Genomic DNA, 144,179 nt, shown 5'->3' on the forward strand with positions numbered 1-144,179 from the left:
TTAAAATGTCAATTTGTTTAAAATCTAGTTCAGGATGGTAAATACTTCTGCACAAATTCATCATGTTCCAACAGACACTGTTTGCATGGAGACCGCTTAAAGATAAGGTGCTTTGACAGGACTTGGAGAAAGAGGCAGGAGCGCTGAGGTCCTGCCTGGACTCCTGGCTCCAGCTTTGAGGCTGATCCCAAGAGGATGGGAGGGAGGGAGTGAAGGGGAGGCTAATTCACATTTTAAGAAGTTGTGATTAAACTTCCCACGAATCTATCTCCATTTGCAGCATCCAGAAAATCTCCCTTAGACAAATGAAAAACTGAAATCGAGATCAACCATGAAATAATATTGATCTTCATCCCAGGCAGGAGTCTTTGCCCCCAGGCTCTGCCCCTGGGCTGAGGCAGGGCAGGGGCACCCAGGGCCACAGGCAGCTGCTGCTGCGAGCCCATATCTAGCACATGAGGACAGTGAGGGATGCTCTGGAGGACCCAGCATCCTCTCAAAAAAACCCCAGCAATTAAGTTGCATGGTATCTTCTGGATCAGCTCCTCTCTCTTGCTCAAAAAATTCTCTGCTTGTTTCCCCAAAGCAAGTCTTTGTTTTAGCAGGACCATTTTGCTGATCCCCCTAAGAAGAAAGTTCTCCTCTCTAGAAAGGGAGAGTCCATCAGTGGCTTCCTCACCCTTCTGCCTGCCCCCCTTCACTGTCCACAAGCGCTGCCCAGGCAAAATCATTCCTCTTCCCATTTCCAAAGTCAGTACCTGTTCCCCTAAATCAGTCTGCTTCCCCCAGTCCTGCTCACATGTAGATAGTTGCTCAGACTTTCCCTAATAAAAACTTTTTCTCCAAATAAGTGGTGGTAAACCCCATCTTCTTCTCCCACACAGGCAATGTGATCTTCTCCTTTGGGCACGTTTCCCTTCTGATACCATTCATGGGATGGTGTAGGCTGCTTTTGTTGCCAGGTAGTAGAAACACAGCAACTGGGACATGGTGGGACAGACTACGGCATTTTACCTGGTAGTTTTATATGGATCTCAGTAAGAGAGAAGAGAGGGCAAAATGAGACTGAAGTCTTCAGAAATGCTCAAGAACCAGAACGGAACAAGATAAAAGTGGAACAAGTGGAAAAGCCCAAGATGGGACCACAAGCACAAGGAATGCTCTCTGGCCATTGTGAACCACTGTGCTTCCAAAGGCTTGCTCTGCGAGCTGAAGGAACGCTTGACATATAAGCCAGTGACAATGATGTGATATGGTACAACATAAAATACAATCAGACCATGGACCTGCAAAGACCCATGTGTATGCATTATGATGCACATGAATGATCCTGCTAAGGCCTGAGGAATTACTCCAGTGCAGATGTTTGAACACGTGCTCAAAACCTTGCAGAACCAGAGCCCAGAAGAGGTATGGTCGAGGACGAATGCTCCCACCCTGAGATATCCTAATGCAGCGTAACACTGCTTCTGGTATTGAATCAATTAGCTGAGAAGCAACCAGTAAGGAAATACAATATTGCTTTCTGGGGATTAAGGAGCAGGCATCTTGGGACAAGATTTTGTTTAAGACAAGGAACAGGCTCCTTTTGATTAACCTCAGCCTTTTGAGAAGTATAGCAAAGAAATACTGTGCACATAAATATTTTGATATCTCGCTAACAAATATTATAAGCCATGCCACCTTTGTTTAAACGCCCTTCCCCGTCATGACAAGGGCTGTTCTCGCAGGATGGTAAAGAAATCATTGTTTATGGCATCCACTATAGCACTAGACTTTGTCAAGTGCAGTGACTTGTGAGAGGCAACGCCATGCAGTGTAAAGCTTAGGGGAATTCCCCCTCCCCTCTCTAAATTCTGGTTTTATGAAGAGAAAGGTTACATGGTTTATATTTCAGGAGTCGAAGTCCTGAGAAAATAAACCTCGGTCCAAGTACTTGTCCAGCGTACAACAGATATTCCATAAAATGTATGGGCTGATTTCACGCATATGGCTGCTCATTTTACAAGGGGATGATTAAGATGGTCATGGTTATGTTGGCTTTTAGTCCACAAATGCCTCAGCTGTTCTGGATTCATTTAAAATTATAATGTACCTCTGTGTGCAAAAAGCAAGCAGCCAGCACTCCTCTGCTCTCGCTGTCCTGCAAATCCAGCTCTTTGCTTTTGACGGTGTTTCCAACATGGTTCATTAGTCGCTATTGACTTACGCCGTCCATCTCTTTCTTCTCACAGCCTGCCATCTCCCTCTGCTCTGGCACCAAAGAGACCCAGGGAGTGGGCAGGGCTGCCTTTGGGAAGAGGTTAATTTTTATTGCAGTTTGCTGGCTTCCACCCCCCTTCCTACTGCCTTTCTTGCTCTTTGATATCTCCTGACCAGCATTTCACAGCCTGCCTCCCGAGGGATGCCAGCCCACCCTGCCCCGACCTTCCAGCCGGAGCACGCCAAGTCGCTCTGCCAGCACTGTTGGAGGAGTAATTTGTTGAGAAGAGGTGATACCAGTGGGAGTGCAGTTCAAAAGTGCTTTCCCCCCCTCCAAGACTGTCACTTCAGCACTTGCACCCCAACCCAAAAGAGAAACGTGCTTGGCGCTGTTGGGAGAAACAGCTTTTCACCCCTGGGGATGGAGAAGGCTTCTGTGGTGTGTGCTGGGTGGTGCAGCATCATGCGGTGTTAGTCCTGACGTACCCCACCTCCTCCACAGGAATCATGCAGAGAGTGATTAAAATTGCAGGCTGTGACTCAAGAAACATAGCCACCTTTTCCTGTTTTAATCGGATTCGGTCATCTCAGGCTTTTCATGCACACTCTATTTGATACTTCCTGCTTCAGAGGTTTTTCTTGCTGCAGCTGCCCAGCATCCCTTCCCCTCACCCTCCTCCACATCTTTTCCTGCACTTGGTTTATCTCTTCACTGTAAAAAGGAAAGGCATTTATTGCTTCAGTCACATTAAGTGATTATCATGTAACAGAAATAAACTGCTTGTTCCTATATAATCATAGATCGCTTTGCAGAACACAGGCTTCAAACAGCAGAGGCAGATGTCTGCATGTTTTCCTCTGAAGCAATCTTTGTTTCTTAAAAAAAACCCAACAAAACAAACCCTAAAACCCCTAAGTCAGTATCTTCCCGCAACTGCAGCTGATTTCCTGTGTAAACTAAAACCATGTGATATTCCATAAATGCTTCCAGCTCTAAATTACAGGAAATGAAAACCATCATGGAAAAGGAAAGCTTTGGACTAAATTCCCAGATCAGATATCATTATAAATCCATTTCAGTCTGATTACAATTTGGATGCTTTCTAACATACCTGTCAGTCATTAGAGGGGCTGATAACAGCTGATAGAGCGCAATGTCACCCAGGGCGCCACTGCAGGACAGAGACATCTTCCACACCCAGGGTACCTCAGAGGTGCCACAGCTGAAATCATGAACTGAGGTTGATCACGGGAAGCATTTTTATGCAGCCTTTGTGAAGGTCAGGCTCTGAACTCTCAACTGTATTAAATTGCGTGTGCCATACACAGTCACGGTTTGCAATTATCTGGCCACACACCCACATCTGCACATGTACATGCTGTTTCACCATCAAGGCCTTAATGGCTGTGCAGCTCTGCATTGCTCGGTAACATTTTTTGCAATAAGAAAATAAGAGTTGTGCAAGGGAATATGAGCCAGTGCTGGTACCAAGCATAAACCTTACAAGAACATGGGAAAAGGAGGAACTGATCTCACCTCATCCCATCTGAATTTGGAATATATGCTTGGTCCTTTGGGAGTGGTGCTGTCTACTGCTATGTAGAGCCCGAGGGCTGCTCTAATCCCCTGGAAAGCCATGGGAGAGATTTAAGCCATGTTTGCATGCTACTGTGATCTGCACCATGCAGTCTGAACATACAGGAGGTCTCCATGTTTTCCCCATAGGTCCCTTGACAGAGCACCCACAGCCCCTCATAGCTGCGATGAACACACCACATAGTTAACAGCCCTCTGCTTTCAGGTTGATTCTCTGTAGCTCTGACTTGCTGGCAAGGTAAGTGGCCAAGCTGAGATTTATGGACACTTGTCCCAGTGTTCTCATCCCGTAAATGACTGCAGAAAGGGGATTTTCATTCCTGTGACCAGCGCATTCTCTTCATTTCTGCAGAGTATCTGTGTCCTTCAAAGCACTAAATCAGCCTGGCACTGTTAAGAAATAGGGACTTCAATTAGACAAATTAATTGCAATGCTCTTATACAATTTGTTAATTGATATGCTAGGAGATTTTTTTTATTTGTTCAGCCAAGATCATGATAATTTTCCTTTTGAACCAATGCAGTGAATAATTATCAGACTGAACAGAAGTTGAGGCAAAGTACGCATTTTAAGGACAGTCTTTGGGTACATTATTATTCATTTATTTCATATGTCACAGGAGCAAAGCATCACTCTTGCTATGGAAGGGAGTCTTGTTGGGTGTCAGACCAATGCCTGTATGCCACAGTCACCCTTTCAGATGTTTTAACCGTTGCTGTCACTTCTTCACACATAAAACATTTGCGGCAGTCCCTAGCGCCTCTGGATGTTAAATTCTAGGCTGTCCTGTTCCTGGTATTATGAAAGCATTTCTGTAGACAAGAGTATCTCAGTCACGCATATATCATTCACATTTAGGCCTGCATTGATTTCAGCCTTGTTACCAGGATGAGGCAGATGCTGCAATGGGGCAGAAGGTCACACGTCCAATGCCAAAGGATCCAAGACAATTTGCACAAATTGAGGACTTCAGCCAATACTTGTTATAAACTGTTCTTGCTGAATGTCCCAAATGAGAGGCTTCAGTGCCAGCAAAATCATTAAAGTGAGCAGCTTTGCCTTGTTCCCTACCCAGCAGATATTTCTGTTAGGGCAGGTTATTAGTTATTCCTGAGGTTGTTAGGTTATCACATTGAATCTTAATCCATCTAATTCATCCCAGCACACTCCCATTTGTTTCTAGCGCTTGCCTTTTAAAATACCATTAAATCGTGTCAAAGGCCTTCTCTGCACCTGCCAAGAAAGCTGCATGCATTCTCCGATTTTCTTTGCCAGGTGAATTGTATTTAGTATATTCCTGAAGAAGACAGCTCATTGCAAATCCTATTTCTCCTTCTCCTATTTCTCCTTCCCAAGCGGACCTCCCCACATGCACTAGGGGATTTTAACTTTAAGATACCCAGCTCAGCCTAGGCTCAAGTCAATTGGTGTTGTCCTGAACAGATGCTGGCGGGTTTCCATTGCCTTGAGCTAGCCTGGGTGTCCCACTTTCTCTTGCTGAGATAAGAAGTTAGCAGGAAAAGAAAGAGGAAACTATTTGCCTTTGATAGTGTAATGTGAAAATAAAGAAATCCCAACAAAACCTGCCCTTCTTGTGCATAAAACCCTTCGGTTAAAAATTCTTAGCAGGATACTAAGAATAGAGAAACTCTTGAGATCAGTGCACAGCTTTAAACCAAACATATAACTTAGTAAAGAAATGGCATTCTTGGCCCTAGATAGCTTGTAGTGAATTAGACCGAGGCTTTTACAGAACAAAGGAACCTAAAAAACCCCTAATCTCACTTTGAAGGAAAAGTCTCTGATCACTCCACCTGCCACTTCTCTCTGTGCCAAGAAAAACTCGAGTATACACCAAAAATACTGAAGGAGAGTTGAGTGTTGCATTTATGTACCACTAGAGACTAGGCTTGAATGTGCTGACTGAACTTATTCTAATAACTTAGACGGGAAAAATCCATACTGCAAATCACCTTACTAAGGTTGGTTTAACAAGAACTATTTACTCAAGAAAGAAAAAAACCCTGAGTGCTGATTGCTTTCTTTCTCACCCAAGAAGCAAGAAATACACATGGACAGAACCTGAGATTTTTTTTTCTAGCTGCAAAATACAACAGAAGAGGAAGCGAAGTAGTTTGTTAGGCCGGGTAGAGGATTTTCCCCAGACAACAAGCAGGATTTCCAGAGAGCGTGTGTTTGTGCATGTGTCATTGATTAAACGTTTACAATTGGTACAAGATTTTAAGGCACACAGGGAACCAGGCCATCCTGGGATTGTGCTCATGTTGCCTTAGTCATCATGGTGAACCTTAGGGAGTGCATTGGACCTTGTATTTCTGAGGCCACAGTGTTGGGCCAGACCTCTCTGCCCTCAGGCCATGATGTGCCTGTTACCTTGTGGCAACACTCGTATGGCACCTAATGGATATGCTTGTGCAGTGAATTTTGGTTTGAGGGAGTGGGCAAGGGGCACGGGCTGGAGATGGATGAAGTACACAAATGCAGGGGGTAAATGAGTTGCTGCAGCTGCATTCATTGCCAGTGATTACCGGGCAAAAGTCACCTCCACCCTATATTATATCAGTTGAAGAAGGCAGACCCCTAATCTCACATGGCCAGGCCGTGTCCCCACACTTTGTCCTGTGAGACCCATGCATGAAGGTCATGTTCCATGTGCGGGGATGAGGAGTTAGGCAGTACCCGTGGGAGGACCTGGGGGTGTGGCAGGGAGAGGGCAAAGGGGCTAAAGCTAGAGCAGGGCCCTGGGGAGGCTCAGCACCAAAGACTGGCAAATCTGCTTTAATTAAAAATTCAGGACTTCGAAATCTTGCTGGGAAGCCAGAGTGTCTAAGGGCAGCCTTTGCTGCAGCCGAGGTCTGTAGCAGCTTGTTTGGTGCCTGTGCCCACGCAGGGTCTCCGCTGAAATTGCCAGGGAGGTTTCCAGTTAGCACCAACTGAGGCAAGTTATTTTGGGGTTTTAATCGGGCAGACATGCCTCCCCTGGGAAGCAGCATGGGACCACCCGCTCGCATTGCCTAAGCCACCAGAAAAACATTAAACTTATAGTAACCACTCTCAATCACTACCAACCCAGACTAGATTTGAACCATCCACCGAAAGGTGAAAGGTTAACGTGGGCTAATTTTTTTAATCATTGCTGTAACATTAGGAAGAAGCTCTGTTAACCTTTTGGGGACTGCTGACTTACTGCCTGCTGTTCATTTGGCTGATCCTACGGGCTGCAATCATGATAGGGTAGTTTCCCAAGAGAGCAAATAAAATCCAAGAGGTACATTTTTCTTCTCAGCGCTTGCCTGCTGTAACACTGAACCCTTCATTAAGAATGTGATAAGCCATGCAATATATTTTCCTGTATATTATAGCCTTTAATCTTTAATGTTAATGACAGGAACGTTACCATTAGCAGGACCATATTTTGCTCCACTCTTTAGACATTCTTTTGTAACCACGTTTTCCTGTCCTCTTTCAGGCAGATGGTAACTATTTCAGTTTGAATTCCTTTTTATATTAACATAAAGAGAATTTGAAAAAACAAATGAAGCTATAATATAACTAAAATAGAAGAACTTACAGCAGTGAATGTCAAACACTTTTTTCCTAGCCATGACCACCCTTTGACTTTGCTGTTACTAGGTGTGTGCCTTGAAACTGAAGTCGCTTTTGTAAATACTGCTGACGAAGAGGAATCAATCCATCTCAATCACCAAGTCACGCTGACTTGAGTTGTGCCCTGTGCAGATCTTAGAGGACATATTATTGGCTGATCAATTGGAAAATTCTCGTGTCTACAAAGCATGTGAAAGCCATGTTGGAGAGTAGGGCTTGGTCCAACAATTAATAGTAAGGCTGGTAAAGAAGGAATTCTTGGAGTCTAATCCCAGCTACATGTTTCTCTGTGTCCTTTACACAGTTTTTTGTGCCTTCCTTCATAGCTTTGACCTTTCTAGCTGTTAAATGTTGCTAATAGCACTGGTGCCTGTATGTCACACCAGTTTTGCGAGGAGTCATTAACTGTGTTGCATCTACTTACAAGGTTAGCATCACATTTCCAATACAGTTACAGCCAACACCCCAGAAATGCTATGGGATTAACCACAACTCTTCTCAAGGTAGGAAAGCAGTCATGAAGAAATATGTCAAATCTGAGGTGGGGACCAGGAGGTGGGAGCACAAGGAATATCTCTCTTATTTATGTGCAGGGTGCCAAGCATAACAGGGTCCAGTCCGCTGCATGCGATTGCTGTGCCCATAGGGACATGGAAGGAATAAGGAAAGATTTCAGTCCTCACTTTGATCTAGAGAGGGTTTCCTTTAAAAATGATCTTTCAAGCAGGATGCTTGGGGGTGTGCCATACCCTCCCACCACCGCCAGCCCTTCCTGCAGGCAGTTCCTCAGTCCTTGGTGGTGGCCGAGGGGTGCTTGGGGCACCAAGGCGTGTGCTGGCCAGGAGGCACCCATGGTCTTGAATAGCCAATCTGGGGGACGGCCAGGGAACAGCGATCTGCATGAGAAGCAGTAGTCTTCACAGTTCATGAGCTTCCTGGAGGTGTCAGAGCAGGGGCAGATTTTAAGGAAGAAGATGAACGTTTGTGTACTATGGCCTTCAGTGACTTCATTGTGTACTATGGCCTTCAGTGACTCTTCCTTCATTAAGTCTAAGGAAGGGGATGGGTCACCCATGCGATGACAGACGTTAGTGACACTATTGCAGGCAAGGACAAGTGATAAACTGCTGACAGCGGAGCAGAGGGGAAAGGGTCTGCTCCTGCTGTGGCTTCACTTTCCTCTTCTCTGGACACTGGGCCCATGGCCTGAGATATCTCCTTGCCACGCTGATCTGCAGGAGGAGGGCAAGCACAGTTCCTCCTGCTTTGAATCATCATTTAATCGTGTTGGCATGGTCTGTATATCTTATCCTTGAAAATCATTACATCTTAGCACTAAAACCTTTCTCCAGGCACTTCAGCTCCCTGGAGCAACACTCCTCCATGCTGGGGCTGTAACATGAGTTTGAGCCACAGCGCAATGGGGAGCAGCAGGGCTGTGCGGGGAGCCCAAAGCTGTGTGCTGCTTGGCATGAAGCTAGAGGGACAAGGAAACCTGAAGTTTGAGGGTAACTCTTGCCTGGTCAACACGTACATGGTGAGCCATGGGCTCTGTGTCATGGGGAGCGCTCTCCCCGGCAGTGTGCAGGTAAGCTGGTCACTGGTGAGCTGCTGACGGTGAGCTGTCATCCTTCTGATGGTGGGTTTGGGTGACAGGGACAGGACAAAGCCTTCTCAGAACCAACAGCAGAGGCAAAACATGGTGAAACTTTTGAATGCAGGAAGGCACAGGGTCACCTCTGCTTGAGGAGAGTCCAGCTGCTTTCCAGCCCCTGGGCCAGCAGAGGACCAGGACTTCCCTGCCTGGCTGGGGTGAAAAATCCAGCAAAATAGAGATGCTGCCAACAAGCACACTGGTCCCCATGGTCACAAGGCACTGACACCTTCTGACCTGCATAAACCTGACCCCAGTGCATTTACCCCTCCGAAAGCAGGGAAGGAGCCCTGGCTAGTGCCAGCATCACCCAAGCTGCTGCAGGTTATTTTGCAGACTCAGGGGCCTGAAGGCTAACGCAGCCATCTGATGGGAGCAAGACCCACCAAGGATAACAACCCTCCTTACCCTGAATAAACAGAAAAGTGTGTCTTTCACAAGCTGGAGTAATCCAAAACTAATGGAGGACATCCAGCTCTTTCACAAAACCTTAAATCTTCAGAAATGTTTCACCTTAATGCTACTAACAATATCTTACTGAGCTAGATCTCAGCACTCTTATTTGATTGATTGGTTTTTATGTGTTAAGCGTGAGCTCTGCTTTTGATGTCTGTACTCATAGACATACATATGTATGCTTAGCTATAGAGGTGTATCCAATATATGTCTACATGATCTTGGAGGGAATGCAAAATTAGGTAGATATGGATTATTAAGAGTCTTATTTTGAGAAATTGTTTGCATGTGTGCACACATACTCTGCTTAATATATGTAATGAATTCTGGGGGAATAGGTAGACAGCTGTATTTATTTATCACTACTTATGATTAGAGACTCAAAACCAGGATGTGTCTCCCTATTTACCAGACTTTGACACTAGGAATATGGTATTTCAAATAAAAAAACCAGCTTCTCAGCATATCAGGTTATGTTGAGAAATTTGTTCAGGAATTTTGAGAATTCTTTTTCAAAAAGTTATTCATTTGACAGTGATTACAGCCACTTGCTCTACCTTGGCCTTCCAGTGAGGGCATGTGAGCTGCGAGGGCAGCAGGGAAGAGGTGTCTGCCTCTGTTGGGGATTTTTCTGGTTTTAGTTTTTTTTTTTTAAGGCAGGGACCATTACTGCTCTACTGAATTTAGTGTTGGCAGTGAGTGCAAATCATATCTGAATAGCAAATCAAACCTCTCCTGAGTTAGGCTTGGCCAAGCTGGGACAGGTCTTTGGCTGTGCAATAGGGGACTGAGTATCATTACTGCTGAAAATACAAGCACGTACAACCCTCCAGGCTTCTACATAGTTAGATGATTTTTTCCCCCTTTTTTTCTATACTAAATTTGGTCCACCACACATTTTAGGCATTAATGGACCTTTTCTGCCTTTTATCTGTAATTTTTACTATTAATTTTAAGACCACAAAGCTAATATTTAGGATCAACAGCCTCATATCCACAATCTGTTTTTGAGGAAAACCTAAACTTTTCAAAATTCCATTTAAAATTCTAGCTATGGCAATGTGTAAGGGCTGTAACTGCCAAGGGTCCTGCAGTACTGGGACAGTCCCAAGTAGCCATCCAATGGAAAGATGCTCTCATGAAAGCCTTCATGTGCCTGACCCAATAAATCAGTATTGTTTCAATCTTCTATTTTTCCTTAACAGATCTATATTATAGGGTTGACATCAGAAATCTTAACAGTCGCTGTGGCTCTGTTATGATTGATAACATCAATGTTTTGCTTTTACTTGCCCTTGTAGCTATCATCATCAGTGTGATCCCTGCTACTGTGTTTGGAGGTTGTTGATATTACAACAAATATTGGCATCTTTTTCTGGATTTAAATGGAAAACTCCTTGCAACTACAATGCAGTAGTGTTAAAATTTAGGCAGTGATCCATATGTAGCAGAGCAACCATTACATCAGCAAGGGGCTTCATTAGCACAAGGTGAGGAACTTTTGCCCTCCAAGGAGCTGCAGGGCTCTGCCTTGGGAAGAGAGGGAGTCACACGGACCGTCCTTGTCATCATCAGTTTTGTTACAATTTATTTTGTTACATAAAGTTCCTGTCTGGGGGATTTTATCTGTATATTTCCCTGTAAATCAGTACGCACTTTAGCATGCTCATTAAATAATAACAATAAATATTAACTATAGGCAGTTCTGGTTTTATCACACCATACCTGTCAAAAGCCAAAACTTTACCTCATCCTTTACTATAATATTATAAAATAATTGCTTATTTTTCCAATCTTTACCAGACAGCTGAATATAAATAATCTCTCATTTTTGTTTCTTGGACTCTTAACAGCTCGATCTCTGTTACTAATGTCATCTTATGTCTCCGGAGGGAATAAAGCAGAAGAAAGAAGATTATAATAATTTAATCAAAGACAACTCAAACGGTAGTTTTGCTGTACAGACATAAACAGAATTATTGGTTCTCTCAGGATTCTTTTTTGAGAACCGTAAGAAAACAACCGCACTTAAGAAATAAGAGCTAATACACATTTTAAAGAAGTATTTTTCTATTTGAGGAAAGGATTAGTGTAATACATTATTGGTTGAACCTTAAAACATTTGTGATGTGGAGATAAGTTTTTTTTTATACATTTTACCTTCACTTCTTCATTTATTCCTTACAATAGGATCAAATAATCAGTAATAGCCTGATATTTTGCTGCTGTAAAATGGACCTTAAACCACACATGATAGTGGAAAATTGTTCAAGTAATGTGTGAACCTTTAGTGATTGAACCTTAACTAAGTAGTGGGCTATAGGAGGTACCAATCAGGTGTTTTACGTTACTCCAAGGTCTCTTTCTCTCATTTTAAAGTGTTACTGGCATAAACAAGTATGGAGAAGCCTTCACGCCATTAGCATTGGTGGACAGTAGCATTTTCAAAATGGATTTCCCACAAGTCTTCTTTTCTACTTGAGAGAAAATGGTACGATCAAAGCTATGATACGAAGGAGATCAGATACTACAAACAAAGTATCTGCTTGCTGTCCAGCAGCAAAAATATGTGCATTACTGAGAGAATTTATTTCAAGACTCCTCTCTCAGTTTTTAATGGTGTCAACTGGAAATTACCAGGGAACTTCCAAGTGTAAATTTGGTCTGAATTGCTGGAGACTAACCAAATGAAAGGTGAATTTAGAGTAAAAATAGTATAAGCAGCTTAAAGGCTTATAACTATAGATGAAAGATTATATTCTGCATGGGAGTTTTGCAGGCAACTCAAAATTGTTCAGTGTCACTAATCAGTTTATCCCTTTGCATCACAAAAAAATGTGTATTTTAGGATGAGAAACCTCAGCAAATAAAGATGGAAATGTTACAAGCTGCTGGGCTACCTCATTTTCTTTTAACCCTGTACCATTTTGCAAGTACTTTTTTGGTTCCTTTTCTAAAAAATAGACAAATGCAGACTGTGCTACTTAATAGCATTAAGAGCATCAGTCTGCTCTGCTGGCTGGATCTGGATCAAACAGTGGAAATCAAAAAGAATATAAATGTACCTGATATTCCAGCATATCCAGAAATAAACTGCATGCCATAGAAGGACTGAAGAGAAGAAGAATATATGCTGAGTATTTTTATTTCAAATGTTCCTTCACAGTTACTGGATTAACTCACCCTTCGTCCCTTCTTTACTCATTCAGATCTTGACTCTTTTATCCTCTGCTGGCAAACTGAAGGTCTGCCTTGTGGTCAGAGGTCACTGAATTAATCACTTTAAACGAGAGCTTTGCTGAGGTTTCGGAATTTCTAGTGTGACCTATTTCTCCTTTCTGTTTTCCACAGCTTTCCCAGCTTTTCCCCTGTTGTTCATAAAGGAAAATCTGTGGAATAAGATCAAGAGTCAGAAAGTGCCAGGAAATGAGTGATCTTGTGGCCCAGCTTGCAGGAAAGCAAGTGGCTCATACTCCCAAGCCAGGAGGGCTGGCTTGGTTGCCGGTGTCTCTCTGGTGCAGGATCTGGCAGCAGCAGCAGCACAGTGCCAGGGTGGCTGCTGGTGGAACTTGCAGGCTGAGCGATGCGGGCTCTGTGGCAAAGCCCCGGATGACAAGTTTCCTCCTAACGTTAACATTGACACCCATCCTTTAGTCCCAGCAGCTACAGAGGGAAGATCCCTACCCAGTTACACAGTTCAGCCAACTGGAAATGCAAGATCTTTAATCTTATGCAAAATCTAGTTTTCAAATTACCATTATATGAGCATTGGAGTTGCTTAGGGTTTGATGGTTTTTCTTTGTTAGGTACCAATAATTGGCTCTGCAGGAAGCAAATCACCAAAATAAAAAGAAATCCTTGGCCCAAAACGTTCTGGAAACCTGAACGGTGACCAGACAAGATGAACAAAGAGGAATTCAGGCTTGCTCTGCTACAGAAATTGAGCCATGGGGACTGCACTCGTACAGCGGTACTGTTTGGAGAGCGGTCAAGACTTCAGTGCAGACGCTGCAGCAGCAGTGTGTGCGTGTGTGTGTGTGCGCACAGGGACATGCGTGAGCTAAACTATCACCAGGCTCTTCCATACAGCAGAAATGTGTCCCCTTTCATACACTGTATGTATTGCCTCTATAGCTAAGCAGTGACTGGTGACAGAAGTTGCCATCCTGCATGTCTATACCATAAACAGTGTTCCTAATGTGAAACCACCGTGTGCACCTTACCTAGAGACCAGACAAAATGAGGGTGTAGATATATATTTATTTTCACAGTGGTTTATGCCACATGGGCAAGAATAAGTCAACTGGAAGAAAAACAGCCTATTTTTTTTTTCTCAGATTCATTTTCCAGCTGAATCCACCTCCCTTTGCAGGTCCCCAGTGCAACCGCACAAATGCTTGGGCAGGGTAGATGGAGAGGGTCAGCAAGGGACCTAGGGATGTGTGGGCAGGACTGTCCTTGGATGTCAAAATACTCCTAGCACCTCATTTATTGACTTATCCTTTGGTCCAGAGGCTTCCCCTTTTGCAGCTGTCTCCTCTCCTGTATCATGGGGGAGGGCAATTTCCCTGTGCATTAATATTCCAGGGGCATCACAAGAGCAGCAAAGCCTTTGAAGAGTAGAGAAGCTCTTTCTAGCTATTTCCCTTTGGAGTCGATTCCAACACAAATCCGCGGCTGAACAACTGTCCAGTGACTAATGCAACAATTGTACCTTGACCAGTTGCAACATTGCACTCAGGACCTTTGTATATACTCAATTTCCACTGAACCGAATAGGATTTCAAGAAATTTCTGTAACATTTAGTGAAATGAGGGCTGTGGTTGGGAACCAGGGCCCAAGCGTGTTTTCCCTTGTTTTATGGTCTCTTCAGATATAGGGAATGTACTAAAAAAAAATAACATTTCTCATGCACATGGGAGTTGATGCAGATGGGATGAAAAGGGCGCTGACTGCTCAGCCCTTGCCCTGTTGCACCCTCTCTGGCATTGCTCTCAGGCACTCTGCAGGCACTGACTGCCTTTAACTGCATTACTCCTATTTTCTGTTCCTTCGATCTCCAGTACACCTTGAAAGATTGCATTTGAAATGTAAAATAAAAAAAAGAACTAATTCCATTAACTCAAAATAGGTCTCTAATTGACCTCTTAACACGGTGTATTTAACATGACACCGTACCATTTTCATATGTAAAGAGGATAATTCTTAATAATTCAGTGCTTCTATTTTCATTCTATAGAATACATCTTCCAAGGGAGTGGGGAGAAAATTGTGAATTCCTGTCATTTATCACTCTGCCACAGAAATGAAACTGCAGCTGCTACTGACATGAAACAGTACATTTTACACCTGCCGTCCTGTCCTTTGCTCTTGCAGTGTTGGACTCCAAAAACTTTCTACTTCTGATATTAATAAACATATTGGAAATACGCATGTGAACATACTTTTTCTTAATCTTTTCAGTAATAGGAGGGAGAAGGTCTGAACAATCAGCATTTTCCATCGCAGAATTCAGCTCAGACTAAGAGTTATTCTGAGGAATAAAATGTACGCAGAGCAGAATTAGTTACTTTGCTTTCACATCGGGCTCGTACGCAGCATCTCCCCCTGCCACCTCCCTGTCCCCAGCCAGCCCATCACCTCCACCCCCAGGATGACACTTCGCATTTAATCTAACACTCTCAGACTAAGCGGCCGTGTAATTTACTCCCACAATAAGGTCCATTGCAACTGCGGAGGTGATGTAAAGGGGAGTTTGTTTAAACGAGAACCTGATCCTTAACGTTAAGCCTGCAGACCTGTGTGAAAAACCCTCTTGTTCAGGCTGACAGCAAAGACTTTAATTTGCATTCAGTCTTGCATTCATCTGGGATGTGTGTGGGGTTTTGACTGATGTTTTATTATTGTTTGGTAGATAAAAATATTTAAATTAAGAACAACTCAGTTGCAGGAAGGGCTTTATAGAGTCATCACAAACACTTCTCCCGCTGCTGGGAGCGTAGGAGGCATGGTATTTTTCTACCACTTAACATGTGAAGTCTGACATATTTTAAGAAGATTATCGAGCTGTAGCTTTAGAAATCACCTTAAACATGAAAATAAAGAAACAAATCAATAGTCTTTTAATAATTTCCCATTTTAAGAGGCAGCAAGTTACCTTGTGCTTCACTGGACCCTCAGCACCAGTGCGAGAGGAATTGGGAAAGGAGGTGGGCCTTCACCGAGATGGAGTGTGACAGCTCTCGGTCCACTGGTGTCTCCTCGTTCGGAAACACTATGAAATAGCAGCTTCATTAGCGAACACACAAGGGAAAGCGTCATTCTCAGATTTGCAGTATTTCCTCTTCTCAGGGACTGTGTATTTTACATAGGTGACAGTATGTTTGTTACGAACCTGCCTTCAAATCTGTGCTGACAGGACACGCTGGAAATTCTGCGTCCAGACCAGGGGATTTCTTAACCGTAGGCCTCCGACATCTGCTCCACACTTGTTCCACAGCTGGAACACGAACAGAGCTTTTAATTTTGCTCTTTGAATTTTGCATTCCTGTTTTTAAATGCTGTTTGTGTAATTTATGCCTTGCAAGACTGCAGAAGTTTGGTGGAAAGGAACCTCTTCTTTACTTGAACTCTCTGAAGTGCAATATTTCTCTTGGCTTAATTTTTTCCCTCCTTCTAAGCTTATGTATTATCTGACAGATTGGATCTATTCTTCTCCAGCAAGTTATTTGAACATGTACTTGTAGTTGCTTTTAAGAACAGTACAGCTTTCAGATAATTTCGTAGTTATTTTATGTGCCAGATGTGGTTTGTTTTCCACATCTGGAGAATTAGAAAAATGTTGCGTAACATCCATCCGTTCTTTTACAAATAGAAATTAAAATCTACAGATAAAAGATAAGCAGGTCCTGCAGAACCCAGTGCTGCCTTATTTCACTTGTCTCTTTATGCTGCAGTGAGTTCAGGCTTGCAGTCACCTCCCTGCCAAAATACGAGCTCATGGCTCAGCTTCCCTCTCCCTGGCCTTCCCCAGCTCTTCTGCTTCTCTGCACTTCATTGACTTAACAAACATGCCCATTGACCAGAATTTGAAGCACCAAAAGAAACCCTTCTTTATTCCAACCTTCAAAGCAAGTGGAGTAAGCCTTTTGATTACTCTCCTTTGATTAGTGTCACCTACATTAGCAGATTTACTTTTGATATTTAGAATTTTATTAAAAGGTAAGATGTGCCCTGAAGTTTATCCAAGCTTTGTGTAAAGTCTTTTTATTTCTTTCTTTTGGGAGTTATTACATAGAGGAACAGCTGGTGTCTTTAAGTTATTATAAAGTGCCCTGAATACCACCTCTGAGGGCTGTGGGATAAACCCATGGAAGGATCCCCCTGACTCGACGCAGAGAGATGATGCATTGCTGGGCTCTCACTCCCTTCAAAGGAGGTTAAATGCAAACAAACACATTTAGCTCAGTGGGGATCAAACAGGGCAGCCAACACGTGCATCCAGCTGAGAGCTCTGTGAGATCTGGGTGACACTGACTTTTTTCAAAGGAAAAGATGGAGAAACAAAATGATTTTATGAAACCTGTGAAAGCTGCCTTTGTGAATCACGACCTAAGAAATGGAGGTATCAGTTTGGCAGAAAGCTAAATTTACTCCCAAGCTCCAAGATAAGAGTGACTCATCTTTCTTTTAGAATTGCTTGTGTGTGTGTATCAGTGTGTGCACCACTTCAAATGTCCATGAGACGGCATTTGTCACTGTGTGTTCCCTTTGCGAAGCATCCTGTGTCGCTGAGTAGTGCACAGAGTGGAAGGGCTGCCACGGTCCACGTTTCAGTTGAGGACAAGAGTAAATAGCCCAGTACAACACGCAAAGCCGGACAGCGCATAAATTACTGATGTGCCCAATCTGCAGAAATCTACAAAGCAGTGTCCTTGAGACATTGTACATATTTTAACATTTAAATTAAATATGTGTTTAATGCATTCATGCCATAAGTACTTTACGGTCACCAGCTCTGCAGTCTTCTGGACTTAAAACCTCCAAGAGGTACAAAAGGGAATATCCCACACGTGAGAGAAGAGGTGTCTTCTTCAGATGCCAGGACTCAGTATCTTTCTGTTTTATTTTTAATTTTATAGACAGAGTAGATCAGGAATTCACAGATCAAGTCATTACGGCTTCAAAATGTTTAAATGCAAGCCACTTTGGCATTAGAAAAATACGTAAGTGCATACGCAGCATTTTCTGTTTTCAAGGTGCCACAAATGTTAATTAACAAATGAACCTTGCTTGCCTTAGCTAGAAAAGTCCCTCTGCCAGTCTTGGACTTTCCCCCAAAAGCCAACAGCAAAGGCCTTTATTGTAACTGCTGGAGTAGCACTGGGCACAGATCATGTCTTGACTAATGGGATGTGATGCCATAAAAAGCTTTAGAGATAATGAAACCATCTCTTAGAAGTAGTGCAGTGAGAGGAGGCTGGACTCTGTTACAGGAAATGATACATCTCCATGCCCGTGCTCCCAGCAGGCAGGACTTTGTAGGCAGCTCTGTCTTCACCCCACCACAAACCCACCAGCTGACAGCAGTTTCCCTGCTGCTCACTGAAAAAACTGTGTGTCGAATGGGCCAAAAGAGATTTCATCTCAAAGGGCAGGCTAGCACGGGTCTGCAAGGTGGGAGTGGAAAGCCTTGCGTGCTGCTTATTTCATTATCCCCAATCTGTTTACACAGGGATATAAAGACACAAAGTGTTTCACAGCCAAGTGCCATAGGTGGTCCTTCCTCAGGGAACGTACACCCTGGACAATTCACAGACGGAGTTGCTATGAGGGTGGGTTCTCAGCAGAAAAGGAAAGATGCGTTTTAACCAAACAGGTTCAATATATTTTAGCTTGTTTGGGCAATGTTCAAATATTACAGCTGCAAGGTTCCTGGGTTTCTAAACTATATTTCGTCCAGGAATTTGGAGGTAGCCCATGGGGAAAGCAAACCAGAGGAATCATGTCTTGAAAAGGAAAGAGAGCTGCAAGTCTCTTTATTTATGAAAGATGTTCTTGGTAGCAACATAATGAAAGTACTAGAAGGAATGGGGAGCACAAGGAGGTGGGCATCACATACGAGCAAGAGAGGTCTGCCAAGGAGGTTGGAAGGCGCAGTCCGTGACTGTACAGAACTCAAAAGTGAGGCTGAGAGCCACAGAGATGCAGACTTAGGAAGGTGCATGACAAAGTCACAACAGAGGAAAATTATTTCAGTGGGAGCAGTTTGGGTAAGACAGGATTGGCAGACTGAAGGTGAGGCAGAGCAGAAAGCGGATGAAGAAACAGGTTGCACTAAACTGAATCACAAGGTAACATGCCATGGGAAATTATTCTCGTTGTGCATTTCTTTATATCTCCTTTCCAATTCTACGCCAACATGTCATATAGGTAAATCTTAACCTCATTGGGGCTGAGAGCTTATTTTCCTAATTATCTCTGTTGGCTCTGCATCACTATAATTGAAGGGTTCTGCTCTTTTCACAGCATGAGCTCAACAGCAAGAACACATTGTGAAAGAGGAACCGATGTGCACGCACATGCCAGAGGGAAGACCTGACAGCTCATGGTGCCACTGGCACAAAACCAGCACTCAGCTGAGCAATGAGCATGCAAGCCATTTCTCTGATTATGTAATTTCTTAATATAAATATCTGTAGAAGAAAAACATTAATGTGACTTCGACAGGACATTTCTTCCCCTGATCTCAAAGCACACTCCAGAGGTGGTGGTATCTAGTCACAGTTAGAACCGGACACTGGGAAACTCAGCAATGTCTGTGCATCCAGATCTGGATCACTGCAAACTTTTCAGAAATGCTACTTGGGAAGAGGAAGGGATCAAAACACTATTGCCCATAGCATCTGCCAAGAAATGGCGCTTCTGGATTCTACAACTGCTTATTTGAGAAACCATATTAACACCTGAATGCTGCCTCATTGCATTGTGTGAAGCATTTCTGAGATTTAATTTTGTGCATTATTCAGATTCATATCATTAACCTGCAATCATGCTGGTCAATAAGTTCTTTGATTTTGATGTTAACTTTCCAGTATCCCACTAATTGACTCTTGAGAGAATTACAGTTAGCGCTCACTGTAGTGGAGCACTGAAGAACCCCAACTATTGCAATCTTTTCAAATCAAAATCACTTGAAGAAATAAAATGTTTTTAAGGAGTTGAGAAAAACCACTGGATTCAAAGAACAGAATAATGAAATTATTATAGACAGCATCTCCATTTTCATTCTGACCAGTATTTTGTGATCAAACGCAACACCTTGCATGTGTCATATGACAAACATCTATTTTAAAGAAAAGTTCCACTGGACAGATAAGTACTACACTAAATTAAAAGGTACCTCCGTGTTTCCTACAAAATTTAAAGTGAATAACCTAGGGAAAAGCACTGCCTGACTGCTGAGAAATGATACATAAAGCATGGCAAGAAATGCAGGGTATACTCTGTGTACGCATTTAAATGCTCCCTAGTTACCCCTGATTATAGCTCGCCACATCAACAAAACATCTGGTCTGTTATTTTTCTTACATTGAAACCTCTTGGCCAAACAGGAATTTTTATCTCAAAAGCAGCTGAAACCTTTGTTTACCATCTCATAGGACATGCTGTTAGACTCTCGTGCTGAAGATCTTTTTTAATGACATGCTTGATGGGACTGAACAGTGTATGTTCACCAGCTTTCACCTTCACTATCAATAACAGCACAGTTCCTATCTGAAATGTCTTCTGTAATTGTGTAATTACACACCTCATTTATCCAATTGTTAAGCCAAGAGTCTGATTAAATATTAACAACTGCTTGGTTCTCCTAGTGTCATTACTTGGAAAGCAACCCTGTAATCTCAGGTAACACATGATGGTAATTATCCTTCACAGTCACACTTAGCTGAAAATCCAGCACAAGCAGAGCAGAAAAAGTTGCCTAACAGAAAACACATTATCTCTCTGTTCCTCCTTACCTTCATGCTGCCCAAGCCATGTACCATGTGTATGGACTGTCCACGACAGAAGAGAAAACGGGTACAGAGCCCTGCCGAGGAGAGCAGTGGCTGGTTTGCTCCTCTAATCCCATGCTGCATAATGAGAAATGGCAGCCTGGCTTCTAAAGTTATAATGTGATTTTTTTACTTCAAGCCAGAGAAACGCCAATTTGGTTTTGCCCAACCATCCTTTCCCATAGAAAGCAAAGGGGAGAGCAGAGCAGCTCGGCTTGCAGCTGGCAACGCGAGACCTGGGAACGATGCTCTTGTCACCTGGCCTTGCATCAGGGGGAGCGGGCCCTGTGAACTTCACAAATTATTAGGCAACCTTAGGTGAAATACATAAACCAGGAGCAAGCTGCACTTCTGTTGCACTCTGCATGGGAGTATCACCAGGGTCCTTAAAATAAATGTTGCAGAAGAGAGCATCAAAAAGCTATAAACAACCCAAAGTGATGGCAACCAGATGTTTTGTTCAGCGGCAGCCCAGGCCCTCTGAGCAGCACTGTGCACCGCTGCCCACAGCCCTCACCGAAGACCTTGGGACCTGGGGGACCCTGAGCTGTGCGGGGGGGACGACCAGGCACCCTCTGCCTCAGGGAGCGGGACCACATCAGGGGGGGATGTCTGAATTGGAGACCCTGAGCCGTAGGCATGGGGGGATGCATGAGGGTGGGCCTTGCGGAAACTGATCCAGCAGATCCCCCATTTCCCAGCTGCTGCGGCGGCGTTAATAGAGGCTGCCTGGAGCAGCGGGGCTTTCCCCCCGTTAACATCTTATTATGATGAAAGGAACAGTTTATACCTCCCAGAGTTATTGCTTCCAGGCTGCCTGTAAACTCAGGTGAAACCTTGCATCTGGTTCAGGTTTTCAGGCCTTCCGTTGCAGTGGAGAGGACAGGGCCATAACCCGTGTGTGAGGAGAGCAGGGCTGGGATGAGGGGCTTGCCACCCGTCGAGCTGGGGCCACCAAGCCACCGCTTGATGTCTGCTGTGCACAGCTTGTCGTCTTCCCTCTCCCGTGGTGCAACACGGCACGGCGTGGCTGGTGCTGGCGCATCGAGGTGTCAGGCACAGCCGTACACGGGGCTGCAGGAGGGCAAGGGGTCAGGTTTGCTCTGAGACCTCTCAGAGCATCAGGGTAGGCTGCTCCAGAGCAGGGGATGCAGAGCGGCTCTGCAGCTGGTGGCACAAGAAAGCCCACGAGAGAACTTTCTCATCCGTAATACACTGCAGTTCAGCTCAGGCTCCCAATACAGAGCTGGCATGGTAATGAAGGCAGGTAATGAAGCTGAAATAAGATTTGCAAGATCAGAGTCACAAATCAATAAACTCCATCAGCTGGGATCTAGCAGTTGTCTGAAACAACAGGTTACAGCAGCTGATGAGTAGTTTAAAGTGGGGGAAATTAATTAAAAGTAAGACCAAAATATGATCAGAAAGCATGCTCTCCAGCTGCTAGCCCTATAGGAGAGCAAAACCCAAGAGAAATAACTACATTCAAGTATATCCCTTAAAACACAGCTAAAGCAACCTCTTCAAGGATGGATAAGACCTTTATATGGTGGGCACGTTATGCTACAAGTTACCAAATAGCTCCTCGTTCAAGTTTTATCTGCCTCGTTTTGTGATTCATAAAACTGAATTACCAATTCCTGTATTCTTTCTGAAATCCACTTTAAACAACCCTCATCACCCCTCTGCAATAATCATGCCGTGATACTTGCACCAGTTGTGTAAATAAAGGCTTCGGTGAAATAGCATCAATAGTCATGACTCTCAGCCCCAGCAGGGATTTTTTGGAAGCTGAGTAAATGCTTGAGCTCGCCTCACCAGTGTGCAGCTTGCAGGTGGGACATGCAATAGGACTGGGAAGCACTGGGGAACCCCCACGCTGTCTCCAGCGTATCAGCACATGGCAGAACCCTCCCTCTCCATAATTTTCCTTTGCAGCCAAAGCCAAAAGAAATGGGATTCAAGCCAGAAGTTGTACATACGGACAGGAAAGGCAGCAGAATGCCAGTGTGGCCACTGAGGCAAATAGTTTGCCACTTGTAATTTATTTTAAGGGGAAAACCCATGCCAAACAAAAGCATCCCACCAGAGTCACAGAGTGAGTCGGAGTGGATGGGCAAATGAAGCCTTTGTGGTTGATGGATGAAAAGCATATGAAATCTTGGCCCAGACACCGGTTTCCAGCTTGTGCTCGATACCAGACGAGCTCAGGAAAGGAGGCACTGACATGGCCAACATTCCTGAAGAGGTTTCTGGCTCATTACAATCTTTGAATATTACACTATATAAAACACTTAAAATTATGTTGTTGCTATTTGAAGGGATTATAACAACTGATCATCAGAAAACATCGAATAGGCCTCTGATAAAAAGTTGAAGAGAATATATATCAAAGCAGATTTTTGCAGCACGTCCCTCGCTATCTTCTGTACTGCTGCAAGAAGTTTCACTGAAAAATAAAATTACCTGGAGGAATAAATTTGTTCAGTTAAGGCTGACCTGAATACAAGGCTTTTTTTTTTTTCTTCTAGCCTTGCACAGACATTTTACAAACAATTGTTTTCCAAAACAGTGTTATTTTTCTTCACCGATTGCTGACATTGATGCTACATGCCAGGAGCCTGACGTCCTCCCAGTGATGCAGAGGATCCCATGAACATGATCGCCGCTCTGCAGAAAAATTGCCCATTTCCCCACAAAGACGTGACTAGCTGTTCAGAGAGCCAAAGCACGGCTGAGGAGCCTTTCAGAGGAAGCACAGGCACACCACCCTGAAAGATAACTCACGCTCCTTCTGCTGCCTTCACCTGTGCAGCACCAGTTCCAGCAAGGAGGCGATTCCAGGAAACGGAGATGTACGATCTCGGGGAGCCACCTGTGAAAGCCCACACAAAAATGCTCCCCAGAAACCTTCCGGCCTCATAAACTTCTCACGGGCCCCCGAAGGCCATAAATTCTGCAGAGCCTCTCACAACTGTTTCAAAACACTTAATGTTTTCCTTCTGCTCTGCGGTTTCCCTGCCCACGGTGGGGATCTCTGCACCCACCTGATACTGAGCCTGGCTGAGTACTGCTCCATATGCCAAAACCCACTATGGAATTGAGCTAAACTGTCTTAGCTGATGTCTGTCTAGGTAAGACATCGATGCCACTTCCTTATGATTTGATTTATTTTAAATTAAAAGGAAAAAAAAGCAACTGAGGTAAGTATTTGAGTTAGATTTTCGATTTCTGGTGTCAAGATTTAAGAAATCAGTGAAACAGGTTAATGACATCAGCTGAACTGAAGAAATAGAGTGTGGGACAAGCATGAAATTTCTCTCCATAAACATAAAAACGCTAATTAAAAAGCAGTATTCCAAACAAGGAGAATAAGCTTGTAAGGAAGATGCCTTATCCTGTCACCTCAGAGAGGACAGCAGGAGTTACTGAAATGAGATACTGAAAACAAAACCAATCGGCAAAGCAAAGTTAACGCTTACAGGTAAGAAGGCGTAGGGGTGCGGACAAGCCCAGTTAGACCCCGCAAAGGAAATTAAACGGGAATGTGAATGTAAACCTGGAAGTGCCCATAACCCACCTGAAAAAGATTTTGTTGCACAGAAACTGGGAATAACCAGCCTATCTCCCCTGCAAAACATCTATAAAACAAAGAGCCAAAAACACATCATAAAGAGGGAAAAAAAACCAAGCAACCCCAACAATCAATTGTAGCCATTTTAGTCCATCCTCAATATTGAACTATGATTTGGAAACATTTGTGAAGTCAAAAGATAATTAAAGACATGAAGGTCTGTATACGCTCCCCAAAGTTGTCTGCCCTCAACCTAATCTCGTACCATTTTTCAGTAAGATGAGTGACCTTTCGCACAGGTGCTGTACAGAAATTGGTTGTTTAATCAAGTACTTTTGCCATGGGCAGAAGCCGGCCAAGAAGACGACTGTGGGCTGTGCTGAGATGGGAGCCATCAGGTAAAGATGGGTACCACCATTTTTGAAGGCTCAGCATTTCAAGTTATTTTATTTATTTTTTATTAACCAGGTGGGAGAATCCTAATGAAATCTGTAGACCTGGCAGAGTTAGTTGGTATTGTAAGGGTGATGGGAATACTGGAATATTATGTAGGAGACTTAAATGACTTTGTGGGTTGGAATGTTAGAAATGGATTAAATTGGACTGCCCCAACTCCACATCATGCACTTGGAGATACCTAAGTGGAACTGGACCTTTAGCATGGAGACTTGTTATTTGGCTTTGACAAAGAAGAGGACTATTAGTCCACAAGATGATTATGAGCTACCAGAGCAATGAGGCAGTAAGGAAGGAGATCAAACTTTATAACCTAAGAAGTTTATTATTATCACTCTGAGCCTCACCCACGATTTCTCAGGCTTCCTTCTACCAGGTGCTGAAACAGCCCCAGTTTTCCCCACGGCCTGCGGCCCTCACGGGAGCTGCCGTAACCCTCCCGCCTGGCAGCCGCAGAGCTCCCGGGACTGTTGCAGGGGCAGCCGGTCTCTGCTTGAGCTCCAGCTCAGGGCACTCACACCTAACGTGGAGAATGAGAGACAACAAAATAAAACCACATGAACACTTGTACTGTCTCCGAAGCTCGGCTGAGTCTGTAAGCCATCCTCACAGCACGGCAGTGAAAGCGATGGGCTGCTCTTCCCAACCTGCTACCGTCTCCAAAATCCTCTCCTCTCTCTGCACCGGCACCCCAGGGCTCAGGGGCGAAGGAGAGGGCTGCGGGCTCCCCGCTCCCACTCATTAACCAAAGCGCTTCGAGTGCTGAAGTATCAAACTGCAGCAAACTGAGCTTTACATGGATTATTTTAACATGAAGCCTGTATCAGATTTCTCTAGCGAAGCATTTCATATGGGATAAAAAGTATTCTGTTCCCAGCAACGAGTCACGTTTTTCTTATTCGGACACTGATGGAGCCTGTGAACAGCTCTGGTGGTAGCAACACCATCCTTAGGAGGGCTGCAGCTCAGCACCGGTGGGAAATGCTGAAGTACCAGCAGCAGCCTTGCTGTGCTTGCACTTCTCCCCTGCACTGGACGCACGTCTCCCCAAAGGAACAGGGATTGCACTACATGCCCATGGGTGCACTTCAGTCAACTCGGATGCTGAGCTTTACCACCTGGTAAAAAAAAACACCTGGGTTTTTGTTTGTTCATTTCTACTGTTTTTTTTAAAAGTTTCTTACACATTGAATGACTAAAAGGGATTTTGCTGGAAAGGACTGATGCACACAGAGAGGAGTGGAATACAGGTAGAAGGACCACAAAAATACTGTTTGCCACAGCACACCTGAAAACCAACCTGCTATTACATTTTCAAGGCTGTTTCTCCAATTACATTTCAATCTTTCTCTATCTGAAATCCCTGAAAATACTTCCTGACCTGCTTAATTACTTTTCCCAGACCATCTATAAAACATCAATCAATAACCAATGCTTACAGGTAGGAAAACTCTGTGAGAGGGAGAAAAATACAAAGCAAATAATGTACTTTTTAACTCTATGGAAAGAAATCACTCTGTGGCCATCCACAGCCATTCTTCAATTAGTAATTTCTATTTAGCATTAGGTACCACTATTCTTTGCAGAGACTATCTGGGATTTTTTATGCCTACAGTAAAGAAAATGACAAAATAAGGAATTTTCTCTGCTTTCTGCCTCAGCAGCCACCCCCCTGCGGCAGTCGACAGAAGCTCAGTGAGCCGGAGCATTGCGTACCTGTGTAGAGTCTTCACATGGGGGATGCGACCATGTGTGAAAGAGCAAACAGGAGGGGAGGAAAAGCTCCCCAGTGAATTTAACATGGAATGAGGGACCAAATACTCTTTCCTTTTAATCCCTTGCAGTGACTTTGGCAGATATAAAAAAAAATATATAACTTCTCAGTTATCTTTATTTGCCTTCGTTCTTACCAGCTCTGGAAATACTTTTGAATTTCTTCAGCTCCTCTCCAGCTTTTATTGCCTAGTTCGGTACCTTCTGCAAACTGCAATTTGGTGTGTGAGTTCAGACCAATTTATTCTAACTTGTAATTACATACAGCAATTAACCTCTTTCTCCGTAACTACACAAATAAAACTACTTGTTTTACCTCTGCCTCAGTTTAGGCTTCTTCACAGAATTTCACTCTTCATCCATAATTACTAACGCTTGCTGCATAATAACCTACCAGTGAGGACACTCACTGAAGTCCAAGTGAGGTTCTTGTACTGGCATTTCTTGACCTGTTGTTCGGATTGCTGTAATCAGCACAAGGAACAGGATTTTTCTTGTTACACACACAACTCTCTCATTAATTAGAAGAGATAAGATATGCTGCCCCATAATTCAAATGAACTCTCTCTTTTCATCGTACGCTCATGTACACTTGCCCAGCGCCATGGCTGTTGGCTAACGGGCAACCACCACGTGCCAGAAGGGGCTGGGTGTCACAGATGTCACATCACGGTGTCAGTCCTGCAGAGGTTTGCAATGAGAATACTATTAACTGCCACAGAAATACCCACAGTGTCTACAAATTAAGTCTTTGCAGGATCTCCTCCAATCGCCTGCGGGGCACCCACCGCAGTGTCCCCCTCCGTAGGCAGCTCCTCCGGGAGGCTGGAGGCAGCACCACGGCCTCTGCCCATGCTGCGACCTGGCTCTGGCTGAACAGCAGAGTGAATCGAGTCCTGTGCAGCTACAGCACCTTGTTACGGGGCAACCACAGAGGTTGGGACAGGGGACCGCAAGGCACAGGACTTGATATGGCTGGCTCTGCGCTTGGCTCACCTGGGAGCAGGCAAGCCTGGACGCATAGCGACCTCGACCCTCCTGAATGAATCTCACTCCTGAGACACACTAGCCTTTTGCGCTCTATGAAAATGTTTCCAATATATAATATTAATATTCCATCGGTTGAAATATGGAGCAGCTCAAAGTTCTCCCACCCAATCACAGCTCTGGCCATTAGTACAGCAAACTATTAAAACCAAGTTAAAAAAGGAAGGTGGCTGCATTTACCATGCTGCTTTATTTCTCAGAAGCTTGGCATTTAGAAATAAAATAATCACTTCAGTTTGACAGCAAGAAAAGCACTATTTGCTGTGTTGTCTGAAAGCCTTGAGAAGGATTTGGATACATTTAAAGGTTTATTAGAATAGTGACAGGGTTTCCCTGTGCAGAGCAAGGATGCTGGATGGCTATGCTGAATTGATACTGATGTGTAACTGATTATAATGAGGGGCAAGAAACTTGAAAGGTGAAAAGGTGAATGGCAAGAGAGTTAAGGCTTCATTATAATGGCTCTTTTTTAATTTTTCTTTTTTTTAAACTGGAGACTTGTCACTGTAAACTGAAGATTCAGCCGCTTTGCAGACTTAGCGATTAAAGTTCAAGCATCTCTTCTCCACATCAAAGCACTACTATGGCATTATAGCAGAGAAAAGAATATTGCAAATAAATGCTGCACAAAAAACTATGCAACAATTCAAAGCGACATACTTCGTTCTGCACCTCTCCCCTACCTCAGGGGGAACTTCTCAGTCCTCCAAAGCTACAAGATCTATCATTTTCTTCTGGTTCGCAAGTTTTTCTTAATCATATTGCAGTTTCATCAGAGCAGTTGAACGGCAAGTCTACTGTATCACAAATTTTATCTGAAAGGTACACGTTGGGGATTTTTTGTTTTTTTTTTCTCAAGGCTTCATTACACTGTTTTTACAGTTCACACTCTTTTTCCATTTTTTTCAGCCTGGTGTTTGTCAAAACCACTGCCACATTTTAGGTACTCCAAAAATATTTTGACTAAGAACCCTCTAAACTTACTTTTAAGTGAGAATGAATCCTAACAACTTCATGAGCTAGAAAGCTTTCAGCCTGAGAACGCTTTCCCATGCCTCACAGCAGCCGTATCTCCTAGAACAAAACCTTATTCAATGCTGAGTAAACAATAATGCACTTCCCCACTCTTAAATCTAACTTGTGGATTTATCATCTCTTTCCTTGGACACAACTGCAAAAGGGGAATTATTTTTCACAGCTGACAGTGGGAATGCGGAGCCCAGGAGGCAGAGAGCCCCAAAGACCTGACAGTCTGCTTGAACTGTGCCCGAAAAAATGCGATTCATCTGAACGCTGCAGAGAAGAGGGGAAAAAAAAAGGATGAGCCTAATTGGTTCTGACTATAAAAGTCAGATCTCAGTTTTCTCTAGAGATGCACATTGCAGGAAACACTATTAGTGAACCTGGACCCTTTTTAAAAGGGCTAATTTAATCAAGCACTACCATAATTTGGGAATATGACACTGGTAGGAGATTTACATATAATATTTCACAGTAAAAACTATCAAATGTTTGTCACTAAATGACACCAAATGAATCATTTGGGAGAAAGACAATGCATAGTAGTGGTAGCCAAAGGGAGCAGTCTTGCATACAACAAAGCTTCAGAACAGACAATTTGTTGAGCCCTAAGTCAAACCCCGATCCTATCTGCTATGCACAAAATGAAAACACAAGACAAAAGCTCAAAGAATAAAGAATGCCTACCATGAAGATACGGGGACGATTTATTATCAAGTGACGGACGAAATGAGTTTGGTGTCAAAATACCCTCTTTGTGCTGCACATGATGGTGAATGTTTCTAAACACGACCTCTTGGCTGCAATGAGGAGCTTTTGCTGGGCAGCGTCCCCAGGATGGCTGGCCGAGGCGCAGCGAGGAGGCTCCCAGCACGCCGGAGGCCAGCAGGTATGGAAACCGCATCAGATTTACCCCGCGCTCCTCTGCCCGCGTGTAGAGCTTTCGGATGGATCCTCTAAGGGCTTCAGGCTTCTCATTTTTTTCAATCTCTCACCTTACATAAGCACTTCATTTATCAGAAAGGAAGGGGAAAAAATCCATTCCGTGTTGAAACAGACTGCCACCTGCATTGCTTCCTAATGTAAGCAAATCCCAGTGGAAAGGTTTAGCACCAGGCTTTTCTGCTGGACCAATAAATCACTCTCAGAAATATCGTTTAAACCTTACATGTGGCATTAACCAGCAAGAGTAGCATGTTTTTTAAAAGAAATTCCAACAATTCAACAATTAATCCAATCTCCTGGAAGAACTCAGGTGGCCACTGTGTATTTCAGGATTCAGATCAGCCATAGATATATTAGCAATAAAATAATCACAGTGTTACTGCATTTTAATAAAACAACTGGAATACACTGTACAGTGTGACACTAACACACAAGTTAAAAATGTTCCACAGACTTAATCCTTTTATCATTTTGTGCGTGATCCTGTGTGTGTAAAGACACTGGAAATGCTGCTCTTGAGAAGATGTGAGACTATTAACCTGTGCAGACATCGCGGTTGTCTCCTGGTGTGCCGGTATCCCATCATTTACCAGCTCAGCTGTCTTACGAGGTAAAAATAAAATGGTGCTTTGAGTTTAACAGGATGCAATCAACTTACAAACCATGGCTGGGCTCTGCTGTGCTGTGCTCAGGAGAGTCTAAAAAGTGGATTAGGAGAGCAGCACACAAAACAGCATGAAAAAACCTAATTCTTCCCTGGAAAACTTCCTCTCCGATTATTCACAAAATAGAATAAAAATACATGAGCTTTCAAACAATCTGTACCACTTCTCTATTTTATAGTTCACTGCAATTGCTTTTAATTAACTTGCACAATTTAAATGGCCTGAATTCTAGAGCCAGTTCCCTTTAAAAAAACATCTTCTTGCAAACTTTGATTAGCTCCAGAGAAAAGATGGCAGATGACTTTAAACGGCATGAAGGTGGATTTATTGGCAAGAGTGTCAGGTTTGCACTTAGCAAGGAATTGGCAGATAGCAGAAAATGGCTGGACAGGATTCAAACTCCAGGGACTCGGAGCTGAAAAAGGATTTATTTGAATAGCAAAGTATAGCAGGGTATTTACTTCAGTTAAAATTAATAAAAGCTTTTAACTAAAAACATGAAGAAATTAAATTTCCAGTGGAAAGCAACTGCATTGCTTCAAAGCTATGGTCACGGGGATATTTACTGCTTTTCCCCCTCACCATGTCATTTATTGCTTCTGGCAGTAGGAAAGTATATTGATCTCCTTGATCGAGTGTACGTTCGAAAGTCAGGTTAAACCTGAAGCTGCACAAAATTACTTAGCATACAGAAAATAAAATGCTTTATTTTAGTCCTAAATCAACTGTAGGAAAAAGTAGTATATTCATTGCATATGAAAGGCACAGAGCCTGAAGTGCCAGAAAAAGCAGAGTAGGCAAAGGAGCGTAAGCAGCTTCGCACAGGTAGGCAAGAGGCTTGGCCATGGTCTACAACAACAAACGACGGGGCTTTGTGCAGAAAGAAGTTCTCACTACTCACTACTGAAGGATCAGCAGCTGAAACCGTAATTGGGTTTGGGGGGATTTTTTTTGTTCCAGGTTTTGTGCTTTCTTTATAGATGTCATAAAATTGCTTATGCCAGTGCTTAAAATATCAGCTGCCATACCGAAGCCTTGTTTACACCTGTGACTCCACCACTGGAGATGGACCAGTGCTAACAGCAACAGAAACGGCTTCAGAAAAGCCAAGCACTGCTCTGCTTCCGCGCTGGTGCTCAGCCCTGCTTCGGGCCGGGGGCTGGCCCAGCTGACCTCTGGGGTCCCCCACAACCAATGCTTTCATGAAACATTCTGCGAAACAGCATTCACAACTGCTCAATGACAGGCTTTTGGCTAGTAGCAAAGATGCCAGACACAATGCTGACTTTGTTGAACCAGACATTTATAAGTTGTGTTCAGATGGAACAGCGCGCAGAAGATGCTGAAAAGGTAGGGTAGCTACAAAAACAGAAATAGGAAAAGCCAAAAAGCAAAAAGAGAAGGGAAAAGAGGGAGAAGAGGGAAATCTCAGTCACAGTGTCTCTGAATTGCTGCTTTACACCATCAGATCTGTGTGAAACGCTTATATGGAACTTCCCCGATTCTAGTCTATGATTCAGACTTGGTGATGGGACATTGCAGCCCTTTCCAACAGCACACAAGGACCCCAAATTACATTTAGGAGCTGCTTTTTCTTACAGCAACCATTCATTTTTTTTTTTCCTACTGCTTATCAGTGTTGTATCTGCAGCAAACTGAGTGAGCCGTTTTCCTATTTTGCTAAGTACTGATGCAGCATTTGATTTCACTTTTATGGACTAAAGCTAAAAGAAGCTTTCCTCAGAAAACCAAAAGACCACATTTCAGGTCTAGTGGCAGCTGGTCTCAGCAGCCAGCATGTGGCTCACCTAACTACAAACATGTAACTGAGACACCAAAAGAAGAGGACATTCATGAAGTCAGTTATGCTATTTGGAAGAGCTCACGCCCAAGGAAGCCGAGGATGCTCCAGACTGACGTACCTCAAATGGGAGCAGACCCTGGAACCATGTAACCACAGGAGGTGGAAAGGAAAAGTTCAGACTAAGGCTACAGGACACTCCCACATACACAGACCATCAAAGGCTAGTTATACTGAAGCCTGACCTTATATTCAATACATTGTGCCAACCTTCATCGTCACTACTTCCGTCGCATATTTCTTTAAGTCTTTCTATTAAGTCCCCTAGAAAGTGTCTGAGTATCTACATGCCTTGGACCATGGCACAACAGCAGAAATATTTAACAAAATTCATGTCAAAGAGAAGGTATGGACATTTTAAAATTCTTACTTCCTCCCTTGGCCAATCTAAATGACTCCGGATAAGAACAAACTGTTTGTACCTACAAGACCCATCATCTATAAATTTCATCTACAGTGGTTAATTGTGCAGAGAAATCCACATATGATGGACTATTTGCTTACATAGCTCTTTCCAACAGAATTTTCTTTTCACTGATTTCATCTGTAATTCTAGATTAAATTAGAAATTTCTGCAAAACAACCTCACAATAATGTTTCTGTATTTGTCAGCAGCAGAAATAATAATTTATCCCATCACTCCTAATGCTTACATGGAAAATTCAATAAAAGATGAAAAAAATGAAAGGGAGAAAGCTTCGTTTGTACTCAACAGAACCAGACCTATCATATTCTAGACCACTGCTACTACTACATCAATAAAATTGTCAAACAAAGCACAAGCAGATGTATGCTATTGGCATTTTTTTTAGGATTTCTTGAAGGTTTCTCAATAAGGTATTAGAAATTCACTCAAGTCTGAAAAACAAGTTATTTTTACACTCAAAATTTGCAGTTTCTACTTTGGAACTGCACAACAGTCAGCCACATAAAGTCATATACCAGAGTCCAAATCTTGCATGTTGCCCCACATTGTGCATGTATATGTAAGGTCACCAAGACTATTTTAACTCCACAGACATGTCTGCTGTACGGAGAAAAGAAGTAAAACCATTTTTTCCTGAATCTTGCTTGCAGGCTCAGGTCTTCTTCAGTATTCCTAACCAAGAAAATGATGGCAATTTAAAAAAAAGTGGAGAAAATCCTACAATGTGACAGATCAGCTATAAAAGCACACACTGAAATGAGGACAACCTTTAAGCCATCAGAATTTTCTCCATGAGACCAGATTTTTTCTGTGTCATACTCAGCATGCAGAGATTTTCATTTTTCAGAGCTATAAGGAATTTGACAAGTAAACCTACCACAGTTAATAGCATTTTCATCTTTATGCATAATAATCACAAACATACATTGTACAGTCTTGATAATAATAACTGACAGCTGAATTTGAAGTATACGTTTCTTTCCAAAATAGATGTGCATGTAGGTTGATGTGTTGTAGAAATATAATATACTACATGGCTGAGCCTAGATAAGCTGGTGATTGTCAAACGGCAGCATCACCTGCACAAAGTCAGGGTTGAAATCTGCTCTCCTAAATACCTGTTCATCCTGCTTATGACACTTTCTCTAAAGAGCTCAGTGAATAGTAGATAAAATAAGTATCTAATGAGGTATGACAGAACCTCTAACGGAGCTAAACAGCAGAGATCGGAATTCTAATAAATAAATGAAGTAAAACATTTACTGCCAGCAACTACGTCAAGTTAGCCGTAGGAAACGGTAGCTCTGCAGCTGGAGAAGGGCAATACTCTGCAAGCCAGAGAAGCGATGGAACTCCTCCAGCTTTGATTATTTATGGTGTGATGATGAAGGAACAACTTTCTATGCAAGGAACAGCTTTAAAGTTGAACACTGAAGCTGAAACAGAGATTTAATGAAAAATCAGAGGGGAACAAAACTACAGCTACAAAAACAATAACATTCGTTTTAACAATTTAAAAATATAATTTATGTGCAAAAACAGATGTTAACTTGTCCTGCTTCAAGGTAAACAGCAAACTGTATTCATAACAACCCTTCCTCTGAACAGCAAACACGCACTATTTAATGTTGCCGTAAATAAGGCTCACTTCGTGCCTCCAAATATTATCAAAATGAACACAAATGCAAAACAAACACATTTTAAACAAAGGACACATCTGTATTTAATGCAAAGCTATTTTCAAAAATCCCAACCTTTCATAATCTACCATAATCATAATAGCCTGAAACATAAGATTGCTTTCAGGCTCCAAAAAAAGGCTTCTAATTTTAAACATTTACGAGGCCACTGAGAAGTGGCTTAGAACCATACTTTAAAACATGTTTTCAGGCTTTAAATTGCTGAAAGCTGAGACCCCTTCACCTATTTGGCCTGGACTAGAGAAAGGGAGAGAAGCACAAAAATATGATGAAACGGCAAGACTGTACATGAAAATTCCCATTTAAAAAAAAATGCAGCCCACTCGCTCGTCCCAGACCTCCTTCCTCCCATCATCACTGCAATTCCCCCCCCTTTTACACAAAATGAAAGGGAGTGACTCTTCTCACCTGATAACCACCACCAAACAACTCACCTACATCGCTGGCTCTGATGCACCACCGTTTTTAACAAATACTTTTTGAAAATATTTTTGAAGGACAACTCTGCCATCATCAGTGCTGCTCCTGAACAGGACGGACTCCGTGTCACAGCTGCATTCATTTCAGCTCATTTTAAACTATACCAAGGAAAGGGTGATATAGCAAGAAACATGATTTAATGTCCATTCTAAATAATGAACATGAACCTTTTTAATGGTTTGGTTTTTCTTCCCCAACTTTTAAAATGCATGCTTTATGCTGGGAATGAACTTCCCTTTGATATATTATAACTATGTGAAAGAGATATATTATAACTATGTGAAAATGTGTTCTCACATTTCTGCTTCAGGGAAAACACCACGCTGTTTGATTTTGAAAGTTAAAGGATTAAGATGGGGAAAAAACCACTTCTAAATGTAAACACTCTACAAAGTTAAATATAGTCTCAGTTTGATATGAAACACTGACCTTAAAATTAGCTGCTCCTTTCCAAATACGCCATACATTCTCCTCCATCTACTCAGTGAAAATAAATATCAATATATTGTATGCATTAACGGATGGGTGTGCCATACCCAAGAGTATGAACAAGTAGTATTTTTAAAGTAGTTCAGCACACAAAAGTAATCTATGAAAACAAAGAAACAATCCAAAATATGTATTTATAGCAACAGATAGTAGGAAGGAAGTTTTGAAAATCCACAGGGATTCTTTCACCTTAGCAGGCACCTGTACAGTTCTATAAGCATTTTCCTTTTGTCTTGTATTTTTCTTGGCTCCAGTCTTATAGTTCAACGCCAAGGCAAAGCACCATACAACAAGAAATTACATTCAAAACTGTTGGCTCATCAAAACTGTCTTTACTGTTTAAAAACAAAACAAATACACAAAATGTTGCAACATCTTCTGGAATCTCACTCAGAAAACCCAACATTTTTAGATCTCTTCTCATGTTCTCATCGCAATTTTTGCAAAATAGTGAGAAGCCACCCAGGACATTTTAGGAATGACTCCATCATTGCAGTCCCTCAATTACAGTCTGACCACCAGAAGAAATGGATAAAGTAGTACTGTAGAGACAGTATTGGTGTATTTTCCAGTTTACCCTCTGATGTGCTGTGACTTCTGTTGAACAATGATATTAGTGACTTCTTATGCTGCCTCTATTATTGCTCCTAAAATAATTCAGAGGTACATAAGGCTTTAAGTAATAGCAGTTTAAACACCAGTTTCAAATTAGATTCAATGGTTCAATGACCTTTTCATCAAAACTGAGCTTCAGAACTCCATCTCCTTACAGCCCGAACGGACTTTCCCCCTTGGAGATGTGCTGCAATGGTCACTTACTGTGCCTGCTCTGTAGCAGGGGACACAGCACACGCCAGTCCTGCATTACAGTCTGCTGCAGTTTTGCATCCTGGTAAGGCAACTCTTATTGGCTCCTGACATTGGAAGGTTAAGGTGCTGCAAGCAATTCCTCTAGTACAGTAAATCTGGCAACACAAGTGAAAAAACCTCATTACCTGTACCACAGACTTAGAAGTGAAGGAACAATTTCCCTTTAAAGCCACAGACTGGGTCAGCTGCAGAGGTACAAAAGCTATACACCAAGCGTGTTAAAGGCAGAGTGCTAAAGGTGTTGGCAGCAGTAGTGCTGCTGTCACAGGAGGTGCAAGGAATATGCTAAACGTTAACTGTGAAACATGCAGTCTGTTGCAGAACGTCAAACTTCCCAGGAGTAACCAACTCAGATTACTATTTTTAAAACAAACTTGTTTTTTTTTCATAAAGCAGTGAAGCTTTGAGGGTTCCATCTTCTGTGTGGCAACTAACTCATCTTCAACCCAAAGAGCTACAGGCAAAAAAATACATGTAGATTTTTCACTTTAAAAATCCAAAGATGCTTGCTGTTACCAGGACAGAATATAACACCTAGAAGACCTGCAAGCAATGAACATGGTTGAAGACACTGAAATCAAGAAAACAAGAATTAAAAGCTCCTAATTTAAAGATTATAATGCTCCTGAATGCCGGCTGCATATATGCACATTCAAATGATTCAGAGAACTGCATGGAAATATACATTTACCACAAAATCTGGAAGTACAGTTGGGACTGAAATTACACTTTCAGTCTGGTTTGCCATTTCATTCAAGATTGATATTACTTCATATAAACTGATTTACTTCTGTGTGTATAGTATAATTTAACTTGAGAATCTTTTTCCTTGATGTTAACCATCAGCATTGAGTATTTGCTGCTGCTAAGTTTCTTAAGCACGAATTTTAAGTACAGTGTTTCACAACCGGCTTGCATGTACCCATCTGGAATGATATTGGATAAATTCACTTTCTATTTAACAAAATAAAGGTTAGCATAACTTAAAAAAACCCAACAAAACAAACCTCTGAACTGATACATCTCTTGAGTTAGTTTAGCAACACAGCAAAAAGCCATAAACAATTTGGTAAGGTAGTGGATGTTTTTCATAGCATTGTAGGATTGAACTTCAATATTCACCGTTATTAGAAAGTTCAATAATTCCTTGTTTTGATAACAAACTAAAAATTGTCCATAAAGTGGAAGGGTCTTCACAGTTATGATGACTCTGCCAATGATTACAAAGATCCTCTTTTCTTCCAAATAACTGTTTGCATAAAATGCAGTTATAGCCCGCTTTAGACCACATTTCTATTTCTTCGCTTGGTGTACCAAAACCTACATTTTGCATCTCCTTGGCTGCTTCACCGCTTCCTGACTGAGTCAGTTCATTTTTAGATAACATATCGACATTATTTTGATGGTGAAAGTACATCTGTCTTTTCAGTTTTGGAAAAGTATAAACCTCCTCTTCATGGGCACTGCATTTTGCTAAACGTCTTCTCTCACTGCGCTGTTTCCAGATGTGGGTTGCGTGTTTTATCCGTTCCCCCTTAGCTCCTCTATTTCCTTGCAAAACTCCTTCCTTGACTCTTCCCTGGATCTCTTCTCCATGAGAGCACAGTAAGTGAAACTTCATTTCACCAAAAGAGTATGCAATAAACTGGCATCGACCACATCTGATCTGTAATTTCACTTCTCCTGGGTTATGGAACAGGTCCTCAAAATTGCACTTATTTCCCCTGTTAAAAAAAGGAAATATGAACTATTTCAGTATTAGCTATGCACAGAACAGAGATGGCAATTTCTGTCCTTATAAGTTCCAAGAAGAGATGACATTCATGAAACATTCTTTTAATTAAAAACAGACACCATTGCTACAGTATCTAATTTATTTGGAACAGGAAAAAAAAAGAGAAATAAAATAATAAGGCTGATTAGGAAACAACTAAAACCAAATGTTATTCAACACTGCTGAGTTTAAGAATTGCCTACAAACTAGCCTTGGTAGAAATAATCTTTTAAAAACGCTAATCTTTTAATAAAAGGTTAACAACGTTTTTTTTAAGTTTCTGATTTAGTGAGGTCAATCCAAATACTTCTAGCTCTGTGCTAGAAAAGTGAAAATGAGTATTACATGTAGCGTACTACTAAGAGAAACTAACTTGTTTACTCTGAGTGATCTAAGGTCAATTTAAGGCAAAAGCACATGTCCCACCTCCCACTCCAAGATGGAAACAATGAACCTTCAAAGTTTGTTTTTTTTTTTTTTTTTCCTAAAAGTTTGCAACACAGTTGAAAAAAAAGTTTAAATACCTAATTTACAATTGGACAGCCCCTCTCCTTGATTTAGGACAGCTCTGCAGTATAAAGGGAACAAATACACACACAGCTAGCAAGTCCCTGGTTTAAGTTAAGCCTATTAAAAGGAGACCTCCACAGAAACCTCTTCACAATGTCTACAAAAAGGACCATGTAATACTGTGTATTTATACACATTAGACATATCACCCAACAAAACAGATAAAGTAAATGATTCATTGTATGAAGGCTAGTAAGGCTGCAAGAGAAGAACTGGTGTTTCTTAGGTTCAATACCTTAAATATTTCTAGCTGCTGCCCCAGAGAGTGGAGCTATGCAAAACAAAGTGTGTAAAATTGAACTGTAGTGTCGCAGTGATGTGGCAGGTTAAAGCTCCGACCTTATTCAAGTGTACTTCAATAAAAGTAAACGCACAGTGGAACAAACAAAAAATCCAACACTTATACTGTGTCAAGAAATTTCACCTCAAAATCATAATGCAGAGATAAAAGAATGTTCTATCCACCCTAATATGGTAAATGTTAACTCTTCTACTCGGCTAAGTGATTGCAAGAGCAACAGTAACCAACACAGAAGATAGATCAGCTCACAGCACTCTGGAGAAGGAAATAGGATAATGATACTTAACAGGGTAAACAAACTACAAGCTAATACTGAAATATGAATTGCTTTGCACTTATTGCAGTTGGCTCACTCATCTTCTGGGGAAGACCCAAAAAGGGTAGAACACAGAAGACTGTGCGGATTAACAGAAAAAGCGTTAGCCATGAGAAATCAACTGATCAAAACAGCTGCACTGGGAGTACTATATGAGGAATATATGCTGGGTATTATATGAAGAATATATGCAAAATTACTTTGGATATTCAAGTGTCAGTAATAATTTATATTCAATAAATCAGCCAAAATATACCGGATAGCCTAATGGACTGACTAGATTCCTTAACAAAATATTCAAACCATTAAGAATCTCACTTTGGAGGGAAAAAAGATGAGGAAAGAGCAACAATTTTCATAATGGTGAAGTTTATGAACTTCCACTGACAACCTGAAATCCTGTTTTCATTAGCATTTAATTAGTGAAAAAACTCACCTCTCTGTTGCTTCTTCTGCTTCTTTTATATTCGCGTCTCTCTTCTTCAAAGCATCTTGCAGCTGTTGCTCGCTAGTAGAGGGCTCTGTGCTGATAACAACTCTGTGCACTTCTCTTAAGTGACCAAAATACGCTTTTGCATGGCCAAAAACTTTAGCACAGAATTCACAACACACAATTTTTTTGGGTTTGCCTTCATTGTGATGAAGTTTCATATGCGTGCTCAGGCTTCCAGAGTGAATGTACGCTTTCTGGCAAATTCGACAGCTGTAAGGCCGCTTGTTTGTATGTGTGTTCATATGGTCCTGAAGATGGTGTTTAAACTGAAAGACATGGTTACAAACATGACATTTATACAATGGCTTAGGGACGGCTGAACATGCATTTCTGCTTAAATCACTTGATTTAGCTGATGTAGCATCCCTGTGTTTGTAACTTAAATATTTGTTGGGAAGTGAACTATTTGAAAAAATATCTTGGTCTAAATGGTCAGGAGATGGGGTCTCTACTATTGCTGCAGAAGTCAGCGGTGCAAAAGCCTGCACAACTACCACTGGTTTTGGTCTAATGCTACGGTATTTTTTCTCTGCCTCTGCTTTTTTATCTTCAGGTGGCTGAAGATCAGCTTTCGCCCTCTCTCTTCCTTCTCTAAACTTATTAATGATGCATTTCCTTCGCTTGGGCTGAAAAGCCAATAAATCATCTGGGGCTCTTCTTTTCCTGCCTCTTCTTTTAGAGGCTGCACCATTCAATTTTTTAAGACTGTCGACATCCACTTTACTGGATGGAGAGAAGGTATTTTCTCGAATGGTTTGTCTGGGGACTTGTGTAAATGATACAGCTAACCGCTTATCAGATGCTTTAGTAGGAACATGAAAGGTTTTCACCAAAGTTGGTATCTTTACACATTCAGATCTTAGTGAAGGACCAGATACATCCATAACATTAGTATTCTGCCTAGATTTACAGAACGCTGCATTTTTCATCCTTGAGTTAGGCAAAATAGGAAGTTTTCCTTTTGGTGCTGATGGAGTCATCTGTATTGTACTGCCAAAACCCTCTGGTGACAGGACAGCAACAGAATTTGCAGAATTTGTGGGTTTTTCCTTTGGTTCCTCAGATGTTATGAATGACTCCTCAGACGTTATGAATGACTCTCTTGTGGCTTCAGATGCTGTCTTCACAGAGTGTAGACTTAGTTTCATGGGATTAATTGTACTTGATGGCTTGGATAAGGAGTCTTCAACTATAGATGGTCCAGAAACACTAGCGTTAGTGATTTCAGTTTTGATCACTAAAGGAGATCCAGATCCCACACAATTGCTTTTATTTCCTGATGTGGCAACAGTAATTTCAGCTGAATCACGGTCTGTCAGCATCACTTGCTCAGTTGAATCTGAACTAGTTTCAGGACAGTCTTCAGTTAAAGCAGTCATGGGGGAAGTCTGTGATGAGATCGATGCTTTGGTAGGAATCTTGTTATGTGCACCCAAACCAGAGATTTGTGCCGTTCTTTTGTCACTCAGCAATTTATTTCTTACAGATTGGTACCTAGGGATAGGCAGCTTTAGATTTTCAGAAGGGGACACGTTTGACTGTTGGACTTGCTGTGTTAGGGCAGGGGCAACATATGGCAAGGCCAACAGTGAAAAAGTCCCCTCATGACCAGTCACCTGCATGACAGCATAGTTTTGAGTTGGTACCACCAGCGGTTTAGAACCTGCAGCTGAAATCGGAATATTTGGCTCAGGCAAAGATGACTGAAGACAAGAAACCACTCCAGGTGTTAAAATTCTTGGTAACATTTTTGGAGCAATGGTCCTAAACTGACTTTTCTTCTGAAAAGTTCGTACTATATCCGATGGGGATTTGTGTTTATCTGTAATAATAATATAATAAAGATATAATACATAGTATTTCTTTTTTAAAAATTACCATATCGAAAATAAAACTGCTTACAAAGGATACTATTACACACAATCTTATTAAAAATATTTAGGTATTTAAATGACCACTAAATTAAATTTATAATTGCAAAAGTTACATGGACAAAACAAAAATACTCCCTGAAGCAACGTGCTTGAATATAGATATGCAAAAAACCCCCGTCTTAATCTTAAATGGATGTTTAACTCTAGGTTTGAAATTACATGGCATTTCAGAACAAATACACTTATAAGCCTCTTCTGCCCTGGAAAAGCTGCATTAGCATGCTGGCAATATTCAGCTGGAAGAACTAACAGCAACAGGATTTAAACTCCATGATGTAGAACTTTTCTGAGCACCTGCTCTGATTATATCTCCCAACCACAGTCATGCTATCTTTTAGAGTTTCTGTAACATTTAGAATTTGTGGGTTTTATCAGATACAGACCAAAGCTTACTAGATCAAGTCTTTAAAAAATTACTGCCATAAAACACGCAAATAATGTGTAATAAAATCAAAGAAGACTTGAGAGAAGATGTACTACTGTTAAATACCCAATCACACACATTGTTTATGTGCCTTTAATGCACAATAGAACTACTGTAGTAAGTTATCAAAATGTTTTCTTGAAAAATGCAATTTATCAAGGTTATATCACAGTTCCTTCCTGTTTCTACCTGTGTTGGTAAACGTTGCAAACATTTTTAGTAAAGAGAATGTGAGGATAATTAAGTAGAACAAATAAAAGGAAAAAGGAAAAATGTGTAAGATATAATCTGCATTGAGCAGCAGAGATATATGCTGACCTTTCAGACACTCCATAAAAAAGCATTTGATATATAGCTAATTGTACTACTACGATTTCATCTAACAAACAGCCTCATTATCCACTCTCAAATTCAACTACTGATGCTTCCAGTTCTCAATAACTGGGATAGGTTTTCTGAAGAAAAAAAAAAAATCTCCAACATTCTCAGTCACCGAAAATTCAACTACAAAGATCCCAAGAAGAAAGGCAATTTGGGAAGGCAACAATGTAAGAAAAATTCATTTCGAGAGAGGAATCACATTTGAATAGAATATGTAAAAGCAAATGCTGGGACCTTGCAATATTGCAATAAGGTAATTCCATAGGGAAGTTTCCATTCCTTATCATTTTAAAGCCTTGTATTACAAATGTGTTTATACATGGTTATGGATTTAAAGAGGTAACTGTGAATTACTACCAACACTGGAAACTCTAGTAAGTTTATCTTAATCCTGGATATTCTTTTCAGACATTACAGTTTGCAACATGCACTGTAAGTTACAGACCTATCACGTTTCATGACCAGAACTCCAGGGCAGATATATGTGCATTCTCATGGTAAGCACATGTACAGTAAACCTACCGCCTTCAGGACATGCTAGATTCACTGAGCAATCACACATAAACTGTACAGTACATACACAGTAGGTGTGATGCTTCTCAAAACTCTTTGACCTACAGCAGGTTCATAGAGCAACTACGCAGGGCACAAAACTTTGATCCTTTTATTGCCATCTACAGCATCAAAGCCCAAGTCTACTATGCACCTTCTTGATGCCACAATGAAGTGAAACTCCTGGGCATCACCATAACTTTCTTTCTGCTCAATGTCTGTAGAGATGTACAGAATTTCTAGACAGTCTGTGTAGAGTGGACTGCTGTACATATGGAAATCCTGCCCAAAAACAGCGACCCCTATACACAGGGATAAGTCCAGGCCTACAAAGTTTGTGCAACCTGGAAAAAGCAGAAACATGGTAACTTCAAAATTCAGCCCTTTTTGTTCTCCAAAAGCAAGGAGCATGTACTATTTCTCACTAAGAACTTCAATTTTTGCCAATCTACAGACAGTAAATACACAGAAACCTTTACCTTTTCAACTGCTAAGATTTTTAATAATACTGAGATTTTTGTTTGTTTGTTTGTTTCCTGCATGGTATCTTCTTGTTGCTGATTTTGAGGAAACACTTTTAAGAGATTCTGAGAAGTACAATAAAATAATGTAAAATATTGTAATCATTAACCAAACTAGCCCTGAACTTCAATGCTATTTCCAGGTCAAATTGTACAGCTTAAATACAGTAGACGACAGAACAAGTGTATTTTCCTTTTAGGGAACAGAGTCTGCTCTTGTTTACCAGATTGTGCTTGCCATATACTGACATTAAAGACTTTTTCAAAATCAGCAGTTATTCAGCTTGCCACAATATTCAACACAAAGCAGTTTCTATTCTCTCTTCACACTTGGCTTGCACCTCTCCCTTTTTATTTCAAAATCTCATTCATTGATTTGTATAAACTTTTTAGGAAAGCCAGCCCTTCAGCAGACTGCTACCTGTGCTACTTTACACTCCAAGTTATAAGGCACACACTTTCCAACCAATGGCAGTGAATGATGTGGGTTCAGGAAAAGACAGAAGTTTTGCTGTGGACATGCCACCTCTACAGAAGTGCAAAAATGGCAGCCAAAGCACCACAAAAGAATCGTTAATTTGAGGTTAGAAGGAAATTATTTGTAGAAATAGTGCATTACACTAGCTTTAAAAATAAGCATATACTTCTCAAATACATTGGCATGCCTACTGCAAATCTAGGCAGTAAAATCACTTTTTATTTAAATAAAGTCTCTCTACATATTTCCTCATTGCAAGAAAGTGCCATTCTAGAAGCCAAGCCCTTCATGAATATCAGCCCCAAAATGCTCTTTGAAACAACATCCATTTAGATCAACATTCTTACGTAGTTAATACAATGCTAAGGATTGATAGAACTATTTGAGAAGGGATTTTTATACAAAGTCTTTTTCCAACTAGTGTAATTTTATCATAAATACGTCTTCCAGGCACCCCATGTTTGGTACCAGCCTTCAGTCCAACTTTTTTTTTTTTTTTTTTTTTGCTAAGTTTACATTATACAGTTTAGTGTAGAAATATTCATTGCAGTGCCTCTGGTAAGCACAGGATACTCAACTCCCTATTTTCCTCTCATGCAACACAGCTACAGTTAAGCAGCTTAGCCAGCATCTAAATATAGCAATGGGCTAGATGCAGACTGGCTGTCTGATGATCCTTCAGACTCAGTTAAGATTTTGCTTGTGGACTGGGAAAGCTAATTGGAAGAACTGGTGGAAGACTATTTTAGCGTCTTGGATCAGGAAAAAGCAACCAGTCAATTCACAGACCAGAGGTCCTACTGACCCCACCCAGAGCGTCCATGTATCATCAGTGACCAAAACTATTTTTTCCATTTATACTTAGCAAAAGGTTTCAACAATGTCCTTTGCACACAGCGATCACTACAGTAATTCATGTATTTGCACCCTGACATTGAAGGACTTGAATATGCTCTGGCTGTCACTGTACCAGAAGGACACTTGGAAACTTAATACACATCTTTTGGGGACACTCCACTTCTATTCCACGCCATCTTCCAAATTATTTCTGTCTCTGATTCAAAAGGCCCATTTTGACTTGTCAGGTGTGACCTGAGGAAAAGCCTTCATTCCTATGCAAACCCATGAAGTCTTGCATCTAAGAAGGGGAATTATCAGTTAAGGGAGGTTCTGCAGTGGCATTTCTGAAGAATGGCCCTTGGTTTTAGACAATATTCTTTCTACAAGTCAGCCACAGGTCCTTCAATGGAAGGCAACAATTTTTATACTTTCTCTAAAATTTTCATTAAGAATAAAGGAAATGAATGAAAACATTAGATTTAATATCTGAATGACGTGAAGCTCATTTTTAACTTCTGTGTTCTCAGTCTTTCAAATAGGCAGGGAGTTGGGGCAACAGGTAGACACTTTTAAATAATTAAGCACAAGGTTAAATCAAATGCAGTTCAATCCATTTACTTTAGAAGTCTCTGTTAAAAGATTAATGGTTACCATGCTAGTACCTGCAAGTATCAAATCACTCAGAAATTTGCAGGATGTCATAAGCTTTCACCCCTTCTAAATAACCTTAGAATTGTATAGGACTGGACAGGGATACACCAATAAAAAAAAAAAAATCAACGATGCATCAAAGTCTCTGACATAGCCATGCTGGGAAGAGTCCTCTGGAGGAATGAAAGTCTCCCACGGGGCTGCTGTTCACTCATGGTTCCCTTCCTAAGTCATTCAAGCCTGGCCTACTCCAGTCTGTTTTGCCTTCTTTTTGTACATCCTTCACTTTGTTCTCTATGTAACACTAGTGAACTCACTGTAGAAAGCATCAGAAGAAATGTCATTTTCCCCACTAATGTGGTCTATTTTGAACATAAAAATAAATGACCAAAATGCCAGAAATCACTGTGTAATTCCTTGTAAGACCACCTCACTTGTGTAGCTATGTATTTAGTTTGTGTACGACTGGACAAGTGACAGAAAATAACACAAAAAAAAAAAAGGACCATCTTGTTTTGAAGGGAAAGGCAGAATACAGATGAAAAAGATTAATGAAATGTTTTATTAAATGCATGTTTACGTTGCTGAGTCTTTTGCTGACTTTGAAGGGAAGAATACCTGTTCTATGGGAAACAAAAAATGCACAACTTTCTAACAGACAATACTAGATTTATTTCTGTCAATGACAGTTTATCATTCATTTTGCCAAACCTCCATACACACTAAATACCTGTGGATACTGTCTTTCCAGCACAAGTTTCTTGTTTTTGCTGACCCAGCATACTTTGTTGGACACAATGTTTCTCTGCAGGATTAGCATGCAAAAAAACACCACCTGCAAAAGTGCTTCAGTCAGTTATAAATAGATCCCAGGACAAAAAAAAAAAAAAAAAAAAACCACAAACACAAACCACCCCCAAAAACAACAAAACCCAGAAGAAGATAATATAAAATGACAATATAAAACATTAAGTTCCAGTTAATGCATTAAGAAAGCTACTGCTTCTTGCTCTTTGCCATTTTTCTCTCCTAAAAAAATGTTTTAAAATCTAATGTATTACACAACAAATGCAAGGTGATAGCTTAATAATTGAGTAGAGCTGGTTAATGTGGTAAACAGATGGGATGCTTTAGCTTCAGTGTCATGGCAGACAGTCAACAGCACCAGAACAAAAAGCTCAGAAAAATGAAGGTTCAGTAGCTTCAGTGAGGCTTTTAAATACGGGGGGCTAAATTTACGCAATCCCATGTAAATCAATGGAACTGCAGATATTCTAGAAAGTAGAATTTGGACTCCTATGTTCAAAACTAGGCTGCACATCTATACGAAGTAAGGCTAGTAATAAAGCCTACGAGTCAGGAGTGCCCAACGCTATATATTATAACAATATGCAGTTGTTTCTAACTTTGCCTAATAATAACTATTTGGGTAGAATGTTCTGTTCTGTGTATTTGCCTTAGATAATTTTCTAAAATTAATTTCAAAAGAAAATGCCAGCCATCCCCAGGTATGTCTGCATTTGAAAAAAAAAAAAGAATCTAGTAAGACACGGAGACCTTGATATTTGACACAGATATGTCTCTCTTGTCTGTGAAAAGCTGCCCAGATTTGGCAAAGTTGTAAGCTCTTGGCATGTGTTCAATAGATACTTTAAGCAGCTAATTTTTCCAACAATTACATTCTATTGAACGTGCTCCTGCTTCAGGCTGGGCTGGATTTTTCCTAAAACTACAGCTTTAGGTCCAAACACCCCAGCTGGAACAAGGACATGGCCTCTCCTTATCTCTTAACTGCTGAGCTGACAGTGTGGAAGACAAACCAGGATATATATAGGGCAAGCAGGAAAAGGACAAGGGAACTAGAAATGAGACTTGGAAAGTGTCTAGGCCAAAGAGTCAGGGTGGGATATGGGAATTAAACGCAGACTGAAGATGGGTAACAACCATTACTATTACATGGGATTTGGAAAGGAGAAGCATTTAAGCCACAGGGATAACCTTATATCTTTCATTTCTTACCTTTTAGTACTTGGTTTTTTAAAGAGTAATATAATTACATCTACGTAGGAGTCCTTTTGTGCAATTTAAAACAGATTCGAAAAATAAACAATATAATGAAGTATTCTAATGCAAGACTGGAAAATCACAGTACATAATTCACACAAGCACTAAGATACAGAATGTACAGATACATTTAGAAAACGTGTGCTCTTATATCACAGGAGGAACAAGATCAAAATAGTTTCTTAAAATTCTAAAATTCTAGACCTCTTTAAAGCTATATGTAATTAATTCTGACTTGGGCATCAACGTGATTTGCTACTTGTGCACTAAGCATTTTATCATTTAGAAAGGTCATCTTTGCTTTAAAGTCTGTGCAAGTTTATTATTTTAAAGGATTAGGATTATAATGCATTTCAAGAAATTCTGTGAGCAGTGGGATATTTCCTGGATTCCTTAAATAGCCTCAAAAGACTCTTCTTAGCAGAAGAGAGCATTACAAAAACAAAGTTACACAACAAATGTCTTTTTGACATTAACTGGACTTCATTAAAGCTGATGTTCAACCTTAAAATTTTTAGCAACATTTTTCAGTGTGGGAATAAGCTAAAACTATTTTTGGCATAAACAGTCATTTTAGAGAGACCACTCATACAGTAATCCAGTATCATGGGTATATAGTTCATATTTACAGAAGCTCTATGGTTTCCTAATTCAGTCTTTTTTTTTTTCCCTGAGACATCCTTATTGCACTATCAGCCATATATTGATAGATGCCAAAGTTTATACAGATCTACTTTTCAGAAAATTAGTATCTAACACAATTTATGCAAAAAAAAAAAAAGTATGGCGAAAAAAATATTAATAATCTCTATTGTTAGGTAACTCCACTTTCTCAGTTTCCAGAACTGCTTTCCTCTGTCGTTTGAAAGTATACATAGGAGTTGCTTCACTATCATGCTGTCACCCCTCTGGACTTCCGCAAGGCCTTTAACACGGCCCCCCACAACATCCTTCTCTCTAAAGATACGGAATTGGCTGGATGGTCACATCCAGAGAGTAGTGGTCAACGGCTCAATGTTCACATGGAGGTCAGTGATGAGTGGTGTCCCTAAGGGGTCTATATTGGGACCAGTACTGTTTAATATCTTCATCAGCGACATTGACAGTGGGATCAAGAGCACCCTCAGCAAATTTGCAGATGACACCAAGCCGAGTGGTGCAGTTGACACACCTGAGGGACGCGATGCCATCCAGAGGGACCTGGACAAGCTCGAGAAGTGGGCCCATGTGAACCTCATGAGGTTCCACAAGGCCAAGTGCAAGGTACCTCCAGTATCAGTACAGGCTGGGGGATTAAGGGATTGACAGCACTCCTGTGGAAAGGACTTGAGGGTACTGGTTGATGAAAAGCTGGACATGAGCCAGCAATGTGCACTCGCAGCCCAGAAAGCCAACCATATCCTGGGCTGCATCAAAAGAAGTGTGGCCAGCAGGTTGAGGGAGGTGATTCTGCCCCTCTGCTCTGCTCTTGTGAGACCCCACCTGCAGTACTGCATCCAGCTCTGAGGCCCCCAACATAAGAAGGACATGGACCTGCTGGAGCGAGTCCAGAGGAGGGCCACAAAGATGATCAGAGGGCTGGAGCACCTCTCCTATGAAGACACGCTGAGAGAGTTGGGGTTGTTCGGCCTAGAGAAGGCTCCGGGGAGACCTTCTAGCAGCCTTCCAGTACCTGAAGGGGGCTTATAAGAAAGATGGGGACAAGTTTTTAACATGGCCTGTAGTGACAGGACAAGGGGTAATGTGTTTAAACTAAAAGAGGGTAGATTCAGACTAGATATAAGGAAGAAATTTTTTGTTATGAAGGTGGTAAAACACTGGAACAGGTTGCCCAGAGAGGTGGTAGATGTCCCATCCCTGGAAACATTCAAGGCCAGGCTGGATGGGGCTCTGAGCAACCTGATCTAGTTGAAGATGTCTCTGCTCATTGCAGGGGGGTTGGACTAAATGACCTTTAAAGGTCCCTTCCAACCCAAACTGTTCTATGATTCTATGATACTATTTAAGGTTTCTTTCTGCCACTAAGGCTCCTTTCTGCCAATACAATCTCGTCAGCATCTTGGCTCCAGTATCTCTGTCCTCAAAGAAAAGTGTAACATAAACCAATACCCATGCAGAAGCAGATCTGTTAAACAAAAGTTAACACATCAAGAAATCAATGCATCTAGATACTATATTATCAGCATTAGCAACAATAATAATCTAAGACATCATTTTGGATTTCACATATCTCTCTACTGTCCCAACACAAGTAACTTTTAAAATATGTATGAAATCCTATTTCTATAGGGAATAACAAGTGGCCAACAGCTTTGAGGTAACCTTTTTGAGTTGTAATATCAAATGTATTAGCCACATAATGGTAAATCAATATTCAAAAGCAACATCTTACATAAAATGTGGGCAATGGAAGGCTTAACACAACCTCCTACAAAAAAAAGCCACTTCTATGCTACTGTATAAAGGAAGAAAATCTTGAAAGTCTTTCCTAGAAGTCAGAACATATATACCTAAGAGATTTTTAAACACTCTTTTGCAATGAATTTAAAATACATTTATTAGAAGATCCACACGTTCTCTTAACACCTCTCATGTGGTGTCTGTGAACTTTAAAAGCTTCCCATTTTTTTGAAAGCACAGTCTTTCAAGTTATAAGCTACTCATTTCACATTAAGGTTAACATAATTAATAGGTTTTAAGCAGATCAAAATATTTTCATATCAAGAAATAAAAACAGACATAAAGAGTGCTAGATATAAAGCATCTGTAATTATTAATAACTTTTTCCACCCTTACAGCTGAAGAAATCACATATTTTTCTCACTATGGCAATAAGAGAACTTAGGAATAAGATATATGCAGATAAGTCTATAGGCTCAAATGGTGCCTGGCCTCTGCAACCACACAAATCACTATTAAAGATGAAAACACTGGTTCTTCTCTGTTTAAGCACGGAACTTCTGTCTGAGAGACTGTTAGATACATCATCAAAGACTGTGTTTCAGCTTCTATATGCCTCTACTAGCTTCAGCAACCAACCATGTCAAACTTCAAGTGGATATTATCTAGAAACCATGCTGCTCCAAGAGGACTTGGTTGCATAGAATGGAAATGATTTTAGTATCACTGCAAATCCTGTGGTTTCTCTGTGTCAGTTTTGCCCAGTGATTTTGTTCCATAGAGGATAGATACCTTCCCTGGAGATGTGCAAAGCAAGGCTTCAGTGACACAGCCACTTGGGGGAACTAATTGTTCAGAAAATAGCTGAAGGGAGTTGATGGAAGCACTGGTCATAAACTCATAATTCATAAACATTCAACAGCATTGCAAATTAAAGTAGGTACTTTAGAAGGTGGGGATAAAGAGAAGATTCAAAAGAAAAGGTTGTAATTGGATTTTTAAAAATTATTTTCTGGGAGAACTGCCAGTTGAAATTTCTTTTAGCAAGCTTCAAGAAAGATATGGACCTAAACAGTAATTCATCCACTGTAAAGTCAATGTCAGTGTAAAGTCCTTTTTAAAAGGACTATCAAGATCACATCAACCTGGACAAAATCTTGATATGCCTAATGTAAGTGGCAATTAATAGACTTACTTTTTCCTTAAGTGCAGGAAACAATAATGACCAGGTCTGCTACAAAAACCAAGGCTAAATTCTTCAGAAACTATGTAGCACAAAAAGGTCAAGTAGAAATATTTTATGAATAAATCATGAAATATTTTCTGACTAGACTCTTGCTCCCCTTTCAAATAAGCTGAGAATAGAATCTGTCTTCGTCTTACTGAGAGTTCAACTCTCCTCCCTTCCCTCCATGGAAGAGAAAACACATACATCTGATTGCAGTAGGGGAATTAGGCCTCTTACTCCCAACATTTATTTTTCGCAAATACTGATGTGCAAATAGAGAGCACAACAGAAAAGCAAAATTGTCATTCCTTTCACAGAGTATCACTTTTTTTTTTTGTGAAAATCAGAGCACTTCTTTCTGAAGAGAGCCTGTATGTAAGAGAAAACAAACAATTAATTCACCACTTTGGCTCAATAGAGCAAATATATATTACTCGAGGCATTAAAAGCATCTACATGGTGACTTCAGTAGTACAAACCTCAGAAAGCGCTCCCTCGTTAAAGATGAACAGAGGATCAGAACACTGTCAGTCTTGGCCTAGCCTATTTTGAGTCTTCCAGTATGAACTATACACAGGGTTAGTCCTTCCCCAAAGAAAGGGCCAGAACACACAACACATTGTTAAACTCGGATGATAGTTGGGGAGTATATTCTGAGGGATTTTGTAAATAGCTTGTTTCTTTTGTAAATGACCTAAGTGATCTAACTTTGAATGGGGAATCTCTATCCAGGGTTTTTGTTTGCTCTAGCTGTCCCCCCTTTTCTTTCTTCACTACCAAATTTCTTCAGAAAAAGACCCCACAGATCTGGCTGAGATATGCAAAACATTGACACCTGTAGTTAATTCCACTAAGGATTAAAAAATAAAAAGATTAGAGGATGTCCATAGTACTTCAAATAGATATGTATATTTTTTCAAAGACAGATGCAACACTGTACATCACAGGAAAAAGAAAACATCTTCAGAAAGACTATGGTCCTGGCTAGGAAGACATTAGCTTTCAGAACCTATAAAATTATCACTTGCTGCTGAACCTGAACACAGTTAGGCCTTTCTGGCAGCAGGATATTTAAATTACAGTATCTTAATGTTTTTCCTCCCCCTGTGGGTAATTAGAATTATTTGCAACACTTACTGGCATCGCTAAGCTCGCCCATGCTAGCCACTGTATTGTTCAAAGGCAGCACTGGTTCTCAAAAGAAGGTATGGGATGTGCTGTAAAGGACTTGATTGAATACACTGCTGATAGGTGAGAATATATCAGCATGTCCTCATTTAGCCTGAACCCAGGGCTAAATAAACAGTTTTTCTATCACTCAATGTCCCTTCCCCAGATGAGGAAGAGAATTGGGAAAAGGAGGGAGACTTGTAGTGTGAAGTTAAACAGATTTAATAAAGAAATAAGTACAAATGACAACACAAAAGAGACAAAACTGTATTTATCTACAAAGCACCAGCAAGTTGCTCCAGGAATCACAATAGTTAGAAATAAGGAAGAGGGAGAAAAGGAGAGAAGAGTAAAAAGAGCCCCCCTCTTCCCAGCAAGCCCACTCTTTTATAGTGAACTTGATGTTAATGATATAGAATACACCTGTGGGCCAGCCAGGGTCAGCTGCCCTGGATTTAACTGCTAAGGGCCTTGATCACCATGACTGGCCACAAGCTGAAACAAAATCCCAATGAAACCAGGACACAGCAAACACGTGTAATGGGTGCCAGCATAGGAGGGCATGAAACCAGGAATACAGGCAACAGGAATGCAGGCCACAGATGATATCCTTCACTTGCCTTGTGCAGAAATATCGGTACATTTCTCATTAAATTCAGGTGTACCTGGCACGTGCTGGCAGCCCCAGGAGCCCCTGGGTGCAGAGTCCAGCTGGGGGAGTTGGTGCCCATCACCACCACTGCCTCAGGCCATGGCCAGAGCCCAGCGAGCCTCCCTGCAGCCGGGAAGGCCACACCTGGCCACTTTCTGTTCCTTCCTTTAAGCACCAGCTCAGCGTAGATCTGTGACTCACATCGACTACCCTATGGTAATTTTCAAGGAGCAGAAAGGCTGAACTATTTGTCTAATAATTTTGTAACCCTAGATACGGCTTCTCCTGAAAAATCCCCAAAGCCACGAAATCTTTTACAGCACCACACACAACCTCTGAACAACTGCACGAGTTGTTATTATTTCAACATATTCTACCTTCACAAACTTTTCAGTCAATTCAATGTTTTGTATAAACTTGAGAACATCTTGAAGCAAAGCAGCTGAGCCTTCCTGTTAAAAGCAATTACTTCTATTAAACTACTTAGTATCTTCTATAACTGCAGTACAATTTTTGTGCAAGAGATTATTTTTTTTTAAAATCCATTACCAATTCTGTGTTAATCTAGTTAGTGTCCCAAATAACACGTCCATGTTACTAAAACCATCTGTATTTACAACAGATGTTCTTCTTTTGGTAGACATCTGAAAACAAAGCCCTCTTACCAACGTATTTTCCCATCCCAAGCAATACCCTGAAATCTTTGTCAAACTTTTTCTTTCATCAGTGCTCAGCTCATCACATAAACCATTTGCATAAATAAAGATGTAAGCATCTGCTGTACGGCAAATGGTCTCAGGGGCAGATGTTTTTACCCTTGCATGCATGTCACTGGCTTGGGCACATTATTTGAACAGATGTACACAATCTGAAAGTGTCATGTCCCACAGTGAAATGTCTCCAACTGCCTTCTATCAAAGTACATAAATGCTATTTGCACCTGCATTTATGGTAATGATATAAAGGCAGCAGGGGTTCCAGCAAAGTGAGAGCTGATGCTACGAAACACATTTACATGGCTAATTGATGTTTGAGATTGCCCAGCACCAAATGACCACACTAACATGGATACAAAATGTACTAAACTATACATTGACTTTTTAAAAAAGTATGATTTTTTAAAAAATTAAAATAAACATACTCAAGGACCAAAAATGTGATTTCAGCCTGTGATATACTTTTCCAATGTATATTTAAAAAGGACAAAAAAGTATTAAATAAATTCCTAGATAAACCAGGACAGCCTTATATTTTGCACAATAATTGTATAAGATACACCATTATTTCATGTTAGAGTCATTTAATAAAAACATTTTATAAATCTGACAATGCCAAAGGTATTTCAGTTCTCTAAGGCACACTGGTATTTTATGTCATTATGGAGCACTATAAAAAAACCCAGCACGTGCTCAACAGCAAATATTAACATGAGTGTGAATGACACAATAGGATACCTCAATGATAATTTCGTAATTCCTAGGAAAAAATTTAAATCCTAGTAGTTAAATATTTATCATTATTCAGAAAAGTGCATCTGTTTGAACATGGAGTTCCAATTGCTTGTTATGTAGATGATAATCGTTTCTTATAAAATATTTTAAATTGAGAAAAATATGGATGCCCTGAAGGAGTACACATCAAATTACAGAACTCCTGCTATTACATGACAAATGGTAGCAGTGAAGGGTTTATGCTGTCACTCAAAAGAACTTGCACTCACCATTACTTCCATACCCAACTGAAAAATAACAAGCACTTTCGAGGTACAGGAAGACTGACAAAAACGCTATACTGAATGTAACTGATGGATAGGTTCTACTTCCAATACCATTTATTTTCAAACCTGTTATTTTACAAAATGTACCTATGTTATAGTTGTACATAAATCATTATAAATTCCTAACAGCCTCAACATTTTCAAAGTGTCATAACACATTTAAGTAACAAAAGTGATGCTTGATATGAGGACAAAAAAGTGATAGTAAAAGAATACAAAAATATATACTGTGACTAGTATATTTATAGAACACCACAATTTCACACTGCTATAGCTCTTGGTCAGGATCTGGTTATGAACATGAACCCTCACTTCCAAAGTTTACAACATGGCTCTCATTCTGGGTGCAAGTTTATAACAGGATACCAACTGGAACAGATTTTTGTTTAGGAAAAAAAAAGTCTTTAAAAAAACCTCAGAGCGAATGATTCATCAGTTTCAAGTTCACAAACAGCTTCGCAGTCTGTATTCTCCTCCTGTTATTCAGAAACGGCTTTAAGATAAAGATAACATTCAATTTGACTACACAGTGGTCAAATTCCTGCTATTTAAAGGAAAAATTAAATTCAGGCTTTTAAATATTAGAATTAAGTATTTCAGTCATAAGCATACAGATTTAGAGCATGCTACAGGGTGGACAGCTTTGCACAACAGTAAGTACTGTCTCCCTTCAGAGAATAGTCCCATTAGACACAGAACGCAACTATCTTCAATTTGCATGACATCCTCCTGGAACAGCTTCCTCAGAATTATTACAGTATCATAAAAATACTCAGTCTTCACAAAACAGGTAAAATATAAACTTACATGACAGTAAAAGCTCAAGGCTTCAAGTGAAGTAATATATAGTGCTTTCCTTAATTAACATAACTAATAATAATGGAAACTTAACTGACAACCTGCAATAGTTCTGAAAGGTCCATTAGAGCTTATGTCATACCCATCAAACATTCACTCATAGTTAAGAAATATCATTAAAAATTACATTCAAGTTAAAAATCATGTTTAAACATTAGCACTGTGACACAGATCAAAAGGGAAAGGAAATTAAAGCTATGGCTGCACACATAGAGGCTTGGGAATACACAGCTGCAGTACAAATATCCTTACTAATAACAGACAGAAAAATTCAAGATGTTAACCCTACTGAAAACTAAATCAATAAAAGATGACTTCTGCAGAGAGACAAAACATAGAAGAAATATAGTTAAATATAAAAAATGTTAGTAAGGAGAGGAATACTGGAGAAAAGGCACTTAAAATGTAAAAATCTAAGTTTATATTTAGAAAATATTTATTTTCTTGTTTGTGCTAGTCTTGTAGCATAATTTGCAAATAGATTTGACCCCCAATTATATGTGGTCAAATATAACAATTATTTTCAAATATATGAGGATAAAAAAAAATTGTAATAAACCCTGAACACTTAATTCTGCTGAATCAAACAAGAAGCAGATTTATATATTTCATGTTTCAACTATAGGTGACAACACTAATTAGCGATGTTCTAAAGAAGAAAACAATCTTAGCTATTGCAATTGTTCAAAGTGATAAATGCTGCAGTATAATAGCTGCTTTTTTTTTTTTTTTAACCATATTAGGGTAGAATAGTAGACATGAGTTATACAGTGATTTATTAACGATGATGATATTTCTCCCACATTTTGAATCACAAGCATTTAATTTCTCAAAAAAACCCAGAAAGTATACTGTACCTGCAGAAAAAGTTAAAGGATTCTGCATTATGCCCTTTAAAAGTTAAGTCAACGCTCCTGGAAAGAAGAAATACAGATACTTAGAAGTTCTGATAATTTTTCAGAAACAAAAAAAAAACCACACAAAACAAAAAAACCCAACCATACAAACAAAAAAAAAAAGGACAATGGCAACAGTTTTCCAAAACTGTATTTCAGAATGGATCACAGTATGCCCATACCTCATGTAAAACACCACCAGAGTTTTAAACCAAGTGTTTCTCTGGATCACACATACCCTTACATGCACTCTCCATATTTAAACGCTGGGTACAATTCAAAATCCCTGTTAAAGCCCAAAAAGAGGACATGTCATGAATTCCAATGTGACAGTACATTCTGAAGAATCAGACAATGTAGGGTTAAGATTTGACGTTGGCACTTATCACAAAATTTGATTCATAATGTTTTACATAAAATGGCACTACATCAAGTGGCCACCTAGTAACTTATGAGTTGTCTATTCCTTCCCAGTGCAGTCAAGAGTGTGTTGCTCACGCTTTGGTCAAGTGGGATTCAACAGTCAAGTAAGAAAGACATAGCATAATACAACAAAATATATAAAGTTGTGTTACTATCCACTTAGATTTTATCATAAAATGGTCTAGCTTTTGGAATGGCTGCATAACAGTTTGGTTCAGCTGAACACTACTAACATTTGTAAGTCACACAGGGTATAAAACTCTTGTTCTGATGCAGTTGGAGGCTTTGGGAAGGTAACAGACAAGTCCATTGACTGACAGAGATGGAACTCCCAACTACTTGGGGGTTTTCTTGGATCTAGGCTTTCATATCAGTGCATATCTGTAACATTTCCCACGAGCAGAGCCAGCTGTGCGGATGTGGAGTTTGCTTACTTTCCTGGCCAATTTCACAGCCAGCAGAATCTTACATAAAGACCATTCCAGACATGCACTCAACAGCTCTCTTCTGAGCACATGAAGTTTGAAAAGGTTGTTTTTTGATAAATACAAAAATAGTTAGGACAAATTCTGATGCAATTACCAAACACAAAAATAAGTCTTGAATATGTTTCTTTACTATGATGCAATTGACTCTCAAAAAGCAATGGTGAGATTCCAGGAAGGAGATAGTTCTGTGGGCAGCAGTAAAGTATAACAGAGGCAAAACCAATTCCATTTCCAGGAAGTTCTATAACAAAGCATAAAAGAAAACTGAGTGTGGCTGCTGTGAGCAGACTTCTCATGCCGCAAACAGGTGAGGCTCTTTGGTACCTATATCTTCTGTGCTGAGCCATATGTGATAAGAAGCTCTTGTATGTCAACCAGCACCTCCTGGCATAGCTTTGCCGATGCACATTAGCGGATCCCAGGCTGCCTCAAAGAGCCTCTGTCCGTGGTACTTGAGCAGTCAACCTCTGAGCTGTCAGACCCAGTATACAAACATATGTCAGCTCATCTAAATGTAGTTTCAAGTCGTTGTAACGTATAGACAACTCCCTCTTAACCTACAAGAATGGAACAGACCACATTGATGTAAATCTGGAATGGTAAAATGCTTCTAGGAACCAGCATGGATTTTCAACTTCTCACCCACAGTGTATGACATCCTTCTTTCAGGCCATATTGCTCAACAATATGGTTTTACAGAACCAAAATATATGGTTTTACAGAACCAAAGTCAGAAGTTTTTCTTTCACTTTAGATTTCCAACACTTGAAAACATACTGAAGTAGTTACAGCAATGCATATTGTTGTAAAAAAAAAATGTAGGAAATGTTGTTTAAATGAAGGTTCTCAAAATTATTATTCTAAAGTCACATTTTTATAGGTTTTCATGGTCCCTCCCAGTTGTAGGGAGTATTAAATCATCTAAGAGGGCGCCCCACATACGGTTACTAATTCCTCTTAGAATTATAGCAAGCAAACAGATTTCAGGATACAGATCAATACTTCTTCAGAACACCATGTGGAAATACAAGTTCCACATCTTCCAAGCATTCAGAAACCTTAACATTAGGACAGAAACTGGACCATACAAATCCAAACATTTTGTACAGTCATCTCTGATTTGAATTCAGCTCTGACTGCAGCAAGATAATGGTCTTGATCTAGAAAATCCAGAGCTTATTTGACAGACTAGTTCACTGATCAGCTACAGACAACTGAAAAAAAAGAAAATTTCTCAAATTAACTTTTCATCTTCTAGACATTCATATGCAATTTTTTTGTTGTTGTTATACCAAAGAACCTTTCACCGCCCTTTATTTTTGCAGATATTTAACCAAGTAACCTTCCTTTTTGGAAAAAATGAACAGCTCAAGATTTTGAAGTCAGGGAAAGATTATTCTTATCATCCCTTCAAATTTTTCTATCCATCGTTAAATGTAGGACTGTATTAGAGCATTTTTCTTCGAATATAAATACTGTTTACAAAACAAACCACATAACTTTGTGTGACTGTCCTGTCTGCTTTTTACATTATTTTCAAATTTATCAGCAGCGATATTGTCTTGTTGATGACTGCCTAGTGCTAGTCTTGGAACCAGTCCCACCACAACTTTACTACAACTATAATGATTGACACTCTCTGATATCTTTCAGCTAGCTTGTAACATGTGGCACTTAGTGCCATGGTCTAATTGACAGGGTGGTGTCAGGGCAACGGTTGGACTCGATGATCCCTGAGGTCTCTTCCAACCTGGTTGATTCTGTGATTCTGTGATATGTTTAACAGGTACTTAATATCTACATACATTTCATGCGTGTCCTAAACATAAACTGCAGTCTTATCAAAAAGTTCTGAAATTTTGAACCAATGCAGTGTACAGAAGTTGAAGGATATAACATCTATACAGCTACCTATACCTGCCCTCAGCAGAAGTTATTTTTTTTCATTTGACTATAGGTCTGGCTTGTCATAACTACTTCCCATAAAAAAGTATGTTGATGTTCCAAAAAGAGCTAACCTTAGAAATAAAATTATTAACTAAATTTTGTACCTGTTTTACACTCCTATGTCCATAACAAATTTTAGATTGGACACCACTAATAGTTCAGGATGTCCCGTTGTTTTCCTTGAATACTGAGGAGGTAAACATTCTTACAGTCTTCCTTGGTTATATTTGAGTCCAATACTGTTCCTTCCAAATACAGAAGATGATATTGGTTATTTCTATCTGGTACTATCACCAATTTTTCTCCACCTGAGAGCCTATCTCAGTGATAAAACTTTTAAAATTCTATATAATCTTAAAATCTCTTTTGCTGAGCTTGTAACTCTACCATAGGACAATAAATTGTGTGTCAGGGCAATGGTTGGACTCGATGATCCCAGAGGTCTCTTCCAACCTGACTGATTCTGTGATTCTGTGAAATTAAATCATTCAAGTCACAGTACCCTGGAACTCAAAATAGTTCTCTTGAAATCTGCTGCTGACTGCTCAGAGATGAAAAGAAATCTATTGCAAGAATTTCAAGTGAAGTGGAGTTGAAGGTGGACAGAATTAAAAAGTAAAATTTATCTTAATGCCTCAAAATAAGCTCTATCATACCTACACCACTCCTTATGTTACCACAGAATGAAATGATAAATGAATTTTCAACCAGAAGCTGCAAAAATATCAAATAAACTGAAAAAAAAACCTACACTGTAAATTCGTCTTTAACAACCCAAGGAAGCAGAGCATATACATGTAATAATTTAAAAGCAATTTTCACTGAAAGAAACCCACAGGTCTTTTATGTGAAATTGGTGTCCTGACAGACAGACTGAATCTGAATATCAGGTGAACTCAATTAACCTAATTTGATGCTTGTCCATACTAAGACATTTATTTTAGATGTTGCACAAAATCCTTTAGGATACTATACAGAAAACGATAAATAGGCTGTAAAGGTTATGACATTAATTTTACTGTCATTCTCATGCTTTAAGCAGGCATCAAAACTAAAGATCTCATCCTCTGGGAAGGAAGAACTAGCTGAAAGTAATTATAGTACTTATTATCATAACAGTATTAAACTAAACCACTATGACCCTAACTGAATTTATTTTTGGTGCCTTTTGTTAGAAGAACAAAGCTTCCCAATGATGACTGCACCTTCTAATGCAGTGAACATTAGTTCAGGTACTGGAAAAAAAGCATTAAATCAAATCTTATCATTTCATATTAAGCTTAATTACAAACTTTAATTTAAAACTAGGCATGTAAGAAGTGTTAGTTAAATATTATTATGTAATTCAATTTCAGAAGGAAAACATTCAGATAAAAAGAAAAATTAAATACTTAGTACAGTTTAGAAAAGAAGTTCTCCTAAAAGAAGCCCATGGAATGTCCATTTATATTTCAAAAGCAATTTTATTAACTTCATTTTTCACACCTGTTCTTTCACATACTATGTCGTCTTGTAAATGACAGTGCCATGCAACCATTATTTCCCAAAATTTAGAAACTTTTCAACTGAAACCAAGTCCCCCAAAAAGCATGAATGAATCGTATCAGCATAACTTCCAGGAAAGTCAGCAAAATCCGTTGGTGTTCAAAGGCCGAGTTAGACTTGAAATAAAAGATTAAAACATTGAAGCTATGCAAAATACAGAGGAAGGTAAAAATGACAGACAAAGATTGACTGGTGTAACACACAAAAGCATTTGTTCAAGGAAGTGTATTTGCCAAAACCCTACAGTGCTTGGCTACTTTATAAAATCAAGCACAAGGCATTAAGCCAACTTGTTTAAACAATAAAAAGCCCTACAAAACCCCGAACCCCAATAACCAAGCAATAGCTCATTCACATGTCTGAAAACCTGCAAAAATACTCTGCATTTCACTATCCAAATCTTCAGTCACAGAAGTCTGATTTCTTCTTACTCAAAATTTTCTATTCTAAATCATATTTTCACACCAGGATTTCATCGTCAGCAGATCCTCATCTTTCTATTCTATATCCAAGAGATATGCATGTAGTCACAAACAACAGCTTTCTTAGAAGAGAAATTACACACTGCTTATGCTTCAGTACTTAGGTAATTAATCAGGGAGAAATGTGTGTTCGTGGCAGAATTCTTTTGGCTGAGCCCATTAGGTGACTTCAGCAGACAGCCAAAAAGAAACAGAAGCCTCATTGCAACTGGTCACTTTTCCCAGCACAAACCCAGCAGAACCCAAAACCCAGGCTATTTTTAAATTTTTGGTCAGCCTATGAGCCGGACCGGTCCGAGCACACTTCCTGAACTTCAAGCCTTACAGGCACTGAACGCCACAGTGTTAATCCTGGACAAAAATTCTTCCGTTCATACTCCGTTAGGTGATGTATAGAATGGTTGGCTGGCATGCCTGCACTATGCCCATCTGTCAGAGTGGATCTGTGCCTACATGACAGGTTCTATGCTACTTTCAATAACATGTTGCTTATAATAAAAGCTTATTTATGAAACAACATAGGGCTACTTCAATGTTTGGCTTAAAATAAAAAGCAAATGAAAAGTGATTGCTTTTCTTCAGGAGAAGAATCTTTTGAAATCAGCTTCTAAGGTTTTTCAATTGTATGAATAAAGATTAGCAAAAATATGGCAAGAAATGAGAATGTTCCACACATTTTCTACTATTGCAGACAGTCCAGCGTACAGTCTCAGTAATTCTTATTTTACAATTATAACTATCTCCAAAAAGCAAATTCAAGGACCTGAGAAAAAAGTTATAAAAGCTAAGTTTCTCAAAAGGATGCCCGGGAGAACAGAAGGCTAAAGAAGGAGCAATATCAATTCTTCATTTTATGAAATGCTAAGTGTATTAAATGAATTGTAGTTGAACAGTTTTTACAACTGTAAATAACCCCAAGTATTTTCCGTTTGAGAAAACAACTCCATTCTGAAAAACTAAAAAAGAAGAGCAAGGAACAGCACAGTTGCTATTATGCCTAATCAGACAATTCACAGAATGCCAAAAAATAACATCTTTTTTTCCAAATTTCCCATTAAATCACAGATTGTCATTTTATGTTTTCCTTTAGTAAATACCTTCTCAGTAGTACTGCTTTGAATGCTCTGGAGTCCTGCATAAGTTCCACATCTGTATTAGACATCTTTGCCATTATTCTGTATTAAAAGGTCAAAGCTTCTGATTTTAAAATACAGTCTTGGATCTTACTGTTGTGAAAGTAACTGTGAAATGATGAATCAGTACAAATTGCTATATTTTGTTATTGATTCTGAGGGCAGCTGGAAACAACAGTTCTGGAGAATACAAACATTTCATTTTTATAAGATATTACACTAAATCTATACTGCCAATAGTTCTTACAATTTAAATTCAAATTACTTTAGTATTTTAAAAAACTCAAGAAACAGAAACATTTAGCACTCTTACTTGGCAATGACTACCCTAGAATTCACTTTGCAATTCGTTCCACTCCTGGTCCCCCCCCGCCCCGTCATCCCCCTCCTAAACTAAGCATTAATTCATTGCTTGCGTCCACACGGCTAAGAAGTTTTGCCAGGATTCTCAATAATGTTTCATAAGACAGAATCTATATCTCTTACAATTCTGTAAGCAATATGTAATGTCATTTATAGCGAAACTGCAGTACACTATTATGGTTTTCAGTTTGCAATGCCTGATTAAATTGTGAGACTTTTTGACTTTGCTGTTGTTCATAATTAATGACTGTTTTGGTCTAATAAGGACAGAATATATAATTTACCTTTCACTATGTATCTGCTGCAGTACATTAGCTTTCTTTTCAGGTAAACAATATCACAAATACTAAACAGCTATTTCATTGCAGCTATAGTAAAACTTACATAGCATTAGACAAACATCTGCAATTGTATACACAGCTACTCACATAATCATTCAGGTTGACAGGGACTGTGCTAGGTCATCCCATCCAACTTCCCTGCCTAAAGCAGGGTCAACACTGGGCTTAAGGCTTTGTCCAGATGGGTCTTTAAAAATCTCCAACCTCAACAAACCCCTTTCAGAAATTAAATTATATTTACCACTTAACAACAAAGGATAGCCTGAAAATCACTGTAACATTGGGTCTATATACATAGGACAGATGGTTCCAGCAATTCCTGCTGCAATTCTCTTACCACACTTCAGAATTAGCTAAAAAGGTACGAAAAAAAACCCTTCCCACGCTTACTGCATGCTATGCTGGAAGATTAAAGAGAATTGACTGAGTGGCAGAGAACAAAGATATTTCATAAAAATTGCCATATATACTTTTTATTTACTTGCTCTTACACTACAGATAAACAGGTTATTCCAAAGAGTAGAATGAGGTTAATGTATGACAAAGGGACCAACCAAAACAATTACAGATGACTAAAGGAAAGACCAAAAAAAATTACCTGTATATTACTTGCTTTTTTCCATCTTCCTCAACTTTGGCATTTGAGGAATAAGCTATTAGTGGCAGCGTAGCAACAATTTTCCAGTGAAAATTAAGTTTTAGGTTCTGTTAATTATCAGTTTAGACTACGGAAATAACCAGCCAGGACTGCAATGCTGAAAGGAGAGCAAGCATTCTGTTTTCTTAATTTGGTAGTCCTAACATATTTTAGATATTTGATACCTCAGAACTTGCTCACACATAGTCAAAATGTATTTGAATGTCTCAGATAACACAGACCTTAAAAATCCATTAATAACTTAAGGATTAAGACAAGAGCACGACATATTCACCCGCACAATCTGACTGACTTAAGTTTGAAATGTGGCACTAAAGTCTTTGCAGAATCATAACTGGCCCTTGAATTATGTAAAGACTAAACAAGAAACAATCAATCCCTAATCACTTCCTTCTATTTTGACTATGGTATTTTGGGTTATTTGGACACTAACCTGAATCCCTTAGGGGATGAAAATAAGATAAAATTTATTGTGTCATTCAGGAAGGATTTTGTACGGGGTTTTTATTATTTTAATAAAGTCTGGGCATGTTGTTAATGTTCTACTTAGAAGAAAGGTAACCAACAGCTTACAAAAAAGCAAAAAACCACTCCAAACTTTGCAAGGTGAATTGCCTTTGCAATTCTGACTCAAATAATGGAATTATTTCTGACTTTACAGCTGCAAACTTGAGCATAGTACTAACTTTTGCCATGGTACTAAATAACTAAAGTGAGCATCATCTACAGTTGTTTCTATAAGAATTTCCATTACAGAGTTTCTTAAAAAGTCAGCTTTCCATCAAAAAGCTACATTCTGACATTTATGATGTTTGTGCAGCAATATCCCCCATACAAAAAATACACTGCATTTTAAAAAGTAACTTTAATGTGTCTTATTCGCAGACTCAAGCAAAACAAGCATTCAAGAACTGGGGGGTGGGCTGTGGGGGGGTGGGGGACGGGCAGGGAAAATAAATAAAAGGAGGTCACTATTACATGGTGTAGAGGACAAAGTGAGAAGGCAAACCTATGACTGTGCCTGATGAAGCAATAAATGAGCCGGGCTAAGATGCTATGTATTTCCAGGATTCAAACTGCCTATCAACTAATGACTTTTAAGAGAAAGTGACCCCCCAAAAGGGCTCACCTGTAACCCACACATTTCTAAGGCAGAAGTTAAAGAAACAAAGAACACAAAAAGACTACTAGTGCCAAAAAATTAAAAAGTAACCCTGACCAATGACTAAGACCTAACAAAGTATACTAGATTCTAAGGTCTAATTTCTCTCAGCGAAAAAGCTTTAATAAGAACTATACACTTAAATACTTAGTTTCTTATGTTGAAGGAAAATTTTCTTCAGCTGATAAAAATAAGCTCCAAATTCTACACAAGAAGAATTCACTTAAGAATGTGTAACTGTTGTGAGGCACATCTGGTCCTTGCAGATTGCCCTGTACTGAAAAATACACCAGATAACTAATCAGATGGTGTACTAAGAACTGTTTTGAGCCACACTGATTCTATCCCTATCTCTAACATTGCTAACCTAGACTGTGTTTCAGGGCTAATGACCTTTTTTTCTGGGTAGCTAAGCGCCCAGGACACTTTTAAGAACATATATACTTTTAAAACCAGTGATATAAATATAATAGTTGGATTTTCTTAACAATGCTGAACATTAAAAACATTGCTTAACTACAAATTACATCCTATGTTTCCCAAACATGATCCTACTCACCAGAAAGGAATATGTACTTAACAAATCACACTTAAAAAACCCATAAAAATCTAATGACTGGTGTAAGCAACTTAAATCCTATATGACTTCCACCTTCACTGCCTCCTAAGTATATAATAAACTGTTCTACATTGGAAGAATCATCAAATATTAAGTTTACAAATTAAAACATAATCTCACTGAAACGCCCTCATAAAATACAGAGTTCCAAGTTTAGCGCAAAAATTAAAAGGTCACATTTTATGTAAGTTCCGTGACAGTAAGTACCTTAAGTGTTAAAGAATATTGCCTCAATTTTACACTTGTAGATAAAAAGAATTCCCAACACACAACCAATGTAGTCAAAATTATCTTGCAAAATTAAGGGCAGTTCAACTTTCACAGCCAAAGAAGTGGACTACAACTGTAGAACCCTTGTGAAAATTGCAGCAAGAGCAGCAATCGCCCAGCTGTGTGCTGAGCACATGCAGAGGAGGCAGCATCCTCCCTCCCTGCCGCTGCTGTGCCCGAACTATTTCGTACAGACCCCAGCAGAGAAGTTCAGCTGTTCGCCCGCATTCTTTGCTCAAACAGCCATATCCCTCTCATTTTCTGGGAAAGGACTGTTACCGCTTCCATGGATTCTCCTGTATGGAACGCCCCAATTCCCTGGTTGGGAGCTCCCAGAGGTCTGACCCAACTGACAAAGCAACTGCTGGGCCAAAGTGACCGTTATATTGTTTATTTTAAGAACAATAAGGACATAACAGAGTATATTTTCTAGTCAACCTGGTATAAACACATTTCTTAATACTAATCATAAAATGTAGATAGACAAAAATATTCCACAGGCTTATCTAGATTTGGTGACATTGTTTGATTGATTAGCATCCAGAAGCAACATAAAATAGTGGCTGTTGTTCAAACTGGTAAGCCATTCACCATGCAGTATACAGGACAACATTTGCAAGACAAAGTGTATATCTATATTCCACGATTTACTTAAACGATAGCTTTTTTGCAGGATTTATTACTGTCAGCACAATGTTAACGATGAAACATACCTTCTTATTACAAAAACCTTCACAGATAAAAATACAAAAAAGAATAAATCAAAGTCTAACCTGTCCTAGTTCACTGCCTTCACTCACTTATTTTGTGTGGTTTTCATTGTGCAAATAGTCCTCACCAATATAATTTTCATTTTTGTATCCACCACCCTGTTTGTTGTTTGAAAAATGTTGAAGGCACAGAGCTTCAAAGACTATTGCACATACTTAACGAAGTGTCCTCAAAACATGTCCACGGAGAAAAAATGTGAAATAAACATGTCAAAATTATTCCTGGCCACTGTCCAGCAACCAGCTGTGGTGCACAGACTATGCTAACCCTGGGAACATTCTTCTTTCTCTATGTGCCTCCAGCTTTGCCTTCTGTTCCTAAGGATATTTCTATTCCTAATTCATTCAGTTAAATCTCAAACGAAGCAAGACCAAACTGAATTAGTACTTCAAGAGAAAAACAATTAACCATGACCAAGCTTTTAAAACAACTAGGCTTTTGTGGTTTGACACACAGTACCTTTTCATTAATTTCCCATAAAAACCATGCTGTGGGAGACCTATACTTGAGTCATGTCAAGTCCTCACATTCTAACACTGAAGTTCTGCTCACTTATGGTAATTAAATAACCAAACATCTATTTTTTGGAATAGTGGCACTAATTCCTACGTGGCCAAATTCAAACTTTGGTAGTCACATTCAGTGTCTCTAAATTTCAGTAGAGTTTTAACTATTTTAGACACTGCTCAAGCATGCACAGAGAGAGTTAGGAAAGGCAAAGCTCACCTGAAGTTGAAACTAGCAAGGGATGGAAAAGGTGACAAGAAGGGCTTCTGCAAGTACACTGGCAACGAAAGAAAGGCTAAGGAAAATGGGGGCCCAATGCTTAATGGAGAAGGGGACCAAGCAACAGAAGGCATGGAAAAGGCCGAGGTACTAACATAACGTTACCAACAGTAGATGAAGATGTGATTCAGTAAGAGAACGCTTAAGACAACTGGACGTCTACAAATCCATAGGATCAGGACGGTGTAACCGAGTGCTGAGGGAGCTGGTCAGTGTCACTGCAAGGATACACTCTATCATCTTTTAAAAGACATGGCATCAAGGGAGATTCCCAAAGACTGGAAAATGGCACAGCACACCCATCTTCAAGACAGGCAAGAAAGACATCTGGGGAACTACAGGTCAGTCAGTCTAATCTCAGTCCACAGAAAGGTTATGGAGCAAAGCCCCTTAGAAGCCATCTTCAGCCATGTGAGGGATAAGGAGGGACAGGGAGAAGGCTGTGAATAGCCAGCACAGATTTACCAAGGGTAAATAATACCCAAATAACCTAACTACTTTCTGTGATGAGATGACTAGTCCTGTGGATAAAGTGAGGGCAGTGGGTGCTGTTCACCTTGACTTTATGAAGATGTTTGAGACTATCTCCCACAGTATCCTCACAGCCAAACTGGCGAGATATGTATTAGAAAGTAGATGGTGAGGGGCATGGAAAACCAGCTGGATAGTCAGGCTAAAAGGTGGTGATGATCAGTGGTATAAAGTTCAACTGGCAACCAGCTACCAGTGGTACGCCTCTGGGATCAATGCTGGGGCCAACAGTATTAAACATCTTTATTAACGACCTGGATAATGAAGCAGAGTACACTCCTAGCATGTGTGCAACTGATATGAAATTGGGAGATAGAGGGCTGGGCCTCTATTCAGAAGGACCTAGACAGGCTGGAAGAAAGAGCTGTCAGGAATCTGTGAAATTCAACAAAGATGAAGGCAAATGCAAGCACCTTCCCATTGAGTAACCCCATGTAGCAGTACAAGCTGGGGGCTGACTTGCTCATTCTGATCAGTGTTAATTATGCAATTCTTCTTTAAATCTTCACTGATGGCACACTACTATCTGCCTTTTCAAGGTGCTCATATTGTACTTTCTAAATTTAGGCACATTAGTTCCCCTTCCCTGCCAGCCTTCTAGAATTTCTCCACTGTTCCATGATTTGTTAAAACTCAAAATTAATAATTTATATAGCTTCTAAGCTTTTCTTTTTTGGTATCTGTAGGTGTCAGTGCAGCAGATTAAAAAACATTTAATGTTAATAGTTGCTGCTACAATGATAATACGTTCTTTCCATCACTAATGATGGAGGAGGTAAGATGTAAAAGCATAATCCAGCCTCTTTCTGAATACAGAACATAATATTTATTGAATATTTATGCCTTTTCTGCACAGCAGAAATTTATCATCCTTTCCTGTTATTGGACTTCTATCATTACTAAGCTTTTGTGTCCCTCAAGAACACCCTCTGTATTTAAAGAACTCTATTGTACTCTACTGCCCACAGATTTTTATTAATGTCTTTACCTCCTTAACCGTCTCCAAGCCATGTAGGGCTTGCCATCATCAGCTCCCCATTCTTTAAACTGTATTGCTAACTTCACTCCCCTTCTTACTTTGTTTTAACCAAACAGATCATGTTTCCTAAGAGAAGAATTGCTCTGGGAGTACCTAAATGATTAAGCAATTGCCAAGTTAGTCAGATTCTTATGCTTAAGTATTCCTTGCTTTTAAAGTTTGCTCTTGTTTTAAAGTAGGAGATATGTGCATGCAGAACTTGCTCTTTGCTCCTAACATGCAAAGTTAGGTCACAGTTCCTAACACATCTGCACTATTTATTCTACATGCATCAGAAAGAAAACCTGTACAGAATTAACCAGAATAACATGGCTTTTATTTGTTAGAAAACTGTCTCATATATATGTATGAACAAGTATTTTAGAAGCTTCAGAAATTGATCGGTGGCCACTTGGTTAATCAGCACAAACTCCCTATACATGCAACAGGCTGAGTTCTCCTAATTTTCCTTTATTCAATACAGAATGAGTTTTAAGGAACTACTCATGTTTCTAGGATCTGAATTGCAATTTATAAAAATCCTCCAATATATTTTGTCAGTTAAATCACTGGCACAGTACCACTCTATTTGTCTTCTGAATTGTGAGAACTCTTAAAGTAGGCACCAGAAAGTTTAATATACAAGACCATAGAAAAGTCTATAAGGTTTTGTTGTGACATTTTAGTTTTCACAGAGGTTCTCCATTAAAAATGTTTTAACATATAAGTTATTTGGGTCCACTCTCCTTTTCATTACAAAGTTGTGATTTGGTTTTTTTTTTAATTTATCATTTTGCTTTACCACAAAAAATTAGAACTAAATAGCAGAAACATACAAGTCTGGACAAAGAACATGATATCCTGTAAAGATTTAGCTAAGAGTTTTAATATGGAAAGAACATTACCGAATGCATTTCTGTAAAAATAAAAATCAATGCTTCCCTTGCAGCAAAGCAGAAAACCCTGCATATTATTTCTATCACGTTCACTTTCTCCCTGTAAAGTCCATTTGCCTTTCACTAATAGCATAATAACTTAAGATCTGTGTTGTAAACTTTGTATTTTTTACATGCGCACTGGGCATCTTCTTTTGCATCAAAACTCATTCATCTAGCCCAACTATTTTTTTATAGAGCACTGAAAGGGAGGAATGGAGAGAAAAAATAATGCTGATAACTGCCAAAGATATTTCCCACTTTTCTTCTACAGATATTTCTGATGTGTGTGAATTCACTTACTGCATGCAGGCCTCATGATCCATAGCATGTAAATGCCAACGATTACGCTACAAGTTTGAACTGAATTAACCTTAAAAAAGAAACATGCAATGGCAATGACAAAGAGTTTCATTCTAACCCACAGTCCTTTGATTAATCTAAAAAAATACGTATTTCCACTGATGACCATTATCTTTAAGGACAAATAGGTAACATTTTTTCAATATTTCAGGCTACATAAATACATAATTTGTAAGTATTTGCAAAACTGTCCACTGCAATAGCTGTAACACCTACTGTATTTAAAGATGATGAAAATGCACAGACTGGAAACCAAATTCATTTTCTACAGATGGAAGAATAAGCTTTAAGTTTCTGAAATGCAAAGTTTTGGATAGGACTTTTAAAAGAAGCCTCCAATAAGTAACAAATTTAGACAACAAATATACATTTAGCAGATCACACAGAAAACATAAAACTACTTTGGGCATCAGACCAGATGGCAAGAATAGAACTCTTTCTACACAGGAGAAACACATGTATAATAAAGATGCAGTGTATTCCGGTTTCCTAACTCCCTTCAAGTTGGAAAGTATCTTTTAAAGTTCTTTATTTTCATGACTGTTCATCTAAAGCCATACAATTAAAAAGCCTTAAAAATATAGACAGAACTTCAAAAAATTCTGGGGGGTACTTCATCTCAAATGTTAAAAATGTCATGGTGCTTCATTTTCTCTTGGCACAGAAAAAATGCCAGCATGTCTATAACTATACTTAATCCACTTTTCTTCATTTGCTATATAGTAATCTCTAAATGTGGTGAACCGGGCAGTAACACATAACATTAGCTAAGCCTATCAGGCATCTTTGGTCCCTGTATTAACCTATGCGGGTCAGAAAATGTTTTAACTAGTCCGTAACAGCTGCAAATAAGCTATTTCCATCACTGAACTTGCCTTCTGTAAATGGTAAGAAATAACAGCAGCCTGGGATCTTGCTTGTTATACTACCGTAAACACAAATTAACCGCAGAGCACAAGGGTGTTCACAGGGTTTTTTCCCTTCAAAAATCACTGCCATTTTATTTAGTAAAAATCCAGCGAATAAGTATAAGCTGGATGCACGCTTTGTGAACTTTGAAAAGAGACACTTTCAAAAATATATGACTCATCCAGAAATAAAAAATGGACGGTTAAATATCAGATGTAAGTGGGAAAATTATCACCCCAGTACCCCAACCTTTTTGTTTCCCATTCCAGAACAAAACAATGCGACCTTAAATTCATTAATATGAACACATGCACTGCTTTCAATTATTTCAGATAAACAACAAATTACTTTTTTCTCAATGGATATGATTCAGAAACCAAAAGAGTTTGTGTGGATCACCAGGTCCAAGACAACAATCCACCAACTAACATTACAGTGGTAGAGGTTCTCATCTAATCTGAAATTACTATTTTCAGTGCCAAGTATTTAATACACAGTTGCTTTTGTCAGCTGAGTATTATCTAATTTCAAGCTACAGAAATCATGTCCATTTCAGTTTTTAAACAAAAGATGGCAGTTTTACCCAGGATACCTGTTTTTTCCCCTTACAAGCAGTGCTCAAACCACAGAATTCTGAGTGGGCAGTGTAGCAGAAGAGAAATTTTTGTCTCAAGTAGCAACTATATAGTCTGACAAACTGTTCTATTCCTCTTTTCTTCCTCATACACATTTTTGACAAACTAAGAAATTTGTTTCCATTAACGTTTCAAGAACATTTTGAAGCTTTTACGCCAAACATTTTCATTTTTAGGCAACAACAGCCAGGAGAGTATTTAAATTCTTCTAACATTTGGGTCGTAAAAACCTTATTTCCTACCAAGAACAGGAAACTGTAGCTGCATTGACTGATTTTTCAACATTCTATCCTACTATATATTGCCAATGTATTATAATAAGGCTCAAAGGTTTTCAGAGAGAAAAGATGGTGATGACTTAACACAGTCTTCCAAAGTGGCAGAGGGAAGCTAAAGAAAGAACTGGTCAGGAACATGAAAGTCAACAGCAGCCTTAGCTGTAGGAGATGGTGAATCTTAAGATCCTGAGAAAAGCAACCAAGACTAATAGGAAAATTGTAGTCCTGGACTTAAGGAAACATTTCTGTTTATTCAGAAAGCTAGCTGGTGTGACCCCTCTGAAAGGGCCACCCTGAAACATAAGGGAGCCCTGGCGAACTGGTTGATATTCACATTTACAGGGCTATGCTCATGTTTGGGTTCCCCACAGACAGGTTGAGTTCAGCTGCAGGAAGAGAAAGCTACAGTGGGAATCTTCACTGCTGTCTTCACCTACCTAAAATAGGAGGATGTATGGAAGATGAGGGCAGACTGTCCTTCAGGTTGCACAAGAGAAGGACAGGAAGCTACAGACAAGTTGCTGTGTTGGAAATCAAGATTTTAGAGAAAAAAAAAAATCACAGGGAAAGTGGTCGAACACTGGAAAAGGGTGTCCAGAGGCTGTATAGCATCCATCCATGGAGATGATCAACACTCAACAAGACCTTGGACAACCTCACCTAACTACAAAGGTAGCCCTGTTCCGAGTTGGGCATTTGAGCAGATGACCTCCAGTGGTCCTTCCCAAAATAAATTTTTCTATGATTCCATAATGTGTACCTACAAGAGCACACTACTTTTGGCATATTCTTTTTCAGCTTACTAATTTTGCTTACCAACGTATGTGTCTCTTAAATAATGAACCTTTCAAAATAAATGATGGTTCAAATTAACTTTGATATTACTGATTTCTATAACCTCTTACTGTGCTACCACAGTATCCTCACACCTTCTTCCCCTTTGTCACTGGGATCTCTGCTCTGTGTTTCACCTCTCTTTCTCCATAAAGCATCAATATAGAACTCTAGGAATGAAAATAGGTAAATAAATTAAAGAATAATTAATAGCAATAATATGTGCATCAAGTCAGTAACAGGAAGCAGACAGATGGAATTAAAATGCAGTACATACATAGGGTACAAAGGACCGACACAATTTAAAGATCTTATGCATGCTTAATACTTATCTAAGAATGAAGACTATAGCAAATTCCTATAACATCATCAGTGTTAATATATTTACATATAAATATATATGTACGTAATGTGTGTGTAAATACAAAGAACCAAAGATGAAATGTAGACCACAAAAAAGCTGATGTGCAACACAATCTGTTTTGAAGTCAGTGTTGTGGAACTCTCGGGTAAGTATCCCACCAAATCCAAACCCAAGAAAACTCCGACTCAATCATTCTTTTTGCACACCAGTGGTAAATAACATAACTCTATCAGAGTGCCAATCAACATTTTAGCAGTACTTAATACTTGTTCATATATAGTTCAAGTCATTCAAGAAAGCCAGGGACCTAAAAATTGCCCTTAAAAATCTAGTCAAGAGGCACTCTGTGACTAAACTTCAGTTTGCGAATGTTGAAAGTGAGAAACCACTGCATTTAAAAACAAAGTGTCTGCAGTTCTACGAAATGTGCTATTACACCTGATGTGTGTTAAACTTGTTTACATGTTACTTTTTATAGCCAGTTTCAAACTGAGGCACTTAATCTTGCCTTAGGTAAGTGAAATGAATTAATTGCTATCAAATCCTAGATGTATTTATGCATTTTGTCACAACAGTAATTTACATGTCTTCTCAAGGAGAGAACCTGGAGAACTCTGAACATAAAAGTACAGTTGACTACATTGTCTGAAAGCCTAAAAACTCACCTAATTCAAATCATTCCTTAATTGTTTATTAGCTTGTTAAAACGAAACAGCTTATTTCTCTGCACTAAATACACTTAAGATTAGCTCCAGTTCTTCCCTGCATCACCACTACACACATCACCTTGCCTCCAGTACATTAGGGACATCTAAATCCAAGAGTTTTAAGGTAAATCACTAGAAGATCGACGTGCACACATGCACATAAGATCAACAGCACCAGCTTACATTCTGTAACAACCCTTCTACACAAAAAGCAGGAGGTGATTTGCATAGGACTCTGAAACCACATATTTTTCATAGAAGAAAATTCATTACCACTCAGGGTATTTTCCACTGCAAAGGTGAATTTTATAATGGAGAGTCAGGTCAGTTACATTCTAAGTACTTTATAAAGGTATCCTGTTTTGAATTTACTTTAATTACAATATAAGGTGTAATTCCTCACTGTCTTCATCTGAGCAGGAACAAAATTAAACAGAAAAAGAGAAAGGAAAGATGATCTATACATCCTACTAGACAGAAAGCAGGCTTCAATACAGTTGTACTCACTTTCAACTAACTCTAAATTCATCAGTGTTTTCATAATATAAAGTCAAAAGTAAGCTGTTTTGAAAAAAGCTTTGGCCAAAGCACTACCCTGCTGTACTTGTTGCACAGGGAGCCTAGAATGCTTACAATGTGCTTAATGCATACCCAAGTGCATGTGTTTAGGTAAGCTCCCTTCATATGAAGTTTCTTACAAAATCTCAGGTACCTGTAGATCACATGCAGGCCATGACAAAATGACAAAGGAACAGTCTAATTTCAAGATATCAGCAGAATCTTCTTCTGTCTCTTCAGTTATATTCACTTGGTGCTTCATGGTTTTTTTTTTCACATGACTACTGTATAAATACTTTATGCCAGGACCAGGTTTCGGTGTGTTGAGTAATATGCCAGTAAGAATCTCTAGGTTCAACAACAAAAATAGGCACATCTGACAGCCATGTTCCCAATTATATGATAGAGTATGCAATTAAGAACTGGGCAGCATATTGACTGCATTCAAATTATAACTAAGCCATCAAATTCAAGAAGACTTCCTGATAAAAATTAAAAAGACATTTTCATTAAAATATATTCTTCCTATCCTTCACTAGCATAGCAGCACAGTTAACAACATGCACACCAACTGCTCTAACTTCTATTTATACAGTAAAGCACAGGCATTGGTATGCATGAGAACTAAACTAAGAAAAGAGCTCGAACTGCTACAATTTATTACCTAAATAACATTTTCTTCCAAGTATAATCCCACTGAGCTCAAACACAGTTACGCATTCACAAGACTTTAGTTAGTCAGTTACTGGGAAGACTGTTGAGTTGCTAGCACAGTACCACAGCTAAACAAAACAGAATTACTTGCAGCCTGAGAATTTCACACAGCAGCCAATTAAATGCACTAGGTAATAAGACTAGGACTACGACAAAAAAAATATCTGTAACAGGATAATAAACTAATGAGATCGCTCTTGAATGAAGTATCAAAATTTGGGCTACTTCTTGAACCAATGGTGCACAGAACCTCCAGCTACTTTCTCTGGCATTGCCAGTAACAAAAAACCCACCCACCGATGTCAATGTATCAGCACATTCCAGCTTCTCACACCCTAAAAAAACCCCTGCCATCACCATCTTGCATCTTTCTTGGCACTGTGAAGAAACAGCATAAAGGTCATGGAAAGCAAACTTCACTCACATTCTTACAGGTGGCTCCTGCAGATGAAAGCTGAAGAGCAGCTGAGCAATGGCACGTAGGACCCTTCAGTGCCTTTGCAGAACAGAACACTTCAGTTCCCACACCTCTGAAGCCAACACTTTTCAGCAGTATGCAGCCACTTCTATTTAAAAACAAAATAATACCTTGTGTTTACTGCTTATATACCACAAACAAAACCAGAAGAAATACAGGATAACTGAACTACGTGGGAAAGACAGAACTGAGTAATATCATCTCGGTTTTTTTGTAAGATATGCAGCTACTGTAAAGAATTCAAAAGAAAAAAAACTGAAGGCTCAACTAAGTAGTTCTACATTCAAGCAAGCTTAAAATGATTTGCCAATTATATGATCAAAAGCAAGAAGCTACAGTCAAAATCTTTTTTATATCATAACCTATTTCCCAAATGTATTAAGAAAAAATAATCTTTAATGCGAACTCGCAGTCATTCAACCAAGATTCAGAAAATTCTAAACCCACACACTTGATTTGTTATCTATTCGGCTGCTAAATCTGACTCTGAGAGAGTGATGTGTTACCTTATCATTATTTTTAAAAAGATTTCTCTTGGGATGCACAGCAAAGGAATGAGTATGTAGCCTATCTTACACAGGAAGGAGAGATTTTTATCCTTAAAAACAGGAGGTTCGCCCACATGATCACCTGGGACAAACTTGGCCAGTGCAAGCAGGCTAGAAGGTTATAGGAGCCTGGGAATGTTTAACATCAAGAAAGTAATTACAGCCCAGCAAGATCAGAAGGAATTACACAGGAAATGTGAACAGTAACCCTTTCATGCCAAAAAAAATCATGAGAAAGTGAGCTCTCGGCTGCCAAACTGTGAGGCTGTACAAACCAATTGCAAAATGCAGGAATGGAAAAAACGCTACATATTACTAGGCTATAAATTCCCAATGATGTGATAAAGCTACACTTCTAAGAAAAGAACAAAACCTCTGGTCTTTCTTGTTGCCATGTATATGCAGTATAATTAAAGCCCAGAAGAAACATGAAAACATTTCAAACACCACGTAAGAACGGTCAGTTGTCTCTTCTGAATTTTCTCTTAATTTTATGTTGACCAAATGGCCTCCTCCCTAGAAGGTGGTCAAACATCTTGTTCTTATTTAGTCATGGGAAACTTTCTTCCAAAATAAATAGTACATTATCCAAGCAAGAATGCTAACTCTCTCAGTTATATATTCCATAAAAATGAATCTCCCAAATTCTGAAATAAACCCCATAGCTCAACAGAACGGGCTCAAGCTACCCTAGGTATTTGGTGGTGAACCAATTTCTGTTCTCTAGGGACACGAGGGAATTTGAGTAATCTGACTGTAGTTCAATCTAGTTACAAAGACTTCAAGCGCCATTTTGGAATGTGAACAGTGATCACACGTGCATGCTCTTCACACAGACCTTGGAACCATTTTAATGAAGCAAGAGACTTTTTTTAAGCTCTCCACTAAGGAAAACTGTATTCCTTTGTATCTACTAACAGATAATGCTGCAAAGTATTAGCATATAACCCTGATCAGACAAGAGATGAGCAATAAAGTAACCAAACACTAGTGGTTTTATTAATTTGTTAATTAAAACTATGATGAATATATTCTCATTATAATAACAAAAATAATAAGCTCCCCTAAAATAAGTATTACTATATATCTGATCTACCCAAAAATGAGACAGAAAGATACTTTTATGATTAAAACATTCAATAAATTATCTTACTTATTTAAATAACACACTTCTTTAATTGTTCTTAAAATTACAAATCAGAACAGCGTCATCACACATTGCATTTGCAACGCATCTCCATATCAGCAGTTTAGCGTCTTTTCTTCCACCTTGTCACTCAGGTGTTCCTCTCTACCTTCCTTTACTACCAAAGCCTTCCTTTTCTCATCTGTTCTGTTGGATCCTATGTTGTTTCTTTTTCCTTGCCTTCACATCTAAGGTGAGCCTTTGCCATCACTAATGCCACATGCACAACCAAATCCTGCATGACTGAAGGCTACTCAGCTATCTGCTCAGTGGAATCGCTAAATGAACAAATTGAGGGAAAACAAAGAAAATAAAATACAAAGAAGCACATGAGAACTTCGAGCATGGGCATGCAAAGAGGGTGCAGTAAAGAAGTAACAATAAAGAAGGCCAAAAAGTCATTGCTGACATTATGGCCTGCACGAGTAACTAACTCCCATTTTTCAGGAGAGAAAACTGAAATATGAAACAATTATATTTTCTATTATTTTACTGAGATGGAGGCTGAAAATAGACAAGCAGCGTGACCTCATTCTGGAGACAAAGGCTACTACGGGAAAGTTCCATTTTTTCCTGCACTAAACTTAATCCCACTTCTAAGGGTTGGTGATTTGCAAAAACAAACTGAACTAACTCTCCCAGTCAATACGCGTTCTTCTGAGATTAAAGTCACTTCGCCTAAATTTAACTGTCTCCACAGCACACTAAATATTCAGCAGTACAATATCCATACAAGATGTCATCTAAAAAACTGCAATAGCAGATGAGCCACTAAATTTTCGATGGCTGTAAACTTGACGCAAATCTATCCACAGCACACAACACTGTAGATTGGCCAGAAAAATATTTCCATATTGTTGCAAGACACTCTGTCTTCAAAGGACTTGTAAAGTAAGAATATTTTCAATGATACTGCTATTGCTTTTTCAGTGAGCTACGACAGTTCCAACGTGCATAAAACCACAGCCTTTCAGCAAGTTGAACTGAACAGTCTGAAGTCTGTCAGAAGCCACAAGCTAACTACAAGGACTCTTACCATGCAAATGAACTGATGGCAACAGCACTGGGAAGCGTTTCCCGTAACTCCCAAGTGTAGGCAACACATCAGAAGCTGAGTATCCCTCTCAATACATCAATTTTTAACTGATTCATCTGCTGGACCCTGAAGCAGCACTGCAGCTCACAACAGGGTGCACCGTTAATATAAGATGCCTTTACAAATCAACAAAATTTTCCACCTGACCACATCTGTTCTGTATAGAACCTCCTTAGAATTTATATCTGAAAACTAGTAATGTACCAGTACTAGTAATGTTTTTTTAACAGAGAGGTTACCAGCATTCATCTTATTTCCAGAAAGAAATACAACTAACTTTGAAAACCTGAAAGTAAAGAACGTCATATTCTGAGCCTGTGAATCCACTTTATAATGAAAAAGTTCCAAAGATACTAGTTTTGAAAATTATTAAGCTTCTAAATACAACTATTTGTAATACAACTAGATCTCAACAGAAATTTAAAACTTCCTCTTTTGGGGGCACCTACAGTCAGTCAACTTAACACACATGTTAGTTAATATTCCCACCCAGTCTCTTCCTTACTGCAATTATATATATGAAACATTCTCTCCTTCCCAATATAAAGCAGCTTTGTAAATATAATTGCCAAAGACTGAGTTATCAGATAACTACACCATTCCCAGATGAGTATCAGAGGGAGAGGCTGCTAAAAAAACCCTGAAACTATTATTTGTAAATACCATCCAAAAAAGCACCTGTGGTTATTCTCTGCCAATCAGTACTAACCTACACAATTTTTTGAAGTTTATCTATTAACTTTTAATTATTAATAAGCACTTTAGAAATAGTCTTTCTAGTGTCTGATGTCCAAATGTTATAAAGTGACAATTCAAGTAAACTGTTTTCATTATTGAACAGCTCACTCTTAAAAACATATTTCTACTTAGACAAAAAAAGGCTTATACTGCCCAAGATTATTTATCCCACCACTGAAATCTCCCAGGGTTAAGTTAAGATCTGGGATACTTAGCCTGTCCTATTTCCCTGATAAGACACAGCAGTTCCAATAGTATATAGGTACAGTTCACTATCCAAATTATGATTCTTTTTTTACTTTTTGTTTTCCAGGAGGAAGTTGCTCAACAAATTATTAGATATCGCCATCAAGACATTATTGTGGTTCCTTGGCTTGCATTTCCTATGCTCCAATTCCACTCCATTACTCCACTACTTCTGTAACAAACATTTTAGAGTTCTTGATTTTTTTTTGCTGTTTTCTGAACAACTTCCAGAAACAGAAAGAGGTACATGCAGAACAAACCAATTCTATAGTCAAGAGTTTCCTAAGAGGTATAACACCATTTGTAGCGGGAGAATTTTAGGGCAACTTGGTCTGCAGAACCCTACTTTCGGAAGTATGACACGAAACAGTAGCTCTGGTCTTGGGACAGCATCTTCACAACCCAGAGCGAGAAACTTACCGAGACTCTGTTCAGCTTCCGCTGACAGACAAGATACAGCAACCAGCTCCCCTTGCAAGACACAGCTATCTTCACGGCATGCTAGTACATAAATGTAGGCTTAATACTTGCATGCAATCATGAAAAAAATAAAGAAAACTGGTATGATCCTTGCAGAACTTGATCTAGCCTAAATGGAATCTACAGCTTCATGCTGCTTTTAAAGTGAAATCTTACCATGTACAAGAAACCTTACAAAAACTTATGATCTAGAATAAAGTCTTTAAATACAGAATCCACAATGTATCAGTTTTTCTAACATTTTTCATGTGGTCACAAAGTCTTTCAAACACTGCAGTAAACAAAGGAATCTCACAGCCAGGTGGAAAATACCTGGAAGAAATTACATACAGGATAGACATAAATGATGCTAATCAAATACACCAAACTCTGTTATACTTTCAGCATCTCACCTTAAGCAACAGAACATGCCCTATACTGGTCAGAAGTGCAAAATCCTGCACTGGGCTGGACTTACTCACTGTCTGAATAACCCTCACAGCAGCTGTTGATCAAACCTGGCCTCCTTTACATTTAGGAAATCAAAAAGGCTTCACTCAGTCCTCTCTGAGCAGCTCTGACCACAATTATTTCCAGGCTTGCCACTTTCAAGCCACTAAAATTAGCTATGTAACTAAGAAACTCAACATGCTACAGCTAACAGGCAAGCTAGTTTGTCCCGTTTTCTTTTAGCAGTACATTTACATTGTTCATCAGCATAAAACAGGCGAAGATTTGTTCTCAAATCTGAACAGCATACTCCAATCATGACTTTGTAAGGCCCAAGGAGAACAGAGCATGTACATTACATATCTTATACATATGATGCTTTTGACAACTCACCCCACTATACTGTTTTGTTTTGGTTTTTTTTTTAAGTCAGACTTTTTCATTATATTCTGATTAAGTGCACAATAAGAGACATTCCTTCTGTTTCAAATCCCATCTCTCCAGAAAATGGTAAGAGCTACTACAATCACCACTAGAATACGAAGACCCAAAGCAGGAGGCAACATGCTCTAACACTAACATAAGATTAAGGAGCATCATCTCAAGAAAAATCACAAGATTTATTACTATCTTCCCCTCCAGATTATTGTATAAGTAACACTTTTTCATCACATGAAAAAAAATAATCCTTAGGCTCCACAAAGTTTTAAGCACATCATTATCATACAAGACAACAGAGAATTGGCACAACTTTCAAATACAGCAACCTGCAATCAAAATTACTGCAAATTACATCACATGTTTTAATAATCTATAAACTATACTGTCGCAATATATACTCTTGAAGTGCAGATAGATGATGAGTGAAAAAACAGATGTGAAAAAGATAAACAAACAAGTAATCATTCTGCTAACTAACAAATTACAAAAGGTGTTTTCAGAAATGGCCCCCTAATCAAGGCAAAGATAAAATACTTACAGCCTTAAAAAAAAAAAAAAAAACCAAACCAAAAAGCAGCCACTAACTCCTGAAGCATTCTGCTCATTACAAAAGTGAAAAGAAATAAACCAAAGCAACAAACTTCTCCAGGATCCCACATACATCTGGCTCCCACCTGCTTATGCAAAGACTGGCAACATGCAGTGGTAGCTTTTAAATGCATATTTTTAAAATGGCGACAATCCCCAAATAGCAAAGCTTACTATTTAGATGTTTCAACCCTAAATAATGTTTAAAAGTTGACCATTAGTTTAGGCTTATCAGCCCTGACAGAGTACCCCGCAGTTACTGAATTTTTTCTGCCTTGACAGGGGAATTCCATTTTTAAGATTCATACAGAGAAAATGTTTCGGTATAAATCGTGGCTATTCTAAACCAGGAAAATGTCCTGTAGGTCACTAAGCTACCATCTTTCAGGCAAGTTCTCCATAATTAAGGTATCAATTATAATTTCACAGGCATATTTTATTTTATAAATAAACTCTGTTTCCACAATTTGAGCTGTGGGAAAGAACGCGTGCGTCAATGCACCAACCCTTGCAGTACGGCAAGTTTTGAACTGCATGCCAACTCTAAATGTTATAATATGGATTCTAGCAGGGAAAAAATAGGAGGAAGATTTTCCCCCTCACCCCCCAAATTCCCACAAGCCTTCTGAATCTTTTTTAATCCTGTCACGGCACCTCCCTGACATCTGCTCTTTGCTGCTCTAGAGCCAAATACAACAAATTTAAGTCAATCTGTTGCTAAACACACCAAAAGTAAAAACTGCAGCCTCCATTAAATGGAGTGAAAAGGACATACCAGTGGGAATGTGCAAAAGCTGATTCTGTAGTCTTTTCCTGCTGAACACTGCTTTTGATGCTTTTATCACAGAGTTTTGTATTCGAGTTTGATAGAGACTGAAAGCAAACAGTTTCCAGGACTTGAATCATGCAAAGAGAAAAGACTGGCAGAGCAACAAGCATGCTCATTTAATTAAAGATATCCCCACTACTATTTTTTATGACTTTTTACATACTGCCTGGCAGTTGGCTGGATGACACAAAAGGCCAGCGTTAGCTTATCTCACCCTCCCTAAATATTCCGTCGCTCTAGGTACAGAACAAACTTGTGTACTGACTTGGATTCAATTACTGCCGGAACACCTACTTAATGCATGAGCCCAGGCAACAGAAAAATCAAAGCTGAATAGAACAGTGTCTCACTAGAGGCAAGTCACAAAAGCAACTGCCCTACATAATTTCTCTCCAATCTGATGAGGAGCCCGATGCTACTCCCCAAAACTTCTTCCTCTATGTCCCCACTTACAAGAAAAACAAAGTAAATCAGTGGATACCGAGAACTAGACATAGTACCTAGTAGATGTTTCACCTAGACATAACCTAACATAGGGATAGAGAGCAAACAAATTAGTGAGATGCTATAACCATTTCTCCTGTAAACAAACTAGGGATAAACTTAATTCCTTTACTCCCACCACCAATACATAGTTTTTAGACAAGCTTTAGAAGAAATCATGATGGAAAAAATAATCTTATAAATGACAAAAAGCTGAGGGGTTATACTCTTTCAGGAAAAAAGGTAACCTAAGCCTGTGTAAATATTCTTGCACTCTAAATTATCCAATTTCTATTAGAATTTTCCTAAATTAAGATTATTCCTAGAAGGGAGAGCTCACTGTCTTATCAATTTATTAAGAAATACATCCTTTCTCAAGTTTCCTTTCACAATTTGCCACCTTAATTTCATAGAATGTCCCCTTACTCTTATAGCATGAACTAACAAAAAAAGCTCTTGAATTACTTTTCTCAAACCATTTGTCATTCTGTGTACACTTCATCATATTCATTGCCCTTCAAAGGCTAAATAATCTAACTTTTTTTTTTTCAATTTCTCTTTATAAAAGCAAATTTCCATCCTTGCAGACCACTCTTCTAGCCTTTTCTCTGAATCTCCTCTCCTCTACACCTCCCTTTTTAGAGGAGGCATCCAGCACCACATACACTGGGATGGCATGCTATACGATAGTAAGATACTGATTGTTACCATAGCATTTTATTACCTACGCTACTCTCCATCACACTTTCTTCACCCTGATTGCAAGTACAAACACAGATATCAGAAGTTAACAGAGCTCTCAGAAACAAGATTCTTAACACACAGCCCCCTACTTTGAATATGTGACACTACGAACATATGAAGACTTATTTTGGGACAGGTAGTCTTTGCTTTTTTCGTCCTTCACCATAATTTCTTCCTCATATCTCATCCATTACAGTCTGCAAATCTTTGTCATATGCCCATCAGGATATCTTCCCAGAAAGAAAATCACTGGTTTACAAGAGAACATGAACACAGACTAAGCAAAGGTAACTGCCAATTCGTGGACTTTTCACCTTCAGGCCTCCAATGAGGCACCAAGTATGCTTCAGCATTAAGAACAAACCTGTAATACAATATAGCAGACCTGCCCTTTGAAAAATTAAGACTTTAATAGAACACATAAAACATATATATATATAAGACAAGAACACTGTACATCCCACTTACCCTACAAGAACTACGGAAAACATATAACACCCCTGAATTAACTTACTAAAATATCATAAAATATGATAGATACTATACTGACCCTTAAGGAGTACATATCCAGACAAAACTAGACAAAAGTTTCCAAGAAAAAGGTGCATTTGAAGATCTGAAATCACAAGTGCCTTTCGTTATTCTACTCTGGAAGCTAAAAAAAAAAGGAGAATCAAAACTCTTAAGTTTTTTTTTTCTCAATCACGAAGAGTATTGTAAGGTTTGTTTAATATTGTCACTAGGGGAAAAACATAATAGAGTGATTGACCCAACTCTCTGTTCTTAAACACTCTGCTAAAAGAACAAACTATTTGTGAAAATAACAAAAACCAGCTGAAGGCATTTGGGTGGTCTCAGTTTCACTCTTGTACTACAGAACAGTCCCTTTTCTCTAAATCCAATGCCAATTTGTTTTCCTTCTTCAGTAAAGCTTCAAAAAAAAAAAAGCCTCAAAAAATGCAATAAAACCCACTGAACATCCATATTATTAATTTAGGACATTTTACTAGTAGACTGATAATTTCAAAGGGCTTGATTCATCTTACACAGAGCATGCTTATATACACAATAGAACCATGCAGGTTTTCACAGACTGATCCTTTTTGATTCCCTAGTAGTATTATGGGGGTTCATACACTTTTACCTTTACGACAGTGTATATCATTAGTGGTGATTAATGTTGGACTGAATGCCAATATTTAAACTTTACTGCCTTGCTTCCTAAAAACATGGATCTACCTTATTTCTTCACAACCTGCACTGTTTTGACTGAGCTGAGCAAGACCAAGAACTGTCAGAAGCTCATGTCTTGGTGCGTGTAGCATAACTTCAGTGAAACAGCAGCCTGATGTAAATCTGAGACTACAAGCACTTGCAGAAAATTAACAGACTATGTCTGTCAGGCTAACCAGCCAAGGACGGCCAAAAAATCCACCAAAACTAAGTTTTGTAATGTTACTATTTGAAATCAATGACATGCAGAAGACTGAAGTGTGCTCAAAACTGCACAAATCAGTAACAGGAACATCCCTATTTTCTACAGTTCATCCAAAAGAACCACAAACATATATACAAGTGAAGTAGGAAAGAAGCATGGGTACAACAGAAATCACATCACTCTAAGCTGCAATTTGTCACCATGCATCATTTTCAGAACTTTTTTCCCAGGGAAAGGTCCTTAGAAGAGAAGAGGCCCTTTCAATTGTCCCTTACAATGAATGAACAATGCACCAAAAAGTAAGATGACACCCTTTTAAGGTTTTGTTTGGTTTGGTTTCTACTTTTGGTCAGGTAAAACCATTAAATACTTCCTACAGCTATTTCAACCTTCAGTTACTCATAACATAGGGTTTCACGCAGAAGACTGAGCATGGATGCATTGCTCTGACTGATCTGCCAGACAAAAACAAACAGCAAAAATTCTCCATGAAACTATAACTTAGAAGCTACCTAATATCCCAAACCAATTCCATTGACAGGTCCTAGTAAGTCTGCCAGTAGTGTTTTCCTTCCTCCACAACTCCTATACTTACTTGAATAAAAAAAAAAATTTTATTCAAAAGCTGCTTTTCCATCCTTCTTGCACCTGCTTCTCCTGGCAGATACCCAAGCAAGCCACAAGAATGCTCCTACCTCCCTGCCTCCCCAGTGCCTTGCTGTGACAGAGGCATTTCAGCAGGGCTGGTATAGTCCAGCTCCAAAGCTCACCTCAGCACATGACCCCTTCTTGGCATTAACCATGATACTTTTTCTAAACCAACAATCTTGGGCTTAGACTTTCTGAAAAACAATAACAGGCTAAGCCACAGAATGAAACTACAGGACACATACACAGAAATTAATAGCCTACAGCAGCCCCTAAAAGTCCCACTTTAAAAAATATGTATGTTCATTAGTCCGTACTGCACAGATTTACTCTTTCTATGATCCCATTAAAAAAACAACTCATCACTCTGAAAAAAAATAAAGCTTTTTTTTTTTTTAAAGCTTAACCACAAATGAAGTGACCACAATGCATTACAACTCTGAACGAGGCATTGAGCTACATGTAATATTCTTTTCCTTCCGTTTGTGCAATAGTTGAAACTATATGGACAGCTCAACACTAAGCCTGTTCTGGTATCAGGACACCAGCTAGCCTCCCTTCAGGCAAGGCTTTCAGTACTGTATGTCCTTCAAAACGAAGCGAGAAAGAACCAACGATACAAAGAGTAGTTCAGCTTAGGTGAGGAAGGAGTTCTTTCCTAAAATAGTAAAAGACTGAAGTGACAAACCAAAGATAGTCTCTCCTTGATTTATGCACTTTCGTCTCCTTGTTTAACACACAGCACAGTGCTACCACAGTTAGGTTTATGGTGTTTTGATTATATTTTTGATATTAATTAGGAAGAATTATCAGATTAATATGTATTGCTCCACAAACCATGATAATATTTCCTACAACATTTAATTATGCTATAAATACCCATGAACTCAGTCCTTTAAAAAAAAAAAATCACAGAATCACAGAATGTTAGGGATTGGAAGGGACCTCGAAAGATCATCTAGTCCAATCCCCCTGCCGGAGCAGGATTGCCTAGACTGTATCACACAGGAACGCGTCCAGGCAGGTTTTGAATGTCTTCAGAGAAGGAGACTCCACAACCTCTCTGGGCAGCCTGTTCCAGTGTTCAGTCACCCTCACCGTAAAGAAGTTTTTCCTCATATTTAAGTGGAACCTCCTGTGTTCCAGCTTGCACCCATTGCCCCTTGTCCTGTCAAGGGATGTCACTGAGAAGAGCCTGGCTCCATCCTCTTGACACTTGCCCTTTACATATTTATAAACATTAATGAGGTCACCCCTCAGTCTTCTCTTCTCCAAGCTAAAGAGACCCAGCTCCCTCAGCCTCTCCTCATAAGGGAGATCCTTCCACCCCCTTAATCATCTTCGTGGCTCTGCGCTGGACTCTCTCTAGCAGTTCCCTGTCCTTCTTGAACTGAGGGGCCCAGAACTGGACACAATATTCCAGATGCGGCCTCACCAGGGCAGAGTAGAGGGGGAGGAGAACCTCTCTTGACCTGCTAACCACACTCCTTCTAATACACCCCAGGATGCCACTGGCCTTCTTGGCCACAAGGGCACACTGCTGTCTCATGGTCATCCTGTTGTCCACTAGGACCCCCAGGTCCCTTTCCCCTACGCTGGTCTCCAACAGCTCTGCCCCCATGCTCGAATACTACTTACACTAGGTTTAATCAATTTAATAAGGACAAACCAATACCTGCAAATACAGTACTATAATAAGTCAAAGACACACTTAATTAGCAAATATCACATGAAGAATCGGATGGTTTCTACCCAGCTGTTCTGTGTGTTTTCATGAAGGGTGACAAGACCAACAGTAATACCGAGCAAACACAACACACAGACGACAGCATTCTCCAAATGCCATTTTAAGCTGACAGTAAAAACCTCTTCATTACACCAGCAAGAGGAAGCATGGAATCAAAAAATTATCACAACTTTTTATTTTCAAAATAATAAAAAAATTAAACATCTGCACCATATATATATTTTTAATCATTACATTGTGAAGAAGTTTGCATTTCATTCAACTTTGATAAAAACAACATGCAAATGCCCTTCATTAGAACGTGCTCAACTATTATTCAAGCATTGCTGCTCTCTTATTTGCCAATGTTAGTCTTGTAAAAATATAAGATCATGTTTTAAATATTGTTTATAAAAATCTTTTTAAGTAAAAATACGTTCTGGATCTCTGTAACTGAATTATAATGATAAACGTGAAGCATTAAGTCTAAGAAAATAAGGACAAAATCTTAACTTGACTGCAGATGAGGATGAGCATCAAAACATCCTTTACTGCTGCTGAACCACTAATATCTTTTATGGAAAATCTGAAAACAATTCATTTCATTGGAGTACATTCCCACTAGAGTACACCCTCAATGACGTTAAAGAAATTAAAAAAACAAAACAAAGCAAAAACCAAACAGCAACTCAAACATAGAGACAAAAACTGCCTACGTCAGAAGGGACGTACACAGATGGTGACTGAATCTTTTTCTTCCTTGATCACATTTAACCAGAACACTGAACAGAATATTCTGAAACACTGTGTGGTGTTTTCTCAGTCCAGTTTTACCAAACAAAAAGCATACAAACCTTAGGGAAAGGACACATTGAAAAATTTCCATTAAAGGATGCAAAATTAAAATGCATCAGCTACCTAAGGCTGTCTGCATCTACTCACATAACCTGTGCTAAACATGTAGCAGCTTACCACAATCGAAAGCAGGTAAACTACCTACATCTATCGCTGGAAAGAACCCTAGCTTACCTTATGTCATTTCTTTGTGTTCAGACAGACATACAATAAAAAATTAAAATATTCTGCAAGCATTCTTTCAACATACCTACCTTATACATCCTGCTGTTGCTACGGCCAATAAAATATTTCATCCATCTCAATTTCTATTTCAAGGAAAAAAAAACAAACAGAAAGTCCCAATATCTCAGGAAATGTATTTAGCAAAGGACAGAAAATCATATTAAATAAAAAACAGAAGCATACATTTTAGAAAGTGGTAAATAAACAAGAAATCTACTAAAACATGTGTACTCTCAATATAATGGCATCTCCTCTGATGCTTACCATACATTAACAGTACTTCAGATTAGAAATTACAACAGTAAATATTTGAATAAATATTGATAAAATAACTGATAAAGTTCACACACTCCTGCAGTAAGTTTCTATAACTGTAACTGCAGTAATATTTTCAGCCAACTTCAGATCAAAGTTGTACTTTCACCATTTGACCATTTCACTATGACCTGACAACATCTACCTCATTAGATGCAAATACATGAAACCATCACCAGTTTCTTATAAACATTTAAAATGTTAAACCATGTCCATAAATAATTACCTCTGCACATAAAAATCCTCGAAGCACCCCAAGTCACAGATGAAGAAGACACCTTCCGTCTAATGCAGCATAATCATTGAACCTGTACATCAAAAACGTACACGTATGACAATCTCTACATATATCTGAAGTTTCATGTGAGAAAGTCAATAAACACCTCAACATATGCTGTCACTGTCATTGCTAGTTCTGATATTCTTACAAATGATATGTAGAGGATACACAGGAAACTAGTACTTCCTTTATGAATGCTATGAAAAAATTTTAATTACAAAATTTTAGTTACCCCAAAATCTATTTACTTTAACAGCCTGCCCAAAAGTTAAAAACATCTGAACCATTCCATAGTGTTAGTTTGCTTCTGATCCTCCAGTTATCATTACCCAGGAACATTTTTTTTAAACACCAAGAACAATATATCAGACCACCACAAAAAATATTTTAAACATCCACCATAACTCTTATAAGTTTTTTTTCTTTCCTTTTCCTTTCTGATTTTTGACAACCTTTAAGTCTGAAAAAATCTTATTCTTCTAGCTACTGAAGCAGAAAAAAATATGCACTCATCCCTGAAATGTGTATTTTGCTTTTCACAAAAATAACTTTTTTTAAAAATTAACTTAAACTAGTACCAAAAATAACTAGCTACAATAAGGTTAGACAAAAAAAAAGGCAGTTCAGTGTTTTCGTTGCTGAATAGCCTGTGAAAAAAACAAAAAAATGCACACAAACTACTGTGATCCTAGGGAGCTGTGCAATTACCTTAAGTTATCCTCCTCTTTCCTTTTTCTTATGGAATAATAATAAGAAAGAACATTTTTAATGGCATATTACAGGTTCAAACAAATCAGTACAAGCAAATTCAAGACTATAATTTCTAAACTAAGCCAGCTAAACTACACAATATTTAAGCGCTAGACTGTTAACTGAGACTTCAACACACATTAAAAAGCTTCAGTGAGATTTAACACGGAGAAAAAGAAAGGAACTGTGCACAAGGCAGTATGAATTGAAGAGCAAAAGACTGCCAATGAAAGGTAAGATGTACCACATCAATTTTAATTCAGGCACAGAACTAGGTAAAGTCCTTTAACAAAGCCTGACTTTTGGACATAACAAATTTAAACAAGCCAGTCTCTCACAGTTTCAAATCCGTCACACTGCAGACATCACTGCAGTCCCTCCAAAACTCTCTTATGCTGCTTTCAGAGCCTTCCCTCCTTATTTTACCAACACCAGCCACATCAGATCACTTAGAACTTGGGATACATTATTTGTTTCATTATTACTAATATAAAAAGTTCTAATGGATTCATAAGCCAGCAGGCCTCAGCACCAGTTACGCACTAACGCTACACCCATTTATTACATTCATTTCTGCAGCCACAGAACAAAAACCTGTCTGCTCTCAGGTTCCTTCTAAAAGCCAAGGAGCCCGAGAGGATTGCACAGACTATTTGTACTTTTATGGAAGCAGCAGCAAGGTCTATGGAAAAACGCTCAGGTCTAGGAGTCCCGAGCTCTGCCCGCAGCTCTGACTCACGCTGGCAGGGGGATTTCACACCAGCCAAACGCTTCCACGTCTCAGCGTCACAAAACCGGAGGGCATCTACTGCCGTCCCTCGTACAGGCAACATTTTACGGCCACGTGTACTAAAAAAAAAAAAAAGTGTAAGTGAACTGCAGAAGTCACTTCCGTGACTTGTAGTAACCAGTCATATGCAGCCCTTCTGCAGATCTTTATTATAACATCACGTCTGGTAACTGCAGTCACACCCGCTCGCTGCAGGGCGCAGACCCCACCTAAACGAGCAGTCTCGGGGCTGGATTACCAGCGCGCTCACCCGGCCCCCGGCGGCCGCCTCAGCGGCGCCGCAGGCCACGCACCGCCGCTGGGAGCGGAGCGGGCCCCGCACGCAGCCCGGCGGCCTGGGCGCGCTGCCCGCCGGCCCCGCCGCAGGGGCCGAGCTCTCCCTCCGCCGGCCGGGGGCACGGCTGAACTGCGGGCTCGGGACCCGCTTTCCCGTGACCGGCTGGAGCCCCGGCGGCAGGTCCCGGCGAGGGACCCCTCGGGCTCGCCGGGCCGGGGAAGGCGCCCACCTCCGCCCGGCGCTGCCGCCGGGAGCCGCTGCCCCGCCGCCTCCTACTTCCCGGCCGCCAGCAGAGCTGCCTCGGCAGCCCCTTGCCGCCGCCCGGCTCCTCGGCCCGGGGGGAGGGAGCGGGTGCGGCCGCGCCCCGCGCCGTCTCCAGCGCCGCCCGCCCCCACCCCAGCCCGCGGCCCCCACCGCCCCGGGCGAAGGGAACTTACAAGCGCGCCCCTATGCGTGCCTGCGTCACGCCGCCGCGACGTCACGGCTACGGCGCGGTGTGGCGTCACACCCCGCGGGCAGGCCGTGTGCGCGTGGGCGGCCTGCCCCTCCCCCCCCCCCCCCCCCCCTCCCCTCCCCGAGGCGCAGGCGCAGTGCCGCGACGTGCGAGACGTTGGCGGGAAAGCGGCGGCCGCTGCTGGGGGGGGGCGAGGGGCGGCGGGGACCGGGGACTGTGCCGAGGCCTCAGTCCCGCTGCCCCTGGGATGCAGGGTTACATGGTTGACACCCCCAGGCAACACTGTGCTTGAAGTGAGGCCTTCCCTTCCCAACCAGCCCTCGGTGTGGAGGGAGCCAGGCTCCCAGCAGTCCCCCAAACAGACTGTCCTCATGCTGCGGGTTAGGGGCAGTGGGACTGGGGGTTTTGGAGAGGCAGGTTGGAAAAAGGAGTCACTGGAAAGTACAGGAGTTGTCCTCAGAAATGGAAGTGAGGGACTGCCAAGCACAGGGTCAGAGGGGAGCACAGCCAGCTGAATACGAGCCAGCAGTGTGCCCAGGTGGCCAAGAAGGCTGACAGCATCCTGCCTTGTATCAGGAATAGTGTGGCCACCAGGACTAGGGAAGTGATCATCCCCCTGTACTCAGCACTGGTGAGGCTGCACCTCAAATACTTTGTTCAGTTTTGGGCCTCTTACTACAGGAAAGACATTGAGGTTCTGGAGAGAGTCCAAAGAACGGCAACGAAGCTGGTGAAGGGTCTAGAGCACAAGTCTTATGAGGAGAAGCCGAGGGAACTGGGGTTGTTTAGTCTGGAGAAAAGGAGGCTGAGGGGAGACCTTATTGCTGTCTACAACTACCTGAAAGGAGGTTGTAGCGAGTTGGGGGTCGGTCTCTTCTCCCAAGTAACAAGCGATATGACGAGAGGAAATGGCCTCAAGTTCTGGCAGGGCAGGTTTAGATTGGTTGTTATGGAGCAGATAATCTTGAATGCCATCACACAGAATGCACAGGACAACCAGGTGATCAGGCCCAGTCAGCTTGGGTGTATGAAATGCAGGTCCTGCTTGACTAACCTGATCTCCTTCTATGACAAGATGACCCGCTTACTGCATGAGGGAAAGGCTGTGGATGTTGTCCACCTGGACTTTAGTAAAGCCTTTGACACCATCTCCCACAGCATTCTCCTGGAGAACCTCGCTGCCCATGGCTTGGATGGACGTACGCTTCACTGGGTAAAAAACTGGCTGGATGGCCAGACCCAATGAGTTGTGGTGAATGGAGTTAAATCCAGCTGGCAGCCGGTCCCAGTGGTGTTCCCTAGGGCTCAGTATTGGGGCCAGTTCTCTTTAATATCTTTATCAATGATCTGGATGAGGGTATCGAGTGCACCCTCAGTAAGTTTGCAGACGACACCAAGTTGGGAGGGAGTGTTGATCTGCTTGAGGGTAGGAAGGCTTTGCAGAGGGAACTGGACAGGCTGGATTGATGGGCTGAGGCCAACTGTATGAGGTTGAACAAGGCCAAGTGTCGGGTCATGCACTTGGGTCACAACAGCCCCATGCAACACTACAGGCTTGGGGAAGAGTGGCTGAAAAGCTGCCTGGCAGAAAAGGACCTGGGGGTGTTGGTCGATAACTGGGTGAATATGAGCCAGCAGTGTGCCCAGGTGGGTGTCAGTCTGTTTTCCCAAGTAACAAGTGATAGGACAAGAGGAAATGTCCTCCTCAAGTTGCGCCATGGGAGGTTTAGATTGGATATTAGGAATAAGTTCTTCACCAAAAGGGTTGCCAAGCACTGGAACAGGCTGCCCAGGGAAGTGGTGGAGTCACCATCCCTAGGGGTATTTGAAAGACGTGTACACATGGTGCTTAGGGACGTGGTTTAGTGGTGGACTTGACAGTGTTAGGTTAATGGTTGGACTCAACAATCTTAAGGGCCTTTTCCAACCTAAATGATTCTCTGATTCTGTGAAAGAGGAAAAATGAAAATGTGATAGAAATAGGATAATCTGGGATTTAAGGGAAGGCTGAAGAGAGAAGCGAGTTGGGAAGAAGGGAGGTGAGAAGGTGCAGAAGAAAGAAAGGAAGTGTAGATTATGTAGATGAGCAAAGAGAAGGGAAACATAACATTAAGGGAAAACGAACATTTTTTGGTTTTCCTTCTTTTGACCATCTGCTCTTCAACAAAGCTGATCCTTGTGGGAAAGGTAAAGACTTCTGCCTGCAGGACTTCAAAGATTAATGGGCATTGGGGCTACTTCCTTTTCCAGTATCATCCTCTGATGCAGGACTGTCTCCATCCTCACAACTCCTCTCTTGGGTGTGCTCTGTCAGGACACCCCCATCTCCTGTAAGCCCGCACTCAGCACAGCTGTTCCATTGTGCCACAGCCCTTTGCTGGAAAAGGGGGATGACAGGGAACCCCCAGCCGCTGCTGGAACAAAGAATTTGTGAATTAGCATTGACACAGCTCCCAGGAAGTAGGAGCAATGGAAGTGGGGACGATGGGGTTAGGCTACACATTTAATTCTGATGTCTTTTGCTATCATGTGCTTAGAATCATGATGCTGTTGTGGTATTAAGTCCAAAAGCACCAAAAATGGCAAAAAAAAAGGGGTCAGTGTGGGAGGAGATACAAGGATATGGAATGGCTTCCAAATGTCCACATTTCTCTACATGTACTTAAGGCTGAAATTTGAACTGTGTATATTTACACAGTATGCTAACAATTAGAAATATATTTAAAATATATGTGCAGTTTTCTGAAAATCTGTTTCTGCAGCTCACTGCAAAGTGACAGCTATATCCTGAGTCTTTGGCCCTGAAAACTGTTTTTCCAGTGTATCCAAACAATAAAAATAAATTAAAAATTTGAGCTCTTTTTGAACTCAGATTTCATTAAAAGATACGTGAATTAGAATTAATTATTTTGAACATAAACACAATTTTATGAATACAGTAACTTCATCTTGACAAATTAAATGTGTGGTGATAGAACAGGCAGACCGGCTCAAATTCAGCTCAGAACCAAGGTACATTTATGATACGATACTGTCCTTCAGTCACGTGTTCTACTTGGAGGCCCTGTATCTGAAATAACTGCTCCTGTGCTTCAGAATACTTCATTTGAAAGTCATTTACAATTTCAACAGGAACTGAAGTTTAAAAACCAACATACTTATTCTTCACAATTTTGTGCCTACTAAAGCTGAAGTGTTTTGCAGTTACAGAACCTATAAAATACAATGAATTTGGAGGTGAATCCTCCAAATGGTCTTAAATAATTGTAATTCCTTTTGAAGTCATGCAAGTCTTAACTGTTGCTTAAGCAAAAACATTACTATATTCAGTGTGTGTACTGCCTTTCTGAACCACAAATGAGGCAGAATTAGCATACGACAGGTCTTGATATATCACATGCCACTTGGAGAGACACAAAATATTCATGCTGATGTGCAAATGTGTTTGTGCCTTTACCATCTATTAGTTTTCATTTAAAAATATAATAAAATACTACAGTGGATTTATTTGTTGCTGGTGAAAAAGAGATATGATGACAATATAAATGTCCGTTATAGTCTGTTTTCAGTGTTCGCAGATCAGTTACTTCTAATAGAGAGCATATTAATTATCCTCAAACCTCACTTCATGATAAACTATAGAAACTTTGTAGCAGTGGTAATTAATGTCAATCTGGAATATCAAGTTTTAAGACAATTCTGGGAAAAATAACTCATTGTAACTTGTTGAAGATAATATTTTTTTGTGGAGTAGTGCCTCAACATCCTTGGTTATGGATATTCTGAAGTATTGTTTCTTGAATATTTCATGGAAAAGTGTATCAGTGACCTCAGCTCTATTTTACAGGCTTTTGTGAATGAGTCTTTCTTAAAAGCAAAGTGATAGAATGAGTTTATACTTAGAATTGAAACTGAACAGAACTTAGTAACCAATGAAGAATCAATACAATAGAATAAAGCGAAAGCTGTTATACCTGATGAAGACATTACTGTCTCTTTTCACAACCTACAATGGGCAAAGAAATACTGTTTTAAAGATTGTGTTGGTAATGATTTAGAATAAATATTATGTAGAGAACATTCTTCCTCCATCATCTGTAAACTATAAGAGTGATAATGGACTATCACACAGAATAAACTGAAGAGTATACCTACATGAGTAAGAATTTTGTGACGTACAGTATTAATGTGCACTGCTTAGAAGAGTATTAGTAGTTTAGGATAATAAACTGGCTAAAAAAATTTCATCAGATTAAAGCCCACATTATTTTTTTCATATTTAGCAATGTGGTGTATTTTCAGAACTAAATCAATAGCGATGGTTGCACAATAGTGCTTTTGCCATATATCAGCCCAAGGCGAAATGCCAATACATTGTAATAAAGGGTGAGCCACTGTCTTCTGTCATGTGTTGAACTGAGGCCTGTGTGGGGAGAGCAGCCTGAAGAGACAACGGTCATACTCCTCTCCCTCCCATAATCTGTGAGGTTTTAGAACATTAATCGTTAGTCTGCTATTCTCTCTTGCACTTTAGTGAACGTGGAGGAATTTTATATGACATTTAGAGAAAATCCATCCATGTGCAGTAAGGTGTTACTGCATAGCACTGGTTTGGTTTAGACCGGGTAGAGAATGGTTTAGATAGTTAAGTCTGGAGAACTACAGCAGCCTTTGAGAATACTGTGTTTTTTTAAAAGATTATTAAGGTATTCAAATTCACTGCACTAGAGCACAGACTCAGAGAGTTTGGGGAAGTTGGACAACACCAAACACAAGCTTTGAAAAACCTCTAAGTACCAGACTTCTGCTTCCCACAGATTAGGCCTCCTGCTGGCAATTTGTACCTGTTAGATATCTAAGACGGTTAGGCTTTGATGTCTGCACCTCAGTTCCCCTAGTTTTGAAACAGCAGTGATAATTCTGACTTAAATATTGTGAAGATACATTAATAAATATGAGGAAAACTCTTTGAAGTTGAAAAATATAATGAGATTTAAGTATATTCCTTTTTGTCGTCATTAACCTGTCAAACCTTTAAATGCTGAAACACTGCTTTTGGGGGAAAAAAAAGCAGAAATGCCAGTTAAGATAATAAAGAAGCCAAGATCCTGATCAACTAAGTAGAATAAGCAAGTAAAATAAATTTTGGGGAAAAAATCCAAGGAACAGAGCAGATCTAAAAAGATACAACTCAGAAAAAAGAGAAGAAAATCTGAAACAAATGCTGCCAGCAATTGGAAGGGCAGTTAGTAAGTTACTAAGAAACACCTTTGCATAAAATTCAGAGCCAATGACCGTTAACGTGTCAGAGAAGTCTGGGCAGCAATTTATCTCTTGAAGTCTCAAATGTATCAGTGGTGCCCTGTGAGTTCCTGTTTCTTCTCTGGCTATGAGAGGAGCTTATGGCAACTACCTCAAATAGATGAATCCCACCTCTTCAGAGTTCAGGTACCTCCAGTGTTATAGGATGGCTGAATGGAGGTTTTCAGATAACGATTTTGATCTAATCTTAAAACCGACTGCACAAGAAGACTAAGACTGGGCAGAGGTCTGTGAGTGAGGTGGGTGATAGACTTCAGTCTGCTGAAGTGGGAGAAAGTAGGCTTGCAGGAGTAGGTAGAAGGAGGAAGGATCAAATTTAAGGACAACAAGCAGAATAATGTTGCACACAAGATCACATCCCAGTCTGAATCCTGGAATGGATCCAAGGTGCTTAATTTTCAGATTTCCCTTTACAATAACATATATTTGCAGACTCAAGTTCAAAAACATATAACTTCATTTGCACAAAGTGTGAGAATCCATCACGGCTAGTGGTCAGCCCAGTAGCCAAAACAACAGAGGTCTGTACGGTGGATCACCCACCTAGCCATAAAGAGAAAGCAAATACACAGCAATTGCTCACTTAGTGACCCTTTAGTTCTGTTTTTAAAAAAGAAGTGGGCACACGGAACTAAGAACTGTATCATCATGCATAAGTGCACAAAAGCCAAAATAATGCTGGTTGGCATTTCCTAGCTTCTTAGGATGTGATTTCTCAACCTCCTAATAGTCTTTCAACATAGCTTTTGTGTTGTGATATGTGGATGGCCAGAATTTATATCCATTATTATTGTTTCATAGAAGAGAGTAGGAACATATTTTAAGTATTTATTATCCTTCTTTTGAGGTGACACTTTCAAAAGCTTCTAAGAAATCATAAAGTAAGAAAAATCTCTCTTTGAACTGATTTTGTACTGGCTTAGGATGACTGATTTTTCAAAGACAGCAATAGATTTCAGCAACATGAAAGGTTTGACTGGTGATGCCAAATAAAAATTATTTTAATAAAACAACAAGCTACTTGTTCTAAAGTTTTCATTTTATGCCTAACAAGTTGATCTCTGTCCTTCAAGGTAATAAAATACCGTGACAAGCCAAGAACACATAGTTCTTGTCTCTTTTTTTGTTTTTCTTAATGAGAAGTCAAGGAAACCCACATGACTGAGAGGAAACCTGCAGGCTTGCAAGCAGGAAGAATTAAACTTACTTCTCTCAGCATCACAAAATATTTTTTACTACTGCTGTGGAATAAAAAGTCTCTACAAAGAACTATTGCAATGAGAAAAAGAAAAAGCAGAACTTTTTGGAAATTGAAAGACAAGAGAAATACATAAATAAAAATATTTTAAAAATGAGAGGATAAAAAAGATGAAATTATACTTAAAAACCTGGGAAAATAAGCTTTCACAAACAGAATAAAGAGAGGGAAAGGGAAACTGAAAATAAGTGCAAGATTAAGTGGGAAGGACAGAAATGAATGATTTAGAACTAGTGAAGAGGCGTTTTTTTCTTCATTTAGAAAGAAATTTCCATAAAGGTTGGACTTAGAAGTAACAAAAGGCTTATAAAAATAACTGTTCCTAAAAAGCAGTTAAAGAAACATTTGAAAAATGTGCAGAGTTGTAAGTTCGTCAGCCAGCCCAGTTGCTATGCACCCTAGGGGATAAAAGGTATTTGCTACAAAACTTCCTGTAGCACTGTCAATGAAGCCTGAAAAGAGGGACAAATACTAGAAGACTGAAAAAATTCAAATATGGCCTCTTTTGCCAAAGAAAGCATAGAATGTCCTTTGTAACTGCAATCCAGCAAATAATACTTTACCACTATATATCTAACACTAGAGATGCTGTGTACCAATAGATGATGCTATGCTTCAGAGACTGAAGGATTAAATTATTTTTGCTTAGAATTTTGAATTAGTTCACAAAGCCATTACGCTGACGATGAAGAGATGCTTCATAAAAACAAACCTTTGAACGAAGACCACAGCTCACAGCGAGACCCTTCAAGGCAGGGACTAGAGCAGGAATCCTACACAGATAGCCCTCCTTTTAACACCTGATGATCCATGGCAAGGATGCACTACCAGTTTTCTAGATGGTTTATAACATGTTCTGATAAAAATCTTGATTTGTGTGTGTTTTTGCAGTACATCTGTGCTGCAATGCAAGGAAATGTCTCTCTGTGTTTCAGTTCTATAACGTAGATGACTCGCTTGTTGGGTCTTCACTTCTTCCAGGTGATTGTCCCAGGATACAGTTTGCACAGGACGTACTGGGAGCGCAAAGGTGGCATACATGCAGCACTGTCTAGCAGAGCTGCAGAGTTGAGGGTAAGAGAATTGCTCTTGAATCACAAGATAAACCCATGGTTTTAAATGAAAATTGCAGTCTCCTGTGTTGTTTCTGGACTTGTTTTACATCATTCTACAGGTCTGTGCAGAATGTATGGGAATGGGATTTGTGGGAGACTGGACTGCAAAGAGTTTTGTTCATTTTAACCTCAAGAAATTTAAAATAGTTCTTTAATACCTCTTTAAGTAGTTCTTACTTGGTATTTCCTTTCTTTCATTTTAAAGAAATAATTTGAATACTTTCTCTGTATGACACCCAGTGATCAAGAAAACTATATTCTCCTTTTCCAGTTAGGCACTGAGGTGAGGAAGCCTTAATGTTATTGCAAGGTTTCTTGGAGGACCCCAGCCAATCTGTTCTGCCCAGACAGTTAAATAAGATGGAGGCTCCTCTTAGAAGCGACCCAGATAGGAAAAGGATACTGGTGTGGAAAAGCTGAGTGTCACCAAGCTATTGGCAGTCTTCTTTGGAAAGTGTTGGTTTTTTTTTTTCCTTGTCTGCTCTATATAATATATATTTAAAGTTGTGTTTGTTGTTGTTTTCTTTTACCATTACTGGCAATCTGTAATTTCTACATCCCTTGTCTTCGGTGTACTTCACTACACAAGAGAGTTATAAATACATCTAGATTTATTTGGTCAACTTTTGTGTTTATACAGTCCCACTGAAGTGAGGTCACTGAACTAAAGAACTGACTCTCCAACTGGTTCTCAAACGCCTGTAGCATCACGCTGTCATTCTTGGCACATGAAGCGTGACCTGTTGTCCCACAGTGGCCAGGCATGTTACCAAGAGGTTTTATCATAGGCACTTACTCCACATTTAATTAGTAATATTTTTTTTGCAGCAATGCATCTACATGGCAGTTTTATTTTTTTTGTTTCCATGAATAACTCTATGGCCTACAGACAGAAGTGAGAAATCAAAGGTCCTCAAAAACACATGCGTTTCTGGAAAAATGTAACATGGAATAAAAACCTGAAAATTATAGTCAGATTTTATGCATTCATGTTCCCCAACTGAATTAAAAAATCATGGGAACCAGCTTCAGTCACTATGAAGTATCATGTGTTGAAACCTCATCACATCGACACATCACCAGCTAAGTTTAGAGTAAACCTCTGGATGCAATCAAGTGACCCATGGCCTTGGCAAAGTTCTAACTTGAAGTCTCATGGGGAAATAATTTCTGTCTCTTAATTTAAGACAAGGCCAAAAGAATTGAGCCCTGCAAGTCCTACAGTTAAAACCCAGAAATCCCATTTTGATTTGAATAGTGAGCTTCTCTGTTGCTAGCAGGTATGTGTGTAAGAGTTAGTGAGGCACAGATCTCCTGCTATTTTGCCCTTAATGTGGAAAAATCAATCACCCTTTTTAAATGGCAGACTTCAGATAAAACATGCAGTGCCTCGGTGATTATGAAAAGGCTTTCTTTTTCTAGGACTTTGATAAAAAGAGGAAGTTAAACAGAATTTTAGCCTTTTTTATGAGTACTTTTGAAGTTACTGAGGACCTGATTTTCATTTGCATCAAGGCTTCTGTATTAAGCTTAAAGAGCCTTAAATGGGCATAAGCTGTAATTAGGACCTAGTCCCCTGTCTCTCCTAGCTTAAGGTATGTAATGACCCTGAATCTTTAATGTCTATGGATGCAGCTCCAGGGGAGAACCTCTGATGTCCAGAAATTCAGCTCTAGGGAATAGTGACAGCCTGGCAACAGCCCAGAAGTACGATTAAACAAAAGTCTGTTATTCTTTATATTTGCTCTTTTCAGGATTCATATCACATATATGAAACCAACTGTTATAGTTTTTAATCAATAGTGAAGAAGCCTAATAATTTTATCAGTTTGTTATCTGAGTATTTTACATAGTTGACACATTTACTGTTATTATATTTTTCATATGTATTATTTATACATAGGTATATTGAAAAGTTATTAGTGACTAAGGTCCACCAAGAAAAAGCTAGATCTGTACTTTAAATGAGCAAAGCCAGTTTACATGTTTTACTTATTAGTACAGTGCGTGCCTAATTTCAGAAGATGTGTGTGTGTGAAAATAATGTAATGCTCATATAGTACATTGTGATCCTCAAATAGAAAAGTTATACAAGCACAAAACCTGATTTTAGTTTTAAAACCATAAACAGCGTGTTCTTAAAAGGGTAGCATAAGGCAAGAAAAGATATTGTTGCAATAGCCTTAAAATTCCTGAACCTTGATTTCCTTTACATTTGTCTACCTTCATCCATTTCAGGATCATCCTGATGCTCCCAGTTTTGCAAGGGGCACCAGTACAATGGTTAGGATGGTCTGAGCTTGCTGGCTTATCAGCCAGCCACTGCCACCTAAAATATGTCACAATTTACGTCCAATAATCCCCCACAATGGCACTATCTTAGCTCGCTGTTCTCCCCTACCTGCTTATTGCTGCAAAAACAGTAAGAATGTAATTTTCTTTGAGACTCTACCTCCTTCAGATGTTCACGAAGTTTCTCGGTGAATTCCTGTGTTGCTATCCAGGCACTGACAGGCAGAAAAAGAACGGATGAAAAGCAGTGTTGCAAATACCTCATTTCCTTAGGCAGCCAGGTTAAGAAAAGAAGCTTATAAGGCCTGTGACAGTCCAGGTTTTGGCCATGAGCAGTCTAGCAGTGAGAGGAAGGAAAAGGCCAGTAATATTGAGCTGTGATTCTTCAGTGCAGATCCTGTGCCAAGACATCTGTGTCCTGAATCGAAAGAAATGGAACCATTTTGGTAATTTGTCTCCTGTGTTAAGGGCAAAGTATGTCACAAGAAGGATGCAGGATATCCTAGGGAATTCCTACCAATTATAGTCCACATAGTAACGAGAACACAAATGAAGGAAGATTTAATATACTCACTGAATTACTTAGCAGATGTAAGAGAGAAGAAAGGAGATGCCTGGTCTCAGGGACCTTGTGATGCCTCTGGTACACAGGATAGCAAAGGAGCAAGACAGATCATCATTATGCGATAGATGCACTCAAGGTGTGAGGAGGATCCATTCAGTTTGAAAGCTACTGGGATTGTTTCCATGCCGAGGGATTGTTGGGACGTGAAGACTCACACGGCTTCATTCCTCCATGCCAGGTTCCAGAGCAGCAGGGCCCATCAGGAAAAAAGTGAGGAGGGAGCTTTTGTTTGGTACAAGCACCTAGCTAGAATTGCCAGCTCGTGGAGTAAAGCTAAAGAAAGGTGTTAGGCTAATAATGACAAGTATACTACATATACTGTATTTACTAATATATCTAGTATATATATTATGTTATTATATTCTAATAATAATATGATATTAACATATACAATATAGATTAAAAAAGTAGGTAGCCCCAGGGCTGCAAATTATGGAAGGTGGGAGAGTATTCCAAAGAAGTATTGAAATATGCTTTTCTTTGTAATACTCTTCCCTATGTATCTGCTAGGAGATAGGACACCAGAATAGCTGGAACTTTGGTCAGAAAAGCATTTTATTACTCCATTTGTTCATACTTGAGCTACTGAGATTTAAAGTTGGATGTTTCATACTATAGTCAAAGGAAAATTCAGTAAAGCTGTCTTTGATAACAATGATAGCATATACACTGATGTTTATTTCCTTTAAAAAAAGCAACAACTATCTTTTAATTCATGAGCATGCATATTACATAATTTAAGTTACATGAAACTGAGAGTCAGAGCATCATATCTAGGGGCGAAATGTAATGGGTATAAGTTACACATCTGAAAGACAGGCTGAGTGTGAGGGAGTCAAAGTTTGACTTACACCTGGAAGGAACAAGGAGAAGGTGTAAGTTTTGCTATCGCCAGGTTTTTCCCAAATGTCACTCAGAGAGGTTATTTAAAGCATCACTAATTAATTGATACTGACACTCAGTACAAGATTTTCAAGCCTTTAAGACATAAGTGTAGTCTTAGATAGATGAAATGGGTGAATCTGAGAAGAAAACAAAGGTTCTAATGTATGTGAATGTCTGTTTAATATTTTTATGAATTATATGCTTTAGACTTGAAAATGTAGCCAGAATTATGTTGAAACAAAAAACCTCCTAGGAACAGGAGGTAAAAGCTGAAGTTTAGTAACTGTCACTAATGATTCTAGATGCTGTCAAGCATAGCGTACTAAGCCAAATGAAGGTGCATAATGAAAAATGTCACTGAATTGAGAATGTTAATTTTTCAGGAGACGTTGAGTTGGTAGTTGTCGTTTTTTATATACTTAGCTAGGAACACGTACCACAGCATGTTCTATGTTATGTATAAATAACTACATCCTTCCCCCGTGCAGAGAGATCATGTCTCTGAATTTGCATTGGTAAAATTCAAGATGCCAGAATAGACACAATACAAAACCAGAATATGGGAGAAGGGCTGTTTTGATTTTTAACATAAAAGCTTTTCTCTCTACAGAAGAGAGAATGAAACAAAGTTTTTGTAGGGGTACTCTTAATTGGAACAGGCTGAAGAATAAAGTGTACAAAATTAGAAGTCCTTTTTAGTAAACACTAGACAGGAAAGATGCAAAGAGTGGGTGTGCCATGGGGGACATCAGCGGGAAATTCCTGAATATGTCCATTTGGGGTTGTTCCGTTGGATTAGTTTATTCATTCATTGAAAGTGCAGTAATTAAAGTGTATGGAACAGAAGTGCACCCATACCACCGTTTTTTTGCACAGTCAAGGTGCTTTTCTTGTTAATCATGAAGTCTCTACAGCTCTACGTCTATATGAATAAATACTTCAGTATTCCATTAAGCTGTTCCATAGTGGGTTTTCTAATGGTGATTTCTAGGATGCCTACCAGAAACTACAGGAATTTGGAGACTGGCCTTAAAACTAACAACTCCCATGATTCTTCTTCTGGCATCTAATGATTTTTCCAGTGCTGCTTTTGACCTGCTGACAGGCAGCATAGGGGATGCTGCTGAGTGCCACGAATGTGTTTATCAGAGTATACATGCACTGGTAGGCGTGCAGGCAGACAGATTTGGCAGTGTAGTTTTGTAGGGCTTCTGAGGAAATGGGAATATGCTTAATGGAGAAGGAGCAGGAAGATGAAGACTGAAGAGCTGTTTCTCTAGAATCACATGTGGTATGAGACATGCTTGTGCACTCAGCCAGCTAGCAGGGCTCCTGGGATAGGTGGTGAAGCAAAACTCAGATGACTGGGCCTCCTAGCAGATTGTCAGAAAGGCAAAGGACACTTCCTAGAAGTCTGTGTCCTAGAAGTCACCTCAGAGTTACAGCACCAGAGCAGAAGGGTGAAAGTTATCCACAATACAGAAGAAATAGGTTGCTCTTGCTCTTTGGGAAGCTGACTGCCCCCACTTACTGCCTGCTAGTAGTTAACCAGGTTGGGGCTGGCAGATCAGCTTCTGGGCTTGTTGCCATGGAAGATTGAGATGTTTCTTTGAGCGGTGCTGCTCGACCAGGTGTATACACAGGAGGAACTGGCATCTCTTCAGAAAGCAGAGGGGAGATATTTGTGTCCACTGATTTTCGGGAGCACCTTTTCTGCTTCGTTTGCTCTGACAGTGCCTTCTAGATGTTTGTGTTCAGTGACTCCTACATGGAACTAAATGTACCACTTCTGAAGGACAGGACTGAGCCCAGGACCTCTGCAGCAGTCCACACACGTGCATGGTAGGACATTTATGATCACTGCCTGGCACCTATGGCTAAATTTGCCTCAGACAGCAGTAGAGGTTAAAAAAAAAAAGAAAAGGAGTTTCCATCTAGCTGGCACAGATGCCACTTACAAACATTAAAATGCTGCCAACCCTTTCAAGAGCTAAAAAGGATTAGAAAACCTGCTTGGTGGTATTCTAGGTGAGCAAGGTAACATAAGAAAAGGCAGAAACTTTCTTGATGAGGCTTTTGGAAAAGAAACATAAGGGCGGCATGTAACTATACAGACTGGCAGAGGAAGTAGCAACAAAAGCTGCTCCATACTATTATGATTGGACACTTTAGAGAACTTCACTGTAGTCGTCCTATCTCCCCATGTCTACTCTTGTTTTTACATCCTTATTCAGCTGTAAATAAGAACCTTTAGTTTCACTTCTTCCACTTAAATGAATAAAAAAAAACTTTAGACAAATCCTGATCCCAATTCCACATATGTAAAACAAGATTAACAACTTGGTTGACTTCAATGGCATCAGTTGGGAAGTACTTTACTGAAATTCATCAACAATTAGATCACTTGGCTGAAGTTGAATGTATAAATAACAAAAGCATTTCCAACGCTTTCCCTGTAAGGTGATTTCATTTGGCCGTCCTTGGAGTCAGTCTTTGCCCTGAGTTCAAAAAGACCTGGATTTCACCCAGAGGTGTTCCATCACCATAAATCTGCCTTAAATGACATCAGAATAAGCTCTACCAGCTTCTAATGAACCATGAGAGCATCCCTTCCATTGCAAGTTTGGGGCTTTCAGTACACCTGTCCAGTACTCTGCTAAGGTTGAAAGGGGACGCATTTCACCAGTGGTGGGAAAACAAGAGAAGAGAAAAATATTTGCAATTCAAAAAGAACAAAATGGAAAAGCATGGCTTAGAAAAAACTCCACACACATCCTTGCATAAATATCCTTTGTCTGTGGGTCAGGGCTAACTTGTACTGTACTCTTTGATGTGGGATTTTATTTTCATACCACTGCAGACACAGACTTTTTCAAAGCAACAGCTGTACTATTTACTGCATGCCACAGCCATTTTTAGAAAGAATTGCCACAAAATGTAATTTTAAAAGAACTTTTATGTGAGACCCACAAACTTCTAGGTCTCCTTACCAAATAGTACATATTTCTATCAAAAATTAAGCTATATTTCATTTTTCTCAATTAGTGATACCAAGTTATTACATAATCCTTTACCTCAGTAGACATCAATGCTCCATCCTTTTCCTGTCTGTTAAGCAGGGAACAAGAGGTTGCTTTGATTCTGCACTACCTTGTCTTTATGTATTATACTTATCATGCAAAATAGATGCAGGCTACTATCACGTACTTGAGCAGCTTTCTATGCACAGTTTGCAACTGGTTTGCGCAGGCAGCTGTGTACGAAGCAATGCATGGGAGAATCAGGGCCCCTTATACAACTGAAGACAAACCTGGACTGAGGGCCATACCCCTATGTGATATCAGTCAACGTCATTCTATTCTTAATGGAGCCAATTTTCTGTAGATAAGGATATGGCCATAGGGATCCTCAAACTGGTAAAGCTGAAAAATTGCAGATGGAAACTAGAACGGGAAAAAGAGTTCCTGTCTAAATTTTCATTTGATTATACTGAAAATTAATTGTCTCCCTCCGTGGTGCTTAGGCACATGGTTTAGTGGTGAACTTGGCAGTGTTAGGTTAACAGTTGGACTTGATGATCTTAAAGGTCTTTTCCAACCAAAATGATTCTATGATTCTGTGATTAAATGTGATTCTAAAAGGTAGAAGACAGCTGATGTAAAATAACAATTGCTGTGTCCCTTTTTTTCCTCCTCACGAGCATCCCTCTGTCCTGAATCTTGGGCTAGAAAGCTGTCTTTCCGTAAAAAGTTTTGCATAAGACATGCTTACCCAGTCTTGTAGCAAATCTGCCTTAGTCTCTGCACGTGAACAAAATATACTTTTCTTAGTCTTTGTTTTGGCCATAAAGAAAAAAAGAAATTTTACATTTGGACACACAACATCCATTTTGACCCTCATCTAACTGGAATCCCTGTTTATTTGATAACTCATACGTGTGCATACAGCTTCTAATGGGTAAATTTATACCAATGCCATATTGAGCAGCACTGCATTACTCGGACAAATAGCTATGCCAGTTTACAGCAGGTGAAAGGATAGCCTTTGAGGTCGAGCATTTTCAGTGTGTGCCTATCTGGGATGCCCAGAACTGCAGTTTTTCTAATGTGCTTTTCATGTTGAAGTATGGGCAGGACATGGAGTGTAAAGAAGTCCCGTAATTTTGTTCTTCAGTGCTGTTGTATCCAAACTAGTGACAAAACACAGAGGACTGGGACTAAGTCAGATACTCCTGCCTTTAGCTAATTAAAGCTATAGTGTAGATAGGCGTTGCAAAGGGAAGAAGGGACTCCAGCATCTTGTCTTCTTTCATCTCATTTTGTGCAGCTGTCCTCACCACTGTTCTTTTTTTTTTTTTTTGAGATAAATGCAAGCAAAGATATGTGCATGTTATCCACAATATTATTTTATATAACTCAAGATTTACCTGCTATTTATATACTATATATAAGCACAAGGAGAATTTTCTAGAAGAAAATCTAAGATGACAACTGAAAAGCTACTTCTAGGAGAAATACATCATTTCAAAGATGTGAAAGCGCTATCCGCTGAGGAGCGAAGCTCTAAGCAACGTGTGTCATTTTCTCCCAGACCCCTTTCCTATTGTACTCCCTCCTCTGCCTTTATTGATGCTACTGCACTATAAAAAAAAAACAGCGCTCTAGGATAGACCTTGGAGCCACAGTTTCTACCAGCTTCTTCCTTCCTTATTCTCAATAGCAGAAGCTACTGCAAGGTTACTTTGCAATCAAGAAAAGAAGTTTGTACAATGCCCCAACTCTGCAGCTTTCAACTGTTCCTCATTTTTTCAGATTAGTGCCTTAATTAAGTCCAAATGTTTTTCATTTTCTCCCTTACGGTCCCTACTCTGAAACCTGATGCTGGCCATGGACACTGTCCTCTTGTGACCTTTTCTCTTCCTGTTCCTGCTGCTGACGGGCTTTTAAATTGTGAGCAATTGTAAAAGGGTGATGGTTGCACACTTTCCCAGTCTCTGCACACATCTGCAGGGCTGTTCGCTGTGTTACTGAGGTGGGAATCAGTCAGGAATGTACTTTGCTTTTTTCCCCTCTATAAGGCAGAAGCGAGGCAGAAGAGAACAGATTTTTAGCGGGTGAATAAAGCAGTTCATACCATCCACCTGAGTCACTCTCGGTATAAACTCTTGTTACAGTGCAGCAGTAATTTGTCACATCACGTAAAATGTATAAACCAGGTTTCTTAAGACTGGCCATTGATTTCAAGACAATTGGGAGCTATCTTGCAAGTTGGGCTGGCAATTTCATACAAATTATTTTAGCAAAACACATGGGTGACTATGAGGGCAGGAAGAGAGCTCAAAATGTTCAACCCAGAGGAAAGGTTTCAATAAAAAAGAACAGCAGAAATTTTAACTGACTCATTTCAAAGTTAACTTGTAACAATGAAGTGCAAATTTTGCCAATACAGTAAGTCAACAGAGCCACACTGAAGACAACAGGGAAAAATTAAATCAGCTAAGAATCTGGCCCAAGAACTTTAGGAAAGAAAAACTAAAGGAAATAAAAAGGGGCTTGGTGCTTTTCTTATGGCGTGAGTAGCCCCAGTTACTGGAACTACACTGATGTAAAATTGGTTTATGTAGCAGAAAAATCAAATCATATGTCAATTGGAATTGCATGACTGATGGTAAACATAAAAATTAAGCATGAAAACCATGGTCAGTGGAGAAACTGTTACAATGCGAAAAAGATGGCAGTAGTATCTTGAAGAACATTTGCATGACATTACAAATAAGTTCTTTTTTATACCTGCAGGAATTAAAAGAGAGAACTTGTAACACTTATAAGTATATTTTGTCTTAATACAGACAAACAGCACATCTTGCCTCTCAAATAAAACTTTGTATCACTAACCTCATTTCTCTATATGAGGTGTAACAGGATTAGTAGAAATCATGCAGATGTGTCCATAACAACTGCAAGTAACAGAAGATGAATGATGTACAGGAAAGGTAATTGTTTATTTTTTTCAATGCAGGGTTTGTTCATTGTTCCCCTCAGGGAGACAGATGTGCAGACGTTATGTGCTGAGTGAAATGAGTACCCCTTCCTTTTTGACACCTTTACAATTATTAGAATTAAATCTATACTTTGCTAAGTGAAATGTTTCAATTTAATCAAACTGTGCTGTCATGGCCATACTTACATTAAGAGTTTAAGAGCCCTACTTTGCCCTCAGCTAATCCTTCACATATGAGGTTTTCATGGTTAAATTTTCTCCTGCGTAGGTAATCAAGTACATATGAACTCTGCTGCTAGGGAAATTGAGCACAAGTCAAAATCTCTAATAATGAATTGCTAAGAAGAATAGGGTTAAGGAAAAGAGGAGGAGCTGGCCTCAGTCATCAGACCCTCCTGATTCTCTTTCCCACCTTGCAACTTACTCCAGTGAAAATCTTAAAGATGAACAAAATCTGCCCCTGTACCATGAATTTACATTCAAGCCATGTGCTCCTGCTGCCACCCTTCATTCTTCTAATCATTCTCCTCCTCATATTTTGAAGGGCAAACACCCAACATCTTAAAATTTTGAATGTACCTACCATTAATCTAGTCTCAAAATACTCTTTTTTTTTTCAAGTGCCCGTTCAATATCATCTATCTAGGAACGACAGCATAGATAGGGATAGAAACAGTGATCCAGTTAGTCCTTCCTAATTTTGTTTACCACAGTTAGGATAGGTTTGACCATGTAAAAGAAGTTACATAGTCTAGACTGATGCTAAGAATTAGTGTTCCTCAAAATGGTCTGTGAACCTGTATTCTGTGCAGACAACACAGGGAAAATAATGCTGATCCATGCAATAAGATGCAAGACCTAAAGGACAGCATCACTGTGTGAGACTTTCCAAGTGGCAGGAAAGTATGCTTAGCAGGATTGAAAAGGGCAATAACAGCACTTCCAATTTAGAGGAGGTTTTTTTGTAGGATCAGTGGAAAATGTTATCATCAAAAATGCATGGACTGTGAAACTGAAAGCAAATGGGACAGTTGCAAATTTTAAGGAGGACAGAGGTATACAAGCCAAAGCAGGACCATCATGAATTTTAACACTGAAAATACACAGAAAGGAAGTGATAAACAAGTAGGATTTAGGCGTCTAAGTAATGAACGCCTCCCAAAGGAAGCATGTGAACACATTGCAAAATTGAGTGATAAATGGAGCATAGTTCCATAAAATTGAATATGCCTAGAAAGATAGTCAAGAGATCATGTAGCCTATCTCTTTACCCACTAATAGGAAAAACTATTTCTAGGTGAATTTTGACGGCTGTCTGTCTCACCTGTTCCTAAAAACCTCCAGTGATGGAAATTCTGTGATTTCCTTACTCACAAACAATCTAATCTAGCTCTCTACTACTTTACCCCAAGCAACTTTTACCTAATGCTGAAATAAAAATTTTTGTTATAACCTGCGGTTTTGCAAAAAAAAATTACTTATTTTTTTATGGGACCTTTTATATATTTGAGAATAGTTATGGTGTATATTTCCTTTTCCCTCTGTCTTCTCTCTGTGTTGTTTAGGCTGTGCAAGTGTGTTTCTCTCAGGCTTTCCTCTCAGGTCACATCTCCTACCGCTAATCATATGGGTCTCCATTGGATTGTTCTGAACTAGTTTCCAGGCTTTTTGAAGGGCATTGGTTAAAACTGGATATGATGCTCCAGCTGATGCCCTAGCAATGCTGAATAGAGAGGTGAAAACCTTCCTGTGCCTTCTAACTTATGGTCCTCTTTACACAATCTAGTATTGAATCTGCCTTTTTGAAACAACATGACTGCGTTGAGTCCTGCTTGGCTTGGGACCCACTACAACTCCAGACTCCTGTTTGAAGAGCTGACAGGTAGCCAGGTGCCCCTGCAACCCCTGGACTCAGGTGATCATTCTTGCCCAAGTGTAGTGCTTTGCACTTGTCCCTATTCATTTTCATTCTGTTTTTTTGCAGGTCCTTTCTTTAATAAATTTATTCAGATAATTTTGAATTCTAATCCCGTTGTGCAGTCCATCTGCAGTCCCTCCAGTTCCATGTCATCTGCAAACTTATTAAATATATTGCATTATTCAGGTCCTCAGGAAAGACATCAAGCAGAAAATGATCCAGAACGGATTCCTGTGGAAGCCCTTCAGAAATAGACCTGTACTGTAACAGAGAGCTGCTCATAGTGGTTTTTTTTTTCTGGATACAGTGTTCTAACCAAGATTTTGTGCCATCCACAGGTGGAGTTTATCAAGTAGATGCAACTGATCTGAAAGAACCTAACCTTGTCTAAGAATTCCTTTAGCTATTCTCTGTTCTAAGCCCTGCGATCATTAGTCTTAATTGTGCTGGACAGCTGGTTAGAGCTGATCATCTGAATGAAAACTGATGCAGAATTACCTACTTCAGCCTTCTTGGCTTTACGAGTTTCCTTCATTTTTAAGCAGAAAACATCAGTTTCGCTGGACTCACCCTCATTATTTCTGAGCTTGTTGGCCTCGTGACGCTTGCTCTTTGCATCTAATTTTGGACCAGAAAAAACAGAATCAGAATAGACAAAGCACAGATTTTGGTCTTACATGATCAGACTACTTTTTTGAGTGCCCTGAGTAATCTGACTTGGTTTCATTTTACTTCCTTTGGGCATATATTATGAATGATCATAGTTTAACCAGTGTGGTCTCTTTTTACACTGTCTATAGTTTCTCTGATGTGGAATAATGTATACTACTGTCCTTAGAAACATTTCTTTGAGGAATTTACAGCTGTCTTTAATCCTTATGTTCCCTTAGCTACCAGCTGTCTAGTAGTTTATTGAAGCCTCCGCACTTTTAGTCCATCACCTTTTTTTGCTCTTCATTTTCTTTCCAAGGATCACATACCCTGTGACTCCAAAGTTACTCTTCCACATGTTATCTTTCGCCTTCATACTCTCACATAATTCTTTACTGCTTATCATCAAACCTAGAAAAGCCCGCTTTCTGACTCCTTCCTCCACTTTTTTAAACAACATTGCCAGTAATTCCAGGAACTCACTGGACATCGACGTTCTGTTGCATTCTTTCAACAATGAATACCTGATTGTTAAAATCCCTCACTAATATAAAATCCTGTCCTTTGGCTGATTCTGCTTTTTTGGCCACAAAAAGCCTCAGGTTGTCCTTGTTTGATATTTCACAATCCCCGCAATCAAAACCCTTATATTCTTTTCCCCTTCTATGTTTTCAGAGATTGTAATTTCCTCCATGTTCCAGATCTCCCAGCACACATATGTACCCTTGAATGCAGAGCAGTGTATCTCATTCCATCTAATCTTGCCTGGCATTCCTGAGCAAGCTAATGCTCTGTTTATTAATATTCTAGTCATGCCACAACCTCAGCACCATTTGTGAGCATACCGGTGAAAGCAGTACCCATTAATGGGTTAAAAATATCTTAGTGCCATTAAGAAGATGCATTTGTTGGAAAGTCCAAGGACTTAAAAAACTGAAAAATAATTAGAAGTCCTCTGGGGAAAAAGGAAACTCTCAGAAGCACAGGACAGAGCAGAGAGTGCAGCATGACAACAGTTCACACCACTCACCTTGAGGCAGGAACTAAAATGGGACTGGGTAAGTGCTCTCAGAGATCTGAGAAACCATGAGTGGCTGTGCTTATTGGACACTGCAGCAGGGAAAGACAGAAGCATTCACTTATATAGAGACAACCAAAAAAAATTATAAATAAGTTTTCCATTACCTATAAGGAGAGAAATCTTTGGAGACATGGCTTGTGCCAAATATTTTCCTATGCTTGATGCATCAGCAGGATTCTGGCAGGTGTCCTCAGGAAAACAGAGCACATGTTTGTGCACATTCTGCACCTCCTCTGGGAGACACTGTTTCTGCAGACAGCTGTTTGGGCTGTGTTTGGCACCCACAGTATTCCACAGGAAAATACAGGAAAAAAGCAATGATGGTGGTGAGGTACTAAAGTAATAGGTGATATTTTTACCTGGGGAAGACAATAGAAGAGCATGACCAGAAGCTCTGAGCATCCAGAGACAGAGCTTTACCTAAATACCAACAGTAAATACTGTTTAGCAGAAATAACACATCTGGGAGAAACATTAGGCAGGATGAAGATAGGCCACTAGAAGTCCACCCCCAACACATTTGCTTCGGTAGACAAGAAAGGTAAAGACTGAATTCTCCTGCTGTCACTGGCAGGTGGGGGAAGTGCTGGTTGCTCAAGCTGTCCAACCCCAAACCCACAGGGTGCTCCTGGACAGAGATGTCCTATGACTGTGGCCACAGTGACTCACAGGAGCAGCTCATGGTGGCTTATCAGGAGCTGTGGCAGCTGGATATTATTAGGTGGTGGCTTTGGTTGGAGAGCAGTTCTACACCTGCATATGCAAAGCCAGAGACCAGCAATTTGCACATAACAGTTACAAATAGAAATGGTCTCACTGCACTCACATAAAGAAGGCAGCTTCATCCTGAAGTCATGGGTGAAAAATAACTATGTTCTGTAGAAAGCTGAGGCTGTGTTAGCTGACCATAAGACATTATCTGTAAGGACCTAGTAAACTTCCTTTAAGGATTTGAAACTTACTGTTACAGCTACAGGTACCATATTTAAAATCAAATGCAAAGGTGGGAAATGTTTATAGCTGCAAATACATTTTCTATACCACAAAAATGCAGAGAGCAAAAACAAGAAGTAAATTTCTCATAGGTCAGTCTGATAAAACAAAACAGTGCAGCCTTGGGCAAAATGATTGGCAGAAGTTCAAGTACATATTAGGCAGAGCACCTCTATACTTTTTTTACACTCTTCTCTAAGTAATTACAACTGATCTTTCCTGGTGACAAGGTACTTAGCTAGGTGGACCTCTGGTCTGGCAGTTATTTTGTTCCTCTGAACTACTTGTGAGAAAAGGGTGTACAGAGAGCAGTGAAATCCATGCGCACTGGTGTGGCTGGTACAGCTTATTTCCTTGCCCTGCTAAGATGGAGTTCTCGTTGCTTGGAAGTATTTCATTTGAAGGCACTGAGTAGTGATTCCAAAGGCACCACGAAAAATGTGCTTAAAAGGATACATGAAAGTCAACCTACGGACTGAAAAATCTAAGAGAAGGGCCAGGGATGTTTTATATTGGTCTTAAATAAACAGTGCCATTGTGGGAAGTTAAGTATGGTAGCATCTGCCAAAAGTGTTATTCAAGCAAAAGAGCCTATGTTGGTAGCAAAAGAAATATCATCCCCTCCTCTCCTCCCATGGCATGAGGCACGCATAGGTTTGTATATGTTGGCTGTATAAACTTTGTTGCTCCAAGAGAATTATTCTCAATTCCTGAAATAGTGTCATTTGAAGATATTAGAATAAAAAAGACAATCCTCTGTAGCAACTTTGTTTCAGTGCAGATGTGTTTTCTCCATTATAGGGCATTGTGCTTAAGCTGACGTAGGGATTTGTATGTGTGACTGACGCAGAATTATGACTGAATCAGTCGTATTTTTCAAGAGAGTCTCACACAGGCAGCAACCCCAGGAGGGCGAGAAATTTGAGTCCCAGAACATAGTATAAGCAAAACAAAAAGGTTTACAACCAACCTGAGAATATGAGACCTGTGGAGCATGATTTGTCCCTCAAATGAGTCAACACAGTAGCTGCATTTTACAGCTCCAAATTCAAGAGGTCATTCCTGCCTGAAAAAGTACCAGCATGTGCTTAATGTCCATTGAAAAACACTGTAATCTGAGCCATAGCCAGTCCAGTAGGCAGGTCACAGAGGAAAAATATCTTCAAAACACACAGAGATTTACATGCAGAAAGACAATGCTCGTGTGTCTAGAGAACCACAAAGGGCAGAAAAGGTACAAAGACTTTGCCTAATGCAACTGCATCTGGACAATGGCTGGGAATCTGCTCCTTACATAAAGCAAAATTGCACAAACCACAATTTCTTCTCTCTGGGAACTAACAGAGCAGTTGAGCTAACCTCCTGCGTGCAGTCGAGTTAGGCATTTTCTTCAAGGAGAACATTACATTTAATCCAGTGGGGAGGTCCCCATTCAGGTCTCTTCCAGATGCTGCCTTCAGTTGAATGTTTAATGATTCAAGCTGCCCTTATACCTTTATGAATATAATATGAAAGGGCTGGAAAAGAACTATTTGCCTCTAAGATTCATTACCATCAGATAAAACTATGATATTTATGTGGTGTATGATACTAAAGAAAACTACTCTACTGGGGCATAGCTTAGTGCTGGCAGGAATCATGAAAGAGACTTAATTCCTATAACTGCTGTGAAAGACTGAAGAAATTTGTTATTTTAGTATCATAATAAACAATGTATACATTTAAATTTTATTCTGTAAAAAAACATATACTAACATTCAATTAATAAGACCTTTTGTTTCAGGGATTTTTCCCCCCAAGCATTTTATTCAGGTCACGCCTCAGAAATGAACAATGAGAACATAAAATTTAAACTTTTACATTAAGTCACTCAAGAGCTGAGTGGACTGAGTGCCTGTGGAGAGAAATGCAAAGGATCTTCTTTTTTCCACTTAATCATGCTGGTTACATTTTTCTATTGTTCTGACTTGGAGATATGCAGGAAGCGAACATATTTATAGCATAAAGTAAATTTCACTTGCCATCCTTAATGCTTTCAAATGGGAGATGTTGTGAAAATGCCACAGGCTGAGATTTTTATTCATGTAAATATGTATCGTTATGTTTCAGATGTTTTTTATGCCAGGAGAGTATAAAGAATTGAATTTGACAGTTAATTTCTAATCACCTCCTTTATCATCCATTGCAGTGCAGTAATAAATCCTACTCCACCTCTCCCTTGGACTCTTTTCATTCTGGTCACTGTGTTTCCATGGCTGTTGTTTTCATACCTCAACCTCCTTTTTGAGGCTCTAATGTGTTCTTCAGAATCCATCATAACTCCACTGTCTTGCAAAGCCCACAAGCACCTAACATTTAGAAATATTACATTAAAGAAGGGAAGGAGGTTTATAAACAGGTTTTTCTCAATGTATTTGCTATATTTGTTGATGAATATCCTTTTAGCATGGCATCTTCTGTCATGATTCACATGAGAAACTGGTTAGCAACTAATAAAATAAGTTGGTGAGACCTTATCTGGAACACCGTGTGCAGCAATAGCCCTCTGGGTCAAAGATGACCTGAGAACAAGGGCAGCAAAGAGGTACTGTGATGATGGGAAATGGACAGCCTACTTTGCATGAGAAGGCCAGAAGAGCTTGACTTATTTAGTGTAGCAAAACAAAAGCTGATATGGAATGTCATTGCTCACTATAAATACACCAAAAGCTTAAACATCAAGGAAGGAAAAGATCTTTTGAAGATAAAGTACAGTGTTGGCACAAGAACAAATGGGCATAAACTGCCCATGAATGCATTTTAACTGAAAACTGAGAGACATTATCTAGCCAGTTGAGCAATCAACACTGGGGAGAGCAGACTTCCAATGCAAGTATGGGGGCACAAAAAGGGATTGTAAGATGGAGTGCGAACAGCTGATGAAAGGCATTGTGTGATGTGGCCTGGGGCTAGCAGGGAACTGGGCTCCGAGATGCAGGGGGTCCCTTCCAGCCCTCTGTTCCTTGGTTTTAATTTTCCTCAAAGGTATTTAGAGATTCTGCATGGTGATGTCTCACAGCTGGTAAAGGATATGGCTCAGAGAAGAAAAAGAAATAAGCAACGTGTCTTAGCTCGCCAGATGTATGTTATTACTTTATTCCCAATTTACAGGAAATGAACAATCATTTAGTACTGACAGGTACATACTGGAACTTACTATCTTTCTTTTAAACCTTAAAATAATGTACTACAGAAGTTTAGCATTAACCTTAAAGTAGACTTCATATTTTTGCCAAGGTTACTGTGATATCTTGTGAAACCTTTTGAGGAAAACAGAAGAAGGAGGCAGCAGGCAGAATCTATGTGAATTGCTGCCAGCACGGCTGAAATGTTAGCAAGGTTAAAAAAAAATCATCCAAAGCTCTTCTGCTCATAGAGGTACCTTAGTGAAAGGTCTCTTGAGAGCTGCAGAAGGTTAGGTATGTCTGACGTTAATTGGAGTGTAACTCAAATTACCTTCTTAATAGACAACTAAACTTAACACAAAAGTAATGGTAAAAGCAGGAAATGTCTCACTGAATCAAAGGACTACAGTTCGTTAACTGCATGAAATGGAGTGGGTTACAGCTGTCTGAGGGTAGGTCATTACAGGTCTAAGACAAGGTCAATATGTTTTGCATTTTGTTTACTGGGATGATTCAGTTTGGCTTTTTGCATAACTTTTTAGTGTTCGCCTCTGAAGAGGTGAAGGTTATGTACGATATCCACTAAAGAAAAAGTCAGGCCAATACTTTCTAATGTTGCTAGAGAGTTCAGCATGCCTTTCTTTAAAAACAGAGAGGGCTGGACTCTCACAAGCAGTCAAGTATCCAGCTCCATCAGCAGCCAGTTTGTCTAAAGGAAGAATCTGAGCAGCATCTGAAACCCAGCAGGCTGCTGCTCAGAGTGCCACTGTCCCACTTGCTCCTTTTCCGCTGAGCAAGTAAATGCCAGAAGTGGCATCAGAAAATCTTGGTTTCCCTGCCCAGCTCTTGAACTGGCAAGTCAGGATGGTTTCTAAATAGCAAATAGAAACAGAACCATTCAGGTCAAAAAGGTCTTCTGGAGGTCACCTTGTCCAACCTGCTTTTCAAAGCAAGGTTAAGTTGTCCAGCGGAGTTTTGAGTATCTCTAAGGACAGAGTCATCACAGCCTCTCTGGGCAACCTGGCCACTGTTCAACTATTCTCACAGGGATTTTTTTCTCCCCTATGACCAATTGGAATTTCCCATTCTGATGTTCATCTTACTTCTTATCTTTCTGCTGTGCAGCTTCAAGAAGAGTCAGACCCATCTTCTCCACAACCACTCCTTAGGTAATTGAAGACAATGGTAATATTTCTCCTTATCCTTCTCTTTCCCAGGCTCAGCAAAGCCAGTTCTCTCAGCCTCACCTTTTGTGCCTTGTGCTCCAGCCCCTTGAGAATCTTACGAGACACCTTCTGGACTCTACCATTTATCAATGTCTCTCTTGTACCAGGGGACCCTGAACTGGACATATTATTTCATACAAGGTCTCATGAGTGTCAAGGGGAGAAGGACAGTCACTTCCTTTGCCCTGCTGGCTTTACTCTTCCTAATAAAGCCCAGCATGCAGATGGACCTTTGCTGCCACAGGGCACACTGCTGACATATTCAACATGTTGTTCACCAGGACTGCCAGTTCCTTTCCTGGCAAGCCACCCACAAGCCAGATGACTCCAGCCTGTTCTGCTGCATGGCGTTAATTCAGCCCAGGTGGAGGGCTTGCGTTTCCCTTTGTTGAACTTCAAGAGTTTCTTCATGGCCCATTTCTCCAGCAGGTCAAGGTCCTCCTGAATGGCAGCTCTGCCCGTCAGCATATTGACCAGTCTCCCCAATTTGATATCATCTGCAAATATGCTGAGCTCGCATTATAGATTGTTGTCCAAGTAACTAAGGAAGACATTAAACAGTATCAGCCCCACTCTTAAATCCAGAAAACCACTCAGCTGGTTACCAGTTAGACTATGAATCATTGGCTGCTATCCTTTGAACCTGATGGTAAACTTCAGCCAGTTTACCACATGTCTTCAAGTCCAGCCGTCCAGTCCACATCTCCCCAGTTTGGCTACAAGGATGCTATGGGAAATAATCTTCAAAATCTTGCTAAAATCAAGGTAAATGCCACCCATCGTACTCCCCTCATGTACAGAGCCAGTCATCTCATCACAGAAGGCAATCAGGCTGGTTCAGCACAATTTGCCCTTAAACAATATAATTTCTTTTTCATTCTGAATTTCATATTTAGGTTCTGAGATTATTCTACCACCTTTTCCAACACCCTCCCTCCAACACTCTCTCACTCTATATCACTTCCAGTATATCACAACATGATCAGTTTTCATTCTTGAGGCAGGATCAGCTACCCAAGACTTTCAGATCTCTTTCACCAAGACTCAGAAGCTGTCCTGATAATCATCCTGATCTTACTTGGCTCATGCATCCATGCAAACACCTTTAAAAACAAGGCTAAGCAGAGGCCCCGGCCCTTCCTTTATTAATTCATTTTTGGCAAGCCAGATTTAAAAGATACAGGTAGGAAAGCTAACTTCACTTTGCACTTTCCATCTTTGCATTTTTCTCCTGTGTGTACTTAGTTTGTTTCACTAGAATCTATAAAGTCTATTTTCCTCTTTTTATGTTGTGCTAGGAAGGATATAAATGGACTAGCACCCTTTTTTAAGCTTATGTACATTCTCATTTTCTTTTCACAATTTTTTAATGGATATTCAAGTGGCTTTGACCAAAATGAAGTCTTGCAAGTAACTGCAAGGCTGAACTACCTGCAGGTAATTTTTAGTACCCTCAGAGGAATGCAGTTAACTTCAACTCATCTCCAGTCTGAGTTGGTGCTTTTTGAAGTAGGTCTTCATGGGGTGAACAGGAAGACTATGAGGGGTTTATTATAGTTGGCTTCCTTTACTGCATTAGCGTTTATATTTTCCCAGTAGAAATCCCCAAATTGAAAATATAGAGGTGTCAGCTAGCACCACTTTAGTTAAGGTTGTGTCAACATTTCCTATAAACGTTGTTTTTCTAGGGTTTATAACTAGACCGTAAAAATGTGCTCAGCACAGAAACTTGGCATAGAAGAGTTCAGCCTGGGAGAGAATTTTCACAATTAAAAAATAAAAAGTCAGTTCAGCTGTTTTTAACTAATATCCATGTAATTAAATGGAAATTAGTTGATTTAAAGACACATTTTTCTTCAGCATAATTCAAAGCAAGCTTTTATTTAAAAAAATAAATTCATCAAGGGATTATTCCATTAATGTCTTGTTGCGCTTGGTAATTTTGAAAAATCAAAATTACTGAGCTATTGCACACTAGGAAATAGTGACTACATCTGCAAATGCTAGTTTGCATAAAGCTCTTTGCTACACATAAGGAAATATTTTTAATAGGTGGGGCTAATAGTGCATAATATGAAGTTTGCCCAATATTTCCTATTATAAAAAAACATTTTGAGACTTTGTCAAACTTTAACCATTTGGGCTGATATTTTATATTCCAGGTGTACGCCTAAGGCTGGATTTTTGGAAAAATTTTTATCAAAACAGTTTAGTGGATTCTGGGAACAGGAACTGAGAAAACATTTTGTTTTGTTCATATTACAAAAAACGCTAACAAGCTGCTTTTCAGAAACGTCTAGTTTCTCAGGGGTTTGTGGCAGTGACTCAAAATGCAGGAGTGGAGGCAAAATGGTCTTTTCAGTTGTGAAATACCTGTTGCTGTTTTTATAGAAGTCTCTCATTTAGGCCCAGTGAGAAAATTTTGAAATAACATCTACTTTGTCCATGCTAAGTAAAGACATTTTTATTTTAGGAACTAATGTCTCCATACATCCCATCTTTAAGGTGTGTGTACAGGTTTCTCAGGGCTGGTGGAGTGGAGCAGAGAAGATGCTATTCATCCACGGAGACATGTTCAGTCCCCTTGCAGCTCTTGCCTGTGACCAAGCTAATGTGTGCACCATCTTCATCCCGGGCTGAATGTACTTCATCCAAAGTCGAAGACAGTGGATTTCTCCAGTAACAGTTGCTCCAGGTAAAAGTCAGGGATGGAAGCTCTCAGAAACAACCTTGCTGGCATCCAGGCAGTGTAAACAAGTATTTCTTCGGAGCAACTGGAAAGGAGGCAAAAACTTGACTAAAGGAAAAACACAAATAGATGGTGGGACCGAGAAGTAGAAACTGATGAGGAATGGAAATTCACTGACCAAAGACGGAGGGAGGTGACAGTGGTGGGGTCTGGACTGCTCAGTTAGGAAGGCTGAGGCTGAGAGCCAGGATCCAGGACTGAGGTGGATATTGTGAGAGAACTGCACAAGAAACAACTATTCTTTCTTGATAAGTCCTTTTTTCTCTCTGACATCAAGATGCAACATCACTGTCATCTTGCCCCAGGCTTTCCTTTCAGATGTCAAAGCCTATCCCCTTCCCCGACTCAATGATGAAAGAGTGTGGAGAGAACTATGCTGATCCACGGTCCTGCATTTGACTTGTGCCCTACCCATCTTATGAACCCTGCTCCATGTGCAGCATCCAAGGGCATGGTGTTGAGAGTAGAGACGACCATACTCCAAATGAGTTGGCTTCACCCCAAACCTGGATGCACCATGTTTAGTATGTAGCACTTAGCAGGCAAGGTTTCCCTTGCTTGCCCTGAGATGGGAGCAGATCCTACTGCCTGAAAGACTTCCCTTCCATTGTCTCTAACTGCTGCAGAGGTCTTTCGAAAGAAGTGTCCCTAAAGAAATCTCTCAGCCCTAATCTCATGTTGAGGGTTAGAGCAGTTCAGATCCAGCTGGCATCCTTGACACATATAGCTTATATCTGCAAGGGTCAGGCAAGGCCAAAGTTTTAGACATACATCTGAATTTTAGAGAATGAGTTGTGGACTTTGAGTATGGAGCCAAGCACTGCTCCGCACTCTAGCAAGTCCTGAATGGTGGCTGGTAGAGCCTGTGTTAGTAATTCCAAGAATTCATTGTCTCAGTGGTTTTCTTCTTCTCTATTGTAATACTTTAAAGACATCAAAACTACATTATGGTGTACTGTTAGTGTCACTTCTTTACATACACTATTGATGTGACTGAAGTAAAGATGTTAATGATAGAACAAGAGGAAATGGCCTCATGTTGCGCCAGGGGAGATTTAGATTGGATATTAAGAAAAATTTCTTCACGGAAAGGGTTATCAAGCACTAGAACAGGCTGCCCAGGGAAGTGGTTGGGTCACCATCCCTGGAGGTACTTAAAAGATATGTAGATGTGGTGCTTAGGGACATGGTTTAGTGGTGGACTTGGCAGTGTTAGGTTAACAGTTGGACTCAATGATCTTAAGGGTCTTTTCCAAGCTAAATAATTCTTTGATCCTATGTTCAGCCAGCACTGGGGAAGAGCTGCTCCACGCAGCTGTGAAAAGGAGGGGATGGTCTTCTGAGTGGAAACAGCAGATGAGTCCTCACAGGGCAGCCTCCTGTCAAGCTCATGGTGATGCTATGGATAGTCCCAGAGTCCTTGTTCCACCAAAACTTGGTGTCCTAAATGTCTTTTTTTCTGAGCAAAAAGCAGAACAACGGCAGAGTGAAAGATCTGAGACAAACTCTTTGGTGCAGAGCTCTCGGAGTTGGAAATACTGTATATCCCAATTAAATACAGCCAGGCTGTTTGATCTGCTGTGTTTTAGTAAGCAAGCAGTATATCATAGCAACACCTGAGGGTGCTGCTTTGATCACAGCCTGTCAGCATTTCCGCTGTGAACTTTATTAGTGGTTGGCTGCAAAAGATCTCCCTATGCTGAAATTTCAGTGCAAAGCCTATACCAATCACCAATTAAGAGAATCAGGAGGACAGAAGCTCATCTAATAGTGTTGTACTCCTATGTGGGATTTTTGTCGCAAAATCTGAGGCTTTTTTTCTTTTCTGAAAACTAAAGTCTCTATATCGTCTCTGAAGTGCATTAATCCTTACTGCATACTGAAGAAGAAAATCAAACATCTGAATTATTAAGAGAGGTGCTTGAATGGCTGAAAAACTTCTCATCAAATTTTCATCCATTCATTTTGTACAGTTTTCAGGACACAGACAAAGCATTCCTCATCCTGTCTTCCTGCTGGACTCTAAAGTGGTTAAACCACATCTAACCGGCACGAAAGACAGGGTGGGGGAGAGAAGAGAAAGGAAGTGTCACATCCTCTGTTCTGAATAGCTGACACACTTGCAGCCATGCTGAGCCGAATGCTTAAATCCTTCATCTGCCTGCTTTGGGGGGACGCCCTGCAGGGCCCTGGGATTGGGTCCTTCTGCTGCGTACCGTGATCAGCGGGTCTTGCTGCCTGTGTCTCTCCCAGGCTCCTCTGCTGAAGCCGCTCTGCTTTGTATGAGCTGATTAAATATTCAGAGGATGGGAGTGAAAAGGGCTCTGCGGCTTGGGGTGGGGGTGCTCATCCAGGAGGCCGGCTCCTAGTCCCTGCACCAATGAATATTTAATTGCTTTGTACAAAGTGGAAGAGTTTCAAAAGGAATCTCTGAGATCTGTAGCTTGGCAGCTTAGGTATTATAACTGAGGAAAGTCTTGGGTCAGAGCCCCTTTTCAGTATTATGCAGGAAAAGGGATTTAAAAGTAAAACCCTGAGAAGTGCTTTGGCCACTACAGTTTTCTGGACACAGCTTCAGGGTCAGTGTGCGGGAGCTGGCTTTGGTGCTCAGCTGAGCGGAAGGAGCATGTCCTTCCCACCCCGAATTAGCCATCCAGCACATCTCCTGCAGGCGGGTGCGGGCAGAGCCGTGCCTGCTTCACTGGCCTCCCAGCACTGCGATCCCCTCCAGGTAACGTGCAAGGAAAGCAAGGCACCCGCATCACACAGGCTGCAGCAGGGAGCTAACACTTCACCATTGCAATACTGCTGCCGCTGAGTCCCTCTGTGACTTTTGCTTTGGGGCTGTCCCTTAGCAACGTCGTTTTTCACCTGCCTGACAAGCGTTTAGCTATTTCCTTCGACAGCAGTGAGGTTGTGTGCTTCCTTCAGGTGAGGCACTGCCTGCTGAGAAGACAGAGTCTGAGTGGGTCCTCTCAGATCGGGATGGAAACAGCGTTAGTCAACTTGTACTGCTGTGTTCATCTTGTACTGCTGTATTCTCGGTCTGTGCTTGTCCTTAGGAAAAGAGGAGGCCAATTTAGAGAGCCTTTCATTGCTACAATATTAATGGAAAAATGAAGGAGTCTAATTGTAAATGATTGGCCTCCTGTTTTGTGATCACAGCAACCTTCCCTATATATTTTTATAACTGCATAGGAAAAGGTAACTATGTTATTGCAAGCTGGGTCAATTTGTATCTACACCTGTATCTATATAACCTATAAATACAAGTATACATGCAAGTAACATATACATACAAGTGTATAGATACATCTGTATCAATAAACCTTTGGTGTTTGCAGTCTGGAAGTGATCATGCCTGGGTATTAACACAGCTCTCCTCCCCAGCTCCTTGCCAAATGTTGCCATAGCTTATCGTATCACTTCAGCAATCAAACAACAAGTTCATTATGGATGAAACCCCAGCCTGGATTCAGAGAAATGCTTACAGATGTGCTTAACTTTCCATGAGTGAAATTCCACCCCTATTTAGTAACACGCTTGATTTCAGCAAGACCCAGCTGCTGAATGAGGACTCCCATCCCTGGACGTGCTGGTCCTGCTCTGAAGCAGCCTGGGCACATCAGTTTTACTTGCAGGTTATTGCTTTTTTTAAGAAAGCTTGATGAGAAGCGGACTAGTTATTCTGTGTCAGATTTTGTGCTGTGGGAGACAGAAGAATCAAGGATGGAATAAAGGACTCCAGAGGGGCTTGCTCCATCCTGCTGCCAGAGCCCAGAAGGGCCTGGCCTCGGTGCCTTCCCGTGGGGCTGCTGCTTCCCCCTGGAAATGCGATGCTGGGGAAGCGACCTCTTCTGTTTTCACCCCCATCTCTGCCGGGTCACAAACTCAATATGAGAAACTGCCCCGGCTTTTGAGTGAAGCCAGACCCTGCGCTCCCGGTGAAGGTGACCAGATGTCGCGGTCTCACCTGCAGCACCGGCCCTGGGAGGGGGATCCTCGGGCCACCGCAAGGCCCCGCTCTGCCAGTCCCCCCTGTGCAGATGGTCAACTTGGAAATCCCGCACCAGCACCGTCGCGTGGGAGATGCCGATCAGCCGGATCTGCTGCTGTCAGCAGAAGACAAAACCCCTCACAAACCACGCGGCTGGTGACAAAAGGGAGCGGGTGTGGGAGCGGCCCCACGGAGGCCCCTCAGCAACAATGGCAATCCTTTTGGGAGCCGGCGACGGAAGGCCGGACAAAGGCGCACGCTGCCCCAAACCCCAGCTGCTGCTTCAGCACAAAACAGAGGGGTGCAAATCTGGTTTCTTTCATCTAAATCCTCTTAGGCGGTGCGAACGCCAAGAGCTGGCGCGCACCCTTGCATGTCATGCTCCCTCTCTCTGCCATCAGTGTGCGCAGCCTTGAGGGCCGGGTGACAATTTATCATGGGTTTGTTTGACTTCATAGGAACAAGGCGCTTTCTGTGGTGGGAGCGGAGCAGGGCAACAGGCAGCGGAGGGGCATGGAGAAACTGTGTGTGCCCTGTGCTGTTTTGCCTTGAAGAGGCTGAACTTTTCATGTTCTGAAAAGCCAGATGAGCAGCACAAGTCATTAGTCACCCAGGTATTTACAGTGTTTTTCCTATTTCCTTTCTCCCATGGCCTCTGTGGTCAGCAGTATAAAATTCCTAGGCACTCCCACCTAAACACAAGTTTCCTGTTTATGCTCTCAGTGGCTTTTATGTTTAGCTGTTAAAACCCGTTGTCTAAAGTACCATAAAACAATATGAACAGAGACTGCAGGTGAGCAAGAGGAGAGGAAAAAAAAGCAAAGCCAAGACCAGGCTGCGTGGAGGTTGGTCTGGACAGGGAAGTGGGGCCAGGGGGAACAAAGGAACAAAGATCACCGGCAGCCAGCCTGGACACGCTGGCACCGCCGCCTTTCTGCCACGGTGACCTCGGCTGTAGAGCTGGGGTGTCTGAGCCGCCTTGTCTCAAATCAGCTGAGAGCACTTGATATTAAAAATTAAATCTGTCAATGGGTAGTATAAGTTAATTGAGGTTTGTGGTATTAAATAATGTATAGCTACAACACTTCTTTTAAGGATTTTCGTTACAGTAACCATTCACGCTGCTTCTGTTCTGTCTCTGTCAGCATTTACACTATGTAAGTACCTCTTTTAATGTCAGTAATGTCTACTTCATCCTGAAACTTACGATAAAAGTTGTTGGTAAGAGCAATGCTGAGACTCTCTGGAGCTGCAGGAAGGGAGAAGCTCCAGCTGATCATCAAACTTACTGCTGGAGCCACTGCAAATTCCTGTTCTGCTGCCTGCTTTCGTATGCCTTGGTTGCACGGCATGAACATTTTCAAGTCATGCTGACGTCAGGAGCATCCAGTTTAAGACATTCTGTTTTGATCACAAGAGGTCAAAATTACTGAAGACGTAAAAATTGGTAGCAGTCACACTGCAGATTTAGACAGCTTTTCCGAGAGCCTTTAGGTAACTTATATCTATATCTATGTCCATATCTATATCTAAACAAGGTGATACTATACATTGATCAACTAATTTTTATCCACTTCTCTCAAATAAGCCAACTGGTCAATATAACATTCCCATTGGCTTTCATTACTGTAGAAATAAAAATGAATAATCATAAAAATACAAAATAAACCTTAATCTACCAGAAAATTCATTATTAAAACTAACATGATTTCTGTGACAAACTTCTATTCACAACAGTGTGATATAAGGGTCTTTGTCAATATTTTTTTTGAATTTGTTGGTTGATTTGGTTTAGCCAGACACTTACAGCTATTTAAACATAGTTTTGTGTATTTAATTATATCATACATGATGTCATTTTTTACTACAGACACCCTTGACATTTAATTCATTTCAGCCAGTAATTAGTAAAGAATAATTAAGCTTTCACTACTACAGCCTGCTTTTCACGATCCTTGTATCCTGTAGAGCAAGATACAGCAGCAGCAGCAAAGTTTATATTTCAGATATTAAGATTTATTTGCTTTCAGGTCATACATCAGTAATTCTACAGAGTTTCTGTCTACAAAGGAAGGACTGGGACAAAACAACATGTTAAAGAACCTATGTATTCCCTTACAGAGATGAGCTTTCACACATCTCTTATTAAAGAGGAGAACAGAATTTCCACTATTTGCTGTGATTATGGCTATTATTTTTGCATTTTTGACTCAACCGATATCACAGGTGGTCCAGCTCATACACAAAGCTTGACTTGTTCTACCTCTGAGCTACAGCTGAGTGCATCTTCTGTAATGAGACATGAAGCCAGGTGGACACAGATATGGATCCCAGGCCAAGTTTGACTCAAGTTTGCAGAGTCACAAGTTTTTCAGCAGACATGGACCAATTTCTGCTTCCATATGGAAGTCAGACAAAACTCTGGCTTTGTCTGTTTTTCTGAAAATCCCAAAACAAAGCACAGCTCAACAGTTTGAGAGAAGTTTGGCTCCGTCCTTATGAATTTAATAGGGAACAAATACATGCAAACCAAAACTGCACAAAATAGCTTCAAGAACCCCTGAAGCTAGGACTGCTGAGATTAATTTACTGTCCCAGATTACTTCCCTAGCGTAAGTACACAGTGATTTCTGCCGTCCGGCTCCCGTGAAGTCAATAGGAGTTTTGTAACACATTCCATTGCTACAGACACTTTCCATTATCCACGGGTGGCTTCTCTGTTGGCAGATAAGCTGCATCCCGGGCCTGGGCCAGATGAGCCAGCTCCGTGCAGCTCAGCCGAGCTGGGGCTCTTAGCTCAGCCCCAGCCCTGCACGCCTCTGGGTGACCATGGAGCAGATGCTGGAGCTGGCTGCTTCGGTCTGCTGTGAAGTTGGGAGAAACTTTCAGAGGATTGGGAAGGGAGGGTGACAAAAAGCAGCAACAGAGCTGGGAACAAATAGTTATAAGCCTCTGAAAAACAGTTAGATGAGCGATGTGTACGTTGAGAATTCACCCTTCACTCAAATCACTATTGGCTGCATTTTTTTAGCTGAAAGGAAAAGATCTCTCAGGTGCAAATTCTTCCTGGTGCTTGTGAGGCCCAAGGCACAGGGGAGGGATTGCAGAGCTGTACTTCGCTGTGAGCACCAGCCAGCCCCATCCTGCCTGGGGGAGGATGCTGCCTGCTCTCATGCCCATAGGCAGATATTGCACCACTCCTCCTCCCATTGCTGGGTGTTGGAGAGGCTTAGCCACAGACTCCACTCCTGTGTGGTCCTTGCCTGCAGCCCACCATTCCAGGCAGCGTTCAGTCACTGATGGTGCCAGCACAGCTCTGTGCCAGCTTTCTCCACTTATATCGGAGCTCACCACCCAGATCTGCTGGCCTGGGTTTTTGGCTGTCTTGCACATGTTGACTCATTTACACAAATGCGGCAACCTCAGGTCTGAGCTATCACTTGCAGTTCAGGCACCCTCAGAGTAAAGAACTGATCCAACAGAGATGAACGTTGCTCAGATGAGCAATTTCTACTTAGTCTCTTTCTGGTGAAGAGAAGAGTGGGAAAATGAAGTACAAAAAACATTGGTTGCCCAAGTTCATGCTGATGCTAAACAACGCTAATATATATAGTCCTGCCTTTATAGAGGACGCCACATACACTACATATATACATTTATATACACACAGCCACATGTTGCATGGCAAGTTGTCAGTGGGATGGTGTCTTGGAGCTCTATCAAGTCAAGGAGGAATGCAACTACATAGATTTTGGGGGCAATTCAGAGAAAATGTTTTATTGTTAGCTAATCCAAAGGAAAAAGTGTTAACAAATACTTGAAGGGTATGTGGTGAAGGTTAAAAAGATAGTAAGCTTGGAAAAAAGAGGAGCTTAACCTGTCAAAAACATATAAAACAGGTCCCTTTAATCGACAGTCTTTTTATTTCCAAGCAATGGAACTGGTGTTCATGGAGCTCTGCACCTCCTAGCCTCAAGTCCCCGTGTTTGCAGTGAGTATGTGTGGCGAGGGAGCTGTCTGTAGCAGCATAGCATGGACATATCTTTCATGACTGTCACGACCAGCCTTACCCCAGTCCCCCAACAATAACAGTATAATATTTTCTTCCCTCTGGACTTTTAGATCATACAAGAGTTCCCAAAGGTGCATAATTGCTCTAAAAGATATCAACCCACTGTTGTCCAGTTTTCAAATGAGATGGACAGATGAAGTGGCCTGGGCTAAGACACCTTCTCTTGTGCTATATTTCACTGAACGCACAGAAGTCCTGAATTGTTCCCCACTGAATTCAGAGCTGAAATGCCAGGTCTGCACAGAGGTCCATTCTAGGGCCTGATCTGGCACTTTCTGTCTCTCGGTGATGGGCAGCTGCTGACATTGGCTCCTTCTCAAACCAAACTGTGTGGTAAAAAGAGAAAGTCCGCTCCAGTTAGTTCAGAACAGAAAGAACAGAAGTGCCCTTAGCAGTGATTTGCAGATACCTTTGGCTTCTCCAGGTGCCACTGAAAGCAACTCTCTCCTTCCAGCACTGTGTGGTTCTCCACCCTCAGGGCTGTCACTCTTGAGCTGTGTGGGGGCCCGAGGAAGGGTTGGGACATGCCCTACAGTCAGGCACCCATCGGTAGGGGTGAGCCTCATGAGGGTTTTCTCTGGTCAGTGCTCCAGGCTTCACTCCACAAAGTTGCAAGAAACTTCAGTAGAAATTCTGAAATTACCTGTGAGGAGCATGTTCCTGTTCAAAAATATCAAGAAGACAGAGAAGGTGGCTTGGTGCTCTGTACCAGTTTCACCAGCAGGTCCTGGGAGCATGTTCTGCACAGTGTTATTGAGCTACTTTGCTCTTCTGCTTTCTGCACAAAGATGAGGGGACACCAAATCCTAAGAACCAGAGTGAGCCAGAAGTGTCCCCAAACTACAGCAGTAAACATAACCCTAACAAAAACTACTCCAAACTGAACGGTCACACAAGAGAAAGCTATAAACCTTGTGTAACCTCACATGGCTCAGAGTGCATGACTGATGTCAGAGTTTTTGAACAGAAAGACTTAAATCACCTCAAGCTGAAAACTGCATTAAGGATCAGAGAACAGACAGAATCCCTGTTGTCTCCTCCCAAACAGGTCTCTCCTTGATATATGGCTCCCAAAGTATCAAGAGCAAGAGGTTGCACAAGTAACAATCAGCTCAAGGTGTGTGGGACAAGAGGAAAAAGAGCCTCAGACACAGATACTGCTGGAGGTTTCGCAGTGCCTCATGTCAAGCAGAGTGAAAATTTCAGACATCAGCAGTTTGGTCTAAACCCACTGTTTTGCATGTGGGTTTTACAAACCCAAGCTTGTACAACAGATGTCACAAAACGTCCCCAGACATGTCTAGGAGACAATTCACAGGCGGCTCCTGCCTTCCTACACGTTTTATGGATTTAATCCATAATCCAAGAGCTTGATCTCAGGCATGTAAATGTTTGAACTAAATGCTTGATTTGGAACTGGCTCCCCATCCTGGCTTATTTCTGCTTGGGTTTGTTGGGAATACAAACCTTCAGACTGTGGATGTGTCATCTATTTTGTTTCTGCTGACTTTGGCATGTGAACATATCCTGCTTGTAAAGATGACAAGGTCGGCCCCCGCTGTGGTCAGCTGGATGTATCTCATAAGGGACTACCTCCTGGTGAAGTAAATTGTTTTTTTTCTCGAACAGAAGCCAGCAGACTTCTACAATAAATGGCCCAAAATATTGGAATGCCTGAAATCTCAAAAAAGCCCAGGTTGTCAGAGCACTACACATTGGGTCTGGGGAGTGGTAGCCTGCTGAATTAGCCCTCTCTTAATTATGGAGGATCCAGAACTTTGTACTGCATGTTCATACTAACTGTTAGTGATAAATTTGACAAAACCCCCAAAAAGTAAATAACATCAAATAAACTGCCTGCTTTTTTGTATGCATGGATCTGCTGCAAGGTGCTGGATCTGCATAGATGCTTTGCAGAATAAAACGCACACTGGGAACCGGAGAACTGTTGCTTTGGGTGTGGTAAATGATGCCTACACCCGAGCAGTCCTGCACAAACCTAATGTGCCCAGACATAGCAATGGCCGTACTGAATACATTTGTTAGTGTTATTTCTAAATGCACAGATATTGTTTTTTCTTAACAAAACCCACTATTGCGCATTCCACACTGGGATGTTTGATACCTCTGCCTGTAAGGACTTGGCGCTACGTTTCAGAGCAAACACAGCCCTGCTCTGAATAAGGTTTTGGGGAGACAGTGGTGCAGTCATTTCACATGATAAGGGGGGACAGGCCACTTCAACCAAGAATGTGGGGAGCAATGGGAAAGGGCTGAAGCTCCAGCACAGTTAGGTATTGCTGATATGTCTCAAAGAACTCATTCACAGAGGAAACCTGCCTGATCATCTCAAGGGGGTGCCCATGTGCTGTATCCTGAAAAACTGGCTGGCCAGTACTGCCTGGAAAACCATGGAGGTACGTGGGGCAGGAGCAACTACTCAGCTGTGCATCCCTGATCATGCCACAGCTCTAGTTAGGACTGTCCTATATGAATTTATGGGGCACTGAAAGTGGAGAAAGCTGTTTTGCCTTAGTGTGACTTCCAGGAGTGTGGAGAGGGAGCTTGTGCAGCTACTGTAGCATAGATCTACACCATAGCTCACTGTGCCTTAATGTCTCTAAGTCGAAAACATTATAGCTACTCATCAAATCAACTGATGAGTCAATATTTTTACATTTTTCTCCTCTTTTAGTTTTTTTTCCCAGATACAAAACACACTTGGCCCCAAGGGTAATGGCCTGAACAAGAGGGCAGATGTGTAAGCGCATGTGCATGTCACCCGCCATCATCATTCTGTTGCGTGGTGGCTATATTACAAGATAGAGGAGCTCAAGGAAGGTCTGAGAAGTGCAAAGGATCCAGATGAAATTTTACTTACCACATATTTGAATAATTGTTTCTACAGAAACATGATTCACTTTTCATTCTCTGTAAATTCCTCCATGATGTACTCCTAGGAGTCCACTATCTGTTCCAAAAGCTGTTGTATCCTCTTTTTAATGAGTATCAGATGCATCCTTGTAATTTGGACCAGCTCATTCAAGTTTGGTCTGCTGCAATCCGACTCTTAGAAATATGTTCTACATTCATTTGGGAAGAAAATGACACTGAAATCAAAAGCACGAAAAGAACTGGGCCCAGTGGTCCAGTGCTGTGATTGAAATAAGATGCTATTCAACCTAAAAGCAGCTGAACAGAACCCTAAATGTTTTTGTTTGATGTGAAGCGAGAAGGTACCTGCCAGAGTCGCATATGTTTCAATGGGTGCCCATACACTGAATTAGTCCTACCACTTTCTAATCTGCTAGATCCCACCTCCTCTTTGTCCTTTCGTTTCCTCTTCCTGGAATGGAGGGGCTGAGTCCTATGGGATGGGATCCTGGAAGCCCAGATACATCTGAAAACAGACAAGCCTTTCTTGACTGCCATTTTACCTCTAAATTCCTCTTCTGCATTGAAGACCCACTGTGAATACAGACATATGTTTTTAAAGAGACACAGTTTTGTCTTGCTGATCACAATGTAATTAGAAAGCTATTTGGCACATACAGGAACTTCTGTACTAATTTGGCACTACCCCAACCTGCTACTGGCAGCATTGGTTTTGCTCCCCATTGGCGATTCTCCTAGATGTCTTACAGCTCCTGGAAACATCAGCCATGCCTGTTCAGGGAACAAGTCTGGCAGGATGCTGACAACTTGTGCAGTACATCCAGCAGCAATGTGTCTGTGTGGTGTTGGCTCATTTTCAGACTCCACCACTGTATCTTCTGATGGGGTATGGCATTATAGAGGCAGGTGCGTGGTTTGCATTATGAAAGCCAGCACGACATTTCCCATTGACTCAGCTTCAGTTACGGGGGTTTATCTGAGTTATGCTTCAAAATGAGGTCCTGTGTCTCAGTTCCTCATTGGGTTTTTCCTGAAGAACTTAAAGGAGAAAGCAAGCATTTTCCCTTTTGTCCTTGTTTGCTTTAATGGGAAAGGACACATCCAGCTCCTGAGTTACGATGTTTCAGATTTCAAAGATCTCAGATATCCTTGTTGATGATTCTTGGGGACATGGGGCCCTCTAATCTACCACGCTGTCTCCAGCAGTCTCCTGTCACACCAGTAATGAAAAAACATGTATTGCTGGTTCCTATGTGGTGATTCTGGAAGAGAAGAGCTCATAGTCTTTACACAAGAATGTTCCTGTCATGATAACTTGGCCAATGACTACTTTTTTTCCCACCATTTGGATATTTCAGCTCTCCCACTAAATCAGAAACTCCATACCCTCCAAGTGAACACACATTCAGAACATCAAATAATCCAGCGTGCTGAAGGCTTTTCCTGCTTTTCTGCAGGACTGAGCCCTCCTTCTTGGGGCTATTGATCTTCACTCTCAGCAGTCCTTTGAAATCCAGCCTCCCTTGTCTGCTGGGTACTTTGAGCTTCTTCCAGAGCCTTTTTACTATCTTCTTCAGAATATTTTATAATAGGGAAATATAGAGCTACTTTCTCTTTCCTAGCTCTTCCCTCCTTTTTCTCAGTCTCTACTTGGTGTGAACGGCTATTTGTACCTCCTCATGCCTATTGAAATGCTCCTTGCAACTCCCATCAGCACCAGGAGCTATTCTGAGTATTGCCGACACCAACCACTTACATATCATGACCTATCAAAACCAAACACATGCAGATTTCATTAGTTTTATTATTTTTGCTTTTCTGAGACTTTGGGAGTCAGATTTTTAAGCTTGTGTCTACAGGTATGAGAGCAAGCAATTAACTTCCTTCTTTTAATGAAAACTTTGATTTTCACACAGTGCTACTGCCACTGGGAAAGGCCACAACAAACAACACTGGGATGAGCTTCATAGCAAATGAGGAGGGTCGCACAGCAGAGTATACCTCCTAGTGCCCCCCGGCTTGAATGGAACCCAACCCACCATGCCAGGCCAGGCCTGTGCTGCCTCCAAGGGAAAACATTTTTGCTCTTAACATCATTTGCAGTCACTGTAACTAGTCGGCTGCAAACATCATTTGTATAAATGGCTGGTGCCTTTCTAATCCTGCAGAATCCAGTAAAAACTTTCATCAGTGAATTCTACAGGTTTTCTCTACCTTACTTATTCATGGTTCTCTTTATCTACTTTAAACATGTCGCCTTGTAAATGTGAGTGTCCCCTTTTCCTTGTTGTCTGGGACAGGCAGAACAAAAGCGTCTGACTGGCAAGGATGTTGATCCTCTGTGCTCATGAAAATGTGGGAGGAATTAGGTCCTTCCTGCAGATTTGACTTCATTCTCCAGAACCTAATCTTTCATTTAAAAAGCTAATGAAGTGTTTAGCCCTTCTGGTTGCAAAGATAACCATGCTTCAGTTTGCGTTTTGCAGAGGTTATCTTGTGTCAAAGATAGAGAAACTGCAACTAAGCCATGGAGTTATGAGCTTCCTCTATTTATCTTAAAAGGGAGCTAACTGTAAAATGATGCTTCAGGGACGTTGGTGCACCACAGACCTGGAGACAAAGAAAAACTGCTGAAGTGAGGCCATCTGAGAGGTTGGTCCAGCCTGGATGGGGGTTCCTGTGAGGTTCTGCCATTTCCTGACTCCTCTCCGCTCCATATTCCTGACTGGCATCAGTTCTCCTCCAGCTTCATCCCTCAGCCTTTCCTTGCATAGTTTCTTCATAAGACCTGGCTAACAAGGTTTCACTTTCCCACATGGGTTTATGAACCCAGACCATAAGGATGTCAATAATTAATAAATATAAGAGGCAAGATAGGCCATGATCCTGGTTGGAAAATGACAGAGGGGGAAACTTTGGCAGAAGCAATTGGAAATATCCTGAAAACGAGCAGCAGGGCCAATGCTAATGAGGACTCTGAGTGCTCAGACACCCCTTATGCCAACCCAAATCTTTCCAGGCTCCCAACTTTTGGTGCATTGCCAGAGAGACTGGCCGGCTCCTAGATGCAGGTGATCAACTTCATCATCCTCAGCCCGTCTACTCACTTGGGAAATGTGAATTATTCAGATACTGTTTTGCCAAGTTCACATTTTACATGTGGCATCTAAAGCCACATGCAGCAATAAGGCTGATGAGCCACCCCTCTGTGTGCACATGTGGCTACACGTGCAGCCATATCTACGCACCAGGGTAGGTATGTTCTTATTCTCTTCTTAATTCATCCCCCCACCTCAGCATCTCAGGAACATTTTTTTGCTACTGCTGCTTAGTATCTTCACAATAATGCTCAGTTCTTTTCCCCAGAGATTACAGTTAATTCAGAAGCCATTGGTGTGTCAGAGTAGTTTAAATTATTTCTTTCAAATGCTTTACCTTTTAGTTCAAGTTCATCTGCCGTCATGTTAGGACAACCACTGGTGGTATTAGAGTTGGCTGGTGTTTCACACAATCCTTTTCAGCTTTTCCTTTCTGATCAAGCTTTTATCAGCAGCATATTTTGACATTTCATTGTTCATCTAATTCTTAGTGTTATTAGGAAATGCAGTACTTAGCAAAACCACTGAAACTATGATCACAGTCTTAAGACACAGGAAATAATTCTAAAAATCACTGAAAAACATAATGGGTACATTCCTTATCTGCAAGTCTGTATTTGTCTCCTATCTATCTGTTGTAAAAAGATCCTCGTAGAAACTGAAGCAAATCAGGGTAATATATGTACAACATAGTCACCCACACATGGACAGATAAAAAATAGTCCTTATAGACATCCTTAGGGCACTTCACTCTTAATATTTTTCAACCTCAGGCTTCAGACATTTATTCCCACTGCCAGCTTGTCTCTTCAGCAGTTGTTAATCCAGGACAAGATTTTACCTCACCTTCTCGTTACCGGACTTCTTTCGTACTCTCATGGGCGGAATCCTATTGAAAGCTTTTCAACGCTCTAAATAAATTATATCCATCAACTTGCCTTAATGTACTATTTTTTTAACTCAGAGAATTCTAGGAGTTTAGAAGTGTAATTCACTTCTATGCATGTCACGCTGATATGTCCTTATCAAATTATAAAGATTCTTGTGCTTTATTACCCTGATGATTTTTTCAATTTTCTGCGCGCTGAAGTATTTGATTCAAAGATTGTCCTTAGCTCCTCTTTTAAATGTGAGCACTTCTACTTGTACCAGTGCCTCAGCTTCTGCTTCATGTGAGGGAGAATTCTCTCAGCTTTTTAATCACAAACTACCTTCAGATATTACAGTAACCTGGTCAGCTCTTGGAATTGACAGCAGCGGAGAAGGCAGCATAGTTTGAAATAAGAGCTTTCAACATTTTTTTTAAAAGATCATTTACAGGTAACTATCTTACTACAAATGTTCTCCACAGTTTTAACAAATCTTGTTATAATAATTCATTGGGTGTTATGCACAAGCTGCTGTGGCACAGTTGTTTTCATGAACAGCTTTATTGCGAATATTATTGCAAACTGAGGAAAACAAAAGCTCTGCGGGAGCTTTAACTCTACCAGCTAGACTACTGTACTTAGCTATGAGGACTGTTATTAACCCAGTTACAGAAACAGTTACTTCAATAATGAATGAGCTATTACTGCATGCTGTAGGCTGTGAGATTTAAAAAGAAAAGCTGAAAGTGTTCACTCAGAGCAGTGGAGGAAAAATAAGGAAAAAGGACGTCTGGCATTTTCCTTTGTCAAATATTTAATTTGTCTTTCAGGTTAGTTTCAGAAAGGTATTGATCAACATCTGAAGACAATGATCTTCTTCCCAAAGACTATGATGAAAATCAGTCTGCATAAGAAAGTGCACCTTTGAGAGGCTGGGGTATAAGTTAGCCCACAGACACAAAACTCCTAATTTTTTCTCCCCTGCAGAAATGAACCCTCTTTCCTCCCCCTTGCTTTTATCCCACACAACACAAAGCAATTTTTTATCAACACCCCCCAATGCGGAGGCAATCACAGGGCAGTCCTGACCTCTGCCTGGGGTCAGAGTTCCCACTGCCTAGAAAGATGCCCAACAGCACCAAAGTGTCAGAAATTCAAGAAATGCAGTGCCCCGGCTGGCTCTGGGCAGAGCAAATGGTACAGAGGACCCAGAGTTATCCAGACCCCGAGCCTCAGGTACTCCCTCCAGGCCATGTCAAATAATTTCTGGTTGCACTTTCCTCAGAGTGATCACCCTGGCCATCCTGGTTCTCTTTCTGGAGCTGCCCAAAGGCTATATTTATTACTTAGTTCCATAAACTTCCCCACATGCAGTTTAAGAAAGAGGAGCAATCTCTCTTGCGCTGTTTCCCACCATGTATAAATAAGCTCTCGCTGAAACGTGATGGGCTCTAGTGTGTCCTCCCACCAGGAGCCATGGTTCTTTGTGTGTTTTGTGCAGAGTGAAAGGACTAACCTGGTGGGGTGAGAGCATCCTGCCCCAGCCATTGCCTGGAAGGACAGGAGGAAGACCTGCATCAGCTCAGCTCATGGCCTGATCTATAGGAGGAACATGAAGGAGGTCTCCCTCATGGCCTGTAACCTTGTCCAGGGCTCCTCTGCTGCTGAATCAGTTCTGCTTTGTACAAAAGTTTTAAATCATCACGGAGACAGTGTGAGGAGGACCCACTAGCCCTCTGGTCAGATACCTTCCTGACGCCTCAGACCCATTGATCTTTCAATGCAAGAAGCTGAGAGTCCCCTTGAGTACTTTATGGCCATCTCTTCGGGCATTTCTGTGAGGTCTGGTCCTTTCAGAAGGAGAAAGGATTTAGAGCTGAGTCTCCCATGTCCCAGACAAAGGCAAAGATGAAGTAGAAGATGAAAGAGGATGAAATGACACCTGCCATTCTGTCTCCTTCCTTCCTTCCTTCCTTCCTTCCTTCCTTCCTTCCTTTCTTTCTTCCTTCCTGCCAAAAAAAAAGACAGAAGCGTAGTGATACTATTTGAGTGCCTCAAGCTGAACGCATAAATATTTTCAGAACATTCAAAACACAGAACATTTCTGTGCAAATTTTTTCTTCCTACAAAGTTTTCATCAGTTTCTCCCTCACCCCAGGTTTTATTTTCTGACTGGTTAGGATGCATTTAGAGCCCAGCAATGAGTCCGTTGCTAACACTGCTCAGCCTTGGGTTTACTGGGATCAACTTTCATCCTCTGTAGGGCTGCCCATGAACTGTCTTGAGATATTTCAAGCTCCTTGCAATCTCTTCTGCACCCTGCCTACCTTTTACTTTTTCCCATCTCTCTGATCACATCATTAATTCATATTTTAATCGTCCCATTTTCTAGAACAGTATTTTGATTTAACCCAACAGTTAAATTTTTGCCCAGGTAAAAATTAGCCATTTACTCACATTTGTTATTTTTGATTAGGCTGAATTCACACACCCAGTTTTGCACTGATAAAACTGTCAGCTAGGAAGAAACTTTTCGTAACTTGAAGTGGCATTATACTGTAATTTATCCCTTCCCTATACACACGGTAATAAGATATCCTGTTCACTGCTCAATTAATTCACTGAATCCCTCGAAGGCAGCCTGTTGCCAACACAATGAAAAAAAAAAACTTTTATTTTTTCTATGTTTTTTGTTATTATTATTTCTAGGGCTACTTTTGCTGCAAACACACCATACAATCATTTCATATTTACTGTATTTTTTAATCTGAGACTGTTTCTGTTTCTTCTTGTGCGTACATGAAGGAGGGATTTCCATTTTCTAAAGGATACCTGTAGTGCTCAAAGAACATGTTCAGTCTTTCTGCTTAGCCATCTGTCAGAGGGAGCTGCAGGGACTCAGCCCTGGACTGTGTGTTCATACTCTGCCAAGTACGGTGCCTGCTCTTCTCACAGTGGGAATCACCCTGCCGTGACCCAGGGCCAACTTGAGCTTCATATTTATACTCTCATAGCTCATTCATGTGATGAGGCTGATATAAACATTCACCAAACAGGATGTGTTAGAGAGCAACTCTAGATCAGATGAAATGTTCCGTAGAGAACAGAGGAGCTGCACTGCCCATCACTGGGAAGACCTCATTCCTTTGAAACTTCTGGCTTTAATACACATTTTTATAGGCTTCACTTGCCAGGTATTTTTTTCTCCCGTCTCGACTCCTCTTGCCACCCAGAAAAGAATCAAGTGTTTATACAGTGACACAAAAGTCATCTGAAGTAAGACTAGATTAATTTCTATATTGCAGTCATTCCACGAAACAGCATAGCTAATATTACGCCTGAGGGTAAAACATACCTGGACTGCTTTCATATTTTAATGAAAAGTATATTCCACTGAGTATTAACAATAAACAACATTACCTAGAGATATGTTAATAATAGTTTGTAGCTTACCGGAAGATTAAGATTTGACAATTCCCACAGAAGCACAGCATTCTATGTAAATTCCTCTTAAACCTTGACAACAGTACTACAGAACTGCTAATTTATTTATTTTAAAAATGTCAGCAGGGCATGACCAGTGAGATGAAACATCTCATTTTCAAGAACATCTTCAGGGATGATGGCAAATTACAGGCACTCACAGCGATGCACTTGGCATTAAAGAATACAGTGTATGATCAAATAAGAGAAGTAGAGGGCTTGGGGTTTTTTTATAAATAGAACAATAAATTTGCTTAAAAGGTAGATAAATTGTGATAGAATGTAATATTCTGTACTATGATGTTCTAGTCCAATTGCTCTGAATAACTAAAGAATTTTATTTGGTTTTTATTTCAGAGAATTTAAACTGTCATCTTCACAGCTCTCAGTCTGTGTTAGTTATCAAACATGACCTGGTATTGCACTAGACAAAGAAATAATAACCTAATAAACAGCAAAACAGTTTTATGCAACTGGATTTTTTTCACTTCTCCCTCCCAGGGAAACTGTAGTGGAATTTCCTGCTGCTACTTTATATAAGACACTGCTCTGGGGTTTATGTTTTCTCTCTTATATAAAGTACTTTTTTTTTTATCATTTTATCATTCATTCTTCTTTGGGATTTTTTTTTCACATTAAAAAATCTCAGCCTTTCCACTGTCTTACAAAAATAATCTTGTGATCAAAACGTACCAATGACACACATAAAGTTTCATTTGCTGAAATAAAACCACAGATGCTTTAATAAAAAAAATCCACTTTCCACCAGAGCAGCAATGGTCTCAGAATTGCCCTAACAGTAAATATGCACCCAAAGATCACAGAAGATACGGAAACATTTTAAGGGCTTAGTGTAATGTTTTCCTGGTAAAGAATCACATGCTGTACTTTTTTATTCCTTTTGGCAATACTGTTTTTTTAGAAAGATGCCTTTTTCCAAAAAATTAGATACAAAGAAAGAATTGCTCAATGCTGCACGACTCGCTGCACGACTCCCAGAGATAGATGATGTCACATGTTTTAAAGGCTTTAGGGTCAGACCCTCATCTGGGATAGGCCAGCATTGCCCCACCAACTTCAGTGCCAGTTCTTACCAGTTGGGACTTCAGTTTTCATTACTTTATTGAAGTCTCTGTACTGTACAGTGGGTTACAGATTAGAAATACTTTTAGTTTTATTGAGTACATGAATGTTTGCAAAGTGCTTGACGTTGAAACACAAGTGTGTTGTCTGCAGAACAGTTGTTTCCCCCAGTTTGGCCACCATGGTGACCACTGACAGAAAGACCACTGCAGGGCTGCACGGATAAAGTAGTTTTTCTTTCTCAAGAGTCGCTTATCTGAGAATATCTAAGCCTCATGCTTGGGGTCTGGGCCTTGCTCCCTGCATTTGCGTTTTCCCCCTGCTCATTCAGGTGTGGCTCTTCTGTGGGTGTGCAGGACCAGGGCACACCGACCAGCACCTACATCAACTCTATCTGTAGCATAAGGATGACCCAACAACACGTGTAAGACCTAGTAAAGCTGTGCTTGCGCCAAGTGACACAACCAGCGATTCTGCAAAAGCTCCTGAGTGCTCAGCTGTCACTCCTTCAATGGGAAACTATTTTTCATTCCTAAACTAACAAGGGCTGCATTGAGGGAATGGCAGGTGCTGACTGCAGAGTGTCTGAGCCCAGCACAGCGCCGGGTGCCCGCCGCTGCTGCAGCAGAGCCTGCCTCCCACCTCCGTTCATTTACCATACAGTGCTAGACACCCAGACAGACCAAAACCCCAGAATTAAAGTAATCCTAGCCCTCAGCTGTGGCATAAATGACTCAAACACTGGAACAAAAATCCAGGAAAGGCTCAGATCCACCGCACCACTAGGATACTTTGTGCTGCTTTACTGGGGGAAACTTTTCTTTAATCTCTCCAGGAGTCCCTTCAGTAGGGGAGTTATTTAGTAGGAAAAGCTGCTTCTTTACCATCTCTACTCAGGGTCCCAAAAGAGGGATGATGATTAAGGAAAAGAGGTCTTGAGAATGTATTTATAATCCTTCTAATGTCCTGCTCCTACCACAGGCCTTGGGACATTCAAAGTAGCAGTAAGAGTCTCAGGATTTTACACACATCAAGAATGGCACCAGTCCATTGTTTTCTTCCCCATCCTGACCTACACTGGAGGCAACTTGGCCATTGCTGAGCGTTGGCCTGCAGCCTATGGAGTGCTGGTTCGGCATGAACTCCTGCTGTTTTCCCTGTCAGGAAGCTTGAGATGACCATCTGCAATAATCCTTGCAGACAGTGTGTGTTAAAAGCCTGGTTCATGACTATTTTGTGTCTCATGCCCACCCCGCAGCTAGGTGAACCTTGTGTTCTCTATCCTGTTCTTACTTTCTGTCACGTCCAAACACAGAGCACCAATGGCTGGGAAAATACTCTGCCAGGGCTTCTGCCTTCGTTTCAAAGCAAAGGACTGATTGGGATAGTGTGTATGCACCTGAGAGCACAGCAGGATCACAGCGAGGGCTGATTTTCTGCAGGCACCTGCAGCAGTTGCCTCATTCTCCAGCTATTGCTCAAGATCCTCCAGCCTGCAGCCTGCAACCCTGACAGAGAAATCTGGGTACTCAGCAGAGCTGACACACACACCACTGTCTGCTGCAGCTGCATCCCACATTCTCCAGCAGTCCGGTGGGCTGGGCTTTAAGGTTGACTCCTGAACATGCAGGAGACAGAAATACTTTCAGGACAAGCATGTCAAAAGATTGGATCAGGAATCTGTATCCCAAACAGGGTAAAGTGTGAGAATAGACTTAAGAAAGAGAATAGAGCTGTACAAAGAGGACCGGTACGCAAAAAGAGAGGAACAGAGCTCATCTTAGTACTGCCAAAGGAAAAATGAGATTGATCTCACAAAGCTTGAGGCAAAAGAGCAAAAGTTCTTCAGCAGCACAATACACATGGAAAACTGAAGTGAGGCACTATGGATCCAGACTTTGCTTCAGTTTCCCACAAGGGTGATGATGTCAATCATGAAAGCAAAAGACAGACGATGGGAACAAGAACTGGAAATCATGGTGGAAAGAAAACTCAAGGAGTTCAATGCACTTGGTTCAGAGAAACTGGATGATCTCATCTCTGCATTCTAAAAAAAAACTGGCACAAAAAAAGGCAAGACGGGTGCTTCAGAAGGAAAACAAAGTGCTCGGATCAAGTCTAGACTCATTAGTCTGTCTCAGCAGTAGTCAGGTTTTAAAACAGATCCTGAAGAAAATAATAATTAAAGACATGAATGTGAAGGGAAAATGTGATAAAACACAACAGGAGTGATTTCAAGGTACCTTCTGCCAGATTGCCTTTGATAACACATTAAATTTATTTAATAAAGAAGATGTTCCAGTCAAACTCTCTGGACTTTAGTAGGATATTTTGCTATAAGTCATATGGAAATCCTTTCTTTAAACTGGAAAAGCTGGGGTGAATCGGGAAAGTGAAAGGTGAGTAAGAAGCTGGCTTAGAGATAGGAGCGTGGAAGGAAAAGGAGGCAATAAGTAATCCTGCAAGAAGTATGTGGCTGGAGGGAGGTTACAAGGCGAGACTCCAAAGTCTTAATATTTTGATAATGACCTTGTCAAAACCATTAGGACTGTGCTGATAAATTAGCTGGTGTCCTAATGTTAAGGAACATCATGAGTACAAAGGAATAGCAGAATATCAGACAAAAATAAGTAAATGGCCCTCAGGGCTAGAGTAAAGGAAAGGGATGAAATCCTATAGTACCAAAAATGAGCTCATGCACTTGGGAACAAAAGGTCTTCATACAGATCCAGTATTAGCTTCAAACTAAGGAATTTGCTCAGTCACACCAGCCTAACACAAGCGTTATCTAATTCTCATTGATTGTAGTGGGAAGGAGTCTCCAAAACACCCTTAAATTATGGAACATAAAGCAGATAGATAGCTGTCAAATACCAGTCCTTTTCCCAGGCAAAATTCACGTTGCACAGGCAAAGCAAGAAGAGGTAACATTTGACAGCCTGGTCCCGGGTGAACGGGCACCCTATCAGCAAGACCTTCATAAAAACTTCCTGTGAATCACAGCCTCAAACACAGGACCAGCATGGCCACTGGAGCTCCCTGTGCTGGCAGGTACCCTGCCACTGGCTACTGACTACTCAAATAGGACAGCCTGTCACCACTCACCAGCTGGGCACCGGGCAGCATGGGGTCACAGGAGACTTGAGGGTGTCCAGACTGCAAGGACTGTCTTACCACAAGTTTCTCGACAGTCATGCTCAGGAACAGGGAGTTTGGAGCAAGTTCAGTAACAACAGATGGTCAACCTCAAGGGACAGGTTTTGGAGCAGAGCTCTCCCAAATCCCTCAGTAAGAAACAGCAGTAGCTATTTTTTTTCCCCTAATGTGGACATGGCAACCTTCATTGCTTGACACTTTTTTTTGGTCAGTTTTCATGTGCCATGGAGTGTATGAGCACAGATGACATTTTGCAGAGCAATTTCTCTTGGGGCCCTGCAAAGCCTCGAGGAGAAGCACTAGCCAAAACACAAGCAGAAGCAGAATCTGAATTTGTTCCATTGCCATATTGCGCTGCCACCACAGAGGCAAGCAATTGAATCCAGATCTAAGCATACGTGTTTGCAAAATAACAAATGCATTTCCCGGAGCTAGAGATACTTTGCATAAACTGAACGGAGGCAGTTTGGATTAACTTGGCTATAGATACAGCACAGAGCCAGAATTTGGGTCTTCAGGCACAGTAGGCTAGAGGAAAGGAGCCTTCTTTTAGCTTGCTGAATAGCTACTGAATAGTATTTTCCATAATCTTTACAGAGCATCTGTAATGATTAAATATGATTCTATAAGCAGTGGTTAAAGATCTCTGAAGGATTGAAAAGGTAAATATTGTAAATATCAAGTTCTAGAAAAGGTGTGCAGAGGGCCAGTTCTGTATGTGAATAAAGTATTAAGATATTTGTAAGAAATCAGAAAATATCCTACCCAAAAACCTCTCAGGTCAGAAAAATAAATTTAGTGCATATTTTTCAGCTTTGAAGGAAAGGGCGTCAGAGCTTTATCCAATTTCCACATGTTAAGACCTCAAAATTACAGTTAAATATGAATTTGCAGGCATTACCACCGCAATACTAAGACGTGTCTATAAAAAATGTGCAGAAAGAGTTTGTCTGAAGAACAAGAATTCTGATGACATGGTATCAGCAAGGAGCTTGGTAAAGACCCCAAACACATCTATAATACATGGGCTGAAATCATGGTTTAAATTTATTGTTCAATTACAGCTGCAGGCTCTTGGAGTTCACTGCTGCCAAGAAATATATATGACATTAAATTATGGAATATTTTGTTAAATATTTTAATATGTTTGAGTACTTGTAACATTTTATTTAAGCATATTATTCAGA

The 144,179-nt window shown here is 40.4% G+C and overlaps 1 protein-coding gene across 7 annotated transcripts; it reads right to left on the reverse strand.

Moving 5' to 3' along the window:
• Positions 1–33,647: 33,647 nt before the first annotated feature.
• ZNF438 (zinc finger protein 438) lies at positions 33,648–91,083 on the reverse strand. Of its 7 annotated transcripts, none has more exons than XR_011048554.1 (10): positions 91,044–91,083; positions 90,279–90,388; positions 88,736–88,817; positions 88,224–88,277; positions 75,441–75,582; positions 56,144–56,200; positions 45,868–45,972; positions 39,300–41,178; positions 34,498–37,626; positions 33,648–33,799 (listed from the first exon to the last, which is right to left on the reverse strand). XR_011048554.1 is itself a non-coding variant. In XM_068405350.1 (10 exons), exons 6-10 carry the CDS (start codon positions 56,169–56,171, stop codon positions 34,637–34,639), a joined length of 2,619 nt encoding a protein of 872 aa, XP_068261451.1. In that variant the 5' UTR covers positions 56,172–56,200; positions 75,441–75,582; positions 88,224–88,277; positions 88,736–88,817; positions 90,279–90,388; positions 91,044–91,083; the 3' UTR covers positions 33,815–34,636. The 7 variants fall into 7 exon arrangements, 6 of the variants coding, with proteins under 6 accessions (XP_068261451.1, XP_068261448.1, XP_068261449.1 ...); XM_068405350.1 differs by lacking the exon at positions 33,648–33,799 and having other exon boundaries at positions 33,815–34,641; positions 37,025–37,626; XM_068405347.1 differs by lacking the exon at positions 33,648–33,799 and having other exon boundaries at positions 33,815–37,626.
• Positions 91,084–144,179: the final 53,096 nt, after the last annotated feature.

The sequence above is a fragment of the Nyctibius grandis genome, chromosome 7, assembly GCF_013368605.1.
Source record: "Nyctibius grandis isolate bNycGra1 chromosome 7, bNycGra1.pri, whole genome shotgun sequence".
NCBI classification, from domain to species: domain Eukaryota; kingdom Metazoa; phylum Chordata; class Aves; order Nyctibiiformes; family Nyctibiidae; genus Nyctibius; species Nyctibius grandis.

Coding starts and splice junctions, on each gene's coding strand:
- ZNF438 (XM_068405349.1), bottom strand. CDS start 56,171: ATGCAGAATCCTTTAACTTTTTCTGCAG. Junction 45,973..56,143: donor TCCTTTAACTTTTTCTGCAG/GTACAGTATACT, acceptor GCACTTTTGCAG/GTGGTGTTTTTTTGCATGCT. Junction 41,179..45,867: donor TGGAAAGACAGTATCCACAG/GTATTTAGTGTG, acceptor TTATTATTACAG/ATAAACACAAATCCCCATCG.